The following is a 144,179-nucleotide window of genomic DNA, read 5'->3' on the forward strand; positions in this document are numbered from 1 at the left end:
TTGAGGGACGCAGGTGCCCCATGGGCGACCTGCGTACCCCGACTTTTTCGTATATGGGAAAAAGGTCGGGGTACGCAGCCCGCCTTCAGAACAACTGCGTACCGCCGCTCTGTCTTCTGAATGCGGGGTGCATACCCCGTGAAACGCAGATTTTGAAACCCCAAACCCCAATTTTAACCAATCAAAATTTGTTTAAAGAATTCTAATCATTGTTTTTTGGTGTGTAGGTCACTCACCATGCTAGATTGGCGTGAAAGAGAACACGAAGATGTTGATTTGGCCGCAATAGGTCATCAACCTTCTATTGATGCGTTAAAGGCATGCGGTCTCTACAAGTACTGGGCTATACCTGGCATGAGGGCCCAGGTGCCATTCTTAGAGTGGCTGGTTGAAAGGTGGAACATTCAGGATCAATATTTTTACATCGGAGAACACCAGCTCGAGATAGAGTCCTCCGACATATACTTTCTCACTAGCTTGCCTAACAGGGGCGAGCAACTCTCTCTATTCGGGACTAGGCCGGGTGGCCAATCCCTTGCTAGTCTCCAGCTAGAGTGTTGCAATAATCAAAACCAGGAGAAGGGGATAGAAATCAAATACATATCCCGACCTGAACTCATGGTAATTGCCTTTACAGTTACCAGACTTTGCGGCGCTGCCGCTTTGCACATGGCCACTGGTTCCCAAATGCGGATGGCTATAGATTGCTTCCAAGGCACTATTTTCAACTGGTGCAATGCTGTGTTGGCCAATATGAAGGGCCAACTAACCAGGGCAAAGAGAGGACAACTGAAGACGTTTGGATACAGGCCTTTAGTTGTGAGCTTTGCCCTAGAGAGAGTTCCAATGCTGATCCCCCAGCATCTTACAGTTCCAGTTGGGGCTCCTCGGGAGCCTAAGTTGACGAGATGGGTTGCGGTAATGGCCCGGCATCCTGACGAGGGAGCAGCAATTGTTCGATTTCCTGATGGTTACTTTCATTGGCTGGAGGGCCAGGTCTTTGCGATTCAGGATTTTCCATATGCCGGAATGGAATTTCGCAATGATCCGGACATGGTTCTTCCACAGGGAGAACAATGGGACGACAGAGGTACTTCATTCTTCATAAGTTTTTAAATTATGTATTTTTTTTTTTTTTTTTTATATATCGTCTCAAAACTGACAGCACAAATTTTTAAAATGCAGATGTAGGTCCACGGTGTCCGGCCAACCTCCGGGCTTTTGAGAGGAGAGTACCAGATGTACCAGCACCAGCCCCACAGGATGCGGCCGCAGAGACCTTAGCCAAGCTAGAACAGGATCTAGAGCGTCTGACGGTGGATATACCAGAGACCACTATAGATGACATTCCTATCCGACTTCAGCACTACGTGGTCGCAGTCCCAGGACCTTTCAGGAGGTTCCTGTGTAGGGTAGCACGGGCAGTGGTCTCGTATAGAGAGCACCACCAGTGATTGGCTAGTCACTTTGTTGACACATATGACATTTTTGGTTTTTTGTACTTATCATTTTTGCCGATCATAAGGTGTTTTTCAACCTATGATCGAAGACGATGTATATTTTTGACACACTCCTATCTATATATATCATTATTACCGGCTTATTTTGTTAAACATGTGTGATGAAATGTTTATAAATTTATATTTATGATTGTTACAAATGTCTATTTAACATTCGAGATGCCATTGCATCTGCTAATGTATTTAAAGACCTTGGAATATGCTGATATTCAATGTAATCAAATTCACGTTCCAAGAGACGCACCCTCAAAAACAATCTTAATAACACCGGATTTCTAATGGCATAGACTCTATTAAGCTGTAATACAACGAGTTCAGAATCTAACCTCACTATCAAACTCCGAATCCCAAATGAAATAGATTTAGATAATAATTCAATCACTGCACTGTATTCTGCAATGTTGTTTGTTGTTTGACCGAGGCTCACCCCATGCATAGAAACTAACTCATCAGAGGGCGAATAGATAACCCAAGCTGCGGAAGAGATATTCCGTGTACTACGACAAGCACCATCAACAAATCTAATGTACGTTTGGAGAGGCGTCGACATCTGCAATATCAAGAGTAAAACCAAGATAAGCCAGAATAACGACAAAAACACACTCTAAGCACACATCCTAAACTAAGCAAACATACCAGCTAGAAAGAAAATTAACCTAACTAGAACTAACTAAATCTCCATACCCATCACCTAAGCATAATACCTCTTTAGCTAAAGTCCATTTCTGGGCTTACCCAAAGAGTCCCCATCAAAATCTACCAGCTCATAGGCCCCTTTTGCCAGCTTTCGCTTGACAATGTAAGGCCCATGCCATATGGGAACAAATTTTCCAGCACCTAATTTATCATTAGCTTGACCATATAATAGCACTAGGTCTCCTTCCGAAAAATTACGAGGGGTCACGTTACGGTCATACTGAGCTTTCATCCTTTTTGCGTGAGTCTTGATTGCCAAAGCAGCATCACGTCGAGTCTCATCTAATTTAGCTAAGTATAACAGATGCTTCTCCTCTTCAGAAGTAGCTAGGAGTAATTCGATAGCCATTTGAAGTGATGGGATTTCGCATTCAATGGGCAACACTGCTTCCAAACCATAAACTAGTTGGAAAGGAGTGAACCCTGTTGATGTTTTTACTGAGGTTCGATACGCCCAAAGCGCTGAGAATAACATGTTGTGCCAATTCGACCGATGAATACCAATGATCCGTCGGATCATGATAACTAGAACTTTGTTGATAGATTCAACCAAACCGTTTGCTTGAGGATAATAAGGAGTAGAACTATCATGGTGTAAACCAAGCTGGCTTGTAAGTTCTGTCATCATAATGTTTCGCAAATGGCACCCATGGTCAGTGATTATCGCTTGTGGGACACCAAACCTAGCAATAATATGATTGAACATGAAAATCGTTGTTGTTTTGCCGCTTGCCTCGAATGTAGGCATCGCCTCGGCCCATTTAGTAAAATAATCAACCGCAAGGATGATATACGCATGCCCCCCGGCCGAGTGAGGGTTACAAGTAATAAAATCGATACCCCATTTAGCAAAAGGACCAACGGAAATTATAGGGTGGAGAGGAGCAGGTGGTGTGCGCATCTTGCGATCAAACACTTGGCAGTTGTGGCATTTTTGGACCGCAATGATACAATCTTTAAACATGGACGGCTAGAAATAGCCAGCACGCAACACCTTCTGAGTTGTGGCATACCCAGACATATGACCGCCACATGCTCCAGAATGACAGTCATTCAAAACCCTTTTTGCCTCTTCATGAGTTAAGCAACGACGAAAAACCAAGTCCGCCCCACGACGATAAAGAGTATCTCCAATAATTCTGTATTGTTGGGACTAGAATCGAATTTTTCGGCGTTCCGACTTTGAAGCTTCGGGCTGAAAGGATTGGGTTTGGAGATAGACGATTATATCCCCATACCAAGGATCTAAAGTGTTGATAAGAAACAGAGATTCGTCCGCAATGGGTTCCTCTGCCACAGTTTCCATGTCAGCACGCGGGAAGTCACACATCAATTCTGCAAAAACTAAGGATTTCTTAGACTTGGACTTCTCGAACTCCAAATTGAACTCCTGCAGGATAACAATCCATTTGGAGTACTTGCCCCCTAGCAATTGTTTTGTCAAAATGTAGATCATAGGGTTGCAATCCGAAATCACTATAGTTTTACGGAGGAGAATGTAATGACGAAAACGCTGGACAGCCTGAACAGCTGCCAGGGCCAATTTCTCCACATGCGAATATTTTAGCTCAGTGGGATTTAATGTCCTACTAAGATAATATATCACATGTTCCGTTCCGAATTCGTCTTCCTGAACTAAGACCATTCCAATGGTGGAGTGGGAGGCGGCGAGATACAAAAAGTAGTCCTGGTTGTAGTTGGGAGGATGCAGCAACGGTGCATGGGTCAACGCGTGCTTAAGTGCATCAAAAGATTTCTGAGCTATCTCATCCCAAGAAAAATGAGTATTTTGTTTCAACAACCGGGTGAAACCCTTTGTAACCTCGGCGTAGTTAGGAATGAATCGACGTAAAAAGTTTGCTTTCCCCTGCAAACTTTGGAGTTGCCGCAAACTCGAAGGAGGAGGCAATTTTATGATAGCTTCGACCTTTGAGGGATCGACGTGGATACCGGCTTTTGAAACGACAAATCCTAGCAATCTTCCCACTTCTATGCAGAAAACACATTTGTGTGGATTCAACCGAATTCGATAATGCCGACGCCTCATAAAAATAGCGCGTAAGTGGACAAGGTGATCAGCTCGATGTAAAGAATGAGTAGGCAAATCATCGAGATACGGTTGCACAATGTGCTTGATGTCATGAAACGCGTAAGACATTGCCCATTGGAAAGTGGCTCCAGCATTCTTAAGTCCGAAAGGTAATTTACAGTAAGCAAATGTCCCCCAAGGACAAATGAAAGCTGTTTTTGGTTGATCGGCAAGTAGAATATTAATTTGGTTGTAACCGGAAAAACCGTCCATAAAGGAAAATATTTCACTGCCGGCACAATCATCAATTATTTGATCGATATAGGGCGTAGGATCGTTGTCTTTTGGACAAGCACGATTTATATCCCTATAGTCGATACATATTCTTATTGTTCCTTGTTTCTTGTTAACCGGAACAATATTCGATACCCAATCCGTTAACGGGATCGGATAAATGAAACCTGCTTTCAATAGATTCTCGACTTCTGCTTTAATCGCAGCCGCTTTCCTAGGGTGTATCTGACGCAGACGTTGCCGAACGAGTTTAGCGTCTGGGTAAGTCTTGATTTCATGAACAACAATAGAGGGATCAATTCCTAGCATTTCCGCATAGGACCAGGCAAACACGTCGCGAAATTCTTGAAATAGGACCTTGTATGTTTGAATTTCGTTATCTGTACATGAGGCACCTATATTAATGTTTTCAATAACTCCGGTTTTGACTGAAATGTCAATGGCAATAGTTTGGGAAATGTTTCCCAAATTCAACTCTGAATCAGGATGTTTCATGGGATTCTGAGCGTCCTTGATATATTTAGCTGTAAAAATTGATGAAAAATCATTTTCAAAGTCATCACCCTCAGGTAAAAACGAAGATCTATGATGAAGATCTTCCCATGGTAGATCGTCTACACTTAGGATTTCGCGAAGTTGTTCGTCAGATGACACAACTTAGGGAAACGTTATCCGTTTTGAGGTTGATGTGAAAAGTGATTCCTCATGGACCACATTCATTTGGTCTAATTGGGTTGAACTGGAGTTGGAAAAAGACTGCACGACCTCATAAGCAATTTCATATGGACTCAAAGGCATTGCATTACCGAAGGAGTCTATTTCAGATTCAGATGGGACAATCCAAGGATCATCGTAAATAATAGTGTCTGAAGTAATCATATGAATGGATGCAAATGAAGGGTCTGCATTGATCGAAGGAAAGGGAAAAGTTCCCAGTAAACCGGAATCTTTGACCAATCCTACACCAACATCCCTGTAAGGGATAGTCGTTTTACCGACATGCTGGATACTCTCTGAAGAGGCTGGGTCGGATGAAAAGTAAGCCAGCTGGTCTATCGTCACGATCTTACCATTATGTGGAAACTTTATAACTCTGAAGACCGATGACACGACCGCTGTCATAGCGTAAGACCAACTGCGACCCAAAAGAAGGTTGTAGTCTAGAGGGGCATCAACCACCTCCACATCCAGACTAACGGTTTTTCCTTCAACCCCTATAGGAAAATCCTATAGAATGCCAAACGGATGGAACCCACGGCCATCAAAGGCCTTAAGAATCATCGGGGATTGGTTCAGTGAAGGAGAACCAAGCGATCTCCAACACTGAATCGACATAATACACGTAGAAGCTCCTTCATCAATTACAGTCCCATGAATAGGCCTGTTTTTTACTATCACTGGAATCTGGAAAGCCATTTGATGAGGGAGACGCGGTGTACTATTTTCTAGATCAAAGATTATTAGGTTCGGGTCCTGAATATCAACAGCTCCTATAGCCGACAAGAGTAATTTTCGTTGTGCTGGGCATGATTGCAGCACTTCCAAAGCCGACATTGCTGAGGGTGAAACAGCTAAATCCTCAACAATGTTATAATTCTGAGCTTCTCTCGCATGTGGATTGAAAGCAGACTTTCGAAGTATACCCTTGGCGGGCGGTTTAATTACCAATTCCGGGTTAGGTTTCTCGATCTGTAGTGGATCGGAACCGGGAGCTGAGGTTGATGGATTAGAATGAGAAGATTCTGCTTCTTTAACATCAACAGGATTCTTACTACCATAATCTTGCGATCGAGTCGCAATCCGTACATGAGACATCATCAATATGGGTTCTTCACTGGCACTCGAGGAGGAACCTATCATTTTACTCTCCTGCTTCGGAAATGGATCTTTCAAAACAGCAGGAGTTGGGGAACCCTTAACGATTTTCACAACCTCTGCCCGATGAGGGCAATCTCTTGTGAAATGATCTTCTTCACAAATTAAACAAGGATAGCGAGGTTTGCGCTTTTCGTCGTTAGATTCCGACTTCTCTTTTTTCTCCTTTGGAGCCTTGTCTGCTTTATTCTTCTTCTTACCTTTCTTCTTACCACCGTTTTTTGATTTAGCCGTAGATGACTCTACAGCATGAATATCGGCAGTAATTTCAGGAGAAGATTCTCTTGTCGGGGAGTCCGGTAAGGTTATTATTGGAGAAGAATTCTTTGAGGATTTCTTCTTATTTTTAGTATTCACCGTACCAATCATGCCATCAGCAGCATGAGACCCCGAAGGAGCAGCAAAGATTTGATTCAACTTAGGAAGATCTGGGATCTTCTCGTGCAATGTACCCAACTAAGTGTAAACTAAGTCAAGGTACTGGGCTTGAGCAATAACTTGCTCCTCAGTAACTACTCTGGCCTTAGCTACATCTTCAGTAATCTTCGGTAATAATGATTTTACAAACCATTCAGCTAAGATTTGGTTGGGGATAAAAACTTTCACTAAACGTCTTCGATGTCTCCATTCATGAATATGATCATAAATATAGGTGAAGGTCGACTGTTTTAATGAAGTTAATAGCTCCGTGCCGTTATCGTATCTGACCGGCAACTGAAAATGAGTTAGGAACGAGGTAGCTAACTGGCTAAAATTGTAAAAAGAGGCCCGTGGTAACTCAATGTACCACTTGGCCGCGAGATCAATGAGCGTACGCTGGAAAAGACGTAAGCGGATCGAATCATCCGAGATAGAATTGGAAGCACACCAGAGGTGGTAAGTCATCACGTGATTGGACGGATCCTCTCTAGACTTACCTTCGAACTTGGGTATATCACTGGGCAACTTATTTGGCATTGGCGGCCAGAACAGAAGATATTGAATTGGATCGTTCGTTAGGCGTGTCAAGTCTGGTAAATCCAAAGTTGCGATAAACGGTAACTGCCGGTTAGGATCTCTAAAACTCTGGGTCACAAGACCAGTCCCAGGAGGAGGATATCCAGGATAACTAGGAACAGGAATCGCATTAGGGATATTATATCCTCTTGGAAAACCAGGATTAACCGGACCGTACTGGGGTTGTTGAGGTTGTTGATAAGTGTACCCAGGATACGGTTGATACTGGTAAACCGGTTGTTGGACAGCAGGACTGAATTGGTACTGTCCCTGGTACTGTTGGTAGGTAAATTGAGGTTGACTTGTTACAACAGTACTTAAATCAGGTTGTCCTATAGGTATCTGGACCGTAGTTTGAATCGTAGATCCGGACAACGGTAAAGATGTCTGAGGAGTGGTTGCAGAGACAGTAGAAACTGGAGCTGTCGATACTCCAGAGGTAAGTGCGGTAGATGTTGCGGTAGTTGCAGCAGCCGTTTGAGATGGAGTACTAGGTGAAATTGGTGGCTGAGTAACTACCGAAGTTACAGAAGTTTGAACGTTTGACTTGGATTCAGTACAGAAGTGGCGGGTGGAACAGTTACCCCGGCAACCTGCTTAATGAATAGACCGGCACAAGCTCCTCCACTTTAACCGTCTCGAGTGAAGTGAATCCCCCGGAAAATCCAAGTGAGTCTAGCCAACGTCTGCTCCAGGTATAGTGGGATCTTCCCTCCACTATCACCTTGGTAGAATCCTAAAGATATGGTCACTAAGGTTACCAACCGCAACAAATGCACCTGGGGGAACAGTCTACACTCCGACAGCACGCAAGGGCAGAGTATCAAGCTCAATCCCCTTGCCGGCTCCTTGACAATAATCCAAGGTTTACCGACAAGTGACCCCTAGCTCCTCGACAATGGTTAATCCAAGGTTTACTGTTTGTAGTACGTGCGTGTCTGGCGTTGTTCGCAATGAGGGAGGATTGATCCCCTCACTGGTTCGGACACGAGCTCGTGCTTCTCCTTTAAGAGGAGCTTTCCCAGAGTACAAATGAAACAATTGGATTTATTCTAACACAAGATAAGCTACTTGTTTGGTTTTGTTGTCTTGGAGAGTTAATTACTCTCCTACTCCAAGACACTAGCCTGATCTAAATTGGTGTTTCAGAGCCCTAGTAAATAAAAGTTACTAAGTTGATTTTACTTTAAGCGTTAATTTTATGGTTTTTCTTAAAGACAAAAAGGTGATGGAGATGAAACTGGTGGTGTGTAGACTCAACTCGCAACCACTACAAAGATGCACCTAAGATGATTTACACTACTTTTCCTTTTCAATGAATCTCCTAACTAAGAGAGTTGGAAAATGCAAATTTTATAGAAAACAACTTTCTTAGTAAAGACAATCAAAGAAACAATTCTCTTTATCTTTTCAAAACACACAACTCATGACCACTAATTACTCTACGAAATTTCCTTTTTCTCCCAAAAGTCTACAAATGCTACCAAAGCAAACTCTTTCCAAAATAATTTTTGTGTTTTTTCTATATTAATAAAGCATGTAAAACTATTTTATCAAATCGAGTTTAACAAATCTAAGACAAGCAAATCAAATTCACTCAAAAGCAAATTAAAAGGAATTTTACCTAAAAGCAAAAAATAATGAGGACAAAAGCCTACAAGGATGATTCCCGAATGTTTTACTTAGTCAAAATGCAACTAAGGATCAGTTCATGCAGAATCATAAACTAACCAAAAAACAAAATCGAAATCTTTTGTTCTTTTTTCTCAAGAATGGAATTCAAGGCTTTAACAAACAAACTTTTCGAGATTCGCAAAGAGAAGACACAAAGGTAGGTCTGTCACTAGGGTGACTTCTATGACAGGCCCGACTCCTAAGAGGATTGAACAAAATCAGGGAGATCCAAATTTTGACAACCTCTAATGCCAAAGTCACTATAGGACCAGTTAAAAATCAAACCCTAAGGCAAAATCCCTATGAATTCCACCAAAACCCTCGACACTAACGGGACAAGTTCAGGTAAAGATCTTTGACAGTAAACTGATGTATCTGGGCAGTAAAAACAAATTAAAAGCAAAATCTAAAGAGCAAAAAGCAAGAAATTGAAATTTTCTCAAAATTGACAGGGGTGCAGGTCATCTGTTTACACAGGCGCGGGTACGCACTGTGCACAAAGACGCAGTGCATACAAGTACGCACTGTGTTAAAACTAGAGACTACGTACTGCTGGCAAAGCTAAGAAAAATAAAAACAAAACTGACTCTAAGCTAACCCACCCAAATACACAGCTAGACAACCAAAAATCAGAAAACAAGCAATTTTTCTCAGACCAAAATATCAAATCAAAAAGAACTCAAACACATTCATGGAGTCCCCAGTGGAGTCGCCATTTTGTCACGCGGAAAGAGTTGTTAGTGCAGACACAACCGACCTTCCTAGAAAGCCTAAGACTTTCTAATGACAAACAAGACAAATAAGAGCAATCCTTCCCTAAATATGCTTTTACAATATGAGAAATCAAGTGTTTAGATCCTACCTGCAATCCAACGCTGTTTTAGTAGTCCAGCTTCATTGATCCGGATGAGCTCCTCCTTCCCTTCGAAACCTGCATTCACCAACAATCAAACGATTAAATAGCACCTGAATATCACATAAAATAAAACATATTTAACATATAGACCAAGGAGTATATGAAACAACTCATTAATAACAAATTGTTGAGAAGAATGGACTACTTTGTATTAAAAGGTAACAAAAGGAACCATTACAACCTGAGCCTTGGTGTTGTGCAAGCTCCTTCCAGGGACCACAAGAGTTCTCCCTTACTCTGATCAGCTCACCCACCTCCCAATGGAAACAAGTAAAGATGGTAATCTCTCCTCACAAGCTTCTACAAGGAAGTCCTAATTCCAGCAGCATCTACCCTTAGGAATGTTCAGCTTTCAACCTCTCCTCCCCTTGGCCCAATGCCTGTATTTATAGTGCTCTAGAGGAAGTTATTCAGGTCCACCATCAATGGGATAAGCCCCTCTTTGGATGGGATAGCTCCCCTATTGGTGGGATAAGTTCCTCTTTGGTAGGGATACGTGAACCATCTGGAGGCGCTTCATACACGTCAAACATGCTTCTAGAAGACTCTAGAAATGACCAAAAGTAACTTTTTTGGAGTGAAACTTGCGCCTTTTGACCTTTACAGGAGTACGCACCCACCCCTTTACATACAGAGCGTACAAGTACGCAGGTATTGTGAACTTGGGTTGCGTACCCGCAGGTAAGGCTAAGAGAAACTACGTACCAGAGATAATTGACTTTAAATGACTTTTCTCTCTTTCTTGAAGTTTGACATGGAGAGTAGAGGCATGAGGCTTGCCAAGGAGGATAGTATGACAGTGGATGGAGCCATACTAACTGTAAATAGTCATGGTGACATTTTTTAGTGTAACAGTAGGCCTACATTACATTGAAAACTTAGGGAAGACAAACTTATGACTCTAACATAAACTTCGCACTCCACGCCCATAATTTGCGGAGTTTTTACAACAATAATACTCAAAACTTGGGGTTTGAGCCCGAAAACATGTTGTGGGGGGACTCCATGCTAAACAGGCCCCCAACACAAACATCGTGACTCACCTTCAAGTCACTCGGTCGGTGGGGAGTCCCTCTAACTGGTCCCGAATGGCTTGAATGTCAGCACTACACTGAGCTGCTTCCTGCTGAACCTGCTGCAGTCTTACTTCTGAACCCTTGGTTTCTGGCGTGATGTGCTTCATCTATGCATGCATCCCTTGAATCTGCACAAGCTTTCCTTCAATATCGACTATAATTGTGAAAGCTTCATCAATCAGCGGCTGGACACGTGCTTTTAGAACTGCTTTTTTGTGGCGCATCGCATCCACCTACTATTTTAAAGCCTTGGCCTACTGCATCCTTGCAATCCATTGAGTAAGGGCGAATATCTACGCAGTCCCTCTAATGTTGTAATATTGTTGCTGGAGTTCGCTTGCCTTAGTCTCCAACTGCTGAGTGTTGGGGTCCTCCTACAGTGTAGTGAGGACCTCCAACGCCTGCTCCAACATGTTGGTACAGTCGCGGACTGCACACCCAATTTCTTCCATCCTTACTGCAATAGTGCTATTGGGCTGCTCTTTGACCTCTGGGGGAGTGGAAGGCTACACTTTCAACCATAGCTTGGCAATTTAGAGATTTAGCTCCAGCTGTACTCTTGTTGTTTCCACGAGTGCGTTTTAGACTCCACTTGCTAAACAATGGATCCACACCTCTGTTGGTAGTTCTACTGCAGTGGACAACTCTGGGATGCGCCAGCAAGCATCATCAGCTATCTGTACCAATTGTCTATTCCGCGACACCAAGTCAACATGCTATAAGCTAAGATGTTCTATATTAATCTTCTCCTCGCTCAGAACCTAGATCACGCAACTTTCTCTAGCACGAAGTTCTGCTGCTATCCCATTCTATAGCTGATAGAGTGTGTCACGAGGAAGGGCAACCAAGTTAAGGCCAATTCCTTTCATTGTATTCAACATCATCCGATCCATTGTGCTCTCTGAGACTAGCGCTCCCTCTGGCAAGGTTATCGTATTGGCCATCTTCACACAGATCATCTGTTCTACTGCTGACGTGCCTACTACAATGTGGGTAGACAAGGTACCCTCCTGTGGGGGCCGCACCTGTAACTCCTACAGTTGTGCCCTTAGGGCCCCCAACACAGTCTGTTGCTTCGTCATAAAGTCTTGGAGTGCTTCACTAGTGACATCGCGAACCATCTCACCGATGTCATGTAGATCACCTTCAGTTAACGTGATCGACTTGATAGCCATCTTTGAGGCCTTGAACGTCTTTCTTGGATCCAATCTTTCTACGATGCATGGTCGTTTGAGCTATGTAGAGGCAGTCGCTAGGTCTACTCCCTCCTTTTCAAGTTCTATGTCCTCTGCCTCCTATCCTGTAGACCCTGCTTGGCTCTCTTTTGCCTATATTGTTGCAGCCTCTGTTGTCTGTGCTACTGCTACTGCTTTCGCGGCCTTCTTCTGCTTTGCAGCTACCTATGCCGCTTTGTGGACTGCCCTGTCCTTGACTGTAGCTTGTTCATTCCACCTCCTCTCGGCCAGTTGCGTGACGCGTAGCTTGGCATCATCATTCCATTTTTGCACTGTCATCTTCTCCAACTTAGCCAAATCCAAGGCGCACCACTCAGGAGGCCATGTCTCTAACACTGTAAATATCGCGTTGTCAGTGGCTATGAATGGGAGCTTTGTCCACTGGTGCGTCGGATATTTTCACGCCCGAATGTAGATATTGTGCATGTCCACCTTGAAGTTTGCAAAACTCTACAGACTGTTGTGAACCGTGGGGGACAAGAACGGTATCCTATTAATCCACATGTGGAAGCTCGCCTCCATGAGCACCCAAAAAACTTTGATGTCACGAATCTGTTTCGTATCCTTGGTGGCCCAGAGCGAAGTGTACTTCGCAGCCTCTGGTAAGTCTCGGTCGATGCTTGGGAGCTGGCTATCCTCCGACAGTTCTCCTGCTACCAGCAAGATGGATAAGAGAAACCACGTGTAGTGGAAGGTCTTACCCTCCTCCTGTGCCTCCTGGTAGTTGAGCAAAAATTCTTCACATAGGAACTCAGCCCAGTTGAATTGAACCCCCTCCGCGCACTGCTCGGACAGTGCGACCACCAGCGCTGGTACCTCATCAACATGATATTTTCTCGTTACTTTGTCGGCCAGGAGTTGGGTGGCTACGCGCACCCCCTTATCCTTGATGCTAGAGATGATGTAGCCCTTCTTATTTTTCTCCAGATTATACATGGCCTTCACGGCCTCTACGAGGGCTAGATTGTTGCTTTTTCTGGTTATCTTCGCGGGGTCCGTTCCTTTACAGGGAAGCCGAGAAATTTGGTGAATTAGGTCTGCTGTGATGGGAATAAGCTCCTCCAGCCATAGATACCCATCATGCACCAGCCACAACAGCTGCCTGATGATGAAAATGTTGATGTGTGCGCTGTGGAAATGTCGTATCCATAACATATGAAGCTATTAGAGTCGGTCTGATCATCCCTCCATCAGAGATCATTTCTCTTTTTTCATTCCATTTTTAGGTGTCCCATCTTTCTCGATGACCTGCATTCCATTTAGGAGCATTCCATAATCTGATGGAAGGTCTTTGTCATTCATTCCCCTCATGTCTTGTACTTGCTGGATTAGGTCATTTCATCAATGGTTATTAAATTCCATGATAGTCAATGTCTGATCTTTTAATGGGCAAAGAGTCATGTCAATCATAGGTCTAGGGTTTCACAAATTGAGTCATTAAAGTGTCCAAATTCCAGCAGGCCAGAGGGGATGGTAGCTCCTAGGAGGTTCCAAGAACGACAAATCTCTGGGAGAGATAGACAATGCCTTCATCGATTGGGCTATGGAGTCATTATTTCGACAAAGAACACAAGACTCTGACTCAATTTATTTGACTGAAACTTGACTCAAAATGACACAATGATGAAACTAAAATGACTGAAAAACTGACTCGACAAACTGACTTCAAAACTGAAATCTTTCTTCAGAATTATAGCCTTCACTCCTAGCCCCAGACTGAAGAAAAGATCACAGCACACACTTGCAATGAAACTGAAATAAAATGGTATTTACAATGACAATGTAAGCAGCAGAAAAAACTCAGAAAAGGTACCGCTTGAGCAGCCGACCATTGACCCGCCCTCTGGGACAATCTTCCCCGTTCATCTCCTTTAGAAGAAAGGCATTCTGACCCCAATATGCTGCAATCTTAAATTGAAAATTTTGTAACTACTTTTAGGGAAACAACCCAAAATACCTTTTCCAGATTAGAGTTTTATAAAACTAGGTACTAAAACAATCTTCTATTTTCTGCTACAAATTTCTAATAGAGTCTTCCTAGAAACTCATCAGAAAATTAGGTAGATGTGCTGGACGAACTAAATAATTTTTAATGAATAATCAGTTAAATTAAATGATATATAAGGTTGCATATATATATAACTTAGAAGCGTGAAATGAAGAAGAAATCTCAATGAGATTGACATATTATAAAAAAAGTGGAATGAGGTTAGGAATAACTTTGACTAGAGGGTGTTGAAAATGGAATAATTTTGTTTTGGTTGGATAGATTTATAACTAAAAATCAACAGTTTTCTTGCTTGCATAACTTGGGAAGATTTTTGTATCTCAACTCTCAACCTTATTGAATAGTATAATTTATGCCTTGCAATGTTGAGATATGTTGTGATACCACTTGCTAGTAACCTAAACACTTTGGATGAAAATTTAGTTGTGAATTTTACTTCCAAAAGATATAAGTGAAAATATAGATAAATTTCCCCTTGTGTAGAATTTCCTTGAAATTATGCTACCGCTTGAATGAATAAGTTTGAAACTTATTGTTGCATGAAGACAAAAAATATATCTATCAAATTGTAGTGGAATAGAACATAAATAAAACATAGCCACACAATAGCAAAAAAAACAAAATTGTATAGGTAACCCAACTGGGAAAACCCTCTACTACCTGTAGAAATTTAAAATACTATCCATATTAGACTTTGAGACACCTTCTTCATGACCAGGTTCATCGATGATTATTGCTTTCCATATTCATTTTCATAAGAATTAGGGTTGTTGTTTGTCAAATCAGAGTAGCTAGAAAGTGTCTCTTTGATTTCAGAAAGAAAATTAGGATCAACTTCATCCAAGAATCCCCTAGAAGGCTCATCAGTAGCAAGAAGAAAGGTTTTTTTTTATTTTTTTTCATCACATGCATCCATCATAATCACTAATTCGTCCTCATTTCTTTCACAGGCATTTTCAATGTTAGATGCAAAAGGGAATTTAGTATGATATAATCCTTAGGTAACCAAAATCATACATATTGTTGGTTAATTTATGTTGTTTGAAGTTTATTGCATTTGAATTTTATCATGAAACTACTAGAAGCGTACTAGAATGGGTGAGTTGATTATCTTGATAACAATATTATGGTTTGATCTAGTTCTTGAAAGGAACTTACAGTTGATGGTCAAAATTTCACATTCCTTTCATTTTTTAATCTTCAAATATAATAAATATCTTTATGTTATAACCTCTACCTAGATATATACAGTAACTACCACTTAGATGTTGGATGCCATCATTTTGGAGCTTGAGCTTACTCAACTTACCCTTTTTTGAGTTGAAAATGTCATTTGATCTCATTATATCATCTATTATGGAGCATGAATCCAATTTACCTTTGTTTCAGTTAAAAATGTAATTAGATCTTGCTATATCATCTTTTGTAGAGAATCAATCCAATTTCTCATAGTCCATTTGCTTGAGGTATAACAAAGCTACCTTAATTCATTAGACTTACTTTTCATATTCTATTTGCTGATTTTAATTCTGTAGGCCACATCTGCATTGCAAAAGGGGCATATTTAATGAAGTGTGGAAGGAGTGGGAAGCATCAGTTATGTCCTTTCAAACTTTCTAAGGTATGTAATAAAATTTTAAAAAAATTCTCCATAGAATGTTGTGCTTTAACTTTTTCTTTTGATAATGGATTATTTATGTGATCTCCCCTCTCTTACACATAACTAGAGTCTAGACATAAATGGTTTTTTGGGATATGTGGACAATGGACAGATTTACACTAACCATTTACCTAGAAATTTTCACTGTAGAAGATCAAGCATTTACAATTGAATATTTCCTTGCCACTAAATTAGATTTGAAGAGTCGGAATCATATTTTTTAGGCATATACCTCACTTACAAATCAGTTTATTGCTGACTCTGTATAGACCTCCCATGGGAGGGAAAAGAGTGATCACTACCATTGCTTAATCTTTCTGTAGACCAAGTAAAGATTTCAAATGTGTATAAATTAGTGGCTCCTTCGACAATCCCAAGAGTGGCACTATTGTAGCAACAATAAATTCGTCTATTTTGAGTTCTTCATTAGTGCATTGATAATATATTCTTTATTCCATACAATACCTCAACAGTGTATGATCAAATTACAGTTAAGCCTGTCATAATAGTTTGACTTACCCTCTTTTAGAGGGAAACTAGAGTGTGTGTCAAGCTTGCACATCACAATTGTATCATGCAAATTTTACCTGGGACAAGTTTTGTGGATCTAAGCAGCAAGACACCTGTTGGAATTCAAGACGGAACAATACTACAATGTGGGAAAGAGGTTTCAGCTTAACCTGGATTTCACATTATGGTTGGAGTCGGTTTGTTGGCAAGATGATAGATACCCCAACTTCCTTTTTATGACTGAGTGCAAGATTGAATCCTTCGACATATTCCTTGCTCAATTGTCATTAAGTGATGGGTTTTCTTAGAAGTGTTGCACACCTATAAACTTTACTAGAGTTGTTCTTGAGTCTTAGGAGGTGGTTAGCTTTTCAAAGCACACATGTACAAGAAGAGGAGAAATAATATGCCCAGCTAATTTAAATTTATCTACCTATGAATAGGGTGTTCCCATTCATAAACCTGACAACTTGCTCTACTTCTTTCTAGTGAACAACTTTGGGACTTGCCATGAATCATGAGACAATTTGAACACCATAACTATAAATTCTTATTTAATTCTATACCCAATAGATTAGAATCTACACAAGGAGAACTCCGTTCTTGTTTCGAAAGAACTTGCAATTGACTTGTACCATGCTATTTAATCTTTTGTGTATTAATTCACATCCTTTATCTGTGACATAAAGATGCAACAAGCTACCTTTCATTTTCTATACTAACACTCCTAAAAAATAATAAAGTATGCCCAAATCTATCATTTCAAATGATCTATGTAGCTCACCTTTTGGTTTTTCAATTATCGAAGTTGTTACCTATATTTATGAGAACTTCTACAACCATTACCACAGAGACAATATAAGTTATAGTTTTATCCGTGTTCATCTGAAGGTGTTTCTCCTTTAGTAGAGCAATGATACACTGTAGTTTCCATTTAGGGGAGAAGTGTACGCAGTAGCAACCTTGGCCTATGTGCAGATGGGTTGAATGCAAATTAGACTGCATCTGTTGTTTTGAAGGTGTTTCTCCTTCAACAATACTTCATCTTAGTAGATACTTTCAGTCTACACCTTTAGTAGATGCATGAAACCTTGGGATACATGTTGTAGATTATAGTTTTCCTATGAGGTTGTAGCAGCGAAGAAAGAAGTGCATCGATTTTAGGCATATTTAGTATGCTTTTATAGTTTGACTTAGATGCTCACTTTTCTTAATTTAGGTGTTTTCCTTAGTTATGTTTCATGCACATATTTATCTTTAAGAAAAGTGCATAGTAGATAAGGGTTCTATATATTGAGCAGGGGACACACTTCTAGGTAGGAGATACTCTATTCTAGGAAGCTTTTTCCATGCAGGTTAGGTTCTTTATCCAAGAATCCCAAGAGGTGCTATTGTAGAAATAAGAAATTAATTTATTTTGAGTTATTCATTAGTGCATTGATAGTATATTTTTTATTCCATGCAATACCTCAATATTGTATGAAACCATATTTAGTATGCTTTTACAGTTTGACTTAGATGATCACTTTTCTTAATTTAGGTTTTTTTCTTAGTTCTGTTTTATGCACAAATTTATCTTTAATAAAAGTGGACAATAGAGAAGGGTTCTATATTTTGAGCAGGGGACATACTTCTAGGTAGGAGGTACTCTATTCTAGGAAGATTTTTCCATGCAGGTTAGGTGCTTTATCCGAGAATCCCAAGAGGTGCTATTGTAGCAATAAGAAATTTTTTTATTTTGAGTTCTTCATTAGTGCATTGATAGTATATTGTTTATTCCATGCAATACCTCAATATTTTATGATCAAATTACAGTGAATATTGTCATAATATTTTGAATTACCCTCTTTTAGAGGGAAACTAGAGTGTGTGTCAAGATTTCATGTCACAATTGTATCATGCAGAGTTTACCTGGCATGAGTTTTGTGGATCTAAGTAGCCAAATACCTATTGGAATTCAAGAGGGAACAATACTACAAAGTGGGAAAGAGGTTTGGTAGTTAACCTACCTTTCACATTATGGTTGAGTCGGTTTGTTGGAAAGATGCTAGATACCCCAACTTCCTTTTTATGACTAGGTGCAATATTGAATCCTTCGACATATTCCTCACTCAATTGTCATTAAGTGATGGGTTTTCTTAAAAGTGCTTCACATCTATAAATTTACCAGAGTTTTTATTGAGTATTTGGATGTGGTTATCTTTTCAAAGCACACACGTACAAGAAGACAAGAAATAATATGCCTGACTAATTTCAAGTTATCTTCCTGCGAATAGGGTGTTCCCCTCCATAAACCTGATGACTCACTCTACTTCTTTCTAGTGAACAAATTTGTGATTTTTCATGAATTGTGAGATAATTTCGACCCCATAGCTATCAGTTTCTTATTTAAAGTTATACCCACTAGATTAGAACACGCACAAGGAGAATTCCATTCCCATTTCAAAATAACCTGCAATCGACTTATACCATGCTATTTAATATTTTATGTATTTCTTCACATCCTTGGCCTATGACATAAAGACGCAACAAGTTACCTTGCATTTTCTATACTAACACTCCTAAAAAATAATAAAGTATGCCCAAATCTATCATTTCAAATGATCGATGCATATCACCTTTTGTTTTTTCAATTGTTGAAGTTGTTACCTATATTGATGAGATCATCGACCACCGAGGCCATAGTGACAATATCTGTTAGAGTTTTATCTGTGTTGCACTAAAGGTGTTTTTCCTTCAGCAACACTACAATACATTGTAGTTTCCATTCAGCGGAGAAGTGTACCCAGTAGCAGCCTTGGTCTATGTGCAAATGGGTTGAATTCACAATACATGTTATCTATTGTTTTGAAGGTGTTTCTCCTTCAATAGTAATTCATCTCAGTAGATCCTTTCAATCTACACCTTCAGCAAATGGATACAGCCTTAGGGTATGTGCTATAGATTACAGTTTTTTTGTGAGGGTATAGCAACGACGAAAGAATCACATCGATTTTAGGCATATTATTGTTTTTGTATGAAAGCATGCTTGTCTAGTGTTTCCAAAACTTATATGTAGCCATATTTATTATACTTTTATAGTTTGACTTAGACGCTCACTTTTCTTAATTTAGGTGTTTTTCTTAGTACATTTTTATGCACATATCTATCTTTAAGAAAAGTGCACAGTAGAGAAGGGTTCTATATTTTGAGCAAGGGAAACTCTTATAGGTAGGAGGTACTCTATTCTAGGGTGCTTCTGTCATGCATGTTAGGTGCTTTATCCTAGATATATTTCCAAGTCCTTGCCTCCTTGACAAAGTCTCTACGAGACAAGACACCAGTGGATAGAGTTCCAAGTCCCTAAATTTTTGAAAAACCCACCTGACCCTAGCTATCTAGCCTAAAATCCTTTACATTCAAGTCATATCTTGGCTGTGATTTCATAGAGAGAGCTCTCTCTGGTTTTGTAGGGCTAGCTACCAAACTAAAAGCTTGGTATATGGTTACCTCCATCAATCTCTTCATTAGCCTGGGACATTATGGAGGATAACAGAGGGCATGACAATTAGGGAGTTCCAAAGTGTTCTAGTGAAATTAAGGTTCCCAAGTCATGGAAAAATGCAATTCTAGTTGTGAGGTCATGACTGCCAAGGTGTGTTAGGGAATGTTAGGGCATGCTAAGATGTGCCAGATAGTACAAAGACATGTCAAACAAGCTAAGATGTGCCAAGTGCTAAGGCATGCCAAGATGTATAAGGGTTCCAAGTCCCCGCCTCCTCTTCTTCCATACGATATCCACTTATGACATTTCCTTTGTAATATTTGGTGCATTGGATAGTTATAGGTCATTTATAGGTTATAAATGTCTTTAGAGTTTCACTTCTAATTGAGTATTCAACTAAACATATTGATTCTCTTATACATAACTATTTTTCCCTCCACCCAATTTTCATAAATTCAATAACCATTAGGTAGGGACCTATATCTTCGATGTTGCTTTGCTTGTTTAGTAAAATATTTAGGAGACATTAGTTTTTTGAAAGTTGTAGGATTTACAATTTATGAAGTTTCAAGGTCTAATTTAAAAAAATATATTTCTTTAAAGTGTGCTAGCTTAGTGGAAGAGCACCTGCTTTACAAGAAGGAGGTTGGTGGTTCGATTCCATCATGCACTGACATCCATATAGAATGGCGACAATCAAGTTTTCGTGACAAAGGCTCTTTTGACCATCACCAATGAGCTTTGGTGACATTTTTCAACCATCACCAAAATATTAAAGGGTGATGGTCAACGAACGCCACCATATATACGCATCAAGAGTGACGACCCTCAAAGGTTCGTAACCATAAATCTTTGTTGTTGATATGAAATGGTGACAATCCTTATCGATCATTATAATAATTATTCGTGATGGACATTGAATGTCACCACAACACCTATACTTGTAGCAATGTGGCTCTTGGTGGTGCTCAATGAACGTCACCATATATATGCATCAATAATGACGGCCATTAAAGATCCATCACAATAAATCATTATTTTTCATATGAAATAGCGGCGGTCTTTATCCAACATTATAATCAATATTCATGCGGGACCTTGAATGTAACCATAACACCTATACTTTTGACGATGCCACCTTTGGTGACGTTCAGTTTTTGGTGATCGAGGCTATGGTTTGTCACCATTGCTCATATGCGATGGTAATAGTCTCTATCCATCATTATAAATCATTATTGGTGATGAAATTTGAATGTCACTACAACACCTATACTTTTGGCAATGCCACTTTTGGTGATGTTCAGTTTTTGGTGACGAAGTGTAAGGCCCTATCCTAGGGTCTTCTAATAGATCTATTTTCTCTATAATTTAAATGCAATAAGAGGCAATGATTTAATTTCTTACAAGAATTTCAAATAATGAAAATTTTACCATTTACATTTTAATCCATATAACTTATAGTTAACATTTCATTTCAATAATTTACATGAGTAATCTATGCATAGAGGAATACCTTTACTAGTGCTTGGTGTAGATGCCCTTGAGTTGTTGCTCCTGTTGAAATGCTCCTCTTGACTAACCCAACTGGATTTACCTCCCAGCCAACTAGGAAATAATTCCTACCCCAGGAAACCTCCATAGGTTCCCTAGCCCTCTAAGCCCAAGTCCACCAAGATGTAGTGTGTGTCGAAGATGAATAATCCAGACCAAGATAAACAATAATCCCTCCAAACTCCAAGCCTAAGAAACCTCCACAGGTTCCCTTAGCTCTCCCAAAATCACAGCCAACTCAAAATCAAAAGCAAGACTTACCATCCCCCATATGCCCTTTTGTCCCTTCATCCTTCCCTTTTTATACCCTCCTTCTCTTCTCCACCTCAACCACCTCTCATTAATGTCATTAACTTCTCCTCCATCCTTACAGTTGACTTCCCTTCTCCCAAGTAAATTTGGAAGTACATTTGGAAATGTGATATGAATATAAAATAGGGAAATTAATGGGAGAGGACCATGTCTTCTCCCAAGTAAATGTGAGAGTACATTTGGGAATGTGAGATGTAATTAAATGGAGAGGATCATATCTTCTCCCAAGTAAATGTGAGAGTACCTTTGGGAATGTGAGATGAATATATATATATAATTTGAAATAATGGAAGGAGACCATATCCTACCTAAGATTCAATTTGAGAAGGCAAGTTGGGAATTTGAATAAAATAGAAATAATGAATTTTATATTAGTAAATAAATTTATAGTTTCCAAAATGAAGGTATTCACTAATATTTCTCAATATTTCAAGTAATTTAAACATTAATAAAATTTGCATGATAAGATTTAAGTGGGGCATTACATACACCCCTCCAGAAAACTTCGTCTCGAAGTTAGAATGAAAAGATACAAGGAGTTTGAAAGCATAGCAAACCAGAGAGTTATAGTAGTAAAATTTGATAAGTCAAACAATGACATTACTTCCCATCAAGAGTCTCCAACTGATCTATATCCTCCTATCCATCTTGACCTATTTCTGTTCCCACCCTATCCATCCTCTACTGCTTTATCAGTGGCAATGACCATACTAACCACTAATAAAATCGACATGGTGGAAGCGTCGACTACATTGACCTAACTTCCCTAGTAGGAAATTGGCAATTTTCATCACACATCTAAGGGAGCGTGTCCACCACTTCCCACCCACAATTCCACGTTTTGGAGGATACACAATGGGAAATGCCTCCACCCCTCCTTCACAACTAGGGTCAACTCCCTAACACGGACCACACTACAGAGCTGGTTGGACTTGTCATCGAATAATCCAGTCAGGTAGTCTTTCCGCCTGTCATTTGCATTTTACTCATGTCATAATAGTGCATATCACATAGATACCAAATGTAATAGAACAATGTGCATTATACCTTCCCCATGAGATATCTCAAACTTCCCTCAATGGAAGAGTAGATCTCGGCTATCATATAATTCTTTCCCCGTGCAAGTTAGTTGTCATTCATGCATTTATATAACAACAAGACATATAATCATCACATTATTAAGTCTAATATCCACGTGTCAATTTTGTAGTTCATAATGGAAACAAATCATAATTCCACTAAGTCATTCATTTAGATAAATCATATCCACTTAAGCCATACATGAAACAACAATAGCTCTGATAAGTCATGCACTATATAAATCATCACCAAGTAAGTCATACATTAGGTCATACATCAAACATTTCCATCATCCAAATCAAACCTATGTAGTTTCACGTGTTCAACGAAATGCATCAATATTACATAATGTTCATAAATAAATAACATGGAACTAGAAAATAAAACCTTAACATAGGTAGCTGTCTAAGTCAAAAATGGGCAATGCTCAAAAAGTGACGGGTAGTCACGATGCATAGTCTATGCATCCTCCCAGGTAGTAGATCCTGGGATATACTTGTCCCACTAGACCTTAACTTGCTCCACCTTGTGACGTCTGAGCTATCAAACCCTACGGTTTAATATGCGTAATGGCTCGACCACTACGGTTCCCATGTCCGAGACCTGCAATTCCCTCCAATCCAGTTTGTGAGATTCATCAGAAACATAATGTCATAAAATAGATACATGAAAAACATCATGAGTTTTATGCAAATGGGGTGGCAGTACAAGACGATAGGCAACTGGTCCAATCTTCTCCTTGATCCTAAATGTCCTACGAACCAAGGTGACAATTTTGTCCCCTTTCCAAACCGAATGGTGCTTTTGTTGGGCTGGATACGAATAAAAACTTAGTCCCCTACTTCATAACTGTGATCAATCCTGTGTGAATCTGCATAACTCCTCTGTCTATCCTGTGCTTTTATCATTTGCTGAACCTGCTTTACCTGTTCCTCCATTTCTTGAACTAATTCAGGGCTAACTATTAATGGGTCCTCCAAATTTTCCCAACTCAACAATGTCCTACAAGGCCTTCCATATAGAGCTTGATAAGGAGACATCCTGATTGAACTGTGATAACTATTATTATAGACAAACTCTACCATTGGTAAGTACCGTTCCCACTTAGTTTGATTATCCATGACGTACATCCTAAGCATGTCCTCCAGAACCTGATTTACTCTTTCAGTCTTCCCATCTGTTTTTGGATGTTATGCAGTGCTCAAGTTCAATTGAGTCCCTAGTGCTGACTTCAAACTTGTCCAAAACCCATATGTAAATCGGGAGTCTCTATCAGAAATGATCTTTATGGGCAACCCATGTAGTCAAATAACTTCATTTACAAACACTCTACCACATCCATAACATCGTAATTTTCTCTTACTGGGATGAAATGGGCACTTTTGGTCAATTTATCAACTATAACCAATATAGCATTCTACCTTTGTGAAGTCAGTGGAAAACCCACCACAAAATACATGGAAAGTACCTCCCATTTAGATGTATGGATGTTATGTGGTTGCAGGAGTCCTGCTGGATAGTGATGTTCAACCTTCACTCGCTGACATTCAAGACATTTGGCGACAAGATGGACTATTTTGTGCTTCATTCCTACCCAAAAGAAAAGTTTCTTCGTGTTTGCATACATCTTATTTACTCCAAGATGTGCACAATAGAGTGCTCTATGAGACTCTTTGAGGATGGTTTTTCTTATTCCCCCTTCCTTAGGTATATACAGTCTCCCTTGAAATCTCAATAGCCCATTTGGTTCAAGGAAATATGCCTCAAACTTTGGTTCTATCTATTTTCCATTCTGGATGGCTGAGATGGCTTTTAGATACCAACTATCTTCAAATAGTTTCTCCAATACATGCTCCCTTAAATTTACCTTTAAGGCTACTAGGGAGAAGGTTCGCGGCCTCCTACTTAGTGCATCTGCCACTACGTTCTCCTTTCCCTTGATGTATGAGATTTCAAAATCATACTCACTCATGAATTCGCTCCATTTCCTTTGTCTGGCGTTCAAATCCCTTTGAGTGAAGAGATGCTTCAGGCTTTGATGATCCATTCTTAAATCAAATCTTCTCCCAGTGAGGTAGTGTCTCCACAACTTCAAGGCTAACATCACGACTGCTAATTCTAAGTCATGGGTAGCATATAACTCTTCATGTTTCTTCAATTTTCTAGATGTGTAAGCTATTACTCTACCTTCTTGCATCAATACCACACCCAATCCTTGCACCAAAGCATCGGTGCAAACAGTGAAGTATTTTCCCATGTCTGGTACTCGAAGGACCAGTGCACTAGTTAGTAGCCTCTTTAGTTCTGTGAATGCAGTGTCACATTCATTTGTCCATTCATACTTTACCCCCTTTCGTTGTAATGTGGTGATGGGTTTTGCAATCCTTGAAAACCCTTCCACAAACCTGCGATAATACCCTGCTAGCCCCATAAAACTACATACCTCATGGGCATTTTTTGGTACTGGCCAATCCATTATGGCCTTCACCTTTTCCAAGTCTACTAAAATCCCTTCTCCTGAAATTATGTGCCCAAGGTAATGAGCTTCCTTTTGAAAGAAGGAACATTTTGAAAATTTCCCATACATTTGATTTTCCCTTAAACAAGTCAACACCACCTTTAGGTGCCTTTCATGCTCCTCTTCATTCTTGGAATACACAGGAATGTCATCGAGGAAGACTTGCACAAATCGGTCCAAGTACTTCCTGAACACACCATTCATGAGGCTCATGAATATGGCTGGTGAATTGGTTAAACCAAATCGAACAACTACGAACTCATAGTGCCCAAACCGAGTTTGAAATGCAGTTTTTGAGATGTCCTCCTCCTTAATCCTCAATTGGTGGTACCCAGATCATAGATCGATCTTTGAGAAGACCAATGCTCACTTCATTTTATCAAATAAGTCATCTATTCGAGGTATAGTGTACCTATTCTTTATTGTGGCTCTATTTAAGTCTCTATAATCTAAGCATAGCCACTAGGAACGATCCTTCTTCTTGACAAAAATCACTGGTGCACCGCAAGGTGAAATACTAGGTCTGACAAATCCCAAGTCTAAGAGCTCCTTTAACTACATCTGCAACTCACAAATTTTTGGAGTTGTCATCCTACAGGGTGTATTAGATATTGGTTCTGCGCTTGGTTTTAGTTCGATGGTGAAATCAATCTCTCTTACAGGAGGTAATCCAGGTAATTCCTTTGGAAAAACATCTTTGAATTCTGACAAAACTTGATGTTGATCTAAGGAAGGTCCTTTCGGGTCACTTATAGCCTCGACCAAATATAGTTTGCAACCTTATATGATACAAAGTTTTACCTTCGTCATGGATATGAATCTTAGGGACACTCCCCTCCTGATTCCAAAAATCTCACTCGGCCTACCTTCATCATCTAGACATATCACCTTCTTCTTGAAATAGTCTACCAAAGCTTGATGAGCTTCTAGCCAGTCCATTCCAATAATTACATCATAGATCACCAATGATGTGACGTATGCCTTCAACTTAGTCATACACACGCCGAGGTATACCTGACATTGTTCAACACTAGGCCCTACTTCTTGTTTTATTCCAAAATCTATCTCATCTTGCTTAAAGTCATCGTGCTCATAGGCTGCCAACCCACATTTCTCTAATGCAACTGGTGAAATGAATTGAAACTATATGTAGCCCCAGAATCAAATAAAATTTTAACTTTTACTTTGTTTATCATACCTGAGGTTTCTACTATGGCAGACTGGTGTTCAACTTGCTGATTTTCAACTGCTACATAGATTAGGTGGTGGCTACCTTCTCTCCCCATTGGTTCTTCTCCCTCTCTTTTGTTGCTACTTGTTTGTAACTCAGGGTAGTCTTGCCAGTAATGAGGTCCTATGCATCCCCAACAAGTGATGTCTGGTGGACCTTGAACCGAATTTTGTGGAGTTCTTTGGAAAGAGTTTCTTCCCTTGGAACCCCTGGCCCCACTTGCTACTCCTCACATATGACTTTGATTTGTACGCGCTCTTGAAGTTGTGGGTGAAATTGCACTAGAGGCCATTGAAATCCCTACTGTCAGTGTTCTAGGTATAACCATGTTTCCATATGGTGGTGGCCTCAGACATCCTCCCCTTTGGAAGGTACGAGGGGCCTTCACTATAAACCCTGTTTGGCATGGAAACATGGCCCTGCCTTCACCCTTTAAGTCTAAGTGTTCTTCGACATAATGAGCATGTTCTACAACTTCTACAACTGAGGATGGTTTGCACATCTGCACCATTGCCCTAATCTTAGGTTTCAACCCATACATAAAACGATCCACTTGGCATTGGTCAGTATATATGTAGGAGACATACTTGACCAATTCCATAAATTGAATTTCATATTATTCTATTGTACGGCCTCCCAATATTAGGGCATGGAAGGCTCCTACTTGTTATTCTTCATAATACACTGGCAAGTACCTTTTCCTAAACCTCTCCTCAAATAATTCCCAACTAATTGTGTCTCGAGTGAGGTGCAGTTGACCCTCCAAGTTACCCCACCAATTCAGAGGACTATATCTAAGTTGGAATATTGCTATTTTGGCCTTGGAATTTGAATTTTAATCCCTTAGTGTGAAGCACCTTCTCATTCCTTCTAACCAGGCTTCTGCACGTTCGCTAGCACGACCTCCTGCAAATTCTGGGAGCTTATTCTTCTGGAGCTCCCTGGTAATGTCCTCAACTGGAGGTCCTCTATCATAGTCTCTAGATCCCTCATGATTTCCTAACCTTGATGGAGGGTGTTCCCCTTCCACTTCATTTGTTTGGTGATGGCTTAAGGTCTCATTAATTGCTTCTATGGAACATAGGATGAGAGTCAATTCTGGTGAGGGTAATGGGTTATTTGCAGGAGGTCCTTGTGACAACTCTCCAGGTCCTTGGTTTCTTTGCATCCTCACTATTTTGAATTTGTTCAAAATCTGCATGATATCTAAGACTTATTAACACTATTCCTAACATTTCTACCACACTCTAGATAGTCCAAAGAGAACCCATATAATAGATCAATTCAAGTTATGCTAAGTTACTCCTTAGCCACAAATTTAAACTTTAGAACATGTTATCATAGGCTAGATCATTGGTTAAAAACATTGTTGGTTCTTTGTTTAAGTGTCATGTGCATTTTACCTACCTACCAGCACCTCATACCTCAAACCTAAAACACCTATTAGGTGACCTATATACATAACGGGACTCCTCCCATTGGTATAAATTCATAAAGAGTAGGGGTTTTGGCTATGGTTTTGGTTTGTTTTTTTTTTATATGCCTTGAAAATGAGAAACCTAATATAGAATTCCTTTTTATATTTAGATCAAATAAAACATAGACATCGATAGGTTACAAAAGTCCTTAAGGCTTACCTTGCAAAAGTTTTGAGTAATTTCCTTTAAATTCAACACCTCAGATGGTTTAATGATGTTCACAAGGTTGGCCATTTGTGCATATAGAACTAATTTTTTCTCATTAAAATCAGACATATGACTTGGTAATGCCTCAACCAAATTGTAATTATCCATCATCGTTTTGAGGTTACCTGGCATGTACCACCTCAATACCAATTTGTTTTGCATATAGAACATCTTTTCAGATTTGTACATGTATCACATCTCTTATTTATGGAGGCACTATCTAGCACAAATGCATATGGATCTTGAACTAATATAGTCTCTCCTCGAGAAATATAATCTCTCCTGGATACTGTAGCATTGAGTCTTGTTATGGGGATCCTACATTTTCTAAGCTCTCTAGCAATTCTTTGAGAATTTATCGAATTCATGGCTTGGCAGATGCAATTACTTATGAGCGTAATTGTGAGGCTCTAATGCTTCTTTAGAAAGAGGGTTTGAAAAATAAGAAACCTGCAACGACTATTGTCACTACTCTTTTGAAGCAGGTCAAGATATTTATTGGCCTGCAGAAAATAATTTGAATAGTAGATTATAATTTAGGGGAGCATCTTTGGAATTTTCTTTAACTTGTGTGCCATTGTCCCATGGCTATGTTGTAATGCTTACGTGGAAAGGGAAAAATATTTAAGGATGCCATCTTTCAAGGAGGACACCAAGGGTATTTAATTTGATTATATGAATGGGTAGGACAATCAAATAGCCTTTATTTTCTGTTGTAACAGAACACTTTGTTCAGGATGGAGGATTTGATCATATTCACCCGAGCGTAAAGCAAGTGGTGCATCTACTCAAACCCGATGCATATGTGTTGCTCTTGCCCATACCCATTTCACAATCACCACAGCCCTTATGGCACCGTAGAATGCATATCTCTTATCTGGCTATACAAAATCTACTATGATGAATTGTCACAGTTAAAGTAAGATACAATAGATATGAAGGCTATGTAATGTTTGATCAATGCAAAGCGTTTCAATGCGATTTTCAAATAAAATGTTGTGGCATTGGAGTACCAAAGGTTTTGTGAATTTAACTACTCCGATCTGAGAGGAATCCATTACAGAAACAAAGTTCCATTGTCTTGCCAGCAAAGGCATTGGTGACATGGGTACGTTGTGTATGGCTGGAAGATTGAAGGAGGCATTAGGGATGCCATATTTCATGGACAAAAATTCCATTGTGGCAAACTCCAATAGTTACACATCCCTCTTGCAGGGTTCCGCCAATATGAAGTCTCTGATATATGGTAAGCAAACCCATGCCCACATCATCAAATCTGGTATCTAGCTAAACAACTATTTGGGTTCTAAACTTGTTCTGATGTATGCTAAATGTGGCCTCTTGGCAGATGCATGCAAAGTGCTTGGTAAAAGGATTGAGCGCAACATCTTCTCATGGATTGCCATGATTGGCGAATATGCCAGGCGTGGGCATTACGAAGAAGCACTTGTGTTATTTAGTTGAATGGAAACAGTTGGTATGTGGCCCGCCATATTTATATTTCCTTTTGCACTTAAGGCGTGTGTCGGGCTACACATCTTGGAACAGGGTAATAATATTCACAATTATGCTATGAGATGCGGTTTTGAATCGGATGTTTTTGTGGCAAATTCACTAATAGACATGTACTCTAAATGTACGAGTATCAAGGATGCACAAAAGGTATTTGAAAAAAAATGTGTTAAAGAGATGTGGTATCATGGAATGAAATGATTAGGTATTATGTTCATGCGGGCGTCTAGGATGAAGCCTTTGCACTATTTCATCAAATGAAAGTTGCAGGATTAGAACCCAATGCAATATCATGGATTACAATGATTTTAGGGCATGTTCAAAATGGATTTGGCAAAGATGCAATACATCTCTTTCAGGATATGCAGGTGGTAGGAGTGCAGCCAAACTTGCATACTATATCTAATATTATTATAGCATTTGCAAAGTCAGTAGCTTTACACCAAGGTAGGGAGACACATGGTTTCATAATCAAACACAGGTTTCAGTTGGATGAGATTTACTGGGAGTGCCATTGTTGGCATGTATAAAAAATGTGGATGTTTAGAAGATGCATGTCGGGTGTTTGATAAAATGTCTGAAAGAGATTTGGTTTCATGGACTGTAATGATTGCAGGATATGCACCATGTGGTCAAGGTGATGAAGTCCTAAAACTCTTTCATGAAATGTAATTGACAGGTTTCGAACCTGATTCAGTTACTATTGCGAGTGTTCTCCTAGGGTGTGCTCACTTAGCAGTTCTACAAGGAGGAAAGGTGATTCACGGTTATGTAATCAAAAGGAAGTTTGAGTCTGATGCTATTGTGTGTAGTGCCATTGTAGACATGTATTCCAAATGTGGATGTAGAAGGAATGCATGCTAACCGCTTGACAAATCATCTCAAAAGGATTTAGGTTCATGGAATTTCATGGTTTCAGAATATGTGATGCATGGGAAGGGATGGGATGCCCTTGCACTTTTGAAAAAAATGCAACGAATAGGTATGAAGCCAAACGAAGTTACTTTCACTTGTCTGCTTTATGCATGCAGCCATGCAGGCCTTGTGGATGAAGGATGGAAGTACTTTGATCTTATGATTTATGACCTTGACATTACATCAACTGTGAATCATTATGCCTACGTGGTCGATCTCCTAGGCTATGCAGGATGCATGGATGAGGCATATAATTTTATCAACAAAATACCAGTAAAACTCAATGCACATGTATGGGGAGCCTTGCTAGGTGCTTGTGTAGCAACACGTAATATAGAACTAGGGAGCACACAACAAAATGTCTTTTTGAGTTAGAGCCTAAAAATGTGGCATATTATGTATTATTTTCAAACATTTATGTTGCAATGGCTGTTGGCATAATGTAGAAAATATGAGGAAAATGATGAAAGACAAAGATCTAATAAAAATGTTAGGCTGTAGTTGGATTGAGGTTAAAACAAGGTGCATAAATTCCTGGTAGGAGATAAATCACATCCGTAATGAACAAAATCTATGCTATCTTGAAAATATTGACCAAAAATATTAAGGAGGCAGGTTATGTTCCTGAAGGCTACCGTTGGATTTAGTGCTGCAATATACTTAGGAAAAGGAATGAATTCTCTCTGGTCACTACAAAAGGCTGGTAGGGCTTGCCATGTGTAATGGAATACGAACTCCTGGCTTAAGTAAAGGGTGATAGTCATGGGTGGGGATTCGCATCAAATGACAAGGAGACTTGTGGAAGGTATAAATTGTGGGTTTAGTGGGCTTTGGGTCCACATTTTGAACCAAAGCTTTGATACCACGTGTAAGGCCCTATCCTAGGGTCTTCTAAGAGATCTATTTTCTTTGGAATTTAAATGCAATAAGAAGCAATAATTTACTTTCTTACAAGACTTTCAAACAATGAAAATTTTACCATTTACATTATAATCCCTATAACGTATAGTGAACATTTCATTTCAATAATTTACATGAGTAATATATGCATAGAGGAATACCTATACCAATGGTTGGTGGAGATGCCCTTGAGCTGTTGTTTCTGCTAAAATTCTCCTCTTGACTAACCCAACTGGATTTACCTCCCAGCCAACTAGGAAATAATTCCTAGCCCAGGAAACCTCCATAGGTTCCCTAGCCCTCGGAGCCCAAGTCCAATCAGATGTAGTGTGTGTCCAACATGAATAATCCAGACCAAGATAAACAATAATCCCTCCAAAATCCAAGTCCAAGAAACCTCCACAGGTTCCCTTAGCTCTCCCAAAATCACTGCCAACTCAAAAATCAAAAGCAAGACTTAGCATCCCTCATATGCCATTTTCTCCCTTCCTCCTTCACTTTTTATACTCTCATTCTCTTCTCCTCCTCAACCACCTCTCATTAATGTCATTAAATTCTCTTCCATCCTTACAGTTGACTTCCCTTCTCCCAAGTAAATCTAAAAGTACATTTGGAAATGTGATATGAATATAAAATTGGGAAATTAATGGGAGAGGACCATGTCTTCTCACAAGTAAATGTGAGAGTATATTGGGGAATGTGAGATGAAATTAAATGGAGAGGACCATGTCTTCTCCCAAGTAAATGTGAGAGTGCATTTGGGAATGTGAGATGTAATTAAATGGAGAGGACCATGTCTTCTCCCAAGCAAATGTGAGAGTACATTTAGGAATGTGAAATGTAATTAAATGGAGAGGACCATGTCTTCTCCCAAGTAAATGTCAAAGTATATTTGGGAACGTAAGATGTAATTAAAGGGAGAGGACCATGTATTCTCCTAAGTAAATGTGAAAGTACTTTTGGGAATGTGAGATGAATATATATATATAATTTGAAATAATGGAAGGAGAGCATATCCTACCTAAGATTCAATTTGAGAAGGCAAGTTTGGAATTTGAATAAAATAGAAATAATGAATTTTATATTAATAAATAAATTTATAGTTTCTAAAATGAAGGTATTCACCAATATTTCTCAATATTTCAGGTAATGTAAACATTAATAAAATTTGCATGATAAGATTTAAATGGGGAATTACATGGAGGCTATGATCTCTCACCATTGCTCATATGAAATGGTGATAGTAGTTATCCGTCATTATAAATCATTTTTGGTGACGAGCTTTGTATGTCACTACAACACCTATACTTTTGGCAACACCACCTTTGTGACATTCCATTTTGGTGATGAATTCTCTTTTGACCATCACCAATGAGCTTATGGTGACATTTTTCGCCCCTCACCAATGTCCTTTTTTCTTGTAGTGAGACCTCAAGCATGAAAATTAAAACGAAGAATAAAAAAATGAGGGAAATAAATAAAGGAAACATGAAAATGGTCATAAAACTTGAGACACATAGTGGCATGGCCATGCATCCGTTCCATAATAAAATTAATAAAAAATCAATACCAAAATAAAATTTCAATTGTCCAATTACATGTAACACACAACAATCCCAAAAATTGACTCAACTACCCATGTGTCCCATATTTCAATGCATCATTCACCAGACAAGATATATATATATATACATATATATATATATATATATATACATATATATATAGATATATATACATATATATATATATATATATATACATATATATATATATATATGTATATATATATATATGTATATATATCTATATATATATATGTATATATATATATATATATATATATATATATATATATATATATATATATATATATATATATATATATATATATATATATATATATAGTGTGTCTATCCTGAGGCTTCTCTTCAATGTGCACAGTGTATTTGAAGTCTTAATTTGCCCAAGGTAATATGTAGGGATATCCTTTCAATGTATAAGAATTTATTACTAAGCTTGAGGGAATGCACCCTCTTCTTCCTCAACATCTTGCATCACAATTTCACGTTGCCTTGCTTTGTAGGAACTATTTTCCTTCTTTTTCTCCTTATGGGGATGATCCATTTTTGGATGGTTCTCTCCACAATACTAATAGGAAAATATCCTCCTTTCATTTTTAGCCTAACTAGGTGTATTTTAGGTCTTTCCACCATAACTTTTTTCCTCATATTAGAGGGTGGGAGTATATTGCAACAACACTTGAATGCAAGACAAGTTCTGCTCGACATGGTTTACAACCATGCTTGATCCTTTTATTTTTTTAGCAAGCCTCTCATTCTCTGCCTTCCAGCTTTTAAGCTCAACCTTCAAGTCCCTAATCGCATCCTTCAATTCCTTGAGCTCAAACTCCAAGTTACTAAAGACTAATTTTCCTTGGAGGGATTTCCTTCTTTCTTGTTCTTGATGGGATTTTTCCATCTCCTGTTGTACCATGATCCAAAGTTCCTTTTATAACCAATGAGTTTTTGTATGTGCTGTAACTCAGTTTTTAGTGCATCAAGGAATTAATATAAATAAATATACTAGTTTCGATTTCGCCATGCTAATGCAAGCACAATCCCTGCAATACTAGTTTCGATTTTGCCATGCTAATGCAAGCACAATCCCTGCAATTGCACACGCATCCTTAAAATTGTTATCAGTGACATGTCTTGAACTAGGATACAAATAAACATTTAAATGAACTCATTTTTAGCATTCAAAAATATATGTATGTCTATATATTCATATCAACACGGTTACCATCATGCCATTGTATAATTGAAGGATCATTCCATTAGCAGGACCATTAGTGGCTATCAAACCATTCATCATTACCAAATTTCAAATTTAGCCTTAATATTTTAGAACTTGACCTGTATGGTTAAAAAATCAAACTTCTTTATCAATCAACATTATTAATTTTACATAATAGCTTTCTTAGTAAGGGAAAAATTAACCATGAAAATAAACCTCCTTACCAAATCCAACATTCATGGCATCTGGAATCTCAAGGGGGTGAGTTAGAAATCCATATATCACATCGCGTTAAAATTTAAAATTTATAAATGTATCATGAAAATACATGCAATATTAAATCAACACATAACCCTTCCATTACAATGATACACCCAACCTCCACTCACACAAGCAAGTAATCAACATACAATACGTGATCATAGTGCCATAACCAACCTCCAAACAAGAAATTATCAAATCATGTGTGTCTCTAATAGAGTCACAAAATTTATTCCTCTAGTCCACCTAGGCTCTCTATCATATAGCATACATACCATGACATTCTCCCATCGAATCAACAAATATATCTTCTCCCATTGGATTTGATTGGATAATCCCATGATCTGTATGTTATATGATAGAGAGCATTGGTGGACTAGAGGAATAATGTTTGTGACTCTATTAGAGACACACATGATTTGATGATTGCTTGTTTGGAGGTGTTGGTCACTACAAGAAAAAAGGACAATGGTGAGGGGAAAAAAAATGTCACCATAAGCTCATTGGTGATAGTCAAAAGAGCCTTCGTTACCAGAGGCGGTGTCACCAAAAGTATAGGTGTTATAGTTACATTTAAATTTTTTCACAAATAATAATTTATAATAACGAATAGCGATCGTCACCATTTCATATGAGCAATGGTGACAGACCATAGCCTTCATCACTAAAAATTGAACCTCGCCAAAGGTGGCATCGCCAAAAGTATAGTTGTTGTAGTGAAACTCAAAGTTCGTCACGAATAATGATTTATAATGACAAATAATGATCATCACCATTTCATATGAGAAATGGTGACGGAACATAGTTTTCGTCACCAAAAATTGAACGTCACCAAAGGTGGCATCACCAAAAGTATAGGTGTTATGGTGACATTCAAGGTCCATCACAAATATTGATTATAATGACGGATAATGACCGTCACCATTTCATATGAACAACATCAGTTTACTATGATGGATCTTTCATGGATATCACTATGGGTGCATATATGGTGACGTTCGTTGACCGTCACCAAAAGTCGCATTGCTAAAAGTATAGGTGTTGTGGTGACATTCAAGGTTCGTCGCGAATAATGACTATAATGACGGACATCAACCATCATTATTTCATATCAACAATAATGATTTATGGTTATAGACCTTTGAGGGTCTTCATTATTGATGCGTATATATGGTGGCCTTCGTTGACCATCACCATTTCATATTTTGGTGAGGGTCAAAAAATGTCACCAATGCTCATTAGTGATGGTCAGAAGAGTCTCTGTCACCAAAACTTGATCATTTCCATTCCATATGTATGTCAAGGAATGATGGAATCGAACCACAAACCTTCTTATTGTAAAGCATATGCTCTTCCATTGAGCTAGCACCCTTTAAAAATTTAAAAATTTAAAAATTACACCTTGAAACTTCATAAATTGTAAATTCTACAACATTCAATAAATTGAAGTCTCGGCAATATTTTACTAAACAAGCAAATCAAGATCGAAGGTGTAGGTCCCTACCTAATGGTTATGGAATTTATGAAAAGTGGGTAGAGGAAAAAATAATTATGTATAAGAGAATCAATATGTTCAGTTGAATACTCAATTAGAAGTGAAACTCTGAAGACATTTATAATATAAATGACCTATAACTAGCAAATACACGAAATATTGCAAAGGAAATATCATAAGTGGATAGCATATGGAAGGAGAACATTTATGAAGACATATGCAATATGTTATAGGTTAAGTGAAAGAAAAATCTCAATGTTGTTGTTGTTTGGTGTTTAGATATCTGAATGATATCTAAACTTATGTGAAAATGTAACACGGATCTCTAGAAACCATGAACGACATATGATATATATATATATATATATATATATATATATATATATATATATATATATCCCCTTTAGATAAACCAGCATGAAATTTGGAATTTCACAAGTCCGCACTCAAAACATGACAACAACCAACAAATAAAATAAATTGACTTGGACAAAAAGCAATAGCTTCACCTTCATCCTTGATTTGCTTCTATTTATTTGAATTTCACTCATGAAATTATTTATCTAACAAGGAATCAAAATCATCACTAGTATTAAATTCATCCAACACAGACTTTGGATATCCTTCTACCATCTTTGTTTTTGTTGCCATGCCTGAAAACCATGGAGTTTCATGTCGATAGTAGAATAAGATGTGTGCTTGTTGCTCAAGAACACATTCATTATTAGCCACTGTTACCAAACAGAAACAAAAAAGACAACATAATATCATCGTAAACAAAATCCCCTACCGAAATATAATCATAACTTAGCAAAGAAGTCTAAAAGATGTTCTTAATTAATAAACTTTGTATTTGGAAATACTGTTTCTTTAGATTTAAAAAATACTATGTTGTACAAAACTTCTGTCTATTTATCCAGCCAATTATATCATATCATATGTCACACAGTAGCAATCTATAGTATCTAAAGTAAAAAGACAAATTTATCAAGAAAATAGATTTAAAAAAGATGTTTGAAAACTATAAGTTTGTCATCAAATCTTTAATTAATTTAAAAACAAACTAGTTGGAGTTTGAAAATCAAAATCATTCATAAAAAATGAATAGGACAATGGCCAAAGTTGTTATTCGTACAAATAAAGCTCGAGTCACTATTGCCATTGCAAATAACTGAAATTTGGGCAGTGGTCTAACAATTCGAGCTTATTTACTGGGAAGACTCATTAATACCATCATTTTTTTTCCACGACCTGTTGTGTCTCTAGATATAGATCAAATAGCTTGCCATTCTCAAGTTCTACCTTTCAAGTACTGATTTCTGGCTCACCCTTTAAAACACAATTCTACCACTCCATTTTATTTTGTTTTTTCAAGAGAATTGGTAGGATCTTCCCATCCTCTGTTTTACATCATCAATAACCTTCCATCAATGATATAAAGAATAAAAGATACACAACAAAGGCAAAAGATGTGCTTGTTGTATACCTATGTTCTAGGACTCATATGACTTGCAAAGATCTCATCCTAAAAAAATAACATCCAAGTGGAATTTACAATTTTTTTTAAATCAAGCTCCAAGTAAACCAATTGAAATATTAACATCCTTTTAATCAATAAAATATTTTACTTAAAATAGAAGTGGCCTAGAATTGAATGTTATATCAACCATGTCAAGTAACAAACATCCAGTGAGAAATACAAGCCGTGCATATTCGATTAGTGAAATAATTGATCTGGTAAAGCTCAAAAATAGATGACTTACAGCTAAGAAACACAAATAAATGACTTAGAACTAAGACATGAGGTTTCCCTTTCAACCCTGTCGTTAAATAACTCTTCTTTATGTCACTTACCATTAAAAATTTTCTGATACTAGGTGGAAGTGGTATTGTAACATTAATCTCTGATAGACTATGTCCATGACTACTTCTCAAGATCCACTCCATTATCAACATTTGGGGCTAGATAAGATACATGCAAAAACCATCAACATGAAAAAGAAATATACATCCTTATAAAAAAAATGGGAGGAAAAAACATATCCACAAATTGAAATAGACTATAGGATACATCATTCCCGCAACATGATTATCTTGTCATGAACAATAAAAAAATAAATTAGGAGAAATGTAATTTTTGAAACATTTTGACAATGAAATAGTTTGCATATTCTATGAACAATTAATGAAAAAAGTCAGCTAAAGCTTGTCAACATCATGATTATAGTAAAACATAAAGGAATCACTCCAACACATATATAATCCTAAACACAAGTATCTATACATTTAAGTATTTATGAGGAAATTGTATTTTGTGAAAATATGGAAGTCAAATATTTAAAATAACACAATTTATGGTACCACTGCCTTACGAAGTCCATTCATTCGAGTATTTACGAAGTCCATTAAGGAATTTATTCAAAGTTCAAAGTTCAAACAATTAACATTTAGCCTATAAAAGCTTAGATTTGAAAAGGAGATAACCCAAAGATGTAGAGTATATATCTCACATTTATATATCTTAATTTCCAGACATTGAAATGACACTTTTTAACATACTATTGTGAATTCAGCCAAAAATGCTAGTAAAAATATTGATGGTTATTTTGCTAATATACAAGTTTTATACATGCATTTATTTAAATAGTTAGCTTGCAATCTCAAACATATCTAAGGATGCACACAATATGTTGCATTTTTAGTGCTAGTGTGTGAACTTGAGACAATGACGTCAAACATTTAATAGTTTTACTACAATATGCACTAGCCGAATAGATGAACAATAGTATTGTAGGTATGTGTTATGAATATATGTATTGTAGGCCAATAAGAGTATGGTTGGAATAGTCATGTCCAACCCTTCCAGGTTTTCCTATAATTTTCACTGGTCTAATAGCTGAACAATAGAAATGTAGGTGTGCATTCTGCATCACTTACCTAAATCCAACACCTTCAGCATAGAAATTTCAAAGAATATGTCCAGAACTGGTAGGTAATTTGCAAAATGAAAGAGTTGGCTTGATCGTTTCTGTAGAAGACTAGATTCTTACATTGTTCAATGTAAATTCATGACACTTTTCCAAGCTTACATGGAATAAAAAGGAACCAAGCTAGAAGTTTATTTAAAGAATCCTTACTTAGCCAGGGTAAAATGTTAGCCCTTTGTTGTCATAAAGCATAAATGTAAAAACTTTAAGAAATTTAGTGAAGAGACTGTAGAATTGTTCTTATCAAACCACTAACATAAACAGAGCTAAGAAATATTGCTTTGTAAAAGAGATATTCATGGTCAAATTAATAAGAAAGTGACCTTTTAACATAGTGAATGCACTAGTGTTGCTGTTACAATATTTTACCCAAACAATAAACAAAAAAAAAACCATTTTCAATTCAGTAGGAGCATGTTGGGAAAATAATCTCACAATAATACCCCTCATTGAACATTATGACCCACTAAATCAGTTTTACATCCTTTTTAAGCCCGCCAACAAAGTACTTAAAAGTTGTGAACAATGTCATAACAACACTTCTAGCTATAGAACAAGCATTTCAAGCTTACCTCTATTTTACGATATGGATATTTGTCCTTCAAACAGAGTTATGTGGCTGTAAATACATGTTGAACTCTCTTAGCAAAAATATGCATTAGTATTGTATAGGATTCTCAAACTAGTGCCAGGTTTAAGGATGCCAAAGACTTTAGATTTTAATTATTATATGGTGTACTCTAGGCTTCAAGACAATATATTCTTTAGGAATTTCATGTTGGGAAACCTCCAAATCTGTTTCTAGGAAAGCTCAAGTTAAATGGAATTATTTTTTGTATAATGGTTCTGATTCATATGGATGCACATTAATATATATGCTTTTTTCCTAAATTTGAATAATTTATGTATTTTTTGGTGACCTTTTAGCATAGTTAATGCACTAGCGTTGCTATTACAATATTTTTCCCAAACAATAAACATAAAAAAACCATTTTCAATTTAGTAGGAGCATGCTGGGCAAATAATATCACAATAATACCCATCATTGAACATTCTGACCCACTAAATCACTTTTACATCCTTTTGAATTCCTTCAACAAAGTACTTAAAAGTTGTGACCAATGTGATAACAATACTTCTAGCTATATGTTAGAAAATTATATATTACGGAGCAATGGAACACATAAAATATTGCAGAAATATAAACACAGAAAATACATAAAAAAAGAGAGACACAGATATACGTGGTTCACCCAGTTTGGACTACGTCCACGGAGAAACAACCAGTCCTTCATTTTATATTATCTAGCAAACTGAAGAGATACAACCTACAACAGATCCACTATAACACCCTCTTCGCCCTCAATCTCATCTCTCTTCCTCACTCAGAATACAGATATATATATATAGATGTAATAAAATTCCCTCATATATAGTGAGTGATTTCCTTCTAGGGAAAAAAACCCTAAATTAAACATAACATCTACTGTTAGATCATTTTCCTAATGAATGGCCCAGATTTACTAGAAATTACTAGACTTTTACAAGTTAATTTTATATCTATTTTTAGCTTCAGGGGCACTGCCCCCGAATCCTCGCTAGGGGGATTTACCCCCGCAGGGGGGAATTCCCCCCTGCACCCCCCCTGTGTGGAGGGGTGTACAATCCTCCTAGGGTATACATCTGGCTGAAACCTTTGAATACAAAAGATAATCAGGCTCCAAACCTAACAATCTCCCACATGGAGGCTGATTAGAGCAACTCCACCACTGCTTCATTTGCTAGACAATGACTCCGCTTTGGACTTGGATTTTTCTCATCTTCTTCATCATACTTGAAGGCTAATTGAAACTGAGTAGATTCTCAGTTTCTCCCTGGTTACAACTTTTGTTAACATATCTGTAGGATTTTGGCTAGTGTGTATTTTTTCTAGCTTCAACTATCGATCTTCCAATACTGACCACATGAAATGGTACTTGAGCTATATATGTTTAGTATTGGAATGAAATGTAGAGTTCTTTGCAAGATGTATGGAACTCTGGATATCACTTTATAACCTGCCCAACTCCTGCTTCTTGCCCAATTCATCCAGAAACCTTTGTAACCAAATCATTTCTTTACTAGCCTCTATAGCAACAACATACACTGCTTCTTTTGTTGAAAGTGCAACAACACTTTGGATTTTTGAAACCCAATTGATAGCTATTCCACCTATAGTAAACACATACCCTACTTTTCTCCTCCTGTTATCTCTATCACCTACCATATCTGCATCAACATATCCCTGTAGAGCAATGTTTGAACCACCAAAGCATAATGCTTCATTTGTGGTACCTCTCAAATACCTGAGAATCCACTTCACTGCCATCCAATGTTCTTTTCTTGGACTATTCATGTACCTGCTTACAACTCCCACTACATGTGCAATATCAGGCCTTGTGCAAGACATTGCATACATTAAGCTTCCAACTGCTGATGCATATGGAACTTTAGACATATGAGCCATTTCTTCCTGAGTCTTGGGACATGCATCCTTTCTTAAATTGAAATGGCTAGCCAAAGGTATACTAACTGGTTTTTAATTCTACATATTAAACCTTTTCAACACCTTTTCTATGTACTCACTTTGAGACAATGTTAATTTGTGATTTTTCTTGTCTCTAGTTATTCTCATAACAAGGATTTGTTTTGCAGCACCCAAATCCTTCATTGCAAATGAGTTTGCCAATTTCCTTTTGAGCACATTTATTTCCTGCATGTTAGAACCTGCAACAAGCATGTCATCTACACACAATAACAATATAATATAGCTGCCATCATTTTTCCTTTTGAGATAAACACAATGATTAGAGTGACATCTAGTATAACCTTGTTCAGACATAAACCTATCAAATTCTAGATACCACTGCCTTAGAGCCTGTTTTAAGCCATACAAGCTCTTCTTCAACCTGCACACTAGTTTCTCCTTCCCTTTTACCTCATATCCTTGTAGGTACTATATATATATATATATATCTCTTCCTCCAAATCCCCATGGAGAAAGGTTGTCTTTACATCTAACTACTCAAGATGCAAGTCTTCAGCTACTACTAGACTTAAAATACTTCTGATTGAAGTCATTTTAACAACAGGAGAAAATATTTCATCAAAATCAATACCTTTCTTCTGTGCAAACCCCTTCACTACAAGTCTAGCTTTGTACCTCTGTTTTCCTCCATCTTCTTCCTTCAGCTTGTAAACCTATTTATTCTGTAATGTTGTTTTGCTTGCAAGAAACCTGAGTAAGTCCCAAGTCTGGTTATGTGCTAAGGAGTCCATCTCTTCTTTCATGGCTTGCTCCCACTTCTTCCTGGTTTCTACCTACATTGCTTCTTCATAACATTTTGGTTCACAAGAATCAGTCAAAAATACATAATATAATGAAGGAGAGTATCATTTAGGGGGTCTACTTATCCTAGTAGATCTTCTAACACCACTTTCAGGTGTTTGAAGTGCTTGTCGTTGTTGTGGTTGTTGTTCTGGCTATTGATCATTATGATTTTCAGGCACCATCACTTTTCCTGTGATATCGTCAAGCACTGTGTATTCTTTGTTTTCTTTTTCTTGTTTATTTTCTTTCAATTTATTCTTATACAAGACCTTTTCATTGAATATTACATCTCTGCTCCTAATGATTTTGTGATTTTCATAATCATAAGAGTGATAACCAAAATCATTAACACCATATCTAATAAAGGTACATTTCTTTGATTTTGCCTCATGATTTGTTCTATTTTCTTTGTTAATGTGGACAAAGGCTTCACAACCAAAAGTATTTAAAAATGAGTAGTTTACCTTTTTACCTGTCCATGCCTCCTCTAGAATAACACCATATAAGGAACTTGAAGGCCCTCTATTTATTAGATAAACAACATTGTCTACAGCATTCTCCCAAAATTGTAAAGGCAATCTTGCATGCAAACTCATGCACCTTGCATGCTCCATGATTGTCCTGTTCATCCTTTCTGACACACCATTTTCTTGTGGTGTTCCTGGAATTGTCTTCTCTCTGTGAATTCCATTCTCTAAATAGTATCTATCAAACTCTTTGCTGCAATATTCACCTCCATTATCTGATCTGAGACACTTCAACCTTTTCCCTGTCTCATTTTCAACCAAAGATTTCCATTTCTTGAAGGTATCAAATACATCAGATTTATTTCAAATACAATAAATCCAGGTTTTTCTAGTTGCATCATCAATAAAAGTAACATAATAATGAGAGCCACCAACAGACGATACCTGAGCAGGTCCCCATACAACTATATGCACAAGCTCTAATTTTCGCTCTTCTTTTCTTTCCCAACTCTAAGGAATCTGACTCTCTTCTATTTTCCATAAACACAATTCTCACGGAATTTTAAATCGACATGATTCAAACCTGGCAAAAAATTTCTTGAGTGAAGAATCTATATCCCCTTCTCACTCATGTGCCCAAGCCTATGATGCCACAATTTCGTATCTTCTCTTGTAGAGGTTAAAACATTAACATAATTAGAAATACCATTGCATAAATACAATGTACCAACCTTTTCTCCTTTCGCTATTACTAGGGATCCTTTAAGTGACCTTCCAGGTTTTATCTGTGAAAGCAGTTACGCAACCTTCACCTCCCAACTACCCTGTTGAAATCAGATTTTTATTTAGATCTGGAACATGCCTTACCTTATTCAATAGCCATTGATTTCCATTTCATTGTTTTATAAAAACTGTACCCATTCCAACGATTTTACAGGGTTTATCATCACGCAATCGAACTTGTCCAAAATCTCCTTGAGCATAATCATGAAAATGTTTCTTATCAGGTGTGGCATGGAATGAGGCCCTTGAATCTATCACTCAGGCATCAATAATACTTTCTAATGAAAGAATCAAATCGTCTTGCAACACATCACCTGTTACATTCGGTTCATGATTAGTTGCTTGTTGCGCATCTCCTTCTTTTCCCTTCTGAGACTTGCAGTCTTTTTTCAGGTGTCCTTTCTTCCTGCATTTCCAGCACACTATCCACGATATAGACTTGGATCTTCCTTTTCTTGACTTATTGCAATATCTTGGGCTCCTTCCTCTTTCCATTTTTCTTCCCTTAGTCTCTGCAGTCAAAGCATTACCTGATGTCTCACTAGAGCTTTTCCATTGCATTTCCTTGCTGAGGATTGCACCAACAACATCATCAAACTTTAATGTACTAGATCCAGAGATAGAGTTACTAACAGCCATAACTAAACCATTCCAACTTTCTGGCAATGAGCACAGAAATAACAGAGCCCTAACTTCATCATCAAAAATTACCCCTACAGAACTTAACTAACTTGTAACAATATTAAAATCATTTAAATGATATGCAACAGATCCACCTTCTGACATCTTCATATTAAATAAACGCTTCATAAGAAATACTTTATTTCAGGCAGAGGGTTTTTCATATAATTTGGCCAATACCGACATTAAACCCTATGTTGTAATTTCCTTTGAAATATTAAATGCTACCGATGCTGCTAGGCACAACCGTATTGTTCCAAGAGCCCTTCTGTCTAGAATATCCCATTCTGTGTCTGTCATACTCGTCGACTTCTTTATCTTTCTGCTCAATGGTAGGTACAGATCTCTTTGATACAGATAATCTTCCATCTGCATCTCCCACAGCTAGTAGTTTTGGCCATTGAATTTTTTGACCCTAAACCTACCATCTTTTTCCATTGCTCCCACTCGAACCAGGAACCCTTTTCTCCTGCAAGTTTATCAACCAAATAGACCTTCAGCTCTAATACCAGTTGTTAGAAAATTATATATTATAGAGCAATGGAACACATAAAATATTGCAGAAATATAAACACAGAAAACGCATAAAACAAGAGAGACATAGACATATGTGGTTCACCTAGTTTGGGCTACGTTCATGGAGAAACAACCAGTCCTTCCTTTTATATTATCCAGCAAACTGAAGAGATACAACCTACAATAGATCCACTGTAACACCCTCTTCGCTCTCAATCTCATCTATATCTCTTCCTCACTCAAAATATAGATATATACAGATGCAATACAATTCCCCTCATATATAATGAGGGGTTGCCTTCTATGGAAAAAAAACCCTAAATTAAACATAAATACTACCGTAATATCATCCGCCTAATGAACGGCCTAGATTGACTAGAAATTACTAGACTTTTACAAGGTAATTTTATAGTTATTTTTAGCTTCAGGGGCATTGCCCCCGAACCCTCGCCGGGGGACCGCTAGCCCCCGGACCCCCAGCCGCCGGGAGGGGATTTACCGCCCTAGACCCCCATGGGGAGGAAAAGTCCCCCTCACCTGGAGGGTTGTACAGTCTTCCTAGGGTATACATCTGGTTGGAACCTTTGAATACAAAAGATTATCAGGCTCCACACCCAACACTGTAGAACAAGCATTTCAAGCTTACATCTATTTTATGATATGGATATTTGTCCTTCAAACTAAGTTATGTGGCACATAACCACTTTCACCATTAAGAAAAAATGTGGCTGTAAATGCATGTTGAACTATCATAGCACAAATATTATCTTAGTATGGTATAGGATTCTCAAACTAGTGCCAGGTTTAAGGGTGCCAAAGACTTTATATTTTAACTATGATATGGTGAACGTTGGACTTCAAGACAACATATTCTTTAGGAATTTTATTTTAGGAAACCTCCAAATCTATTTCCACAAAAACTCAAGTTAAATGGAATTCTTTTTGTATAATGGTTGTGATTCGTATGGATGCACACACACACACACGCACACACACAGATATATATATATATATATATATATATATATATATATATATATAGATATATATATATTTCCTAAATTTGAATAATTTATGTATTTTTTGGTCAACCAGTTTTTATCTAGTTTCGAATCGATTTGACAGTGCAAATAACTCAAGAACTTGAGAGGATAAATTAATATCCTCCCCAACCAAGTTCAATTACCGCTTTTGATGTGATTTTTGTTCATGAGACAATTGTTGATCTGTATAATAGATGTATATATTATTGGAATATGATCTAACTATGAATATGGAAGTGTTCAACTATCTTTTTGAGAGCATTGTATTTATGAAAATATGGAAGTCAAATCTTTGAAATAACACAATTTATGGTAGTGGTAAGCTCGAAGTCAAGTATGAAATAAAAAAAAATTTGGCAGATGAGAACTTCATATGTGTGTGTAGGAACTGAAATCCATGAACACAGTCACAACTCATCATATAATTATCTAAGTTCTCCAAAACCCTAGATAGAGAAAACCAATAGAAACCTTAGCTCCACCAAAGATATTTCAAAAAGATATTCAAAATTATTGATTCTTGGAGTTTCTTTGGTGGAGCTAGGGTTTCTCTTGGTTTTCCCTATCTAGGCATTTTGAAAGCATGGAGAATTATATTATAGGTTTTGATTGTGTTCATGGGTTTCATTTATTCTTTATATATATGAAGTTTTTATGTTAATTCTCCAAGAAACACTAGCATCTTAAGACAAAAACACATAAAGTACAAAGAAGATTGAACGAGAGAGAGAGAGAGAGAGAGTGAGAAAGTATCACTACTCTTACATATGTAACCCAAGTATGAAAGGAAATATACACAAGTGCATGATAAACTATAAAAACAACTCATTCCTTCCTTTATTTATATGATAGGTAAAGGGGATTTACAATAACAGGTGGACCTAGTCCACTACAAACAAACTTGAAAGACGCAAGTAGGTCCACCCATGTGAAGCACTATACTCTAAGTGACATGTGTGAGGCTCAAAGGTGACAACGATTAACAAGAAAGTTCTCCATGGCATGAGCACTATTCCACAAGATCCAAGAATCCTCCAAAGTTCTAAAGGTCCAATGCATCTCCATGGTCATGTTTCTCCTTAAGGACAATGCATATCCAGGGTCATGTGTCACCTTAAGGACTCCCACACCTACATACCCACTCCCTCAACCTAAGAGTTCACATGTCAAGTGTAAACCTCCATGCAAGCAACCAAGCATCCCTGTGCTATCTAGGGCTCAATAACCTCCTCTGAAATACACAATTCCACTCCAAGCACATAAACTCCCTTCATGCATCAACAACATAAAGTCACCAAGCTCCATACTTATCCAACACTTAGAGGAAGAATGTCTTTCAAACATCTAAACAAGGTCTAGCAGCAAATAGTAAACCACCTCCAATGTCCAAGTCCATCATGGAAGAGCATAGTCCAGCCATACACCATGCACCCCACATATTTCATTTCTTCTTTATATATATGATGTTTTCAGGTGAATGATCCAAGAAACACTAGCACCTTAAGAAAAAAACACATAAATAACAAAGAAGATTGAACAAGAGAGAGAGAGAGAGAGAGAGAGAGAGAGAAAGTAGCATTACTCTTACATCTCTAACCCAAGTACGAAAAGGAATATGCACAAGTGCATGATCAACTATAATAACAACTCACTCCTCCCTCTATTTATATGAGAGGTAAAGGGGATTTACAATAAAAAGTGGACCTAGTCCACTACAAGCAAACTTGAAAGACACAAGTTGGTCCACCCATGTGAAGCACTCTACTGTAAGTGGCATGTGTGAGGTTCAAAGGTGACAATGATTAACAAGAAAGGCCTCCATGGCATGAGCACTACTCCCCAAGGTCCAACAATCCTCCAAAGTTCCAAAGGTCCAGTGCATCTCCATGGTCATGTGTCTCCTTAAGGACAATGCATATCCAAGGTCATGTGTCACCTTAAGGACTCCCACACCTACATATCCACTCGCTCAACCCAAGAATCCACATGTAAAGTGTAAACCTCCATGCAAGAAACCAAGCAACCCCATGCTATCTAGGGCTCAATAACCTCCTCTGAAATACCCAACTCTACTCTAAGCACATAAAATTCCTTCATGAAACAACAACATGAAGTCACCAAGATCCATACCTTTCCAATAATTTGAGGAAGAATGTCTTTCAAACATCCAAACAAGGTCTAGCAGCAAATAGTAAACCACCTCCAATGTCCAAGTCCATCATGGAAGAGCATGGTCCAACCATACACCATGCACCCCACATCTCACAAAGCAACCCCAAGGCCCAAACATGGTGTAGACATTTTCAAAGTAACCTGAAAAGCTAAAAATTATGTCCCTCTCATCATAAAATCCTTTGTAACTCCATGCATATTTGGTTACAAATTTCACTCATAAGTGTCACTAATCAAGGTTTGCAGCTCCTCTTTTCTACAAAAAGTGGGAAGACTGACCATAAAATTACCATTAGACATTGGAATAGAGGCTTTTTATGAAGGTGGTCTAAAAGAGACCATTTGGGGCAAGGGAAGTATCCATACCGGCTTGGTCCTTAGTTGACATCCATACCTTGACGAAGCTGTTTTTGAAGAGTGTTATTGCGTGGATTTTGGAACAGACTCTTTGGGGTAGGCAACATCCATACTGCTATTGATTTGAGATGATTTGGCATCCACACCTTCCCAGAAGATGATTCTCAGAATTTTAACTCCAAACAAAAAAATGCTAACATTGTAGGTGGATTTTAGTTGACGGAAAACAAGGATCTAACCCAAATTTCTCCCTCTCATGGCTGGGAATTGTAATCCTTACTGATTTCTAGAAAGAATGCAAATTAAATATCTCTCAAGAATTTCTGTAATATTCCACAAACATATAAGCTATCGTTAATGAAATAAAGGGAGGGCTCTAATGAGTTAACCAAGCCCTAAAAGATATCATGTGCTACATTCATCTCCCAAAGGAGACTGAAAAGCCTCATGTGTACCTTAGTCAGTATGGGATTTTCTTGGCCAACGACCCCTTATTCACAATCTCCCAACTTTTACAGTGCCCAAAATCCACTGTAAGGGATATATTTGAGAATAATTTACTAAATTTGACTACCAATTGGTAATTTACCTTTGATGGTTTTAAATTTTACTTGCCAATGAATGAAGGGTGGCCTTCAGTGAGTAATTTCAAGCTAAAATTATAAATGACATTTATTTGTATTCTTTTATGAGAAATGTTTCTTCTATCTTTACAATAGTCAGCTATATTTTTGTAATCAAAGGGCCATTATATAATGCTACATAGTTTACCTTTATACATAGTTGCACTGAGTTCAAAGTTACCTAAGTGGGTTCTGTCAATATGGTGGTATGCTAGATCAGTTTAGGTGGTGCACTGCATATGACCCCCACCACAATTCAAGTCTTAGCAATGGCACACACTTATGCTTGTGCTTATGCTTGTTGGTGTGCCACCACACATATTAGCAGCCAAGGCCAAGTGCATGTACTAGGTGTCAATTGCAGAAAATATACCCTCCACACACTGTCTACTATCCAAACAAATCCAACATGAATTTCATTGGTTATAGTCTCTCCCACGTAGGACAACGTACAGTCAACATATCATGATAACATGAAGCCAATAAACAAAAAATTTGGGTTCACTAAAATAAGTGTAAGTTTTATCTAATTATTCAACAGATTTTCCTTGATAGAGTGGAAAGTTAGAATGCTTGCAGCAATTATGAACATGGCACGGAGTCTAGGCTATCTCACAAGGTTCAGTGAACTTCAACCATAATGTTTAAAATTTAGTGAAGTCAACCAAATTCAAATGGCAAAGTGCATGTTCTAGGTGCCTTTTGTGGAAAATATACCCTCCACACACATCCTACTAGCTAAACAAATCCAACCTAAATGTCACTGGTTGTAGTCTGTCCCAAGTAGGGCAAGGTGCAATCGACATATCATGATAACAAGAAACCAATCAACAAAAAATGTGGGTTCACTAAAATAAGTGTAAGTTTTATCTAATTATTCAATGGATTTTCCTAACTAAGTGGCAGGTTAGAATGCTTGCAATGATTATGAACATGGAACAAAGTCTAGGCTATGTCACAAGGTTCATTGAACTTCAACCATAATGTTTAAAATTCAGTGAATTCAACCAAATTGAAAGAGCCAATTGCATGTACTAGGTGTCTGTTGCGGAAAATATACCCTCCACATATAGCCTACTAGTCAAACAAATCCAACATGCATGTCATTGGTTTTAGTCTCTCCCGAGTAGGGCAAGGTGTAGTTGAAATATCATGATAATAAGAAGCCAGTCAACAAAAAATGTGAATTCACTAAAATAAGTGTAAGTTTTATCTAATTATTCAACAGATTTTCCTAATAGAGTGTTAAGTTAGAATTCTTGCAATGATTATGAACATGGCACAAAATCTAGGATATGTCACAAGGTTCACTAAACTTCACCCATAAAGTTTAAAATTCTGTGAATTCAACCAAATTCAAAGGGTCAAGTGCATGTACTAGGTTAATTTTCAGAAAAGATACCCTCCACACACAGCCTACTAGACAAACAAATCCAACTTGAATGTCATGGTTGTAGTCTCTCCCAACTAGGGCAAGGTGCAACTGACATACCATGATAATAGGAAGCCAATCAACAAAAAATGTAGGTTCACTAAAATAAGTGTAAGTTTTATCTAATTATTCAACAGATTTTCCTAACAGAGTGGCAAGTTAGAATGTTTGCAACGATTATGAACATGGCACAAAGTCTAGACTATGTTACAAGGTTCACTAAACTTCAACCATAAAGTTTAAAATTCAGTACCAAATTCAAAGGTTTGTCCCGAATTCATAGAGATTCATCCCTATAATTGCGCATAGTTTTAAAAACCAAAACTAGGTTTTGAACCAGCCTAGCTATCTAATTGAGTTCTAAACTGGAAATGGGTCCAATCAGATTCAATGAACCATATTTGATAAAAAATTAGACATTATATTATATTTAAAAATTTTGGAATTATATACTTAATAATTATGAACTATATAATTAAAAATTTGACGCACATATATTTAAATTTAGTCACGAATTTTATTGGCGATTTTCAATATGAAATATTTATATTGAATTTTGTTATTGCTAAATTCAAACATAAAAACAAAGCAGGTAACTTTGATTGTGCCACAACTTGCTGATACACTGATATTCACCCTTATCTAGAGAAAAAAGTTTGTTGATACGTTGATATTCACCCTTATCTAGAGAGAAAATTTTTACAGATGATAATTGCATATATTTTGCATTGATGGAGTAGATTTTTGGACTTTTAATAGCATGAACTTTTCTGTTTCCAATGGCATGGGTATGACTTCAATTAAGCCTTGCACCATTTTCTTTTTTCATTGCTTCATTTGCAAAACTATGAGGGTTGCGAGCGCTAACAACAGGCATTGAAAAAAACACAAACGCTAAAATCTCCAATGCAAACCACATGGCACAGTATTCTTTTTTCATTGATTCATTTGCAAAACTGTGAGGGGTTGAGAGTGCTAACAACAACATGTATTAAAATCTCCAATGAAGAGCACATGACGCCATTTTCTTTTTTCATTGATTCTTTTCACTAATTGTGAGGGGTCAAGAGAACTAAAAACAATAGGAATTTGAATAGTAGTAGTACATTGACATTAGCTTTTCAAGAGTAGTGGAACAAATACAACGAAATAATGAGCATCTGAACAATGGATTCGACATCGAGGTACTCCCATTTGTTGCTATGTATTTTATAAAAACTAGATTCCTCTTGTGGTGATGAGGCTAGCACACCTAGATTTAACTCAACAACATTTATTTCTATGGAGGGTATCTGTTTTGACAAAGTCACCTAGGGCCTGCACCTACCTTGACCATTTTTGCATGCATTGGCACCTATCTACAAATGTGAGCACAAGCATGAGCACGCCAATTGGTAAGACTTGACACCTGGTAGGGGCCATGTTAACTTACCCAATTTCATAAAGCAGGCAAGGTACTCTTGACAAATTTGGTGTTTCTTGTGTGAAAAAATTATTAAAATCTTCCATTTTAGGTATAAAACCTTCCTTTTTCCTTTATTCTATTACCTATTATTTTTGCTTTTCTTCCACATTTTTGCAATGACCTTATGTTTGTCAACTAGTTCTTGTATTCATTTTGGGAGAAGTGGTTGAGGGAGAAGGGATGGTGATAAGAATCAATAGAAATTCCCTATTGATTCCCTTGTATGGAAGTATGTGACAAAGATGGGGAAGGGAAAAATTCTGCTGAAAGTTGCCTGTGGAATTGAAGCAAATGCAAGATGAATTTTACTAGGTTGTACATGTTGTCAAGCCATAGTGATAAACAAGGAAAGTAGGAAATAATGAAAAGAAAGTTCAGATAAGTGCGACCATTGTTATGGGGTTTGTTGGGGGAAATTTGGTATGAGAGCACTGTTATGTTGGAAAGAATTCATCGAGTTCTTGAAGAGCATGACCCTCTTTTGAAAAGGACTAAAGGGACATAATCATCAATAGATTGAAAAAATGCAACAAATTTCAACCTTCTATATCCTACACTGTGAACTAAAGTACAATGATGAAGCATCTTTGGCTAAATTTTGGGGTAAGAGGAGGACCCCATAGGAATAGAGCAAGCTGGATGATTATTTTAGAATAGAATTTTCTAAGGTATGTCATCTTCTGATTGTGTTGTTAGAGAAAAAGAAGTTGTTTACTTTATAACAGGTTGTGGTCAATTTGGTAATGGAAATTTGCTCATTGATAGAGTCACCATAAATTATTAAGCCTCTCTACATGGTGGTCATGTTATGGTGCCCATGCCCTCTATTTTCAAACCCTTGCATATAGGGTTCTTTCACAAGTTTTCAGCTTTCAGCATCAGAGAGAAATTGGAGAACTTATGGGTTTGTCACTTTATCCATTCAGTTTAGAAAAGTAGACTTCATCAGCGAAGGCAGAAGATATTGTGTATATTCACTTCTTGGGCTCATCTCTTGATTGAAGGGAAATTGTAGTTGAGGTCCTTCAAAGTTGTAGGATGTAAATCCAGAAGATGCACACTTGGAGTCCCTTGAATGACTGATGGCTAACCTCTCCTTGGGTTGTTCTTCCAGTAACCCCTTTCATGTTAGGGATGATAGATCTATGCCTAGGACTGGGTTGGTTTTAGAAGGTTCTTCATCTACTTCTGGCCACAGTGCTTGTGCTTCTTATCATTAGTCGGGGAAATTAGCATGTATTCTGCTACAGGATGTGGATGTCGAAGACTATCGGTTTGGTTATTCCTGATTCTCCAAATTTTTGTGCTTCCAGTATTTCATTTTGGACTTCTGTAACTTTCCAAATAATAAGCTCTGTTTTGTAATTTTTCCATTTATAATTCGACATTGGCATTTTCATCTATTAGTGAATTAATTAGCTACTTGAATCATGATGTACCCGGAATTCGTAGTTTTGATTTGAAATATCTGATATGTGAAATTAGAACTGAGAAATCAGGGTTCCCTCATGATACATAGCGATATTATGAGCTTTTCAATTCTGATTCCACTGTTTAGATTTCACATTCATGATTCACATGGACACTGATAAAATTATACAAAAGTCTTTTTCAGGTTCATATTTGGATTGAGATTCATCATTTAGTGTTCATATATCCATACTAATGTAAACAAATTTTTGAACAGCTCATAGTTATGCCTTTTGATGTTCTCAAAATTTTCAGTAAATATACTTAGGAGATTGAATTATCTATTTTTAAAATTCCATTATGTACATACTGATTTAAGGTGCCAAAGTTGTTTATGTACTATCATGTGAAAGAAACCTGTTGGATATAGTTCTTATATTGGGCACAGATTGTCTACTATCCATCGATATTCATGATTTTGTTCTCCTGCAAAATGTAAAGAAAAATGGATGTAATTCTTTTATTTGGTTATTGTTAGTTATTAGCTTCAAATACATTACATAAGCATTTCCAACATTCTAAGTTCTATCAACTTACTTTCTTACAACAAGGCCTGCTCTCTCTTTAGGGCACATAGATGTGATTCTGTGCTTTTACCATTTGCCTGCTTCTAGAGGTGATCTGTAGCATGCCCTGGGTTCCCAAAATAGTGCCATGTTATAATCATGGATGGTGTAGGTCTTTTAATCCAAGGAAAATATGGCACTATTCAAGTGTGAAGTCATGGCTGATACTTGAATCTCATTGAATCAAATTAAATGAAGAAAAGAGAAATCTTCATCATTGCACTCATTAATTCAAAGAATACATATAAATAATTAATATATAATTAGACATCCTATGACAATTAATGGTACTATTACAAATTTAATTAAAAATACTTTAATAATTTAACATTACCATTGATTGCCAAAATTTCTAGGGTTGAGTTAGGTTTTTTGTTTAGATATAAGGTTTAGGACGGGGAAGGTTGGTTTTATAGCCATGGGGGATTTCTTGGGAGGGAAACATCTTATGGCTCAATCATAACCACCTAAAAAACCACCAAAGTGCAGGTTTTAACCCCGTACAAAAATTATCTGCATACGAATTCTAAAACACAAAAAATAAACAATGTGAGAGCATGACACATAAAACACATATACACAAAGATTTTCCCCTGGATCCCAAAACCAAGACTACCAGCTTGATTTTTCATTATGTTCCTTTCAATGTTAAAATACATATTTACACATGCCGAAGCATCCAAAACCATGGACCGAAAACCATCGCGTCCAAAAAACATGTGCGAAAATCATGCACAAAACCATAGGTGGGTCCACCCAACCTAACATAGGGTCCAAAACCAAAATTTTTGAGGGTGCTACCCTGTACCCCATAAAGTGGGGTTACGGGTACACCTTAAACCCCCTGTGACACCCCCAGTACACAATTGGTGCAACGAAGGGGGGGCTTTGCCCCCCTCTAACCCCCTAGTTAACTATGTGGGCTAGTCATGGAAAGAATATAACAAAACCCAACATTCTCCCACTTGTTGTTTTATTTCCACAGGGGGTCACAAGAGAGCTTAGTCATTGTCCATCCCTAGAACACCCATTGTCTCTCTACACCAAGAGAACTTCTCAGAGCTCACATATTTTGTCAATGCATCTACAGTATTCTTCAAAGTGTCCACCTTTACCAGCAACACCTTTTTGTCTTCTATCATATCCCTCACAAAGTGATACTGAACATCAATGTGCTTTTTCTTTGAATGATATGCGGGGTTCTTTACCAAGAAAAATGCACTTTGGCCGTCACATTCTATCCTTATAGCTCACTGTACTAACCCGATACTTGAACACAATCTATGCAGCCAAACGACTTCCTTGCTTGCATGAGTGGCTGACATGTATTCTGCCTCTGTAGTTGATAGAGCCACTACAAATTGTTTCTTACTCATCCAACTGACTGCACCTCCAAATAGGTTAAACACATACCCACTTGTAGATCTTCTCTAATCCAGATCTCTAGCCCCATCTGCATCAACAAAGCCACAAATATCCAACACTCTATCCAATCCTGGTCTTCCTTGGTAGCACAAACCATAATCACTAGTGCCACGTAAATACCTAAAAACCCACTTCACTACTGTCCAATGCTCCTTCCCTAGTTTTTACATAAACCTGCTCAATACTCCCACTGCATGTGCAATGTCTGGTCTAGTACAGACCATTGCATACATTAGGCTAGCAACTGTACATTCATATGGAACACGAGACATGTCCACTTCCTCATCTTGTGTCTTGGGACACTGTTCAACAAACAACCTCACACCTACAGGAATAGGAACCTTCATCGGTTTACTATCTTGCATATTAAACCTCTACAGTATTGTCTCAACATACTTCCTCTGGTTTAACCAGAGCTTCCTCTTTGCCCGATCACTTTTAATTTCCATGCCCAAAATATAGTTTGCAGCACCAAGATCTTTCATGTCGAATTTGGAGGACAATTGGGTCTTCAAATCCTGGATAATTTCTTTGTAATTTCCAACCAGCAACATATCATCCACATACAAGACCAAATAAATAACACGGTCAACAATTAATTTAAAATACACACAATGACCTACTTTGCTTCTGGTGAAGCCAAGTCCCCGTATAAATATATCAAATTTCTGATACCACATCCTTGGTGACTGTTTCAACCCATACAAAGAGTTCTTTAACTTGCATACTAGTTCTTCGTTACCATTCACCGCAAAGCCTTCATGTTGCTTCATGTAGATTTACTCATCTAGATCCCCGTGAAGAAATTTTGTGTTTAGATCCATCTATTCTCCCTCAAAATCAAAAGCAGCAACAATAGATGAAAGTAATCTAATAGAAGTTACCTTGGAAACAAGAGAAAAAATATCACCAAAATCAATTCCCGGCACCTGGGAATAACATTTTGCTACCAACCAAGTTTTTTATTTCTCCACTTTTCCTTTTGCATTTTTCTTCTTTTTTAACACCCATTTGCTCCCAATGGGTTTCCTTCCAGGCGGCAACTCCACCAGATCCTAAGCCTCTTTTTTTGTGCAAATATGCCATTTCATCAACCATGGTCTCTTTCCAGAGTTTTCCATCCTCTGAATCCACTGCTTCCTTCACAGTTCTGGGATCATCATTAGTAATAGACAAAGCAAAATTTGAACAAAAAGAAAATGGACTATACCTTTTTGGTTTCCTTCTTTCTCGAACCGATCTTCTCACAACTGGAGTTTGTGGCTCTTCATCTTCTGATTCCTCCTCTGCTGTAGAGTCTGATTCTTCCTCCTTTAGCTCAAACTCTATCTTCTCAGTTTCCTTTGGTTGGATTTCATGTTCAATAACATCTTTTACTTCTCTGAACACCACATCTCGGTTGTACACAACCTTTCGTGTGACTTGGTTCCAAAGCTTATAACCCTTTAAACCATCCTTATACCCAATATAGATTCACTTTTCATAATTACTATCCAACTTGGTTCATTTAGCCTTTGGAACATGTACATATGCATCAAATCCAAATACCCTCAGATGTGAAAGAGAGGGTTTCTTACCAGTCCATACCTCTTGTGGAGTCTTATCCTCCAATGATGATGAAGGTGACTTATTGACTAGGTAACATGCAGTATCCACCACCTCTGCCCAGAATTCCTATCCTAACCCGGCACCACTAAGCACGCTTCTTTCCCTTTCCATCAACGACTTGTTCACTCTTCCTACAACTCCATTTTGTTGAGGTGTATATGGAGTAGTCTTCTACTGTGATATACCACACTTCTTATAGAATTCTTCAAATTCCTTTCTCCAAAACTCTCCACCATTATTTTTCCTCAGCACGTTTATCTTCTTCTCTGTTTGATTTTCCACTGGAGCCTTAAATTCTTTCAACCTATCAAAGACTTCAGATTTCTTCTTAAGGAAATACATCCATGTATTCCTTGAGAAGTCGTCTATGGATGATAAATAGTGCATAGACTTACCCAGTGATGGAACCTTCACAGGTCCAAACACATCACTATGCACAAGCTCTAATATCTGTTTCGCCCTCTTACCACTAGAGGGGAAACTCACCCGATTCTGCTTCCCATATACACAATTTTCATAAAAATCTAAATCCAGAGAGCTATTACTCATTCCTTCTACCATACCTTTACCATGAAGAATCCGAAGGCCTTCTATCCAATATGTCCAAGCCTTTAATGCCACAGCATGGTCTTCTCTCTAGAGACCACTAGATTTTCTACTCCACCTTCAGGAACCACAACACTGTTTCACCCATTAATAACAATGCTACCTTGCAGCTTGTACAGAGTTCCAATCTGAACTCCCCGCATCAATACCAGTGCTCCTCGTACCATTTTACAGGTATCCTTCTCAAACATAGTTTTTACACCTACATCATCCAGCTTTCTTACAGAAATTAGATTTTTGGCTAATGCAGGAATATGTAGAACACCCAGAAGTGTTATAACCCTTCCACCTTGTAACTTCAACTTTACTTTCCATGACCAATGATTCTAGCCTTCTTTTCATCCCCCAAGAAGACATCACCACCATCGTATTTCCCATACTCGTAGAACCACTCTCTATGGGGAGTGAAGTGAATGGAAGCACCTGAGACAATCAACCATGCCTCATGATCTACATGTGTACTTGATGAAGCCAAGTACAGATTCCCACCTTCATCTGAGGTGGTTTTCGCCTCTGCAGAAGGAGCATCATCAGATCCCTTTCCTTTATCAGGAGTTTTAGATTTACAATCCCTTTTGTAGTTCCCTTCCTTTTGACATTTCCAGCACACCACCTTTACAGGTTTTCCTGGAGATTTAGATCTCCCACTCGATGACTTATTTTTGTTTCTGTTATGGGACTATCCTCATACAGACAAGGCATCGCCATTTTGGCTCTCCATATTTTTCCATCTCATCTCCTTCGTTAGCAAGGCGAAGACTATTTCATCAAACTGCAAGGTAGTTGCATTGCTACGTATTGCATTAACTAGACTATCCCACAAATCTAGTAGAGAACACAACAAACTGATGCACTTATGTTCATCTGAAATTTTAATATCAATAGATGCTAACTGAATTACCATAGTATTAAATGCATTCAGATGCTCTGTCACCAAGTCTCCATCTTTCATCCTTAGGTTATACAGCTTTTTCCGTAGGAACAGTTTATTCACCAGAGACTTAGATTGGTACAAAGTCCCTAACTTGTCCCACAAAGCCTTCCTTGTAGCTTCCCTTGATACATTCAGCAATACTAAATCTGAGACACACAATCGTATTGTGTTCTTTACCTTCTAATCCAACTTCTTCAATTCTTCATTGGACACTCCCGTTGGTTTAGTACTTGGATCTACCATGATCCACTGATCTTTATCGACCAACAGATCCTCCATCTTGAGTTTCCACAACTCAAATTTTTGACCATTAAATTTCTCAATCTCTATCTTTCCATTGCTCACCATCCTTTTTCACCACCATAATTGATCTCACAATTCTCCTACTGAACATGGTCTACCATAGGTCCGAGCAAAACCCCTCAGCAACATTGGCATCCCCTTGAAGCCAAAACAACTCTGATACCAAATGTAGGTTTTAACCTTGTATAGAAATTACCTGCATACGAATTCTAAAACATGGAAAATAAATAATGCGAGAGCATAACACATAAAACACATATACACAGAGATTTTCCCCTGGATCCCAAAACCGGAACTACCAGCTTGATTTTCCATTATGTTCCTTCCAATGTTAAAATACATATTTATACATGCTGAAGCATCCAAAACCATCGACCGAAAGCCATCACATCCAAAACCATGGACCGAAAACCATCGCATCCAAAAAGCATTTGTGAAAATCATGCACAGAACCATAGCTGGGTCCACCCAACCTAACATAGGGTCCAAAACCAAAATTTTCTGGGGCGCTACCATGGACCCCATAAAGTGGGGTTACAGGTACACCTCAAGCCCCCTATGACCCCCCCCACTACACAATCGACACAACGAAGGGGGGGCTCTGCCCCCCCTCTATGCCCTTGGTTAACTACGTGGGATAGTTGTGGAAAGAATATAACATAACCCAACATAGAGCGGATCCCAAACTCCCCCCACACATGTGAGATATGACTTAGTCACCTAAAAAAGGTCCAACCAACCCTTATATAGCAGCAAATTTGAGCAATAGCTACAATGATGGCCTAGGTTCAAATACTAGTAGAAAATCAAGCTAGGTTCAAGGCCTGGGTTACTTTAACACAGTGGATACTCCTCTATGGCAAAATTTACTCAAACATAACATGTTTGTAGTGTGGATCTTCTTGGAAGTTGTGTGCCCTAAAAAGGCAAAGTATGCCTTTTCCATTTCATGGATTGGGCTAATTAAAATAGATAAAATATTTCTTTTAGTTATTTAAAAGAATTGCCTATCAAAGTACCACCCAACTATTTTTTGGTCGCAAATTAGGACACAAGAAACAATAATAACTAGGGTTTAAAGGATGGCAGAAGATAAGGCCAGTTTCAAAACATGGTTTCCTGTGACAATAGATACTCCTAAATTGCACTTACATAGGCAGTGATAACATATTTTTTTAGTATGGATCATATATGAAGTTTTAAATCAAAGACAGGTATTTGGGCCTCTTTTATTCTATATACTATGTTATATAAAATGGATAAAACAATTATTTTCATTTTAAAGAGAATTCCATAACAAAAGTCCATCCAAGCATGTTCTAGTGGCAAGTGTGAACATGGCAACAATGGTGAATAGGTTCAAAAATTAGCGGACTCAGTGCATGTGCTAGTGCATTCTTCTATTCAGATTATGTTAAAATTGGAAACTAGGGATGAACTCCATGTGGGTCATCTTATATATGGCAGCTGATATTTTTCTTGGACTCCTCTCATCAAGAGGTGTACGACTGATCTATAGATCATCTGATTTCGATAAGTATTCATGGAGATATGAATTTATTTGTGTTATGGGACAATTTGTCAAGGTCAGTCAACAACTAAACTGCCCCCACTTGTGCTCCATGTTTTGGTATAAATACAAGTGCTTTGCAAGTCATTTGTACACACAACTCTCTTGGTATTTCTTCTTCTCCAATTGTTTTAGGTTTTAGTGGAAAGAAGAATCTCTAAGGAATAAAAGTTGTCCTAGGGGATGCTCTAAACATAGTCCTAGATGATGCCTTAGAAGCTCTATACATGACCTAGATCTAGGATGGAGTCAACCCTAACCCAATACATTATCAAGGAAGACACCGTCTGAGTATGAAGAAGGCAACCCTAATCCTCTACATTTTCAAGGAAGACAACCCTCATCTAATACATTGTCCTAAGGGTGACCTTAACCACAGTTATGGAGATGCCCTAAATACACATCCATGGAAATGAAGGCAGAAACCATAGCCGCAGGTCTAAGGAGAAGAGATGCACTAAAATTAGTTGCTACGCTGCCTAATGGAGATGGAACCTAAATGTTTTCTTAGAAGAAGTGCTCTACACATGGAAAGCCCTTGCTGTCATGAAAGGAAAATCCCTCATCCTATACGTAGTCATGAAAGGAATACCCTTGCTGTCATGGAAGGAATGCTCTCACATGCTGAGATAAAGAAGCCACACCTTCAGCTATCCTTAATGTTGTTCTAAATAAGGATTCTCTATCTGCTATTTGGATTATGATAGATCCAAGTCTTATGATAAATGTTGTAACATTATAGACAACAATAAGTACATGATGTACAATGCAGCATATTGCACATAGGAGCACTAATGAGTACATGATGTACAGTGCAGCATAGTGCACATTGGAGCAACAACAACTACATGTTGTATAGTGCAGCATACTGCACACAGGTACATGATGTTCAGTGCAGCATAGTGCACATAGGAGTAGCAGTGAGTACATGATGTATAGTGCAACATAGTTCACACAGTAGTAATGATGGTGCAGCATGGTGTAGATTAGTGTTGTTGGACGTTGGTGCAACAATGGGACAACATGGTAATGATGGGCATATAGCAGCAATGAGAATTCATATAGTAGCAGGATGATGAGGTATTGCAACATGCATTTGGGTGCAACATAGTGTAATGAAGAGCTCAGCATAGTGCATCATGAGGAGATGCAGTTGAGTGAAGGGTAGAATCATGATTAGTGAAGCATGATGAAATGCAACATAGTGATGATAGGTGCGGCAAAGTGAGGTGCAACATGATGATGACATGCAACATAATGATAGGTGCAACATGGTGATGGAGTCACCTTGGAGAATCAGTTGAAGCAACACGTCTTCAACTAAATTCAGCTACGTCATGTATCATCTTCTTAGAGATGATCTATGCTCATATTTAGATAAGTCAAAGTGTTGACTTCTATTGTATATGTACTATCTCTCTCTCTCTCTCTTCCAAAATATTGAAGAACATATAATAATAATTGATCAAGGGCTTCTCCACATTGGGGTTTCTCCCTGGCTAGCGCCACATCTTGTTTCCTCTTGTCTTAGCTTGTCTTCTGTGATTTATGTTTATGTTTTGTTTGCAATTTACTAATATGTTGATGTGATTGCTAATATGGAAAAGATATTGAGATAACTGTGAAAACTTAAATAAATTGCTCTAATCATAGAACATACCTAAAATCAATAGATTATTTCAGATTCAAGTATTGGGACTACTGGGTATTCAAGTCCCAGGCGACTTTAATAGAATAGATACACTCAAAAGTAGCCACACATCAAAACAATCATGTTTGATCAAAGAGGAATTGTTGTAGCGACAAAAAGAAGGCACATCTATTGCCCCCCATTAGGTTTCCCATTTGAATGTGGATGATTGTACTCTCTAACAAATGGTAAGGCTAGCTAACCACATCGTAGAAAGTTACAACCACCCTCCAACATAGAGTTGGTTTAGCAAATGTTTTATCTAGTTACTTGATAATTCCATAATGGTTGCAATGATGATGAAGTTAAAAAGCCCGGGGAGCTCACTACCCATATTAGTCATCTTCTATGCACATATAAGGAAAGGATAGGGTCTTGGGTTACTTTGACATAATAGATACAACTAGATAGAAACCCTTAGCCAAAGGTGACCTCTCTCTAGTGTGGTTCATCTATCAAGTTTATCACCATCTAGTAGCAAGTTTGAACGTTTGCAAAAGCTAGTTGGCTCACTACCTGTGCTAGTGAATTATTCTATTCAGGTAATTTTAGGTCCAAATGTTGCGGTATTTGAGTGCTAAGTGACTTTAAAAGAACAAATAGAAGGAATTGCTAGTCATAATTGGCTTGCTTCATCAATGAGGGCTTTCCTAGATGGTAAAAGTGGGGAACTATTACTACTTGACAAATTTCCTAACACAGTACAAATCCCAGGGGTTCATTACACATGCCAACATGTCCTTTTGTGTAGATAAAGCATGGTTCAAGTCCTCGATTACTTTAACAAAATAGATATGCCTCAACAACATCCGTTAATCAAATGTAACTTGTTTGTTTTGTAAATAATCTATGTAATTTTGTGCACTAAATAGGTAAGAATGACTTATCTATTTCATAAAATAAGCCTTATTTATTTAACATAATTCCCTAACAAAGGGTCCATCCAATCATTTTCTAGTGGCAAGTTTGAACACCAACAAAAATGATTGGTTTGGATCAAAAAGTATTAGTCTCACTAAGTGTGTTAGCATAATCTTTCATTCAAATGTTTTTAGGTTCAAAGCCCAGTTTCACTTTGATATAATAGGTACCCTTAGGAGTGGCTGCTAGTTAAAGAAGATTACTGGGTCAGTGAAATTAGGGTATTTTTATTACCCGCACCAAGGCTCAAGTCATCTCGGGGCATTTTTGCTCACTGACAGCCGTGCTTCTAGTTCACTACCTAGGATTGCTTTTGCTTCTCTAGCTAAGTTTTTGTTGGGGGTCAAGTACAAGTTTTTGGTAAAAATATAGGAATAAATAGCCTCTCAGCTTAAGGATCGGAATACCATAATCTCACAACATGAATGTGTACTCTCCTAGACTGGGGTAAGTCGAAATTGTAAGATAAAACATTTCCCAAATAAATACCCCATTTGTAATACAGATCCGTAAGAAATTTTATAGTCTGAACAACAATTTAGCCAATTTTATATCAAAGTGCATTGATTAAAATGGAAAGAATATTTTATGGTTACTTAACAATAGAATGGAATTGGGTAGAATACCTGGTGTGGCATTGTCAGATGAGAACAAGAGCATGATGGATGGAATTGGCCATGTCCGATTTGAAGATGAGTTTGAAGGCGGCGCTAGAGGAAGTTCTTAGTGGTGAGAACTAGGACGTAATGTAGCTTGCTTTGAGTCCTGTCCACAAGACCATACCTATTCATACACTGTAGAAAGGCCTCTCCTTTGAATATCCAAAGAGGGTTTTTCTTATCCAGCGTCAGAAGCATACACGCAACATTTCATATGCTGCTCACCGTGTATTGAATCCTCTAGCGTTTTCTCTTGCTTTTCTGCCCTTATTCTCCCAAAAATTTTAGCTCTACGTCTAGCCACTCCTTCTCGTAGGGCCCCAAGGCTTCTTGAATGTCTTCCCATATGAAAACATTAGTTATAAAAAATTAAAACACAAAAACAAAATATTATGAAAGGAAAGGTGAACAAGGAATGAGGAACAAATATTGTTGAGTATTTATTAATTCTTTATTTCATGAATATGTGTGATTGTTAAGTTTATTCACCTTTTTTCTCATGAGTATACGTGATTGTTAAGTTTATTCACCTTGTTTCCATCACTTCTATTCCTATTGTGTTATTCCTTTCCAAAGAAAAATAAGCTCTCCTTGAAGGTTAAGGTTAATGATATAATGTGTTTTCTCATTCCATTATAAGAACACTCTAACCATGAAAAACATTTCATGTTGTGCATTATGTATTGTTAAATCCAATGATTAAATTATTACTTTGTGAAGTGTTGAATAATACATTATAATGATTGTCCTTTCGATATTTTCTTATATGTTTTCATTTGAAATACAATATAACAAACCTATGGATGTATAGGTATCATTGAAGAAAATGAAACATAGATTTGGTTTAGAGACAAATAAATGAACATTTAGAAATATCACATGAGTGAAAGACTGCATTGCCTTCCCAATAAAATATTTTTCAAATTCACTAACCAATGAGCGAGATTTTTGTAGCATCTTTAATTCTTTTGAGTTATCCTATGTTGCAATAGTGTGTCAATGTTTTGGATTCTTTCCTCATAGATAAGATAGTTCATTCATGTCATAAACCTTGCACATATTTTGTTAGTATCTCATGACCTTGACAACCAGTGACGCATCTTACATATCATCCCTCAATTTGCGCCTATCACTTTGAAATATTTTCTCTACCTTGGTGTTAAGACTTTCACAATAATTGTAACAAAGCACTATCTCTTATGATTTACGTAAGTGTTGAAAATTTCCAAAACTCGATGTTCCTTTTTATAAATTATTTTCAGAAACACACTATGAGGTGGCAAGTTGCACCACATAATAGAGTTCCTACAGTTTATATTCCAAGTTTGAGATGTAAGCACTTTGCAAATGCCACCCAATGTAAGAAATACACATTGTGAGAAATTAGAAGACCATTAAATATTCTTCAAATAGGAATGTCTAGCTAGTTGTAAGGGAACTTATTGAACTTTATGTGGCTTGATTGAATGTCATTACATCTACAAAAAGCTAGCAGATAGGACTTTTCAAATCTACCCAGGCCCAACCCTTGCTATATGCCACACCCCTCTTGATATCTAGATTAAGAGGGCCAGCAGAGAACACTCAAATTCATAGACCACATCATTAATATAGATTGATTAGGAATTATAAGAAAATTTGTTGGGAAATTAAACTATCTTAAGAATCTGAAATAATAGAGTTGTATTCACAAAGGCCAAAGTAGGGGGAAACCAACCATTCAATAAGAACCAATCTCTAATGAGTCCACTAGATCAAACATAGCAATCAATCACTTTACTTTGCCGCTTCCAATAGATACATGACCTTGACAACCAGCGACACATCTTCCATATCATCCCTCAATTTGAACGTACCACTTTGAAATGTTTTCTCTCCCTTGGTTTTAAGACTTTCACAAAACTTGTAACAAAGAGCTATCTCTTATGATTTATGTAAGTGTCAAAAAATTCCAGAACTCGATGTTCATTTTTATAAATTATTTTGAGAAACATACTATGAGGTGGCAAGTTGCACCACATAATAGAGTTCCTATTGTTTATATGCCAAGTTTGAAATGTAAGTACTTTGAAAATGCCACCCAATGCTTTCACTTCACCCATCCCTTTTTGATATGCCATTCTGGTGGCCTGGACCACACATATGGACACTAGTGGATGGATTAATAATGGGGAAGCCTAATTGTTCTACATTTTGACTTTTTCATTGGAATGTGACTATAGAATTTTTCTCAAGATTCTGATTTTTCATAGTTTAAAATGTGATTTTTAATGCATAAATGGATTATGCACTTCGAAAAACTTGAGTCACTCATATTGTTGTCGTGCACCAACCCCTTATTGCTCCAAGGACTGGAAACTTCTCACTATTTTTGCAAAATTGTTGGTTTTGGCATTTCATCAAACAATTTCACTATTTTCTTTGTTTTATAATTGAGGGCGTCAACTTATATTTTGGTGTTTTTGACATGTAATGGCATTGAAAATAGAAGATAAATAAAATAAAACAATAATAAAACAACACAACAACAGTTTGCACAAAGATAACGACAAAGTATTTTTTATAAACCAATGCATTACAAGTTGTCCTATTGTTTTGTATGGATGTGGAAATATGGGCTGTTCTAGATGACTGTTATTGGTCCCAATCACAACCAAACTTGGACTAAAGTCGTGTTCCTTAATTCTCTTCCACTTTCTAGCCCTAAAACACAATTGTGCTCTTCCCACAATAGGTACCTTAGTTCTATTTGAAAATAGTGAGAAGTATGGGTTCATTTCCACTCTATTTCAGATTTCCATGGCCCTGCAACTTTAGCCATCATCTCATGAGATATTATTGATACTGGTTGGTGTTATAGACATTTTTGTGCCTCGCGACATGGAGCATGAAATGTCAATAATTACAGGGATCCTCAGTCCCTAAACATGTTGTTCTTACCACTAAAAGAACAAGGTCATCAGACAACAGCACTTCCAATCAGTTCTCCACCTGAAAACACTTCAAAACAGGCTAATTTTGGATCATGTCAGCTGCTCCACTGAGCATCTGCGCTGGAATGCAACTGCTCCTCCTTGTACCTACGCTGGAAGTCAAATCTAATGAAGGCTACCTGCGCTGGGCGAGATTGGCCAAGTGGCACAGTCATTCTGCAAGGTGTCAACTGCCCAGGAAGCTTCCAAACTGACACTTGGTTCATGAGATTCGCCCTGTGATGAGTAAGAGGTACTTGATCACCATGTGTAAGCAAGGATCTCCAAGTGGACTCAAGAACTGAAGATTAACTGAAGAGGGAGAGGACACTAGTCAGCTCTATGCCAGCCTCAAGCTGACTCATCCTCTCTTCTTCTCTCCTATATATAGAGCTCTTCTATGAGGTCTAAGGAGGCTGGAATTTTGTGTAAAGCAAGGAGGTGCTGTTGGTTTACAGTTAGAGCTATTGGGTGATTGTTTTACTAGAGGTGAAGAGGAGAGTTCTTGCTGCTGGGGAGGTGCTGCTGGATTGGAGCCATCAATGGTTGTAACCTTCTCAGAACCCTGTTACTTCTATCAATAAAGTTTTGCATGTTCTCCTATATACTTGTATTGCATTGATGTATTGTATTTACTTGTATATTTGATTCACTCTAATCCATGCATCAGTTATGAGTACATGTATCTTGTAGTTTCCTCTCTTGTTTTGTGCAGGATCTGTGTGTAGCTGGACCGGCAAAGAGAGAAAGGAGCTGGGAACAAGAGACAAAGAGAGAGGATAAGGATCGACTAAGCGAAAGACACCAGGTTGGTTAATCTTTTCTTCCTTCTCTCTGTACTTTCATAAAGGAAAATATCAAAGCTTTACTTTCAGTTGTTGCTAAAGACTGTCACCTTTAGAGTAGGGATAGGGTCATCCGAGTCGGATACTTTTCCCCACAAAAAACTGGCGACTCCACTGGGGAGACCTAGTATCTTGTTGGTTTATTTTGTTTCTTGCTATTCATCTCATAAACAAGGAGAGCACCAAATCGAACTGCAATTGAGTCCTTCAATTGCAAAGTAGAGGGCAGCTGCTCTGGCTCAGTTTCTGAGCAAGTTTATGATTTGAAGAGTTGATCCACAAGGACTCTTGTACTCTTTGTGATAGCTTTTCATCCTCTTGATCATCCCTTAGCTTGTACTTGACCTATAGCTTTTTATTTCAGCAAAAACAGTGGATTTTTGAGCTTTTTATGACCCGAAAACCCTTGTAAACGCAACTCTCGTGTCTCAGTGCAGGCTGTCCAAAGGCAGTCTGCATTTCAGCGCAGGTACTCCCTTCGGGAACTGCGCTGAGAGTCAGTTTGACAGACCAGAGCCTGCGCTGAACCAGTTAGGCTATGTCTTCCTGAGGTTTCCCACTGAGTCTTGGCCCTGTTTTCACTGTTATTTTGCTGCTGATTGCTTGTCATTGTACTTGCTGTAAACCAACTTTCCTTGACATTATTCTGCCTCAGTTGTGTGATGAAACTGTGATTGTTCTTTCAGTATTTCTTGTTTCAGTTACAGTTTCCCATTGTGAAAAGCAAACCAGTATAGTTGTGGCCTCTTAGATCCTGAACTGTAAAAATGTCTTTGTGATCTTAAGAGCTAGTTTTATTACTGTTCATGGCTGTTTGAGTTTGTTTGTTTTTCATTTTATGGTTTGAATTCGTACATTTTTAGTGTCGAAACAAGTACCTGTAAGGCGTCTTTTGATTTTAGACAAAACTTGTTTGTTTACGCTTCAAATTGAATTCGAAAATTATACGACAGTTTCCTTTTGTCTACATCAACATTAAGGGAAAAGAAAAGAAATACATGCATCTTGCATTTGCATTTTTTGATAAGTTTGCGTGATTGATCTAGGGGAAAGTGCATTAGTTTGTGCTTTGTGCTCTATGTGGAAAGATAATGTTTTTCTCTCCCCTCAGTAGTTAGGATTTTCAAAGCTAAAAAGATTGTAAAGCTTGCTTATCATTTTAGCTGCATTTAGGAATTTGTACCAATACATCTCGTGGTGATCCTGAAAGACAAACTGCTAAACAAGATCAACTTAAAATATATTGAATGAATCTAAAAACGCTTTGTAACATAACGCTCACAATAGAGGTCTAGGTAGAGACGTGTTCCGACGTCGTTAAACGTAGTGACTGTCGATCTCTACGAAGGTGGGTGATTCCTCCTGAGGGACGATAGCACTAATACGGACTTGTGCTCCCGCGTACCGTCGCGTATATTGGGAGACCCCTATAGGCATTTATCCTTTATCCTTAGGAAGCCGTGTTGGCCGCCCTACTAATCGCGATGCAGTGAACACAGCATTCACGAAGATCGACCACCCGTACCGTAAAACGTATTCTGTGGTTTCGCGAAAGGTTTGGCACACCCTCTGCCTAGATCTCCAGAGCAGTTTCTTTTGGCCTTTTTCAAACTCTATAACTGAAAACGTCCTACCGAGCATTTGTCACTTCGGGCTCGTTAATACATCGAAGGCGACTAGAGTCATCTTTAGCTTTTTCTCGACTCTTAAAACATGAAAAAGCAAAGTTGTGTCTAAAAGCGTCTAATAAAATTCATTCAATACGGAAACATAATTCCCCTTTTTGTATTTTAGTTGATCAAGTAATCCGCAACCGTGGAAAGTCAATTAAAACTCCGTCATTCGAGGAGACTCGCGAGTCAACCGTCTTTGTCTCCGGAATCGAGAGTAGTACGGACGAAGCGAACTCGCTTGACCGGGTCAAAATCTCCCATTAAAGTTAGAACAACAGTTCCGACAACATCTGAGATTCTAGTCACTCCTAATATTTCTGGAATCTCTGCCTCTATTGAAGAAGTTCAACGGCAACAGAGGGACAGTTGTACTGATCCTAGTCTGAGGACAAGTACTTGCATAACTGAACCAGTTCCATCTTAAACCGGTTTACAGAGTCTTGTTGCTCAAACAACTGTCGCTATCGAAGCAACCCCTTCTTCGGCACCAGAAATCTTTTACGGACCTGACGGTCTTCCTCTTCCTCCTGGTCTGATTGCAATAGAGGAAATCGTAGAGGACCAGCAAGCAAATACTCCAACTCATTTTGGAGTAGGCGCCACTCTTTTTCCTTCTGCATCAGAAGTTTGTCCATCGCCACTGGAAGTTCCTGTAGAATCGTTAGGCAGTTTATTGGATAGACTTAAAATGTCTGAACAACCGTCGACATCTAGGACTGTGTCGTCCGACACAGCTGCAGCAGAGCCTCCTGCTGCTACTCCAACGATGTTCACTGGTATACCATCTGTCCCGGCAAATTGTCAACAACAAGCCGGAGTCCCATCAGGGACAACGACATGGTTAGTTCCTATTTCTTCATCCGGATTATCATCTGGTATTTCTTATGTTGAAACTCGCCAAATTGATCCATTTGGAGGTCAATCTGGGCAATCGATCCCCTTGAGTTCCGGATTGATACCATATGGGGGACAGTATGCCTTTTCATTACCTCCTCCAGGAGGATGCCCATCCGTGAGTTCACAACAAAGTTCAGGTCAAACTGGAATTACATCCAGCAGTTGGGTACCAATACTGCCTCAACAACCAGGAGTTGTATATTCTATGCAACCAGTCCACCCTGTGTCGAATGTTGCCACTATACCTGGTATGGTGATTGCGTCGCAAGTACAAGCGCTGCCTACTGTATTTCAACCCCAAGTTTCTCAGGTTGCCATACAACAGCCTCTTGTCTCGAAATCTCAATCGCAACCTCAGGTCAGTGCCTCCTTATCTGGAGCGACTCAGGATCAAACAAGTACTGTGACTCCTCATCTTGGTCAATCATCTAGTATTGGGCATCAGCAAATGGTCCAACAACCAGAGCTGGTTCGAACTCAACAACCGCAATTCCAGCAATCATATCAAGGACCTGAGCAACAAGTCTTTGTAAGCAATGGGCAACCATACTATAATGGTTATACCCATCAACCTTGTCAAAGTTGCCAACATTATGCTGGTATGCAAAGACCCACTGCTCAGGCGATTCCATCTTATCCTGGATATGCTTCGCCTAACCTGAATCAACAGTTTCCCTTTGTAGCAACTCTAGAATTACCAGATCTAAACCGGCTAACGAATGATCCAATTGCTTATGCCCCTTGGTGGCCAGCGATTCCACACAAACTTCCATCAGACATTCCTAAATTTAATGGAAATCCAGGTGAAGACCCGTCGAATCACGTGATGACATTCCATCTATGGTGTTCATCAAACACCCTGAATGATGATTCGATAAGACTTCGCCTTTTTCAAAGGACATTAACGGGTCCAGCGGCAAAATGGTATATTGAATTGCCTAGAGCTTCGTTCGACAACTTCAGTGCCTTAGCTACTACCTTTTTAACCCATTTTCAATTACCAATAAGGTATGAGACGGGAACAGAGCTCCTTACCAACTTCAAACAGACAACGACCACTCATATATCTGATCATATACATGAATGGCGACGTCGTCGTAGGATGGTAAAAACATATGTTCCCGATCAGCTATTAGCTGAATGGTTTATAAAGTCATTACTTCCGGCCATAACGGAAGATGTGGCCAAGGGGGGAGTCGTAACAGAAGAGCAAGTTATAGCTCGTGCGCAATATCTAGACTTGGTTTATACTCAGTCTGGCACGCTCTACGACAAAATACCTGACGCCCCTAGACCGGAATTCTCAATTCCTCCTCCTCCTAAATCAAACAATGACTCTCACGCCAGCGATGACGTGATTGGCAAGCACAAAATTTACAGTCAAAATGCAAATGAAAAACTTCTTGCCTCAGAAGTAAATGCCATGTCGACCGACAAGGGCAAACAACTGAAGCAACCAGGGGACAAGAAGAAAAAGACAGGAAGAAAAAGGAAACCCCCGGCAGGGTGTCATATATGCGATGAGGATCATTGGACGAAATATTGTCCACATATAGCTGAAGTTAAGAAACTCTTCAAGAGTTCAAAAACCCCAGCAGTATTGACTGATCCGTTTCCTAATCCAGGTCAAAATATGGTTGCTAATCAAAATGTTTCCGGATCCCAAGTGCTTATGTTGTCTACCTCAAAGCAACAGAATAATGCTTTGACAAGGAATAAAGATTACGGGAATCCAAAGTTGTCGAACAAAAAGGTTAATGAAGGACCTAGTAGTTCAACAACAACTTTGACCGAAGTTGTGCCACCCATCGTTCCTGAGCCGATGATAAAGTCGCCAAAGGGAGTAGTACACAAATCGACATTTAATCCTCGTGCCAAAGGAGCACAGAATTATAATATAGTAAAGGACCTGGCCCAATCGCCGTCCACTATGTCGACACTTGAAGTACAACAAAATTGCCCCTCCCAAGAGCAAGCTTTATTATCAGCAATAGGTGGGATTGGCCCAATGGATTCCAATCTTGTGGCCTTTGATCATAAAGGATATGACCCTCAGTTACCAGCTCAACTAGCTTTCCTTATTCAAGTGAAAGCCCTCAACAAAACTGTTCATCGAACAATTATTGATGAGGGGGCATCTACATGTCTTATGTCGATGAGTTGCTGGGAAGATTTAGGCTCACCACCCTTGTTGAAATCGTCAACGACGTTAAAAGCATTTGATGGACGATCATACACTCCATACGGGATTTTAAGTAACTTGCAAGTTGAACTGGGGGGCAAAACAGTAGGAATTGATGTTGAAGTAATTGATGGAAACCTCGATTACAACATCCTACTTGGAAGACCATGGATCTATGCCATGGCCGCAGTTGTGTCAACCTACTTCAGGAAGATTGCATTCCCCTTCCAAGGGGGAATTACAATCGTTGACCAACAAACTTTTCTCCACGACAGTTCACAAGTTACAAAGAGCATTCCAATGATCCATGGAAGGAATCATTTGCTCCAAAATATCGGAGTAGGTCTCCTAAAAGACCCTGCCTTAATGGGTACTTTCGCCCTACCGCCTCCAAGTAATCTGGCGGGAGTGGCCACAGTGGAAACCTACAAAATGAAATCTAATCCAATCTTCTGGTTGGATTCGGAAGATTCCTAGATATTTTGTCGGCTTCGAGGATAGTTCCTATCTCAGGTCAACCTCGTTAAAAAATGAAAAACCATGAGGATAGTTCTTTTACTATGTCAACCTCATTAAAAAATGAAACAATCCCCTTTCCAGATCTCAATGGTAAACCTTCATTCCAATCAACAAAGTTGAATGCAATGAAGCTTGGAGGGCATGCACCTCGATTTTCATTATTATGCTGGGGGCATGCAAACTTATCATCGAGCAGTTTTAGCACATAGTTCATGCTCGTTAAAAAATAAACGCAAGATCCGAGCAGTTTTAGCGCATAGTTCATGCTCGTTAAAAAATAAACATAAGTTTATGAGCAGGCTTTCCTTTAGAGTTCAAGCTCATTCAGAAAAAATGAACCGGTAAATACCCTTTTGAGATCATAAATTCATCAGCCATAAAAGCCTTGGTCGTGTTTGTGCACCGTCACCTCCACCGTCATTTGGCCGATCATCCACTTCCATTTGTGTGTTTACCCATTTTGAGGAACAGCTGCGAAGAGTGATTTCACCTAGCCATCCTTGTGACACTGCCGTGATTGGAAAATTCCAACTTGTACCTGGAATCAGTTGCTATCCCTATTTATCACTCGTTCCTCAAAAGACGAGTCCTCTTTGAGCTCTTTTCAGACTCGTAAAATATGAAAAGTTTGCCGAGTTTTGGCCTTCCAGCTCGTTAAACGACCGGAACGCTATCCCTCATTTAGACTTTAATCTTTTTGGACCTGAGGGATTATTACACAAAAAGATCGAGCGCTTGTCTTGTTCGGCTCATTAAAAGTACCGAACACTCATCCCTTCTGTATTGTTTTATACTTTTTCGGACTTAAGGGATTAGATGACGAAAAAGGAATTATGGAGTTAACTTTCTGTACCTTTTCAGACTCTCTAAAAAAAAAGGACCGAGTTTTCCTTGTCGTTAGACTCGTTAAAATGATTAAATAGCGAAAAAATTGTCTTTAGACGAGAACGAGTTTCCCTATCGCTAGGCTCGTTAAATCATAGCGATGGGCTTGCCCAAAGGGCAGCTTATAGAACAAGCATATGTTATCCTCCTCAAGCTTGACAAAAATAAAGAGGTACTGGTCAGAAATGACTGGGGAAAAATTGGGAGAACATCAAAGTTTAATGGTAGCAAGTCACTCTTGAACATGACACTTTTCCTCCGTACCACATTGGGTTGGGTTGTTTCATTCACCGGTCTCATCGCCATGGTCCTGACCAAACCATCCACATTTGGGGTAATGCTACCGATCCATCACATCAGTGTCGTTATATGTTCAAGAGGGGTCATTCTGAAAGTGTCAACCGTGTCCCATCCACTGCCATACATTATCCTTCATCCATTCATGATCGCCACCCTGAATCATATGTCACAGTTTGTTTTCACCTCCACTAAAATCATTAGCTCCGTTCCGTGTCATTGATGTGGGATTCATTAAGGCCCTCCTTTGACGGATCGCTTCTTGTCGACTTCAGCTCATTATCCAAGAAGTTGATCTAGGAACACCCCCATCAGTACTTTGAAGCTTGCATGCCTCAATGGCAAGTTTCTCACTTCCGGCGACAGGTATACATCAATGACCTTTGACCAGAAGATTTTGCGTGGCGTTCGACGCCAAGTCCTTTATTCACGCCACGTGAATTGTACTGCAGTACCTTGAGGGTCATTATCATTATCGGTGATTCCTCTCGCGCTTGTTAACGGTTTTCACCATTGACCGGTAATCAAGCGATGTCTTTCCATGTTCGACTTCAACGAAATTCTCACATGGATCGACTTGTACTTAGAGTGAAGATCGAACGAGTTTGAAGACCCCGGATCTAGTTTCATCCATCCGGGCTGCGATACATATTCAGGAAATATAAAAGCATTTGTCATGTACATCATTACAGCAGATGATCATCCTATTCAAAGGATGATAATTTCAGCAGAAAATTATCAGTTTACCTTCAGACGATCGTCTGTCATATGTACCAAAATGTATTTATAAAAGCTGAGCATGGGAATGCCCGCCTCAGCTAGATCATGAAAACAGAATGAAAAATAATGTATTGTATTGTATTGTATTACAGGGCGCCTCCTCAGCACTGGAATGAACTTCGGACCCTCTAGATAAAGCATCTCACCCGATAAACGACCTCATACTTTAGGGGGCAACTGTTATAGACATTTTTGTGCCTCGCGACATGGAGCATGAAATGTCAATAATTACAGGGATCCTCAGTCCCTAAACATGTTGTTCTTACCCCTAAAATAACAAGGTCATCAGACAACAGCACTTCCAATCAGTTCTCCACCTGAAAACACTTCAAAACAGGCTAATTTTGGATCATGCCAGCTGCTCCACTGAGCATCTGCGCTGGAATGCAACTGCTCCTCCTTGTACCTGCGCTGGAAGTCAAATCTAATGAAGGCTACCTGCGCTGGGCGAGATTGGCCAAGTGGCACAGTCATTCTGCAAGGTGTCAACTGCCCAGGAAGATTCCAAACTGACACTTGGTTCATGAGATTCACCCTGTGATGAGTAAGAGGTACTTGATCACCATGTGTAAGCAAGGATCTCCAAGTGGACTCAAGAACTGAAGATTAACTGAAGAGGGAGAGGACACTAGTCAGCTCTATGCCAGCCTCAAGCTGACTCATCCTCTCTTCTTCTCTCCTATATATAGAGCTCTTCTATGAGGTCTAAGGAGGCTGGAATTTTGTGTAAAGCAAGGAGGTGCTGTTGGTTTACAGTTAGAGCTATTGGGTGATTGTTTTACTAGAGGTGAAGAGGAGAGTTCTTGCTGCTGGGGAGGTGCTGCTGGATTGGAGCCATCAATGGTTGTAACCTTCTCAGAACCCTGTTACTTCTATCAATAAAGTTTTGCATGTTCTCCTATATACTTGTATTGCCTTGATGTATTGTATTTACTTGTATATTTGATTCACTCTAATCCATGCATCAGTTATGAGTACATGTATCTTGTAGTTTCCTCTCTTGTTTTGTGCAGGATCTGTGTGTAACTGGACCGGCAAAGAGAGCAAGGAGCTGGGAACAAGAGACAAAGAGAGAGGATAAGGATCGACTAAGCGAAAGACACCAGGTTGGTTAATCTTTTCTTCCTTCTCTCTGTACTTTCATAAAGGAAAATATCAAAGCTTTACTTTCAGTTGTTGCTAAAGACTGTCACCTTTAGAGTAGGGATAGGGTCATCCGAGTCGGATACTTTTCCCCACAACAGTTGGTGCAACAATATATCTTCTTCAAAGTGTTAGCTTTTTTATGCTAAGAAAACTCCTCTAACTTGCTATTATTAATCAGGGACACGTGTAGCCTATAAGTTCACCCTCATCCCATAACAACTCAACCCATTTAGAAGGTATAAACCTTGTTAACACTTAGTAAATAACACATAGAGATTCACCCTATAAAACTTGAATAATACACTTTTCCTAAAGAGTAAAATCAACCCAAAATTTATTCTTAGCAACAATAGTCAATACATCCAAAAGAATGTTTGAATTAGATCCCACACTTCTGTCAACGTGGGTATCTTTCTATTCTTTCATGCTTGCATATGGGTATGACCTGAGATCGATTGCAAGAGTCATGGGTTCAACCTGCGCCCCCCTCTCCCTACCCACCTCATCCCTCCCCCTACCCACCCCATCCCTCCCCCTGCCCACCTTGTCCCCCTCCAGCTCCCCATGCTTTGGCAGAGGCAATTTCATCCTGCAAATGGACATAAAGACGTTTTGGGTTATGGAAATACGAGGTAGCAAGGACTGTAAAACAAGAAAGGCAGAGATATGGTCATCCTGTAATGGTATTATCATACACACAAGCTCTCGAACCTAGGGCATGTAAGAAAAATAATATTAGAATGATAATATTTAAAAAATTTAGTAATAAGAGAAATAATATTAGAGCAGTGTATTATATAAAAAATTTAGTCACAATGATATATTTTAATATAATAAAGTTAAAAATTGCAATTTTTAAAATATCTGGTGTAGTTATCTAATGTCATTGAAGTAGAATATCACAATAATTTAGGTTAGTGATGGTGTGATAATCTTTTTTATTTTCTTAAAGGAATTCTTTCTAGACATGTACCTCATCAGGCATAAAACATCTTAACATATACCTTTGAATTAATATAAATCATCCTATAGCTATTTAAAAATAATTATCACTCGTAGCCTTAGTGATGGCGTAAGGCTCGTGTCAAAGTGGTATGAGCTTCTTATATGGGTTTTTCAATTTCCCTTTATTCAAGTCGAACCATACGTCGTAACCAACCTGAAACTTCTGCGGAACCCAATGGATTGTATATCTACTTGTACTTGGAGTTATGTGGAATGCAATGGATTGTGTATTTACATGTACTCGGAGTTGGCAACTTTCTACAAAATATCATGAACTCATTGTTGAATTTTTCAGATAAGTTCCTCAAAATTGGTTACTTTACTTACCTCATTCCAACTATAGGAGGTATCTTCATGTGTTATACCATGAATATAGCTACATAAATTTTTGTCAATTGTTGGGACCCAAGCACATCTGAAAAGGATTGTGGCCAATACAAATATAAAGAGCTATGTCTAATTTATGTTGAAAATATGGAAGGCTTTCAACACATGTATGTGGATGCTCGCAATTGTATACTCTAAAGACATCTACAATAAATATAATGACTACTACTTCGTATTTATCAATATAGGGATTGAAGGTAGTGGATTTGGTCAAGCTTGATATCCATCATGGACCAAAGTTTAAACCAAAAAATACCAAGGAAGCTACTATCCCTATCAAGAAATATGCTCTTTGGAAACCCAAAATTAACCAAAATATGCTTGAAAAAGAACTTATGAGTGGATTTTGATGCAACAATCTTCTTACAAGGTGCCAAAATTCCCATCCTAAGGAAGAAATCAAAAACAACAAAAACACATATGTTACCATGCTTGGTTGAGGGAAAACATGACATAAAATCTAGGGGCACTAACTCCCAAGGATTATCTAGAGTAGGAAAAGGCCTACAATTTATGTGGATGGCCATTTCCTTTGGTAGAATATAATTCTTCCACTGCTTATAGCTTTTGACAATAGAATGAAGCTCGTTGTCATAGGTTGGGTATCTATGAAATCCATCATATAGTTTTTGGCTATGATAAACCATCGAATGCTTGTGTCATGTGGGCACTACATCGACAACATGGACGACTGGCTCATAGGGTCCTTGTTGTGAAGTCATTCATTAAATAATGGTATTGGAGATAATATTGTTTCCATAAAAAAGAGAACCAAAAATAGGCTCATGAACACCATCAATATCTATTACAGATGTGGCAATTAAAGAAATAGTGAATGCAAAATTTGTGGTCAATAGGATAGGGATCATCAAGATGTTCAACTATCCAATGTAAAGATGGTTTTTAGTGCTAGTGATCTAGTCACATAAAAGACCTCGTAAATTTGTGCTTTGGGATACCCACAAGATTCAATAAGTAATCCAATGTGAGAGGATTCGTTGATAAGGTGATAGTTCCAACAACCTTGAGTTGACCCAAAGTGACACCTTGTGAGCCTTGCAGAACTAGGGTTCCAGTTTGAGTATCCAAAGGAGGCACAATTGCATAAGTGGCAACATCTCAATTTAGGGCACTTGGCCAAAAATCTTTATTCGTTTTTCCATTGAGGGTACCTTTAACATTTTCCAAGGAACAAATCACATATTTGGAGGAATTTTTGATAACTTGTCACATTCAACTAGCTTCATGCATGAAGAGGTACTCCCATCCTTTAAGAAGATTTTGGAGAATTTCATGGCATAGTCAAGGGTCACATGTATAAAAGAAGAACGCCATAGTCAAGAATATGAAAATTGGCATTTTTATCACATGGCATGAAGGGGAAGGACATAGGTGAAGAGTACTCCATTTAGAAACATCTAAAAGCTTGTTTATGTCCTCTTTCCAAAGAAGAGAAGATACCTTGTGAAAAAAGGCCCAAATTGCCAACGGAGGAAGACTATGGTAAGGCTTACTTTTTCTTTCACATCTTGAGACACATTCATGTATTTTAAGGTGTTTTTTGTTGTTGAGTTCACATATTTGGAAGCACAATTGCACAAGTGGAAACATCTCACATTTGGGGAGCTTTCCTACAAATGTTTATGCATGTTTTCTATTAAGGGTATCTTTCACATTCCCTAAGACACAAATTAAATATTTGGAGGTATCTTGGATGACTTGTCACATTTCACGAGCTTCACATGTGAAGAGGAGTTCCCATTGTTTAAGAATGTTTTGGAGGGTTTTATGGCATAGTCAAGGGTCACATTTACAAAATAAGAATGCCAAAATAAAGATGTAAATTATGTTGCCTTGGATGTGAGCCTTGTCTTCGTAACTTGTTAAGTTGGATAAGTTGAAATTATACATGAGTAGCCTAAGATGAGTTATAGCAAGTCCTTAGGTGAACAAGGCATAGTCTAGTTGTAGTAATTATAACTTGGTGAAGCTTTTGTTATAGTTAAGTTGTTGTTATAGTTGAGGAAGGAATTTGTTGGGTTCCCATGTTGCAAAAAATGTAAGGGTAGTTGTGAGGGTATGATAGCTAAGGGTTTGGAATGAAAAGGCATGCTAACACATGCCAGACGGTTTTTTGGTCTGATGATTTGATTTAATTTTAAGGTGTTATTTTTATTATCAGATTTTCATAGAACTATTTTTCCTAGTTTGGAACATTACAACTCACAAGTTCTAGGTGTGCTAAGGAGGGAGTGACAAGGTATGCTATGCATTGTTTCCAAGGAATTCTAGAGTGTTAGGGAAGCATACCAAGATGTGCCAAGTGCCAAGGTGTGCCAATGTGTGCTAAGGAGTGTTAGGGAGTGCGAGCGAAACATAAGGTATCACTAGGTCAAAATGCATGGAAATGAATGAATAAGAGTGGGTAACAGGGAGTGTCACCGAGTTCCAAGTGTGCTAAGGAGAGAGTGACATGGTATGCTAGGTTGCACTAAGTCATGCTAGATTGGTAGGGTGGCATGCAACTAAGATGTGCTAGGTGCTAGGGTGTGTTAACATGTGCTAGGATGTGTTAGGGAGTGTGAAGGAAACACAAGGGAGCACTAGGTAAAATTAGTGCATGCAAATGAAAAAATAATAGTTTGTGACAAGAAGTGTCAGTGAGATACAGGTGTGCTGAGGGATTGACAAGGTATGGTAGGCAGTGCTAAGGCATGCTAGAGGCCAAGGAAACATTCGAAGATGTGCTAGGTGCTAAGGCGTTCCAATGCATGCCAGGGAGTGTTATGGAGTGCCAAGGAAACAAAAGGGATCACTAGTTTCAAATACATGGAAATGAATGAATAAGAGTGTGTGACAGGGAGTGTTAGTGAGTTTTAGGTGTGGTAAGGAGGGAGCGAAAAGATATGTTAGGTAGTTTCAGGGAATGCTAGAGTGCCAAGGAAACATACCAATATGTGCCATGTACAAGGTGTGTCAATGTGTGCTAGTGAATGTTAGGGAGTGCCACAAAAACATAAGGGAGAAATAGTTCAAAATGAAAGGAAATGAAGAGATAAGAGTGTGTGATAGGGAGTGTCAATGAGTTGCAAGTGTTTTAAGGAGGGAGTGACAAGGTTGTATGCTAGGTAGTGTCAAGGCATGCTAGAGTTCCAGGGCATGTCAAAGAGTGTTAGGTTGTTCTAGGGAGTGCAAAGCATCCCAATAAATGTACGGGATGCTAACACACGCCACATATGGCTAAGGGATTGTTAGACATGCCATGTGCTATGACATGTCAAGATGTAAATTGTGTTTCTTAGTTGTTTTACGCCCATGGTCAGATGCGAGCTTTGAGTTGGTAACTTGTTAAGTGAGATGAGTTGATATTGGACATGAGTAGCCTAAGATGTGTTATAGGTAGTTCTTAGGTGAACAAGGCATAGTCTAGTTGTAGTAACTATAACTTGGTTAAGTTGTTGTAGTTGTAGTCATTGTTTTTTCTTGCCTTCCACCTAGGGTTTGAAGTATGGAGCCTAACTCATTGCAATCAGAGAAGAGGAAGTACAACAAGGGGGGAAATATGCTAAGTTTTCAACCCTCTAATTGCAATGAAATCACCTCCTCCCCATTTGTCATCAAATGCTTTGAAGATGTCAATCATTTAGGGTTTTTTCAAAGATTGTGGGAAGTATATTACCATGAGCATCTCACATGTATTTTTCCCCTCAACTTGAACGAAGAAAATATCACCATTGTAGGGAATGATTTCATGTTTTCAGTGGATGCCATCTCTCAAGCTACAGGCATACCAAACCATGGTGAAAACTGGTTCAAAGGCATGAACCTAGACCTAGAAGAGTACAAACCATACCTGAAATTATAGTACAAAGGAGCTCACTCACATGTTTTCCCATTTAGATACTTGTTGGAGAGATATGCAACATTGATGAAGGTTTTCATGAAGTTCTTCACACTTGAGAGCAAATTTTCTAGGCTATATCAATACCACATAAGATTGCTCATGCACTTTACAACTGCCAAGTCTTTAAATTTGTCCAGCTACTTGTATAGGAGCCTAACCAAAATGTCTGAAAGGGTGAAATTGAAAGGAATAGTGCATTTTCCTAGCTTCTTTCAATATAACCTGATAAAGGTTATAGTACTCCATCAGTTGAAAGAGAATATCATGCCATGGGACACCTTCATTGAGGTAGCCTTGAAAACGCATATAACCACTTCACCAAGCTAGCACCAAACCATGTTAGTACAACCCATGGAGGTGGGGTCATCAAGAAAACATGATGATGTTTCCAGGGAACCTAGGCTTGAGGTGACCAAGACATATCAGAGAGGTAGAATCCTTGTGTTTTCTCCTCAAATTAAAGAAGGGTCCAAGCCTACTACATTAGTAGAACAGGGACCACCATCACATCATGAGGCTTCTTTGCATGATGAGGAGCCCATTGAGCATGACTTTGACCTACTTGACTTGGAGGCACATGATGAACATAAAACCATACAACAAGTCATCAAATAGAAGGATTATTAGATCATGGAGCTCAAGGACAATTTGGAAAGGGAAAAATTCATCATTTCATTTCTTGAGCAAAAAACCAATCAACTTAAGGAAAAACAAATAGTCATGGAGAAAGATAAATTCAAAGCCAGGAAACAAGAGATGAAAGGCAAGGCAGCAGTGGACCATAAGGAAACTAAGAAGCATGAAGGACATGTGGCAAGTAAGAGACCAAGGAGTAGAATTGGTCTTAGGAAGGCACTTTAGAGGGAAAGAGTGCAAAAGCCACCAATGGAAGAATTGACCTTTGAAGAGAGGATTGCCATAGAAATAAATTAGGATAGGGCGTTTTGGCTTGACAAAGTCAATTTCCACCTTGGGAAGCTCCTTGACAAGGCCAACAAGGATAAAAAGTTGCAAGAGAAAATGGCCATCCATTATTACACAAGGAATCATGTTGCCAAGGTCAAAATCAAGCAGTTGAAGGAAAAACTCAAGGAAACCCTAATCAGCCAATAGGAGAAGGGTAATTTAGGTTTGCTTGATAATGCATCCATGATTGCATAAGATACCTCATTAGGCATATCTACAAAAAATTTGGGAGGATTTGGAGAAAATTTTGTGTTTTGTTGTAGACTTGCAATATTTTGGCAATTTTATGTCTAGGAGCGCAGCGAGCTCACGCTGCACTTCTTCCTCAAACATAGAATTTTTGGAAATGTGATGAACCCCTATAAAAAAAAATTCCACTTTCCTAGTATGGGGCTCATTTTTTTATAAATTTGCAAAAAAGAGGCCAAAAATCACCTTTCTGCACCTCTTTTTCCATTTCGCTGTGCACCTGGAGACACCTTGGGAGAATGACCATATCTCAGCCAAATATGGGTCATTTTCATTGAAAATAATCTAAAGACATATAAGCTCTCCCAAATTTCCAGAAAAGGCTTCAGATCTAGATTTGTACTTTAGAAGGTCACTCGGAAATGGCCTCCAACAGCTCGCTTCACACCTAGAAATTTCTAAGATTTTTCTAAAATTTTCACTCTGTCATTTTTTATAATTCTTAGTTTGACTTTTGTAAAAGTCAAAAGGGTGAAGTATATGAATGTGAGGGGTAAAAGTAAATGTAAATAATGTGTGGTAAGTATTTTTATGTAAATTTGACCTCATTTATCAGAGAGATTGGAGTCAAAGTTAATTGTAGAAGTTGTTTTTAACCTCCCTAGACTTTAGGGTTTGGTTAGAACACCTCATGGAATAGTTCCTAGAGTCATGGGTTCAACCCCTAAGAGTGGGGAGATTTTTTTTTGGTATTTATGTATCAGTTTCTCAGTGATAGAATGGGTTGGATTTCAGAGGAGAGAACTATTGTAGCTTGTACTTGGACATTTTCTAGAAATCAAAGGACACAGTTTGCAACTATTATCTATGAATTCATGTGCATTAAGTTTGTGATGGTTTTTTTCTTTGCTATAGCTTTATATGAAATATATTCATATTATCTTTCAATTCATAAATTCTTAAATGGTTTACCTTATAGTTTAGAAATGAAATGCTTTTCATAAAGCTTCGTTTTGATGGAAAAATCATTATGTGTTACCTTTTTTCTTGCTTAATGAATTCATGTTTCATGCTCATTAAGACCTTTTGCTTCTTCTAAACACTACACTACACCGACAAAACTTAAGATCCATCACGAAAGTAATGATACTTTGATCCTTTATATATTTTCTATTGTAACCCTTTGATCCTTTGACTTAGCTACCTGGTTTGTCTCGCTTATCCAGCAACAAAACCATAAATTTTCCAAAACCCACCCAAGCCTAACTATCTAGCCTAAAATCCTTTACATTCCAGTCATCTCTTGGTTGTGATTTCATAGAGAGAGCCCTCTCTGGTTTGGTAGGGATAAGTACCAAACTAAAATCTTGGTCTTTGGTTACCTCCATCGATCTCCTCATCAGCCTAGGACATTGTGAGAATAATAGAGGGCATGACAACTAGGGAGTGCTAAGGTGTTCTAGTGAATGTAAGGTTCCCAAGTCATGGAAAAATGTAATGCTAATTGTGAGGTCATGATTATCAAGATATGCTAAGGAATGTTAGGGCATTCTAACATGTACCAGATAGTATGAAGACATGTCAAACAAGCTAAGATGTGCCAAGTGCTAAGGCATCCCAAGATGTACAAGGGCGTGAAAATGCTTGCTAGCATCTGTCCAGGCAACAAAAGGGAGGAAAAAATTAAACTACAAGGAAATGAGCACATAATAGGGTTAATAAGTCGTCAATTTACCTTTTCCATGAGTGGCATGCAAGGCACACCGACACTAGGTGCCAAGTGCCAAGTGTCAATGTATTCTAAGTGCCAAATCTTCGTTTCTTTCTTCTCATCTAGTTTCCAATGATTGATCTCAAATAAATTTAATATTAAACCATGAAAAATTATACCAAGTCATCTCAATGCATGAAAAACATGATAAGACTTGCCAAGTGCCAATGTGTGCCAAGTGCCAATGTGCGTCAGGGAACGTGATGCATGGAAGTGAATGAATATGAGGGTGTGTCAGGGAGTGTCAATGAGTGCTAGATGTCATGCCAAGGAGGGAGTGAAAAGGTATGCTAAGCATGGGTAAGGCATTACAACAAATATCAGGGAATGTCAAGAGGTGCTAGAGTGTTCTAGGTAGTTCTGAGGTGTGCTAACATGTGCCAAATAATGCTAAGGCATGCCAGGTGCTAAGAAATGCTAGGATGTGCAGGGTGCCAAAGTATGACAATATGCGTCAAGGAGCTTCAAGTCAACAAAAGGAATAACCAAGCTAAATTGCAAGGAAATCAACACATAAGAGGTTTAATAAATCGAGACTTTATATTTTTCAAAAGGGGCATGTTAGGCACACTAATAATATGTTTTAATACATCCCAAGTTCCAATGTGTGCCAAGTGCTAATGCTTGTCAATGCAATATTATGCCAAGGTGTTCCAGGGCATCCCAAGAACTGCAGAGCATGCCAACACATGATAGGGGAGTGATATGTTATGCTAGGGCATGCCAACATGTGTTTGGGCATCCTACTCATGGAAAGATGTTCTAGGGACAAATATGTTCCAAGTACAAAGATGTTACAAGACATGCGAGGTGCCAAGGAATGTTAGTGTACTATTCTAAATCATGTTAAGATGTGCCATGAGTGTTGAGGAGTTATAGGTCTTTCTCATTAATAGAATTGACATAGCTTGATTATGTATTAAATAATATAGTTCCTACACACACTAGTGGAACTTTATTTAGAGGAAATTTGCTAGATAATAAACCTAATAGAGATGAATCATGTGTTGACTCATAAGAAAACTATATTCTTATGACTTGATGGAAATGATACACAATAATTACTTCTTAAAAAATTGACTGACTATTATAACCACTATGACCTTGGACAAATAATGAAGAAGACACCACAACAATGGTCTTAAATATTTATCTTTTGACAAAAGATATAGTAACAGGTACATAGCATCATCAAAAACTCATTGGAATGATCAATTATGACAAAAAAATTTTGACCGTCACCAAAACTAATAAAAAAGAGCATTGGTGAGGTTCAATAAAAGATCGTCACTAGAAGTGTCACCAAAGATAGAATTAGTGATGGGCCTTTAATGACCGTGACCAAAAGTGTCACCAAAGAGAGAATTAGTGACAGAACTTTAACGACCCTCACCAAAAGTGTCATTGAAAATGGATTTGGTGAAAAACCTTAAAGGACCATCACTATATACACTTACAATGATTTTTTAAAGACTGTCACCATATGTGACACTGGTGACGGACCTTAAAGGTCCGTCACAGGACTGAAGCATCATCAAAAACTCATTGGAATGATCAATGATGATGGAAATTTATTGACCCGCACCAAAAGTAACCAAAATGATCATTGGTGATGGTTAATAAAAGATCGCCACTAGAAGTGTCACCAAAGAGAGAATTAGTGATGGGCCTTTAACGACCCTCACCAAAAATGTCACGAAAGATAGAATTCGTGTTGGGCCTTTAAGGACCCTTACCAAAAGTGTCATTGAAAATGGCTTTGATGACAAACTTTAAAGGACCATCACTATATACATTTACAACAACACTTTTGTAAAGACTGTCACCATATGTGACATTGGTGATAGACCTTAAAGGTTCGTCACAGGCATGACCCTCAGCAATGACCTTTTGTCTTATAGTCGGCTAAGGTGTGGTGAGGTAAATGGTTTTTCATCTAGACAGTGGCTTGTGTTATCACTTTTCTCTTGGACTAGCCATCTTGTGGTTTTCAAGGTAAATTTTAATTCCTACAGGAAACTCTTGTAGGATTACAGGGAATACTAAAGAAAACAAAGAGTTTGTGTGAAATGAGCTAGAGGGGTTTATAAATGGAAGACTAGGTGAATAATGAGAATATGAGATGGGCAGATTAAAACATGGCTCTTGTAGGTCCTGTTGTCCTTCTCATGTTGTGCTTATCCTCCTCTGGCAAACCTAAAAAATAGAATTACAATCTTTTGTATCTTTTCTCCTTTTTTTCTCTTTTTTTTTTTTTATTTCATTTTCTTTTATATATTTTCTTGTAAAACAACTAGTCTACCTCCAAGGAGGTTTTCATCCTAGTTTCCTGCCTTGGGTGCCTCAAAAGAGCTTTTCACCCAGAGATGTTTTTATTTTTCTCTCCCTTTTTTAAACACCCTTCGGCCGCCTCAAGAGGTTTTGAACTCAATTGTGGGGCTCAAGTGCCTTTTTTTTTCTTTCAGGGACTTGGTGGGGTAGAAGATGAGACTTTATCTACCACCATACTTTATTGCTGATTCTATTGATGAATTATTTACTTGACAAGGTATCCTTTTAGATATTTAATCTATACCCATTGACAAGTAAAGGGATAGCCTCTACATCAATGGTTCTTATCTGCACAACACCATTATCATGACACTTCTCCATTATGTAAGGCTGTGACAATCTAGTTCTTAAATTGAATTTAAAATCCTTGTACCAGGAATCATACAACAAGGTCCAATCACCTTCTTGAAACTATTTGTCTTTGATATTCTTTTCATGACAAATTTTCCTTTGAACTTGAGTCACCTCTGTGTGCCGGAGGGCCTACATCCTAAATTCATCTAACCCATTCAACTAGATAAATATTTCTTGTTGTGCCTTGGTGATATCCAGATCTAGTTGTGTTGCCATCCTAGGATATTGAGTGACCTAGAACAATCCTTGTAGTCATCAAGAACTCACATTTTTCGAGACTAAGGGATAAGTTCATTTCAATGCATTTATTCAACACCTTACCCAGGTTAGAAAGAGCCTCCTAGAAATAACACCCATAGGGTGTAAAGTCATCCATATAAATTTCTACTGCATCATGGACTAGCCTTGCAATGATACTCGGGACTACCGTTTGGAAAGTGGCAGGGGCATAGAATATACCAAAATGAAGGATCCTATAAGCTAAATTACCCTAAGGACAAGTTAAGGTGGTTTTATCATGGTCCTCTAAGCTCATTTGGATTTGATTGTACCCGCTGAATCCATCTAAGAAAGAGAAAAACATTTTCCCTACCAGGCCATCTAACACTTAGTCAATGAAAGGTAGATGGAAATGGTCCTTCTTTGTTTCTTTGCTTAACTCTTTGTAGTTAACACAAATCCTCCACTTTTCATTTTTCTTTGGAACCAACACCAAAGGAGGCACCCACTCACTGTCCGAGATAGGGTAAATGAATCATGCATCCAATAGCTTTTGCAACTCTTCTTTGAGTATATCCTTGAGAGCTGGATTCCTTCTCCTTTGGGGTTTTCGAACTAGTTTGCAACCTTCTTTGATCTAAATGTGGTGAATACACACCGAGGGTTTCACTCCCTTCATTTCATTGTAATTCCAAGCAAAGGAAATCAAATTCTCTCTTATCATATTACATAACTCTTCTCTTGGTGTACAGAGAAAGGGGTTGATTTTCAATGTTCCTTCAAGGTTGAATTCTATTGTCTTGACATGAGTAGGGTTTGAGTCAGTTAAGCATAGATCAATCCGATGGTTTGTTCTCGACTTCGTTCACTACTTCGTCATGAGACATGGTGTTGGGAGTTGGGTTTTGGAGGATGTTTTCAATCAAATCATCTTCATCAGGTTGTCCTCCTCCCATGGTAGTTTCTAGGGTACAGAGTTAGGTGGAGTAGACTTCATCTTCTTGCTCCTCTTCTAGCCATAAAGGTAAGTCATGTTCTAAATATGGCTAAGTAGAAGGGTACCCGATAAACTACTTGGATAGATGCCCATTTTTTATATTCATGTTTCTAACCCTAGAGCTAATGTAGGCATCGATAACGGTTAACCAATGACTCCCAAGTATGAGAGAATAACCATTAAATTTTGTCTTAGGCTGGAGAACTAAGAATTCTACAGGGTACTCCCAGGAGTTAATGGAGACCATCACATGCTCAACAATCACCTGCAAGCTGCAAGACTATCGTGGTATTTCTTAATGAACCCTAGAGATTCAGCTTGAGCATGGTATCCTTAGTCATTACATTAATGGAAGCCCCAAGATCACTCAAGGTATGTGGGACAATGATTCCATTGATGTGTACATATACTAAAGGGCTTCCAGGGTCTAAATTCTTTGGGAAAATTACCTACCCCAAAATTAAGTCAGACAACTATCCAATGACATTAATGGTAGGGGTGTCTCTTTTTCACCTCCCTGGATGCTTGAAACACTTCTCTTTAATCAGTTTTTTGTAAATAGGTACATCCTTAATAGCTTGGAGAAGTGGGATTTTGACACATAGATTTTTCAATTGAACCAGAAGTTCATTCTCTTCTAGTGTATGCTGGACTAGATGAGTTAATATTTCAGGGAATGGTGGTTGCTTAACTCTAGTCATACTTTCCTCTCTTTCCTCCTGACTCTCCCTAAGTGGAGATGGAGGTTGGTTATCCAAGAGAACTCTCCTAGACATACGGTTTATTTCTTGAATTTCCACAACATAAACAGGGTAGGATGTCTATCCATTGTATATGTATTGTGTCTGTCTATTGTTGAAGTTCAGGTTTGGTTCGGTAGGCATCTGAGGTTATTTAGGTGGAGTAGGGTGTAAAATTTTTTGTTGAGTAGGAGGTTAAGGCAATAAAACTAAGAATTATTGTATGGGGGCCTCCACCCTTGGGGTGGTGCATTCCACTAAGGTTGTGGAGGAGTATATGGCTGAAATGGCTGGTTGGTCGGTTGGGAATGGTACTGAGGTGGAAAAGAGCAGGGAGAAGGTGTAGACCAGGAGGGATGAGCAGGGGGGGCCAAGAGGGAATGGATGTGTTTTGGTTATGGTTGTAATATGCATAGGATGACCATTTCAAGCCCTACTGGTATGGTTGAGCCCATGAGGGCTCCTTTGATTTATGTTACAGAGCTATCCAGTTACCCTTGAGTTCCCTTATATACAACTTTTAGTCTAGGTAGAGAAGGGCACTTGTCTATGGAGTGATTTTATTCACAGATCAAGCAAATTTCTATAAGGTTTAATGGACATTCATTCCTAGGGTGCCTCCTTGTGCATTTAGGGCAGAAGATCGCTATTTCTCTCTCTGCTTTGTCCCGATTCCTCTTGATTTTCATAGTGTCAATTTGTAGGGAAAGGGTTTGCAACATCTCACTCTTAAAATCTTCCAACATGTTTCCAATTTCACTTTTTATGGATTTGTTGAAAGAGGATGAGTTGGCCACTGTTTGACTAACCCTACCCTTTTCTCTAGCTATCATAGAATGGTTCTTAAAAATTGCGTTGACATCTGCATAGGGTAGTTGGTAGAAGTCCCCTCATGATAGTAGTTTTAGGGTATCTAAGATATCTTCCCTGATCCCCCTAACTAGGACTAGCATAAGTGACTCAGGATCAAGTGTGCACCTGACCCTTTATAGTTGAGCTGGAATATTTCCTCATAATCCTCTAAGGACTCATCATGCATTTGAGCCCAGGTGGTGATACTATCACCAGGTAAACCATGAACCATCACACAACTGCATCCCTGAGAGTGGATGGGAATAATTTCAACTTCTGATCATCAGTGGTGTAGTCATAAGTTTTAGATATGACATCAAATTCAAACAAGAAAGTATCTGGATCTTCTGAGGTCAGGCCATGGAAGTGAGGAAGAGCAAAGGGGCTTTTTTTTTTTCATCTTGGCATCCCCATTGATTTTTATGACAGGAAAAGTACCCTTAATTCTTTCTCTATATCCCCTTTCATTTTTATTTTCATCCATTATGTCAGTTGGAATGGGTTCTTCTACTTCCCCTATAGGCTCTTCAAAAATCTTTGGTTGTTTGCCTAAGGGGTCCTCTAATTCACAGCCACTGAAGAAGAGGGAAGGTTGGTGTTTGAAGTGGTGGGGGTATTAGGTAGAAATTTTCCTAATTTATCCCTATTCCGACGAGGCATGTAAGAAGTGTTCTATTTTGTTTTTAAAGCTTTAAGACTAATTACATATTGGAAGAGACAAATTGAATTGAAACTAACTGCTGAATGAAATCACTTGCAGAATGGAAAGAAAAGAAAACCAACTTAAAACTATCTTCCAAAAATGAAACTAATAGGAGAATGAAATAGATAAGAAATGGAAGTAAGAAAGAAAAAATTGCATCTACTTAGAAACCTCCCCAACAATGACGCCAAAAAGTGATGAGCACCAGTATTGTAGCAAGAATGCTGCAACTCATCGGGCTACCAACTTTGCTTCATCAACCCGGGGTTCATACAAACTTGGAGGTGATACCGCTGTATACATAAGTAGATATAATGGGTCCACTCTTTGTCACTGCTAATCTAGGTGATAAACCACTAGTGTTTCTTAAACTAGCCTTCTATTGATTTAGAAGAAGTTTGATTACTAATTGAGAAAGGGAAGTTTACCATAACTGAGAGGATTGAAATGCGACCTACTGTAGTAACGAAATAATGAAATAGATGCCTAAAACAAACAACTCATCTAACTATTTTTTAATATACCTTACTTCAGAAGAATTATAATTTACCACCTATGAAATCCTAACTAACCTAAGCATGAAATATTATTTAATCAAACACTTAACTGTTGTGGACATGAATAAGCATAACAACATTTTTATTTTTGTCTTTTTATAAAAACATGAATGCTATTCGTTCTTGATTGCATGGAAGGTGGGATAGGTGTGGATAGAGATGGGTGTGATGGGTCAAATGTCTTGGGAGGCAAGCAAGGGTCTTCTCCTAGATTTCCTAATGCATTTTTCACAAATTGGGCTCAAAATAGGCCACTATATGTCTACGTAAAAGATGTCCTAATTCACCTCTAGGATGCCCTGTTTTCCTACAGGAATAGGATGAAAGCATAAGGAGTGATTTGGCAGTGATATGGAGCTTAGGGAAGGTGATTGATGGGAGAAATGAGGCAAGGAAGTTGCTGGAACTCACTCAGAACTCAAACTGAAGTTCTATGATGGTTGGATTTGCTCAAAAAGCATGGCAAGTTGTCCTTGTGAAATGATGACTCAGATTGTGAACTTAGCAACCTTTGAAGATCATGGGTGGGTATGGGTTGGCTGAGGCTGATGATATGAGGTCTTCCTACAATATTGAAATTCCTGAAACATACACATTGTTGTTGGAATTTATCCATAAATCATTTCAAAACAAGAAGGGTTGACAACAATATAAGGAAAACATAATTTGCATCATTTATTTGCAAAGCTCATGAAATCTATGATTAAAGCACATGGAATCTAATATAAAACTTAAGATATCAAAAATGAAAACTGCAACCTATCTTCTAAAACTAAAATATGCTGACCTAATTAGCATAAAAACCCTAAGTTTCATAAGAAACTAGAATTCTGTCTTTTTGGGATTAATGGGAGTTTTTCCTCAAACCATGGTCCCTGAAGGGAGGAAGGAGGTAAGATCCACTTGTTATTAGCCTGTTTTTGATATTTCCTTATCTCTCTAATGCTATTGTTAAAGCTATGCACAAATGGAGGCAAACTAATCAAATTCAACAATACTTGCAATGTAACAATGCCAAAATCAATTGAACGTGTAATCTATGAAGTAACCTAAACATACAAGTATAGTAAGAGGAAAATCTACTGCTAGGTTTGGGCCCTAACCTAAGAGCTTCAGCCCTTTGAGTCAACTCAGTGCTAGATCAAGGGAATGCTCATTTTCATTAACATATGAAAAAATACCTAACAATGTTTTTGTCACAATCCTTCAACTCGAAAGTGATTAGCTATTTTTCATAAAAAAATATGAATCCTAATGAGGCTCTCGGTCTCCTTATTTATACAACTAAAGTTTCCAACAAATTCCTTAAATGTAGGGAGGCTTGGCTTCCAATCTTAAGATTAACTGGTTGTTAACTATCACTGGCTTGGTTGCCAACGATCCTCATGACTCGGCTACCTGCAACTCCGAGTTGGTGTTATTTGATTAATGGATCTTCAAATTATTGAGGATTTAATGCGGGAGATCCATCTCCTATAATCTCTCCTTCGTGTCTCATTCGAGTTCTCGCATCTTAATTAGCCATAAATTTCTCCCAAAACCTGCAATCAATGCACATTAGACCACTAGACATAACATATTACTTTTATTCATCTCATTAAGAAAAATATAATTAAATCGTTTAAATGATTATGAGAAGAGATGATTTTAGTAAGCTTTGAGGTGTATTAAGGTCCGTATATTTTACCTAATGGTGAGCCTCATCAATGGTCTACCTACTTCTTAACTTTCATGTCATAGCATCTAATATAGTCCCAAATATGATTATCATACGTAACATTTTATATCATCCAGAAAATTATAAAAACTTCACTAGTCAACACATTACTTTAATTCTGATATAAAGCTTTCATTATACAAATTTGTGAATAATATCCTCATAAAAATAATTATTATAACCTCAACTGGTTGTCGTTCTTCAATAGTAAAATAAACTCATTGATTGATATAAATAAAGGTATTTCTTTTCCATTCTGTCCTATCAAATTTGTTGTCTCATGCAAGTCTTACTTAGGTGACATTCATTACTTCTACCTACAAATCAACAATCTATACCATGTTGTACACACTCGAATGGAGACCATACCAATAATGTGTGTATGCAATACATCATACACTATTAAGGGCTACTTCTTCAAAAAATCTGCATGTTTATCCAATCATCATAACTTACTCTCTCTTTTTATATTGGCAATATTGACAATCATAATGAAAGAAATTCTCTAATTTAACTAGTGCATTGTTTCATATATTAATATATATATATATATATATATATATATATATATATATATACAAACAATCATTTTTTGAAAACAAGACGATTATCTGTTAATTAAGAGAGGCAAGTACTGTTCATAAGTGCATTCATAGATTTATTTGACTAGAGAATATTCCTTTGGAAATACAATGGGAAATGACACATTCCTCCCAAATAACGAGTTGCATGCCATGTAACTTCCCCAAGCATAGACTCCTTGCTTCCCTCTTGGTTTGTGCACAAACAAAATTGTTCAAACTATTTCTACTCAGTGGAATTTATTCTTTTGTTCCCAATGGAATTTCAATAGCATCCTACGTTTAAGGTTTTCCCATCTTTTTCCTAAGATTTGTTTTTTAAATATACAAAAAAATCTCTTTCTTTTAAGCATGCCTTTCTTTCCCGCTATGCTTATGTTTTCATCTTTACCCAACCATTTCTCTGCAGCTAAGCTTATCTTTCCTCAAAACACAATATTTGCATGCGATTATGTTTTATCCCTTATGGCAATCTTTCTCCCAAGCATTTTCGGTAAATTTGGGAAGGTCCATTTGGACTTAACCACTTAACAATTCTGGGAATGCAAGGAAACCCACAATACTCATGTGCTATTTCCCATATCATTTCCAAGGAAAATGAAACATTTATATATTAATGCAAAATTGATTTATGTGAGTCAATTCGACTGTCATGGCCTCACATTCAACATTTTCTTTTAAGTATTTACAAGAAATGTAAAAAGTGAAAAAATGCATCTTTCATTTTAGCTTGCATCCCCAAGATGGCTTCCTTAGGGTTCAAGTGCTTCAATTTAACTTTACTTTGAGATATTACTCAATTCCAAGGTAAAATTCATTGTTGTCTACAATTCACATTTAATTCCATCATGTTCTTATCCATGCTAAATAGACTGTGCCAATTTTCATTCCTACACCGAATAAGGGTTAACAACATGCACCCAACAAGGGTCAAAAGCATTATAGTAAGGAAAACAATAGTGAAATTTAAAAGAGATAGGTCTTTAGGTACACTTACCCATTGAATATTCCCAAGTCGTATGGAACTCATTAAATGACCTAACTACATAATTCAAAGGATGGAAATACTAATTCCATTTTTATACCATTCACACAATAATCAAGATATTTTTTAGAACTAATTCCTTACATTTCCACTTATGACGGATCTCCACTAATGACCAGCCACACCAGATATAATCATTATTCTTTTATATTGATTTCACAATATCAAATATGCATCAGGCATGTATGATTAATGTTTAGAACAACTTCCTCTCTCTTCCATTTTCATGGCTTTTATACTACTTCTTATTCTATCTAACTAAACTTAACTATGTCCCATTGATCTCTTCTTCCACTTTACATGTATCCCATTTATCTTAAGCATAGGGTCTAACTAGGCTCTTGCATTTTTAGTTGTTTTATTATTTACCTCTCCTTCCAAATCTCATTTTCATTTTCCTTCCATATTCCCAACAACAACCAAGACAAAATCAAAAAAGGTAAGAGGAAACCATAAAATTAAAGAACCAACAATATCAACATAGGAAAATCAAATATCATCATGACCATGCTAAAGAATAATGGTTCCAAACAAAAATTCTAACAATACTACCATACAAACATTCTCCCTACAACTCATCCACTATTTTCCCATAATTCACTCCCTTGAGTTTTCATTTCTTCATGCATTTCAGGTTGTTGATGAAGGTTACATGCATTTCTCCTTCGTGTAATATCCATGAGGTCTTTTCCCCTTACACTCCTGTGTGTATCAATTGTATCAACACACATTATGTTAGTACAATTATATTTTCCATGATCATCCATTTATGTAATCTCATAAGAATATACTCATATCTGCACTTAATCAAGTATTAAACAATAAACAATATTTTTAATGTTATTATAGTTAAAATTCATCATCAATAAATTTTTAGAACACTTATCTGGAGAATACCACTATCTGGTATCATTGCCTTACTAATGCAATCACAACATGCCTATCAATAGGTATAGGTGTCATTGGTGCCATTTTCTCATTGGAACCTTGTTTTCCAATAGCCTTGAATCCTCAAGAATATATGAAAAAATTCCCTCAGTCTTCACAATAGTTGTTAGCCTGATCTTGGTTATAGGTTTACCTCTACCCATTATTAGTCATCAAAATAATGTTAGGACAACAGACTCCTCAAAATCTTATGCATGGAGATCCACTATTGTATTCACCTAACATCTCATCAATTGGCATCTATTTAGTGAACATGGATCTATGCATTATTCTATAATTTGTGTTTTATTTTCATGCCTATGCTATCATCATCAACATATGTCATATTTTAAAACTTTGAAAAAAATATATAAAATGAGAAAGAACTAGGTTAATATATAACCCTTCATGGTTATGGCTACACCATTTAGGCATAAACTTTTTGTAATTTTACTAGCTTGCTCTGTGAAATCTAATTAGCATTATTCTTGTTTATCCTATAACATAATCTCAAATCAATATTATAATTAAAAACCATTTTAATCAATCAAAAGTTTTGGTCATTTCTAATTATATATAAAATTAAACTTTTTTATTTGTTGAAAATGTAATAAAATAAACTAGTTAGCGAGATTTCCAATAAATCAATAATACTTGTTGGTAATCCAATACATATCTGATGTCCATTACATATTTAAGATATATTCTGATCCAATATTGATTTGACCTTTTCAGGTTCCTTAAAAATTTCTTCTTTTGGAATTATATGTTCCGCATGTTAATTTTGGCTTCAAACTAACATTCTCCAAGTATATTCGGTACCATTCCTAAGTTTTTTTCTTCTTTTCTAGTGTCTTGGAGTAACCATGATGCCATCATCACTATAACTTTAGTTTGAAAGTCTCAAACTACCTCACTTTGTTATTTTTAAGACTTTTTTTCTCTCAATCATGAAATACTGTGGTATTCTTGTTAAAATTGGAAACTAGGGCCAAATTCAACCTTAGGGCAGCTCATATGATGGATATTATTATTTCATTGGATTCCTCTTTTGGAGAGGTACAATTTTGATATAAAGATAATCTCATTCTAACAAGTAGAAATGGAATTATGAATTTATTCCTTCTATGGGCAAATTGTCAAGGTCGACTCTAGTCAAATGTAAGCTCATTAAGCCCAAAAAATGTGCCCCTTCACCATCAACATTGTGTATAAATAAGAAAGACATTTTCCTCATTTCGACATCATCATCTCATCACATATTCTCTTTTCTTGATTGGTTCAAACATCATTGGAGGCTTCTCTCTCTCTTCTCCACATGTGTGGTTAGACAAATCTTCTTTCTATTTTGCACGTGTGGCAGGGAGCCAAGTTTCTCGGTGGAATGAACCACTGACTTCAGGGAATTCACCAATGTTAACCGTGGGGTATTTGACTTGTGTTGAATTTTTTTTTTAGGCCAGATTTCTGATTTTTCTAGGCTGTATTATTTGGCAAAAAAATCAAGACATTTTGAGGTGTTTGATCAGCATTGACTTCAGGTTTAATTGCAGAAATTTATAGCAAAATTTCTCTCTGCTTTCACTGAGTTTGACTGAATATTTTGAGCTGATTTTGACTCTCTTGGAAGGTCAAATTTAATTATCTTTTGGAGGATGTGTAGGGGAAACTTTGACCACCATTGAATTTCTGGTTAGGGCTGATTTGACTACTGATTTAGCATATTTGTTTTGGGATTATATTTGTACTCTCTCTCTCTCTTTGCTAAACTATTGAATAGTAATAAGAAGATTTGACCAAAGGGTTTTCCCACATTGGGGTTTTTCCCTAACATGCACCACATCTTGTGGCCTCTTGTCTTAGCTTGTCTTAGACATATTATTTTATGCTCTATCTACATTTAATGTCAATGTTTAAAATTTAATGTGATTTGTACTCAATATAATTGGAATTTGTCTTTGGGATGCTAAAGGAACATTGAAGTAATTTGTCTTAAGCGTAGAACATACCACTGTTATCTAAAGTTAATATGGGATTACAGCTAAGGTGAAGACAAAGCCCAGGCAAGAGTGAAGCAAAGTAATCACTAAAGGAAGTTTTTGGACAAGGACTTGAAACTAGTTCCAATGATGACTACATATTTCTTCAAGTCGAAGGACAAGCTCAAGGAAAAATCCTACTATCATGTGTGGAAGATGATTTTGGATTTGAATTTGGAAGAGAATGATGCCATGGACTATGTCAAGGGAAGAATAACCAAGCCTCCTTCAAGTGAATCCACTATTGTTCAAAAAGAGTAGAAGAAAGGTGAAACAAAAGCTAAAAACATTATTGTTGATTCTATTCATAAGATTTTGGTTGCATATATTTCTGATCTGGAAACATATAAGGAGATGTCAGAAAGGCTGGTTGGGATGTTCAAAGTGAACAATGAAAATCAAATTCTTTCTAAATAACAAGATGAAATACATCATGATGGATAGAGGGGAATCCATCCAATCCTACTACATGATGATCACCGACATCAAGCATGATCTCTTCTCTATTGGAGAAGTCATTGGTGACAGGGAACTCTCTCCTATTGCACTTGGGGGCATTAAAATATATTGGGATATGTTCAACACTATCATTCTTAACAATGATAGGATTCAGAGATATGAGGAACTATTGGGCAGATGCAGTCAAGAAAAAATAAGGACAATGGAACAAGACAAGCCCTCAAATGGAAACAATCATACTTCCTTCTCCACTCATTCTAGAAGAAGGAACAATGTTGGTCGAAGGAATCAAGGATAATTATTCAAGTAGGGATTCAAAGAAGGAAGAAAATGAAGGTTCTTCAATTGTAACAGGTATGACCACTTCGCTAGAGAGTGTTCTCACAAGAAGGATACTCCACAAGACGATGACAACAATAACAACAACAAATTCAAGGGAAATGTAAATCAAAGGAACAACAAGTGAAATAACAAAGGGAAGAGGAATTTGCTTGATGTTCGAAATGGAGGTGTTCGTCCTCCAAATAAGTTGAGAAACTATAGATATGATGAAGTTATTGTTGCAAAGAAAAATGAATATTATCTTATTTTTGCGCTCTCCACTGCCTCTCCTCTAGATACATTGGACCATTGGATGATTGATAGTGGTGACTCAAGGAACCTCAGTACATATGAAGAAGCTCTCTAAAACTTGATTGAGAAGAAAACAAATATGGAGATGATGCTTGGGGATAATGCCACCTATCCCATGAAATGAATTGGAACCATTACTCTTCACTTAAATAAAGGTCAAACGCTTGACCTACAAGAAGTGCTATATATACCTGACTTGAAAAAGAACTTTGTATATATTTTTGTGATGGAATATAAAGGTTTTAAGATGTAATTAGTTGATGGGAAGGTTCGTCTTTGGCAAATGAATCCAGGATATACTTCCACTTTAGGATTCAGGGTTGAAGGTCTCTACCAGGTTAGAGGAAGTCTATTGGGAGCTATGATTTGTGACACCTCGCTTCAATATGAATTATGGAACAAAAGATTTTCTCACCTTCATTTTAAAGCCTTACCAAATGTAATGAATATGGTCACAGGGATGACCGAATTCATCTTCAATCATGAGGGTGTTTATCAGGGATGTGAAGCTGGAAAACACACAAGGGGATCATTCCCCTGAAGTGAGACTCAAACCACTGATATTCTTGAAATGGTCCATTATGATCTATCAGGTATGATCCCCGTTACATCTTTGGATGGTTATTTGTATTATGTTATTTTTGTGGATGGATTCTCTCGCAATACATGGATCTATTTCTTAAAGAAGAAGAATGAAGCATTTAAATTGTTCCTCTCCTTGAAAGCCTTAGTTGAGAATCAAATAGGGAAGAAGATAAAAGTTATGAGGTGCGAATATGAGTCTAATTAATTCAAATACTATTGTAGAGAAGCTATCATTAATAGGGAGACTACAACCACTTATACTCCTAGAAAAAATGGTGTTGTTGAAAGGAAGAATCATACCACCATTGAAGCTACCCGAGATATGCTTCATGATCAAGGTATTCCAAAATTCTTATGGGGAGAACCTGCCAACACCACTCTATATGTCCAAAACCATTGCCCACATCAATATTTAGACCTCAAGACACCCCAAGAAGTATTCACCGATAAGAATCCTGATGTTTATCATTTTAGAATTTTTGGATGTCTCATATACTTGCATGTGCCAAAAGAGAGAAGAAACAAACTAGATGCATCTAGGAAGGAAGGAAGATTTATGGGCTACAGTGAAACATCGAAAGAATATAAAATATATGTGACTAGTCAAAGGGAAGTGGAATTAAGTCGTGATTTCACTTTCGATGAAGATTCCACATTTAGAAAGATTCAAGATCTTCCTATTACTAGGAAGGCCAATGATGATATAGATGTAGAAAAGTAGGATGAATCTCCATCTGATGTACAGATGGCTAATGTAGAAGGACCAATGGATCCCATTGATCCACCTCCTTGTGAACCCTCTAGTACACGAAAGAGGACTTTATGTCTTAAAGATACCCTTTAAGATGACGAGAAACACATTGCACCAAGAGGGACATTTTGTGAAAGCAAGAAGTTGAATAGGTACCAAGGGTACTTAGCTATCATGAGTAGTATTGTACAATATAAGCCTTGTACATTCAAAAAAGTCATAAATAAATAGGTTTGGAAGGATGTGATGAACTAAGAATATGAATTTATCAAGAATAATGATGTCTGTGACGGTGTTCCTAGAACTAAGGATAAGTTTGTGGTCACTTCGAAATGGCTCTACAGGATGAAACACAGAGCTAATGGCAATGCTAAGAAATTCAAGGCTAGATTTGTATCTCAAGGCTTCTCTCAAAAGGAAGGAGTAGACTATGATGAGATATTTTCTCTCGTTTCTCGATATACCACCATCTGTTCAATCATAGCCCTTGCTACCTCACAAGGATCAAACCTTTATCAGATGGATGTCAAAACTACCTTCTTGCATGGTTTGCTTGAGGAGGAAGTATACATGGAAAAAATCAAGGGGTTCAAGTTTCAAGATCGAGAGACACATGTATGCAGGTTGAATAAATCCCTCTATGGATTGAGGCAAGCACCTAAGGATTGATATGAGAGGATCAATATATATCTTATGAATCTGGGATTTATAATAAGCGATGTTGACTTGAACCTATACTTGAAGGTTGAAAAGGACAAACCTCTCTTTCTAGTCCTTTATGTGGATGATCTCTTTTGACAAGTGATGACCCTCTCATTCATCAATGTAAGAGGGAGCTTTTTCCAAGTTTGAGATGAAGGACCTAGGACAGATGCATTATTTCCTAGGGTTGGAGGTATGACAAAATCCAGGTGAGATTTTCCTTTCTCAAGGAAAATATATTATGAAGCTACCTGAGACATGTGGGATGGTGGATTGTAAGTCTGTGACAACTCTAATGGAACTCAACTTTAAGAAGCTATGTGAAAGTATTGTTGGGCCCAAATTGGTGAACCATATCGAGTATCGTCAACTTGTGGGGGAACTGATGTTCTTGGTCAACTCCCATCCTAAGATATGCTTAGATGTGAACACGTTGAGTCAATATATGATCTAGACTAATCACATTCATTAGATTGCTGCCAAGAATCTCTTGAAATATCTCGGGGGAACTATCCACTATGGTCTAAAATACACTACGAGGAATTTGAGGCTACATGGATATTCAGATGTTGACTGCGCTGGGAGTGTATAGAATGTATGGGTGCTTCTTATCTTTTGAGTGTACTTCTATATCTTGGATGAGCAAGAAGAAGAAATCAGTTGCACTAAGCACTGCCAAGGCTAAATACACTGTAGCGAATATGGCCTATTGTGAAGCAATTTGATTGAGGAAGCTCTTCAGTGAGCTATTTGAGAATGTGCTAGATATGACATTGATCTTCTGTGACAACCAGAGTGGGATTCGTTTATCATAGAATCCCATGTTCCATGACCACTCCAAGAACATTGATATCAGGTACCACTTTATCTGGGATATGGTATAATGGGGAGAAGTTAGGCTCTAACACATCAGGATGGATGAGCAGGCTGTTGACATTCTCATGAAGCCTCTCAAGAAGGTCAAATTCATATTCTTCTGAGAGAGACTTGGAGTTATGGAATGAACCTCTTATGAGCATTCCCTATGAGTTGAACACAAAGCTCTCGGAGCTCCTAGAGGCATGGGGTACTTCTTGGAGCTAGCTATGAGTGGCCATACGGTGAGTAGTTCACCTTACCCTAGAGTTGTGTTGGATACAGGGTGTTGGGCAGCATATTCCCCCATAGCATGTTTGTTGGGCTTAAAGCCCAAGTTTTGGTCAATGTAATGTAAAGACCAACAAAATGCGCGTGCAGAGGGCGAGAGTTTAGGGTTGCCTGACCTAAAATAATGTAATTTAATGTAAAGTGTGTCAGCATACCCATGGTCCGCGGACCATGGGATTATATAAATAGTATGAGGCTCTAAGTGTAAAGATAGTTTTTTGGGAGTTTTGAGAAAGAATAGATAGATGCGAAGGCATGGTTAGAAGATAGAATTTGGTCTGAAGTGTATTGGGTTATAGTGGTAGGTAGAGGCTCTACAGTTGAGTGTGCAGAGGCCTAGGAGAGTCTACAGCTGAGTGCACGGACCCCTGCAGCTGAGTGCATAGGGTGGAGTCAGGTCTGTAACTGAACTTGAGTATTAATAAAGATAAGATTGATTCATAATATTGTGTGTCTGTTTGTAGATCTCTATTTCTATGTTTTGGTTATCTTTATGCACTTATATTATTTTTGATTACGCGTGCTTATCTGAAAGTTGAATAAGTAATAAGAATATTGGGGCCGCATACAGTAAGTTAAGAACTAATAAAATAACATAGAAAGGATAAGATCGCAATAATACTGTATTCTCAAAGGTGCGCATGGGTTGCGAAGAATAGAAAGCTGCACGGAGAAGTGCAACCCATAGATTAGGATCGCGAACCTCCATAACCTTTATCAAGACATCCCTGGGGTATGGAAAAATGGTTCCAACACCCACCCATACTACTTTGGGTGAGACCATAGTCTGCACTTCACAGACTGTTGCCGAAAGGGCCAGTCATACAAGGATTTGCTTGGCCAAACTCATTGTTGAAGTTGGGTCGGGCCCCACGTAGCCAAAAAATGGTTCCATTACCGGGATTGGGATCTGCCTAAGAGATTTCTGATGTCATGCCACTGTAACCAAACAAAGAAGGAAATTGAGGAGTGGTTGGACAAGAAGATTCACAAGTTTACGACACAGGAAAATAGAACTCCGCAGGTATTTAAGAAAAGGTGGCTGTATCGGTACGTGTATATGGAAACCCATGAGATTTTATTTTCATCCTTTCCCTCTGAACTATATGAGTGGATCGCAAGATTAGCTAACAACTAGGGAAGGTGTAAGCTCGACCAACCTATAGTGTGGACACCAGAATTAGTCTGCAAACTAGGGGCATCAAAAGACAAGATTGCATTAGCTGTGGACCATTGGATCGACCAGATAATAGGGGGATTTATCACTGTGTTTGTGATAGATGTGACCATAAGCTACAGCGAAGCAAAATGACATTTTCTCAAGGGACCACGAGGTTAGTACATTAAATCTTTGAATGCCTGGATTAAGATGTTGTTATGTGAAAAACGGGTTATACGACTACATTAATGTTTGGGACAACACGGAGCAGAAATATCTACAAAGGTAGCAGGGAATTAGGAAACAGTCCCTTAATTTCACCTTCGTGAGAGAGAGAGGAAGAGCTCGCTCGTGTCTCTCTGAGAAGTGCATCAGTTTGATATGGTAATGCATTCTGCAATTACCACCTCCACCCATGCCACCACCCACTTCACCTCCCTCACCTCCATCTCCACCCACTCCACCTCCACCAACCCCGTAGTTCAGCATGGCGAGTGTGATCAAGCTACCCGTATTCGGAGGAGTAGGGAAAGAGGATCTAGACTAGTTCTGGTTCATGGTAACAACAGCGTGGGAAGCGTAAGGGGTCATGAATGACAACATTAAGAAGGGTACATTGGTGAGTGCACTGCAAGATTGTGTGTTGACATGGTATGTCAAGCACTGTAATGACCACCCAACCACAGGGATAGCAAAGATCCAACATGCACTGAACAAATAATTTAGCCAGCCAAAATTAGAGAAATAGTCAATCATCAGCTTTAAAGATATCACAATGCTCCTAGGTGAGACCCCTTGGGATCTACATTAGTGTCTGAAGAGTATGATCTGAGAGGCTAATATGATGCTAACAGATGCACAACACTGCACACGGTTTGTGGCGTATTTGATACCACACCTGAGGATGACACTGTCACAATAAAAAATTTCCACCTAGGCTGAAGCATTAGAAATGGCGATGAGGTTGCATGAGACCCCGATAAAAGATCCTGGGTTGGGGGTTCAAGAAATCCATGTACAACTACAAAATCTCTGCCTAGAAATGCAGAGCTTGAACCAGGATAGGGCACTGCGGCCAGAGGCACGCGAGGAAGTATGGTGCATAAAATGCAAGTGCGAAGGTGATGACAACAACCACTGTCAATTATTCACGAACTACTTGGTAGGAAGGGGGTCAATTCCATTGAGACCAGAGGCACAGGCAAGGCCAAGTGTGACACCCACGTTATGGTGCACGATCTGTCAGATAGGAGGAAAACACATGATGGATAATTGTCATTTTTTGTAGAAGTGTAAAAAAACTCCCCAACAGTTGTTTTGTAATTCCTGCAGGTCGGTAGGCCACAATGAGCATACTTGTCACAGCTATAAGTTAATGATGGATCAAACCCCAGCTTATAGAATGTAGACAGAAATGCGAGGCCTCGACCCAGCTGCGGGGATGGCACGCGCTGGATTTCAGGGGCAAGTTCGAGGATGAGGAGGAATGGGACCAGGAAGGGGCTAAAGCCTGTTAATTTGCTACAATTGCAGAGGACCAAGGCACTCCACTCATGATTGTACCAACCTGACAAGAACATCCTATTCATACTGTGCTTTGTTTAATCATGAAATGATAGATTGTCATACGTTGATTGCACAGATGCACAAGAGAGGGGTACTCCAACCTCCTTCGACTCAAAATATCCAAATGATGAGGTCTGAACTACGCAAAGAAGACCCAAATGTGAACATGCTGCTCAGAAGCAGTGTGACTATAGGGGATGATAAGGGGAAGCAACCCTAGGAAGATGCATGGGTTCACAAGGCTCCTACAAAGGAACCTGAGTTTGATTTCGAACACACAAAGGAGACATTCATGGAAGCTAAGAAGAGCTTCGCGAAGGCCTCTACTTCAGGTAGTAAGGATCAACCAAAGCTAGGGATGGATCCTTCTATGCTTACTACCTTTCTGGAGACATACATGAAACTGCTGCATCACAACAAGGCAATTAAGGGACTACAAGAGCTTATCACTAGGTGCACGGGGTCAGGAGAACTGCGCGTAGTTTGGAAATTGGGGTAGCACACATTGCGCACTAGGAGGGAAATGAAATTGACAGTGCAGTTTGGTGAGTATGAAATCGATTAGGTGATCCTAGACCTGGGTTCAGATGCGAATTTATTACCGAAGAAAACATGGGAACGTATGGGCAAGCCCATGTTACAATGGTCCCCTATTCAATTATGAATGGTGAACCAACAAAATATTTTTCCCATGGGGAGGTTGCAAGGGAAAAATAGTTGATATTGAAGGCGCGATCACACAGATAGACCTTGAAGTAATAGAGATTGTCGGTGAAAAAAATACCTACCCCATGTTGCTAGGAATAGACTGGGCCACTTATATGAATGGAGTCATCAACCTGAAGAAGCGGAAGATGATATTCAAGAAAAAGTGCCTACGCATAGTAGTCCCACTAAACCAAGCTGAAGGAGAGCGCTACACTGAACCAGTGAAAAACAACAAAAGAGACAATGAGATGGATTGTATTTACCAAATAATGGTGTGAGACCGGGATCAAGTGAACCTGACTATAGATGGGAGAATCTCGTGGCAGCGTGATAGCTCTTGTACTTTGGATTCAGGCGAAGAAGTAGAGTGTTGGCAGAAACGGTTGCACGAAGTGACAATACTAACTTGCAACATGATGATTAGATCATTCTGTTGCATGACGACAAAGGCCAAGGAACTTCCAACATATGATGGAGCGATAATGGTGGATGAATTCCTGGAAAAATTTGAAAGCGCAGTACCAGAATAGCAGCGGTACGGTGCACTGGAATGGGCACTACGTGCAACACTAGCATGATGGTGGAGTACACATCAGGAGACCATTATAAACTAGCGTGAAAGTAGAAGGCAGATGCACTTATGGTTTGGAAGCCCCTAGTGTCGAACGAAAATCGGGCAGCCAGGATGAAGTAGCTTGAACGCCCACCTAGCTCGATGGATGCAGATGTGTGCACACCCCAGACTAAGAATCGAAAATTAGAATCAGACGCAACAGTAGGAAAATCAACGTGCACCACAAATGTTCCACATAGAAGCATTCAAGAAGGTATGCGGGATCCTGAACAAGGTTCACTAGGCCAAATGAACTGATTGGGACCTACACATACTAGTTGTTCGATGGGCCTCTAGGGCCATGTATAAGGATCTAAGCATGGGGACGACCCTAAAGAGGATAGGCAGAGACGAGGCCATAGTTTTGGGAGGAAGGTATCCTCACATAGTTGGAACAATACGTGGAAACCAGGACAAAGGAATTATGCAGCCATGCGAGGTTGAACATATGAAGGATCAGGAAGCCATTCGCTGGGGGAACCTTAAGTTTCACGAACTCAAAGATCAGGTATGACTAAGGAAGAAAAACATGTTAATGAATGTAGAAATCAAAGAACTGGAAACGAGATCTGCGTGAGCATGCCATGTCAATAAACTAAGAATGATAGGACAAAATATGGGCTCAAACTCAAACAAGATGAAGACTACCAGGAGAGGTGTGGGCTATGTCGAAAGTACCACCAAAGAAGCCACCTAGAGCTCTTCACTGTAGATGCGACCAGAAATTCCAAAATCACCCTAGATGCCAAGGCCCAAGACAGATCCACAGGTAGCGAGACCAGTTTGCATGTCCCCATGAAATCCAAGGTTTGGTAAATTGTATATGGAAGGCCATGCCAAGACGGTTAATCTTGAGACAGATGATGAGGAGGAGGATCTCCAGGCATTTGTAGAAGAGATTGAACCAAATGAAGAAATGGCGGAAGACATTCAGTCAGTGTGCGCTACAGCAAAACTGCCCAAATATGTCCCCCCACGGATATGGAAGGAAAAAGTATCTAAGGATGTGGATGTTGTTAAGAGCACGCTTGAAACCCCACTCCTCATAGGTGGAATTCTATTTGAGGGTTCAATCCTGGGCCACGTGCCCACGATGAAATTTGAGGATTGGGACCTCACAAATAGTGAAAATTTCCCACATTTGGAGACTAGCCAACTTATGAAACAAAGCAAGGAAGGGTCCATTAAAGCATTACAGCTACAAAAATGGCTACGCGGGGTGGAGGAGGCCAGGCTACTCCACCTACTATGGATTCCACACTTTCACCGGGCACCAATCACAATATTCATCATCAAGCAACTACCTTGCCGAGTGCATGACGGGTACTTGTGGTTGGAGGAGCCGATTCCCATCACAGCAGAGCTTATTCATAGGATTTCTCAGCTTCCCTGTATGGGAAAGGACCTCGTTGAAATATCTAGACAAAGAAGAGACTTCGCACTCATAGAGGCCATGAATAAGAAATACAAGTTCGAGAAGAAGTAGAGGGGCTATGTCATTATTAGCATTCAAGACAAAGTGGTGCGCGTAGCCACCCAACTGTTGGCAGGAAAGGTGATGAGAAAATTTTGTGGCAATGAGGTACTAGCAACAATCATCGCACTGACTAAGCAATGCATCGATGGGACATAGTTCATCTGGGCGCAGTTCCTCTGTGAGGAGTTCTTGATGAACTACAAGGAGGCCCATGAGCAAGTAAGACCTTCCACTACGCGTGGTTGCCCTTTTCCATTTCGTTGGTCACAGGGAATTGCCGGAGGATAGTCAGCTTCCTCCTCTTAATCAAGACTTACCAGAGGCAGTGAAATACGTGTCACTATGGGAAACAAGGGACACCACGTGGATCTGTGATATGAATATCTTCTGAATACTCATGGAGGTGAGTGTACGAATGTGGATCAAAAAACGGTTGTGCCTATTCCCCACAGTATATGACAGTTTGTGGAGTTTTGCAGACTTTAAGACAGATATGCACAATATGTATATCAAGGTACATAAGGATCTGGAGCAGAAATGGACCAAACTCCCCTTCATCGTGATTGATGACACCGTTTTTGCGGTGCTCGATTCATGGCCACCTGAGTGGCCTGCCCTTGATCTAACAACGCATGATGAGATGATGATTCAAAGATAGAAGGATGCCACCAAGCTGCTGGCACAATAGAAGCGGAACGAGCAGTTCGCTAAGGAGGTAAGGGCTTCCTGCAAGGCAGAGAAGGCCACCACATAGTAGACCCAGGCTGTGGACAATGCAACAATAACACTGACAACTAGGGCTACCATCACATAGGAGGGTAGAGGCCAAGATCTGACTGCAAGACAAGGGACAGATGACACACTAGAAGGCACGGACCTCGAGCATGACATCAACACAACTGAAATGGCCACATGGTACAAAACAAACAGGGCCACGGAAGAAGACAAAGGCATCCAAACTAGATGGGGAGCCTATTACACTAACAGAGGGTGATCTATATGACATCAGTGACACAGTTTGCGGGGTCACTAGGGAAGCACTCCATGAAGCAATGACAGAGAAACAAAATGTGTTGGGGGCCCTCAAGGCACAACTCCAGGGACTTTAAGTGCATCCCCCACAAGAAGGAATGGTAGTCACCTACGGTGTGCGGGAACATCAGAAACAGAGTAGCTATTGTGGGCCAAAATGGCTAACACCGTCGCGCTGCCAGAAGGAGCATTGAAAATGGATAGCATGGAGGATAGATCCGTGGTAGGATGGATCAAGGGACTCAGCCTAAACTTGGATGCCCTTTTGTGGGATATTGTATACCAGCTGCAGGACAGAGCGGCAATAGATTTCTGTATTAGGGAAGGACGTGCAGTACAAATGCTAAGTGAACAATGAATCAACATCGAGCAACTTAGCCTACAACATGATGAAGCAGTGGCATAGAACTAGCAGCTGGAGTAGGTCGTAGAGGAAGCATGTCGTCGCACCCCAGAGCTGGAAATTGTGACAGACCTACCAATTAGAATGCAGATCCACAAATAGGTGAGTGGATTCCACGAGGCAAAGGAGAAAGCTACGAGGATCCAACTGGACCTCAACCTGCAGATTGTTGAACATCGATTAAAGTTACAATAGTCCATGCCTTTGGAAGTTTGAGAATAGTGCACGGATGCTATCCAAAAAGGGATAGAGGAAATAGGACAGGCAGTGCAAACTTGTACGGGTATGTTGGAAGAACCCTTTACGGTCCTCACTTCCTTACAGGAGGACCCCACCATACAACTCTTGGAAACAGAGGCACGAGAGATTCAAGTACAGTATGATAGTGTGCGCGGAACAACACAGATGGTTGTCCTGACCTAGCGGCTGGCGAAGCTACAACAAGCGAAGGCATTGAAGGAATAGGTGGATGTTACGTGATAGAAGGAGGTAGTACTTAAATAATGCATCCAACCTTGGACTGATGAGGCTTTCCACAACACTACCGATATCGAATGAAAGCTCGCACAAATGAAGGTGATGCATGCTTTAAGATAGGTATTTTCCCCTGAAAGCGAGCATTCAGAAAAAAGAGTAGAGCAGATCCAGTAGACAGTAGAATAGTGCATTGTGGACCTTCATGCAGCACAGACAGAACTGGAGGGGATTCGTGAAAAGATCGCCACACCAGTAGTGACTCAAGATGAGTCATAGCATGTTTGTGGGGCTTAAAGCCTGAGTTTTGGTAAATGTAATGTAAAGACCCTCAAAATGAGGGTGCAGAGCATGAGAGACCGGGGTTGTCCGCCCTAAAATGATGTAACTTAATGTAAAGTGTGTCAGCCTACCCATGGTCCATGAATCATGGGATTGTATAAATAGAGTGAGGCTCTAAGTGTAAAGACAATTTTTTGGGAGTTTTTTGAAAGAATAGATAGATGCGATGGCATGGTTAGAAGATAGAAGTGGATCTGAAGTGTATTGGGTCATAGTGGTAGGTAGAGGCTCTACAGCTAAGTGCGCAGAGGCCTAGGAGAGTCCGCAGCTGAGTGCACAGACCCCTACAGCTGAGTGCGCAGGGCAGAGTCGGGTCTGTAATTGAACTTGAGTATTAATAAAGATAATATTGATTCAGAATATTGTGTTTCTATTTGTAGATCTGTATTTCTATGTTCTGGTTATCTTTATGCACTTATATTATTTTCGAGTACGTGTGCTTATTTGAAAGTTGAATAAGTAATAAGAATATTGGGGCAGCACAGACTAAGTTAAGAACTAATATAATAACATAGTAAGCATCAGATCGGAATAATATTGTATTCTCAAAGGTGCACATAGGTTGCGAAGAATAGAAAGTTGCGCAGAGCAGCACAACCCACAGATTAGGATCACGAACCTCCAGAACCTTGATCAAGACATCCCTAGGGTGTGGAAACCTGGTTCCAGCACCCTCCCATACTACTTCAGGTGAGACCTCAGTCCACACTCCACGGATTATTGCCGAAAGGGCTAGTAGTACTAGGATTTTCTTGGCTAAACTCACTACTGAACCTAGCTTAGGACCCACATAGCCAACACAGGGTGAGTAGTTCACCTTCCTCTATGATACCCCATTAAGGTTGACATGTGTGTAGTGTAAGTGGTTCACCTTCCCCTACCCGGACACATGCATGTAGGGTGAGTCCTTCCCATAAAATTGACATATGCATAGGATGAGTGGTTCACCTTCTCTTATGGCATATGATGAGGATGAGTGGTTCCCCTTCTCCTCCTGATGCCCCAACACACATCCTACCCATGGAGTTTGGGACTCATGGCAAGTACCTCTCATCTAGCCAATGAGTTGGGAAAGGGTAGTTAGGGACCATAGCACTACTGATTGACGCATCATGTACTATCGTACTCCATATGACTACGATGCATGGTCTTCAACAACTTGATGTGGGATCAAGGACTGTCTTTATTTAGTGGATAATGGTATTATACGCTCTCAATCACTTATTCTTCATTATCTCTTCATGGTTCAACAGAGCAGAGCAATGATGACAGGACAACATAGCATGCGAGTTTGGCATGATGATGGATTGGAAGGCGGAATTCTCCCTAGTTGGGAGGGAATATTAAAATTGGAAAATAGGGCCAAATTCTACCTTAGGACAACTCATATTATGGAGATGAATATTGCATTATATTCCTCTTTCAGAGAGGTACAGTTTTTGAGATAAAGATAATCTCATTTTGATAAGAAGAAATAGAATTATGAATTTATTTATTCTATGGACAAATTTTCAAGTTTGGCTCCAGTAAAATGTAGGCTCATGAAGCCTAATAGATGTGTCGCTTCACCCTCAACATTGTCTATAAATAAGAGAACTTTTTTCCTCATTTGGAAATCATCATCTCATCATATCTTCTACTTTCTCTTGATTGGTTCAAATATCATTGGAGGCTTCTCTCTCTCCTCTTCGCACATGTGGCTGGGAAACTCTTCTTTGTACTTCACACATGTAGTAGGAGGTCACATTTCTAGGTAGAACATACCACTAAATTTAGGGCATTGACCAACATTAACAGTGGGGTATTTGAATTGGGATGACTTCTAATTTTGGGGCAGATTTCTAAGTTTTCTAGGCCACATTCTTTGGCACAAAAATCGAGATATTTGGAAGTGTTTGATGAGTGTTGACTTCAGGTTTGACTGTAGAAAATTAAAACATACATTCTCTCTCCTTTGATTGGGTTTGACCAAATATTTTGAGTTGACTTTGACTCTCTTGGAAGGCCGAATTAGACTATTGTTTGGAGCATGTTTTGGGGTAGTTTTGACAACCATTGACTTTCTTGTTAGGGCTGATTTAACTACTGATTTGATTTCTAATTTAGCAGATTTGTTTTGGGCTTACATTTGTACTCTCTCTTTGCTGAACTATTTAAGAATAATAAGAATATTTGATCAAAGGGTTTTCCCACATTGGTGTTTTTCTCTGGAATGTGCCACATCTTTTGTTGTCTTGTCTTGGCTTGTCTCATGCATATTATTTTATGTTGTATCTATATTTGATGTCAATGTTTATAAGTTAATGTGATTGCTATTAGATATAATTGGAATTTTTCATTGGGCTACTAAAGGAACATTGAAGTAAATTTTCTTAAGCATAGAACATACAATTGTTATCGAAAATTAACAATTCTATCCCAGCTTACAAACACTTTAGGAGTTTTGAAGAATAATTTTAATTTGATAATTCTTTTGTATTACAAAATTCCCTATTTTCTCATGTTTTATTTTTCTTGAAACACTCACTGCGATAGTCTATGCCAAAATTTGTAAGTTATTCAGGTATATGAACTGAAAATTTTAAATTACCATGGAATCAATTTGTAAATTTCCTTAATCAAGGAAGTCACAAAAGATTTATCTTAGAATTTGCAGAAATATAAACCAGTTTTCTAGGTAAGAATCTTGCTGAATTTTTTCATAGGTCTTATCAGTCATGAACACAAGGCGTACTCATGACATCCATGGTGATTTATTTACCTCCATATGTTACAACACTTAGCATACTCACACTTGAGTTATGATGTTAGTACTTGTTTTCCTTGATGAAAATGTTATATATACTTGATGCTCAAGAAGATTATTTTTGAGGACATGATGCTATATTTTATTTTATATGTTACTAAGTTCTTAACCCCTCTTCTCAAAACCTTTTTTGTAGGTATTTACAAGCCTTACGGTGTCTTGTATACACTTTGTTCTGTGTAAATATTCCATTTTCCTTTGATTCAAATATTAACCCCCTACCAAATAATTTATAGAAAATGCTTCCACACATTATTATCATATATGATATGTTAATTCTTTTAACAAAACTTTTGAGTTTACAAGCATGTAATCCTATAATCGTGCTAATTCCATAGTTTTTCTCCAACATCTTGCACTTAATTTTTTTAACTACTATGTTATCTATGTTTAATCTTAGAAACTCTCTGGGCTTCTTAACATTTTTCTAAGTTATGTCCCTTTCTGGCTTACTTCTTATTGTTCCTTAATCATGAACATACAAATTTACTTTTCAATTGGCCAAATATGTAACTTTCTATTTGACAGTAAAAATTTTCATTACCTTTCTATCTCCCTAGTTCTTTCTTCTTTCTAAACCTCTTAGTCAAAACCCAACACCTGAGAGCCCTTTTTAAATATGATTTTTGTGAAGAGGTAGTCAGATACTACCTATACCCAAAAATTTCTCTCTAAGAGTATTTAGCATCACAATTGGGTATCCCAAATTTTAATACCAGGATTAGCCTCTTATGTTTTCCATACTTTCCTCTTAGACAAAATTTCGTTTATGTCTAATATAAGACAAATATACATACCAATATTGCAGGTTATGCACTAGAAATATTTTTGTGTAAGATAAAAAAAATCTTACAATATTAATCGTATAATAGTTTTCCTTATAGACTAACAACACATCAAACACATCATCAACCACTCCATCGACATATATTATATCCTACAATACTTATTGATAACCAACATATATGAAATTTCATACTCTTTCGGAGTAATTTCATATCCAATCATTCCAAATTATGTCTGAACATATTTATCTATTGTCACTGACTTTTTAATAAAGTAAGATATGTAGCTATACAATTTTCATCTGACTTGTCTATATATTTATGTAGTGTTATTCTAGAATCCATAACATTTTATCTTCTTTGTCCTTTCAATAGGAAGGCATTCACAAACTAGGGTTCACTTAGTTATAGCATGCATTACTACTTAGTAGATCTATGATAAAAATCCTTGCACTCCTAACTACCGAACATACCTATTCCTATAGTAGGGGTATACCAGTAACAATCAATTAGTATTTTCACCAACTTAATCCATTTAATAAATCATATTGATTACTCATAGTATAACACTCTTTCTATTTTTTCCTCTATTGTTTAAGTACATTTTTTTAGACACTTTATGAGATTAGGTAGGATTTTGTTAATTATTTTTCTAAAAATTTCTGGTTTGATGATTTTTCCAAGAATTTTTAGAGGCAAGGAATTTTAACTTTTTATTAAGTGTATTTGGGAGTGTTTTATTTGATTCCTCCTCACCCTCAACTCTATTACCCTCATTCTCATCACATATGTCTACATTTCTTTCCTCCAATGACTCCTCTATGTCCTCCTCTACCTTTGATTCTAGAGATATTTTATTTTATTTTTTAGTTAAATTCTTAATGAGCCTCTCTTCTTGAGAACTTTCTTTTAGAAAATTCTAATTGTTTTCCCTGATAGTAGTGAGTTCTAGTTTTAGGTCCATTACCATTTCTAACAATTATGTTATAGGAGGTGAACTTCACCTCCTAAATGCATCAATATTTTCTCTCCTTCACCAAGAGGTATAGCAAATACTTCTACCGTTGTTGTCTTTTTTCTTCTTAGTTTTTTGTAACACAAACAAAAATTTTATTAAATTTTCAGCTGTGGGTTGGTCCATATGCATCAATTTTGAACCTACAAGTTTGATACCACATGTAATGTACATCTACTTACAGATCAGAAAGTAAATTCTTCATTGTTAATTTCCACTTCTAGGAAAGTACACGTGATTAGTAACGCATAACATTACGATGATATTTTTATTACATCAGAAGATTTACCCTTAAGACTAGCTTACTAAGTGATTAAAATCATATATTTTCTTGGTCACTCACCTCCTAGGATTTGGAACCATCAATTTTCTATGGATATGCTTGTAGTTTCCATGGTATATTTCACATATTTACAGAGTAATTGTAATAGTGTTCCTGCAACATCATTATATACATCTATATATATATATATATATATATATATATATATATATATATATATATATATATATATATATATATATATAACCGAAGTTTTTTTTTTAAATTACTTTATTCCCATGGGTTGACCATTTAAATATTCTACATACAACTACTAAACTGCTAGCACTAGTACCATGTATACCTTGGCCTATTCAGGTTCGGTTCAAGGTGAACCTTGGCTTTTTCCATAATATTAACATCATTGGTCTATAATATTATCATCATTCGCACTAGATTATAACATGTTATTTCACTTCACATCCTTGAACGTAGAAAATTAAACAATCTTATAACAATGTCTTTGGTATAAAATTGTAGGGAATTATAATGCACTACCCTCATAAATTAGGCATATTATGGGTTAACCGTGAATCCTAGGCAATTAATTGAATTGTTTTTTCTATTTATGGTACATGGACTTGTAACATTAGTCCAAATAAATGGTAGTAGATGGCTTCCACATAGTGTTTTGGGTAGAACGATCATGGACAATTTAGACAACTCTAAATGAAACAACAATGTACAATATTTAGGGTTTCTTTCTGGAAGAGAGACCTATTCTTGGCTCATGCACATTTCTATTTTTATTTTTCTCTGGTCGTAAGTCTTATCTGCTATATGGGGTCTCTATATCTCACTTTGATTTTTCTTATACGCTTGAAATGGATGGGAATGTTGCGACCCTCATCATTTTTCTCTATTGTCTCTAAGAGTTAAAAGTGGTTTTGTGAACGAGCAACTAGTATGTTCTAATTTCAAGGGTGTTTTTCATTTTCTTTTTGTATTTTATATTGTTGTTTACATAATTCGTTTCCAAGATCTAATGGGTTTAATTTTGTGTTGAAGTCCTTTCCATGGAATTTTTATTTTTATTTTGAGCCATTACTAGTGCACCCTTTGTGTTTTGGGGGTGGGAAATCAATATATTTCATCCTCATTCCTCTCAGTTAAGGAGACTAAGCCTCCTTCTGCATAATCAACAGATAAAATAAGCTCATTCACCCATATATTTTATGGCACCTTGTTTCGATCGAGATTTACAAATCCTAGTATTTGACTTCTCTTCTTTCATTTATTTTCTTGTGTTCAATTAAGTATGAGAGACTTTCTCTCTACATCCTATGGAGGCCATGTTAGGCTTTCCCTTGTCAATATGGCAAGATTCCTCACTATGTACCCTGGGATCTCAAGTATATGCATATATTGTTCTAGCTTCATTCTAATTGTAATTAGGAGGGATTTTAGCTATGGGATTATATATTCCAGGTTTACCAGTGTCACTTCCCTTCTATGTAGGAATAGTGTAGGTGGAAACTTCTCTCCTTACTTGATTTGGTTTTCTATTCTTCCTTCTAATTTTTATCAGAATTGTTTTGTCCTAATCTTCCCTCTTGGGGATGTGATAGGTATGTTCAACAAAGTCTTACCCTACAACCTCAAATTCAAGAAAAAAATCCAAGTTGTTTTAGCAAAATAAACCCTCTTTTACCCTTTGCATGGTATTTTTGTACTAGTATGAGAGCCATCCCTTTTTATAATATGTTATTCTCTTGCCAAATTGTGGCTCAGTATGGCTTATGGTATTTCTTGTTTTGTTGGCATTTGGTGTAACCTCATAGGAAATTTATTACAATTGGAATTACAACTAGAGTGCATGCTAAGTTCAGGTTCTTTACCAGACAATATGTATTTGACTTAACTGTGTTTCTCAATCCTTGCCATGTAACCTTCATATGTAACATTTATCTTTTGGACATAGTTTCTTTTTTATATAAATGATATGTCTCTTGTTTCTTGAACTACTATATTTTGTTTATATATAGACATAACTCTGGCTTGTGTGCATGTCATTGAATGTGTTTTCTCTTTAAATTGTATATATACTAGTGTTAAAGGGACTTAGTTCACCTATCAGAGACATGTTGTTCTTATAATAATAGATTGGTTAATTTACCATTGTACATATCCTTGAGGGATTTATAATTGTGTATAACTTTCATGAGTATCTTGTTATTCCACTATGTGGTATTCTTTTACTTATGAATTATTATTAATGTTAGAAATAATTCTCTCTATCTAGGAATCAACTTCCCAAACATTTTTTTCTCTTTTGTTCACAAATTTATCTATTGACTTGAGTTTTGTTATATTTATTGTATATATGATGTGAAATCTATAGTTCGTTGGTTCCATCATCCTAATTTGAGACCAATAAATTTACCCCCTTCTAATATTTATTAACTAGTATTCCAATCTTGGCCAAGACAGAACAATTTATATTCTCATTATACTTACATGGCATGATACCCTAACCTCCCTTTCTTTTATACGTGTCTACAACATTTCATATCAGGTGTTTTACTTCATTAGGTTAGCACATGTAGCTATGAATTGGAATATAGATATATATATATATATATATATATATATATATATATACATACATACATACAAACCTTATATCTAACACTCATAGTATTCTCTCTATTAGTTTCCACACAAATGCTACATGATTTCAATATATTGTTAACCAATTAGGTCTACGTTCTTCTTAAATTAGATTCCGTAGCATTTAATAGAGTACCCTATATGATTTCCATACATAACTTTTTCAGTGATCCTGAAAACTATGACGAATTCACTATTAGCACATTAGTTTAAGTCTAATATAAAACTTACACTCCACAGAGTTGTGAATAATATCCTCATAGCAATAATTATTATAACCTCAACTGAATGTATTTCTTCAATAGTAAACAAACTCATTGATTAATATAAATAGAGATATTTCTTTTCCATGCTTTCCAACCCAATTTCTTGTCTCATGCAATTCATACTTAAGTGGCATTTATTACTTCTCCCTATAAATCCCCAATGTATAACCATAATGCACAGACAAATGGATTTCAACCAATAGTATATGTATTCCATACTTCATACATTACTAATGGATACATATTAAATAAATATATATGCCCAAACATTCATCACAACTAATTGTCTCTTTTTCTTTTCACAATATTGACAATTATCACCCTAAAATTTCTCTAATTTAACAAGTTCATGGTTTTATATATATATATGTATATGTATATGTATATGTATATGTATATGTATATGTATATGTATATGTATATGTATACGTATACGTATACGTATACGTATATGTATATGTATACATATATCTATATATATATATGTATGTAAGTATGTGTGTGTATATATACATATACATACATACATACATACATACATACATTCATATATATATATATATATATATATATATATATATATAGACAATCGTTTTCTACAAATAAGATGATTCTCTATTAACTTAGAGAGGAAACTACTCTTCATAAACACATTCACATACTTATATGACCAAAGAACATCCCTATGGAAATACTAGGGTAAATGGCACTTTCCTCCCAACCAATGAGCCACATGGCTTGCAAAAACCCCCAAGCATAGGCTCCTTGCTTCCCTCTTTGTTTCTTGACCACCAAAAAATTCTGAATTGTTTCTACTCAATGGTATTTTTTATTTTCTTCCTAGCAGATTTTTAATAGCGCCCTTCTCTTAAGGTTTGCCTACCTTTTTCCTAGGATTTTGTTTTTTTAAATATACCAAAAATATATTCTTTTTCCTTCATAGGCATGCATTTCTCTCTCATTTTTCTTAACTTTATATTTGTACCCAACTTGGCATTTATCTCCAATTGAGATTATCTTTCCACGTAACATAAACTTTCTCTCCAATTTTGTTTTTTCGCTTGTGGCAATATTTCACCCGACAATTTTGGGATAATTTGGAAAGGTCCGTTTGGAATTAACCACTTAAAAATTCTTGGACTATAAGGAAATCCACAAGACTCACGTTCTATTTCCCATATCATTTCTAAGAAAAAATAAACACTTATATATTGATGTAAAATTTATTTACATAATTCAATTTCCACTTCAGTGTCTACAAGAAATATAAAATAATAAAAGTATGAAAAATAATTTTCACCAAGGGTATCACATTAATTTTATTTAAAATCAATAAAAATATTAACAAAAATATGTGTGGAATTTAATTCAAAACTTTTATAGTTTTTAATTAAACTCCATTCCTCGATCATAGAACATAGATGTTGATTTACTGATAAATTTAGTATTAAGGCTAGGAATAGAAATTTTCTCTCAGGATATATTTTCCATAGAGATACCTTTTATGCCATTTGTCCGAGAAAAAATATCAAACAAGAGAGTTTTTTTATGATGATGACTAGTTTTTTTTTTTTTTTTTTTTTAACTTTGAATACACTTTTAAAGGCTCAATAATTGATGAAAATCAACACAATTTACAAACAGACCAAAATTATCTATACCATGAAACCAAACCAAAAATTGCTATACTAAGGTTAGTAGTTCATATAGATAATCTCTTTGAATTTGAGTAAACTTTCAAAGGAAGCACAAATTATTAAACCAAAAATTTATCTATGCCATATGAGGTAATTAATCTAGGAACTTATTCCCAAAATATCATTTTAGGATTCAATTGTACTTCCTCTTAATGTTGAATTTTTGTTAAAGATTTCAAAGAATACAAGGAGATTTGCGCTTAGACCTATGATGATTTAAAAGTTTATGATCCATAAATAATTCAACGTGTTATTCTAATAAGAGAATATGTAAAAGTTGCCCAACAAAATTTGACAAAAATACATCCAAAGCTTGAAATTCAAATAAAAGAAGAATTAAATAACCTGTTAAAATCTAGGATTATTTTTCAAGGCATACATTCATAGTGGTTATCAAACATAGCTCTAGTTACAGAGAAAACTAAAAATAATAGAATTGTTATAGATTTCTGAAATCTAAACAAAGCCTCTGAAAATCATAAATACTTTCTCCCATATATAGAACAAATATTACATCTTGTTGTCTGTTCAGAAATGTTTTCTCTTTCAGATGGCTTCTCTAACTATAATCAGGTTCTAGTTTCACACACAGATTAGATTAAAATTACATTCAGAACATAATGTGGAATATTTTCCTATCAAAAGACCCCTTTAGGTTAAATAAATGTAGGGGCTACTTTTAAAAGAGAGATGTATATTGTTATTGAAGGTATGATAAATAGTTTATAGTTGTATATATGGATTATATTACAATATACTAAAAAATGATAGAGGATAATGTTGAACACTTAAGGAAAAAAATTTACAGATGCCAAAAATTTGGCATATCCTTAAATCCTAAGAAGACCATTTTTGTTGTAACATAAGGAAAAAATTTAGGATTTGTAGCATCAAAATCTGGGATAATAATTGATCCAAACATAATTAAATATATTTTACAAATATATCTACCTTACAATAACAAATAAATGTTATCCTTATCGGAGAAATAGAATTTTGTTAGGAGATGTTTTCCATGCTTCGCTGCAATTGTGGGACCAATGTAGGATATAGTTGAGCAGGTTGGAAGTCATTTTCATTGATGTCAACTTCAGGGTGGAGTTTTAAAACAACATTAGAATTACTTGGATGGATAGTCCTCTTGAAAACCATTCCAATGGCATATGAAACTTAGTCAAACTCCCCAAGGAATGTGGAGCAATTTAAGTTTGAAGGGTTAAAAGTTCGTATGGTTCCAAAGGCGCATGGTTCTGAAAGGGTCCCACCTTATCAAATCAATGAATCTTCTTTGGAAAGAAATAAAGCTCAGGAGGAGTTGTTTATACATATAGGAATTAATGATAACATTCAAGTATGATTGATCATAAACATCTTCCAAATCCAATAACTCGAAAATCAATAGAATTTAACATTTGAAATGTCATCTTTTAACCACTACCAACATGAATTCCCAGGAATATGATTACAAAGTATATATATCATATTTTTCAAAGTTATAATATTTTTTTAAAAAAAAAATACCTAAGTACAAACAAAAATATCAAATCATTATTTGTATAGTAAAATGTATATATACATACAATGTAAAAATAATACTTTCTTGTGGATTGAAATTGTCATTTAGAGAAACAAAATACAAGGATTCATATTGAACCATTATATGCAAGTTGATTTTTTCATTCAAGTCTAAATCTCATTATATAGTATACATGTCATACAAATTGATTTTTAAATAGTTTTATGATCAAATGATTAGCCTAGAATTCAAGGGAGCAAGGGAAATGGATAATATTCCATTTATGGTTTATTGATATGTAACTAGATATTTTATGATAAAATGATTAATCTTGGATTCAAGAGATCAAAGGAAATGGAAAATAATTGATATTTTCAAGTAGATATTTTCTACTTTTATAAATGTTATTGGAATTAGATATTTCAATTATGTTCAATTGGTATTCAAGTGGCTATTTTTTATGTTGGTAAATGTCATAAAGTTTCATAAGAGATAGTGTAAGTTAGAGATTGATATGTGTTTATTAACAAGGGAAGCTACAAAGAAGATAGTCCCTGCCAATAGGTCGAAGAATTAGTACATATTTGATTCTATAAATATTTTCCAGTGGTTAGCAGCAATGGAAGGCTAAAATGTGATATGCGCAAAATATTATATGGTTTTATCTGGGTTTTTTTATTAATGAATATGACTTTTATAATTGTTGCTCTCTAATATGAATAATTAATGGAGTGAGCTACAATACAAAACCTATTATAAATATGATTGAACACGAACACATACATTAGACATGTACTTAGAGCAATCTTCCTAATACACATTAATTAAGTTGTACACTATGGAAAAATCATCTAAAATGCATATGCATCCATATGAAATATAGTTTGCACTATGCATATCTATGTGGATAGGAAATCACGTTTTTCCATTGATTGTAAGAAATAAGTGAATAAACAAACATATGTATATGTATTTTCTTGTTTTGTAGGGTCTATATGTGATAAAATTTTTACATGTATGAAAGCGATGCACTCTTTTTGGAAGGAAGTTCCCCTAATAAGTTATTATTTCCAAGGAACATGCAATCATTGATTGAAATGTAAATTAGCTATGTAGGTTACCTTGTAGGTAATTTTACTTGTGAACTGTGATTTATTACGTTGATAGAGTTTTCACAAAAAAGGTTGGTCTACTATTCACCAAAAAACATTGTGGTTCATATAATTGTATGTATTGGACTGAAATTTGAATATGGTTTCTTTGACTAATCTATTTATAATAACGTCGAATTGTTTAAGTTTTGGAGTGAATATGGACTTCACATGCACAAGAATTGACCTTGAAACACAAGAAAATGGACTCAATTGCAAGTGATGGGGATAAGCGATGGAAAATGTAGGAAAGAGGTCACTCTATATATAATAATAAGGAACTCCCACAGTAAAATTGTCGCCATGATTAATGGATGACTCTGTGTGGACCATTTCCAACATGCAATCATTGCAATTGAGGAATAATAAAATGAATCTAGTGATTGAAGACCAAACACAAGACCCCTATGTTTGAGGGGTTGAAATGCAATTCTTCTTACTGTTGTGAATTCAACACAGAGGACCCATTAATAAACTCTAAAAAAAACTGAATGTCTTTCAACATGGATGATTCATTAAATTTGAACATACCAAATGCATTTTATTCCTCCATTCTTCATTCATAAATGCTTATTTGAGGAAATCCAAGTTATTGAATTTTGAGTCTACGAGGTAGATGCTTCTTCAACTTTTTTCGAGTCTTATAGCGGAATCTAAATTCCATTTACATATTTAAGAGGGAGAAACAACTACAATTTTTAGTTAAATCTTCTAAGCTAATCAGAAGTAGAAATGTCTTTTCTAAAGACTTTAAGTTTTTTTTAGTTTAATTTAATGATATATATAGATCATTGGAAAAGTTTTAAAGACTTGTGTCTTTCAACATGGATGATTCATTAACTTTGAACATACCAAATGTATTATATTCCTCCATTATTCATTCATAAATTCTTCTTCGAGGAAATCCGAGTTAGTGAATTTTGAGTCTTCGAGGTGGATGCTTATTCAAGTTTGTTCGAGTCTCCTAGGGGAATCTGAATTCCATTTACATCTTTAAGAGGGATAAACAACTACAATTTTTAGTTAAATCTTATAAGCTAATGAGAAGTAGAAATTTATTTTCAAGACTTTAAGTGTTTTTTAGTTCAATTTAATGATATATATAGATCATTGGAAAAATTTTAAAGACTTGAATTTATGATTAAGTTAAAGATAATTAAAAATTTATCATTAAATGAAGAATAATTTGAATTTCTAATAGTTAAAAATAGATTTTGTATAATGCTAAAATTGGTACATATGGAAAATATCGCTATTCCATCGACCCATCCTCTAAACACTTGTCCTGTTATGAAACCAGCTCAAGAGAAGATAGAAAAGGAAGATCAATGCCTTAGAATTCAGCCTCTTCGAGGGGGCAACCTCCTTTACATTACATAAATGAACAATTCTTCGATGATACAAATGACAAAACCTCCTTTCTATATATAGGAGTCTAAGGAGTCACAATATAATCCAGCCGACCTAACAATAACAATATAAAGCCACAAAAATAATAATAGATGGATTCTATGGGGCACAGAAATAACAATATGTGGGTAATAGGGGCACAACAATATAAATAAGGGGTATAACTACAATAGTAATGGGGTAATCACTAGTATTATAGGGACCCAACATGCCCCTCTCCTTCAAAAAAGTGTTGTCCTCAACGCTTGAGCAGTTCTGGATACTTCTGCATAAAATTCTCATCCTCCCATGTGGAATCTTCAGCGGATAAGTTCTTCCACTTGATAAGATACTCTGAAATTGATCGATTTCGTAGCTGCCGAGTTCTTGTTTCTGTGACTGCTTCCGGTTCCAATATAATTTTTCCTTCCTCGTCAAGTTCTGGCAATATTGTTTGAACTGGGAGCTTGTCGCCTATAACCTTCTTTAAACATGAAACATGGAAAACTGGGTGCAATCGAGAAGCTGCAGGAAGCTCCAATTTGTATGCCATAGTACCAATCTTTTCCAACACCTTGTACGGACCATAATACTTTGGTGATAATTTATTATCCTTCTTAGCTTGCTTTAGGGACATTTGCTTATATAGTTGTAGCCGTAGGAATACCCAATCACCTACATCAAAACTTCTTTCACTGCGATGTTGATCTGCCTGTTGTTTCATTCTATTTTGTGCCAACACGAGGTTATCCTTTAAGAGTTGGAGGACTTGTTGTTGATGTTCGATGTGATGTTCCACTGCTGAACCTTAGAATTTTCTCTTAAATATGATGTGATTGATGGTGGTTGGTACCCATAAAGTGCCATAAATGGGGTCATTTTTGTTGCTGTATGGAAGGAAGTGTTATACCACCATTCAGCCAGAGGCAACCATTTGACCCATTGTGTCTGTTTATCAGATACAAAGCAACGAAGATATCCTTCCAAACATTTGTTTACTATCTCAGTTTGCCCATCAGATTGAGGATGATAAGATGAGCTATGAGCTAACTGAGTACCAAGACAAGAAAATAATTCTGTCCAAAAATTTCCAGTGAAAATGGGATCTCTGTCACTTACAATAATCTTTGGGTTTCCATGTAGCTTTTGAACTGTTTCCATAAATGCAGTAGAAACTGTACTGGCTTTAAATGGATGTGATAATGCACAAAAGTGTGCATACTTGGTAAGTCTGTCAACTACCACCATGATGACACTCTTTCCCTCAGACTTGGGTAAACCTGTGATAAAATCCATTGAAACCTCCTCCCAACGTTGGCTTGGAATGGATAAAGGTTGTAATAGACCCGGTGTCTTAATTGTTTCAACTTTATTTTGTTGGCAAACCAAACATTCCGCCACAAACTTTTGAATATCTGATTTAAGGCCATCCCAAAAAAATTCCTTCTTAACCCTGTGGTAAGTTTTTAAAAATCCTGAGTGCCCTCCTAAGGAGAAGTGTGCAATTCCATAAGAATCTTTTGTTTTAGCTGGGAATTCTTACAGAGGTATAAGCGATCTTTGTACCATAACGAATCATTTTTCCAGCTAAATGTATCAGAAGTACTGGAATCTTGTTGTAGCTTTCGAATAAGTGCCCACACTTCTTCGTCATTCTTCCATTCCTCCTTTGCTTCGTTTATCCAATCTGGTTGGATAATAGAAATGGCACACAACAATGCTTCCACATCCTCATCCTTTCTTGAGAGTGCATCTGCCACCACATTTTGCTTCCCTTTTTTGTAGATGATTTCAAAGTCATAACCCAACATCTTTGTGACCCACTTTTGTTGCTCTTCAGAGGATAATCTTTGTTCTAAAAAGTATTTAAGGCTATCATGATCCGTTTTTACCTTGAAGTGTCTTCCCATTAGGTAGGGTCGCCATTTCTTAAGTGCATGGAGTATTGCCAACATTTCCTTCTCATAAATAGCTTTGCTTAAAAACTTTCCCTTGATTGGACGACTTTCAAAAGCAATGGGTCTTTCATCTTGCATTAGAACAGCACCAATTCCATTTCCTGAAGCATCACATTCCACAATAAAGGTTTTTGTGAAGTCCGGTGTAGCTAAGACCGGTGCTTGGCACATTGCCTCTTTAAGATGTTTAAAGGCCTTTGTTGCTTCCAGAGTCCATGAAAATGAATCTTTCTTCAATAATGTTGTTAGAGGTGCTGCTATTCTCCCATAATTCTTAACAAACTTGCGATAATACCCTGTCAACCCAAGAAATCCTCGCAGATGCTTTATGGATGTGGGGATTTTCCATTCCTTAATGGCTTTAATTTTGCTAGGGTCTACCTTAACTCCTTCATGAGATACAATATGACCCAAATATTCCACCTCCTGGACTCCAAAGAAACATTTGGATCTTTTTGCATATAATTGTTTCTCCTCCAATAGTTGTAGCACCTTGTCAACATGTTCAACATGATCCTTCCAAGACTTGCTGTAGATTAGTATATCATCAAAAAATACTAACACAAATTTTCTAAGGAATGGTTTGAAAATTGAATTCATCAAACCTTGAAATGTTGAAGGTGCATTGGTAAGGCCAAAAGGCATGACCAAAAATTCATAATGACCCTCATGAGTTCTAAATGCCGTTTTCGGAATGTCTTCAATCTTCATTCTGATTTGATGATATCCCGAACGAAGATCCAACTTGGTGAAGTAAATTGATCCATGCAATTCATCCAGTAATTCATCAATGACAGGAATGGGGAACTTATCTTTAATAGTGAGCTTGTTGAGCTCCCTATAATCTGGACACATGCGCCATGATCCATCCTTCTTGTGCACCAATACTACTGGAGCTGAGAAAGAACTTTGACTCGGTTGAATTATACCAGCCTCTAGCATTTCTGCAACCATACGTTCAATTTCACTTTTTTGGACATAGGGATATCTGTACGGCCTGATGTTTGGAGGAACACTTCCTGGAATCAGATGAATAGCATGATCATGATCACGCATAGGTGGGAGACCTTTGGGAGTCTCAAATACCTTGGAATGATTGTCCAGGACTTTTTGGAGATCTGGAGAAATAGATGATTCCAATGTGGAAACATCTAGCGAACATAATTGTGCAATTACACCTCTTTGCTCCTTTTTTAGAAGCTTTGTCATGCCATTAGAGCTGATTATCTTTCCTGGTTTCCCTGCAATACCCCTTAATTCAACTTCCTTTCCTTCCACAGAAAATTTCATGAAAAGTTCTTGAAAATTAAAAGCTATTGTACCCAAGGATTGTAGCCATTGGACTCCTAGTACAACATCAGCACCTCCCATTGGAATGGAAAGCATTGGGCTAGTCAATACATATTCTCCCATGGATAGCTTGATATTATGGCACTTTCCAGAACAATTTATTGTTCCTCCATTTGCAATCATCACTTGACACTCTGGTGCTGGATATAGGAAGCAATTCAATTCTTTTGCTACCCTACAATGAATAAAATTGTGGGTGCTTCCTGAATCAATCAACACTATTACCTTTTTCTTCTTGATTTGTCCTTCTATCTTGATGGTTTGAGGAGTGGTAATTCCCGCCAATGCATTACAAGATATGGTCGGATTTATTTGTTCTTCATCTAGGCTTTGTTCCTGGAATATATCCTCTTCTTTTGACCTTTCTTGCTCCTTTTCTTCTTCCTCTTCACAATCTATGTAGAATAATTTCTTCTCAGCACACTTATGACCTTTTGTGTATTTGCTATCACAATTGTAACAAAGCCCTTTTGCTCTTTTTTCTTCCAATTGTTGTGGTGTCAACCTTGTAGGTTGTGGAAGACTATGGGCAACAACACTTCCGTCTTTATAGTTGTGAATGGTATGCTTCCTAGTTGCCATAATTTTGCTTTCCATTTTTCTTGCTAACCTGAATGCCTTCTCTAATGAATCAGGTTCCCAAAGGCAACATCATGTTGGATATTATCCTTTAAAGACCCTATGAACACATCAATCCTATGCTCCTCTGGAATATCTTTTACCCTTATGTTCAATTTTTGGAACTCCTCAATGTGCTCCATTATTGAACCCTTTTGTTTGAGACTTATCAATTGGCTAAAAAAAGTGTTGCTTTTTGTATCCTCATAATGTGCTATCAATTCTTCCGTAAAAATTGCCCAAGTGATAAATTGTTTACGAGAACAAAGCCATTGATACCATACAAACTGATTTGGTTCCAAATATAAAGTTGCCATACGTACCTTTTGTGTGTTTTGCACATTATTGAGATCGAAGAATTGCTCCATCTGTAATATCCATGTGGCGGGATCCTTGCCATCAAACTTCCTCATATCGATTTTTGGAACATGGTGAGTCTTCGATCCAACATTAGAGTCTATGGAATCATGATTAACATTTCTTTTGTTCTCATCATGAGTTTCCTTTAGTACTCTTTCACCCTTAGTGACCATTTCTTGTAGCAACTTATCCATCTTATCATCCATGCCATCAATTTTAGTGTCCATGCCATTCACCTTAGCTTCCATGCCATCCATCTTAGCTTCTACACCTTTCTTTAAACCATCCATCTTAGCTTCTACATCTTTCCTTAAACCATCCATTTTAGATTCTGTTGCTTTTTGTGCAAGTGACATTTGTTGCACTTGTTCTTGTAATTTTGATATATCATGTAGCATTTCTTCCTCTTCTTCATGAGTCATGCTAGAGCTTTCAGGTTCCTTACTAGGTGTTTGCATTTTCTTTCCTCGGGGCATCAGTTACCGATAATAATTCTCTACTATGCCCTTTGAATTCCTTCAAAATAAATTTTCAAACCAAGCTTAGCAAAAATTAAAGAAAATCTACACACCTTTTTTCACTTTGTAGGAGCTCGATATTGCCTCTGATGTATCTCTGTACTTTCTGATCATCTAGTTCTGAATTTGTGACCTTTAGTAGCCCTCTATGTCCTCTTTCCAATGCCACAAGTCTGACCCAAATTGGATTCTCCAAGGAAGAGTTATGCGAAATCTCCCACAGTGACTTGATTATAGACTAGTTCAGTAGAGCGAACTTGTACGACGTGCCACGTATCCTTGTTTCAACCTTTAACTCTAAAAAATATATAAAAGAAAACTAAAGTCCGTCCTCTTTCTGTACCTTCTTACGAAATTTCAATCCGATGCTCAGAAAGAAAGTTATGACGATTTTCCCCAGGTCACCTGTTTTGAATGTAATTCAGGAGTCTGCAAAAAGACCAACTTCCTCAGATCATATCTCCGAAAATATCACGCGAAAAACTCTGAAATTCGGACCCAAGGTTCAGCGCGATTTCTTCTCAAATGGGTTTTTTTTGTGACTTCTGAAACATCACAGAAAAAAAGTTATAGCGAAAATGCCACGATGACCTGTTTGGAGCAGCGAAACCCTAGAATCCAAAGCTCTGATACCAAATGTTATGAAACCAGCTCAAGAAAAGATAGAAAAGAAGATCAACGCCTTAGAATTCAGCCTCTTCGAGGGGGCAACCTCCTTTACATTACATAAATGAACAATTCTTCGATGATACAAATGACAAAACCTCCTTTCTATATATAGGAGTCTAAGGAGTCACAATATAATCCAGCCGACCTAACAATAATAATATAAAGCCACAAAAATAATAATAGAGGGATTCTATGGGGCACAGAAATAACAATATGTGGGTAATAGGGGTACAACAATATAAATAAGGGGTATAACTACAATAGTAATGGGGTAATCACTAGTATTATAGGGACCGAACATGTCCACACCAACTTTGTCTTCTTCCCTGTGTCTTCAATTCTCTTTGTTGTCATTCTCTTTGTTAAAGTTACTCCATATTCTCTTCCTCGTGGCTTGCATATCTTTCTTTCAAGTTCATTCGACACCTATAAAATAGGGTGTTTAGCCATCTCAAAGTAGATTCTAGCCTTTCAACCCCCTACTTTCATTTATAATTTAGAAAAACACAATAAATGCCTCAGTGGTTTGGTCTATGCATTGGTTTCATCTTGTTAAAAATTAGACAACAATCATGGTTGGGCTTGCCGATGAAACTAAAAGAATGGTGACTAGGCTTTCCAATGAAGTGAAACCAAATGTATGGTGACCCTTTCCCAAGCTCCTCATTCATAAACACAAAATCCTCATCCAGATTCAGCAGGTGATCCATATTTTAGGATAAATAAAGAAACTTGAGTCAAGAATGTCTATACCCACTTTGGGATAACGAAATAATCCCCAATGCATAAATTATATACTTCTTTTAATAGTCTCAAAATATCCTCCGTAAAAAAATCTCTACATGTTTTAAATTTCTCTAAAGGGGTTGACACCTATATTGATTGTATGAGCTCTTATTTGAAATAAGAAGAAAACCAGAGAAAAATACATGAGCATAGGTACCTATCCCACTCAAATTCCTCATGCAAGCTTTCCATTTCTATCCTTATCGCAACTTACTTCTATTTTTTTCGTCAACATAGTTGATTGCTGCATATCAAGCTATGATCTCGTCAACAAAGATTAATGTATGGAAAAATGGTTCCTACCTGGAATTCATACAATGATGAGCCAACAATCCAAGAATATCCATAACAGAGCTACTTAATTTGACAACACACTCCCCCTCATTTGTTTATAAGTTTCCTTTAGAAGCATTAGGAGGGGCATATTTCTGAATTGACTTAGGGACAACACTATTAAGATTCCTTACCTTAGAAGCACCAAATGGATGGATGATTGTGTGTTGGAAGTGCATTCAATGATTATAGAGATGTCTAATATTCCCATCTTTTGGAAATTAAATAGATTAAATAAGTATACCCATATATAATGAAACTCCATACTATAATTTTAATGTTATATAAATCTATCTGGTTCATAATTGTGATAGTGAAAACTTAGCATTTATTATGTGCAATTTTCTAGTCATTTCACCTTTTGTAAAGTTTAGTGTTTTCTAGTGCAACTCATATTATTTCCAAGATGTGTAAGGTAGGTAATAAAAATCTAACAACCACTAAATATTACATGTAGAAAGGTCAAAAGACTAATAATAAATATAAATCATTTTTCTATGGAAAATTATTGGTGTATTATATATGTGGACAAATGAATGGAATTATAATTCCCTTCATATCAGTACACAAATTTAAGTAGCGACATTCCCTTATATTCAACATACAATCAAAGTCAAGAATTAAAGAATACCCTCTCGTATATTTCAAAAGACAATTTAGGATGCAAAACTAATTTCATAGCTAGTAGGGGAGCTAAAAACTAGGGATCATCCAATCATACACAAAAATGTTTCTTTGGATAGCAGAGGTACTTTTTTATGAACCAACTCACAAAATGATATAAAATAAAGATCAACACCTTAGAATTCAGCCTCTTTGAGGGGGCAACCTCCTTTACATTACACAAATGAGAAATTCTTGGATGATGCAAATGACAGGACCTCCTTTCTATATATAGGAGTCTAAGGTGTCAAAATATGACCAAAGACGACATAACAATAATAATATAAGGGCACAAATAACAATGGTGGACTTCTATGGGGCACAATAATAACAATATGGGGACAATAGGGGAACAAAAATAACAATAAGGACTACAATGACAATAGTAATGGCGTAATCACTAGTATTATAGGGACCTAACATGCCCCTCTCCTTCAAAAAAGTGTTGTCCTCAATTCTTGAGTAGTTTTGGATGCTTCTGTATAAAATTTTCATCCTCCCTTCTGGAATCTTCAACAAGTAATTTCTTCCACTTAATGAGATACTTTGAAATTGATCGATTTCGTAGCTGTCGAGTTCTTGTTTTTGTGACTATTGCAAGTTCGGATATGATTTTTCCTTCCTCATAAAGTTTTGGAAATATTGTTTGAACTAGGATCTTGTCACCTATAACGTTCTTTAAGCATGAAACATGGAAAACTAGGTGCACTCGGGAAGTTGCAGGAAGCTCCAATTTGTATGCCGTAGTACCTATATTTTGTAACACCTTGTACATACCATAATACTTTGGTGATAATTTATTATCCTTCTTATCTTTCTTGATGGACATTTGTTTATATGGTCGTAGCCATAGGAATACCCAATCACCTACATCAAAACTTCTTTTGTTGTAATGTTGATATGCTTGCTGTTACATTATATTCTGTGCCAAAGTGAGGTTATCATTTAAGAGTTGTAGAACCTATTGTTGATGTTGGGTTGTGTTATATTCTTTCCATGACTAGCCCACGTAGTTAATTGGGGGGTTAGAGGGGGCGTCACATGGGGTTTGAGGCATACCCATAACCCCACTTTATGGGGTCCACGACAGTGCCTCGGAAAATTTTGGTTTTGGAACCTATGTTAGGTTTGGTGGACACACCTATGGTTTTCGCATGATTTTCGCACATGTTTTTTGTTTTCGGTCCATGGTATTGGACACAATGGTTTTCGGTCCATGGTATTGGACACAATGGTTTTCGGTCCATGGTATTGGATGCTTCGGCATGTATAAATATGTATTGTAACATTGAAAGGAAAATAATGAAAAATCAAGCTGGTAGTCCCAGTTTTGGGATCCAAGGGAAAATCTTTGTGTATATGTGTTTTATGTGTTATACTCTCACATTGTTTATTTTTTGTGTTTTAAAATTTGTATGTAGGTAATTTCTATACGGGGTTAAAACCTACAATTGATGCTCGATGTGATCTTCCACAGCTTGAACCTTGGAATTTTATCTTAAATATGATGTGATTGATGGTGTATTATATCCATAAAGTTCCATAAATGGGGTCATTTTTGTTGCAATATGGAAGGAAGTGTTATACCAACATTCCACCAGAAGCAACCATTTGACCCATTGTGTATGTTTATCAGATACAAGAAACTAAGATATCCTTCCAATTATTTGTTTACTATCTTAGTTTTCCCATCAGATTGAGGATGATAATATGAGGTATGAGCTAACTGAGTACCAAGACAAGAAAATAATTTTGTCCAAAAATTTCCAGTGAAAATGGGATCTCTATCGCTTACAATAATATTTGGGTTTCCATGTAGCTTTCAAATTGTTTCCATAAATGCAGTAGAAAATATACTTGATTTAAATGGATGAGATAATGCACAAACTTGATAAGTCCTTCAAATACCACCATGATAAAACTCTTTCCTTAGGACTTGGGTAAACCTATGATAAAATCTATTGAAACCTACTCCCGACGTTGGCTTAGAATGGATAAAGGTTGTAATAAACCTGGGGTCTTAATTTTTTCAACTTTATTTTGTTGGAAAACCAAACATTCTGCATAAATATTTTGAATACCTTATTTAAGGTCATCCCAAAAAAATTCCTTCTTAACCCTGTGGTAAGGTTTTAGAAATCCCGAGTGCCATCCTAAGGGAGAGGTGTGCAATTTCCTAAGAATATTTTGTATGAGTTGGGAATTATTACATATGTGTAACCGATCTTTGTACCATAACGAATCATTTTTCCAGCTAAATGTATTAGATGTATTGGGACATTGTAGTAACTTTTGAATGAGTGCCCACACTTATTCATCATTCTTCCATTCATCCCTTTCTTCACTTATCCAATCTGGTTGGATAATAGAAATGGTGCAAAGAAATTATTCCACATCCTCATCCTTTCTTGAGAGTGCATCTGCCACAACATTTTTCTTCCGTTTTCTGTAGATGATTTCAAATTCATAACCCAACGTCTTTGTGACCCATTTTTGCTGCTCTTCTGATGATAATATTTGTTCTAAAAAGTATTTAAGACTATCATGATCTATTTTTACCTTGAAGTGTCTTCCCATTAGGTAGGGCCACCATTTCTTAAGTGCATGTAGTATTGCCAACATTTCCTTCTCATAAATAGCTTTGTGTAAATACTTTTGTTTGGTTGGACGAAATTCGAAAGCAATGGGTCTTTCTTCTTGCATTAAACAACACCAATTCCATTCCATGAGGCATCACATTCCACAATAAAGGTTTTTGTGAAGTTCGTATAGCTAAGACTAGTGCTTGGCACAATACCTCCTTAAGATGTTCAAAGGCCTTTGTTGCTTCTGGAGTCCATGAAAATGTATCTATCTTCAATAATGGTGTTAAAGGTGTTTCTATTCTCCCATAATTCTTAACAAACTTGTGATAATACCCTATCAACCCGATAAATCCTCATAGACGCTTTATGGATGTGGGGATTTTCCATTCCTTAATGGTTTTAATTTTGCTATTGTCTACCTGAACACCTTCGTGAGATACAATATGACCCAAATATTCCACCTCTTGTACTTCAAAGAAACATTTGGAGCTTTTTGAATATAATTGTTTCTCCTCCAATAGTTTGAGCACCCTCTCAACATGTTGAACATGCTCCTTCCAAGACTTGACGTAGATTAGTATATCATGAAAAAATAATAAAAAAAAAAATTCTATGGAAGGGTTTGAAAATGGAATTCATCAAACATTCAAATGTAGAAGGTGTGTTGGTAAGGCAAAAAGGCATGACCAAAATATCATAATGACCCTCATGAGTTCTAAATGTTGTTTTAATAATTTCTTAAGTCTTCAATAATGGGTGTGAAGCATGATTATTTAGCGGTCTTTGTTTCAGCCAGATGTTTACCCAGGAAGTTTGTACACCCCTCCATGTGGGGTAATAGATGTGTATTCTCCGAGCGAGAAATAGAGAGGTGAGACTGTGAGAGAAAACGGAGGATATTACAGTGGATCTGCTGTAGGTTTTGTGTCTTCATTTTGTTGGATAATATAAAGGAAGAATTGGTTGTTCGAGGTGGACATAGCCCAAACTGGGTGAACCACACATATTTGTGTCTCTCTGGTTTTATGTGTTTGTGTTTTTCCGCATATTATATGTCTTGCATTTCTCTGTCATATATAATATTTTTCTAACATTCAATATGATTTGATGATATCCTGAATGAAGATCCAACTTCGTGAAGTAAATTGATCCATTCAATTCACCCAATAATTCATTAATGAAAGGAATGGGAAATTTATGTTTAGTGGTGAGCTTTTTGATCTCCCTATAATATAGACACATGTGCCATGATCCATCCTTCTTGTGGACAAATACTATTGGAGCAGAGAAAGAAATTTGACTAGGTTGAGTTATACTAGCCTCTAACATTTCTGCAACCATACATTCAATTTCACTCTTTTGGGCATTGGGATATCTATAAGGCCTGATTTTTGGAGGAACACTTCCTGGAATCAAATGAGTAGCATAATCATGATCACGAATAGGTGGGAGGCCTTTGGGAGTCTCAAATACCTTGGAATGATTGTCCAAGACTTTTTGGAGATCTAGAAAATAGATGATTTCAATGTGGGAACTTCTAGTGAACATAATTGTGTAATTATGCCTCATTGTTATTTCTTTAGAAGCATTTTCATTCCATTAGAGCTGATTATCTTTCCCGATTTCCTTGCAATACCCCTTCATTCAACTTCCTTTCCTTTTGAACAAAATTTCATGAAACGTTCTTGAAAATTAAAAGCTATTATACCCAAGGATTCTAACCATTGGATTCCTAGTACAACATCAACACCACCCATTGGAATGGAAAGAATTGGGCTATTCAATACATATTCTCCCATGGATAGCTTGATATTATGGCACTTTCTAGAGAAATTTATGGTTCCTCCACTTGCAACCATCACTTGACACTCTGGTGCTGGATATAGGAAGCAGTTCAATGCCTTGGCTATCTTACAATAAATAAAATTATGGGTACTTCCCGAATGAATCAACACTATTACCTTTGTCTTCTTGATATGCCATTATATCTTGATGGTTTGAGGAGTGCTAATTCCAGCCAATGCATTACAAGACATGGTCGGATTCATTTATTCTTTCTCTAGGGTTTTCTTCTGGTGTATATCCTATTATTTTGGCATTTCTTGTTCCTTTTCTTCCTCCTCTTAACAATCTATGTAAAATAATTTGTTCTTTGCACACTTATGACCTTTAGTGAATTTTCTATCACAACTACAACAAAGGCCTTTTTCTCTTTTTTCTTACAATTTTTGTGGTGTCAACCTTGTAGGTTATGGAAGGCTAGGGGCAACAACACTTCCATATTTATAATTGTGAGTGATAGGCTTCCGTGTTGCCATAATTTTGCTTTCCATTTTTCTTGCCAACTTGAATGCCTTCTAAAATGAATCAAGTTCCCAAAGGCGAACCTCATGTTGGATGTTATCCTTTAAAGTCCCTATGAACACATCAATCCTATGCTCCTCTGGAATATATTTTACCCTTATATTCAATTTTTGGAAGTCATCAATGTGCTCCATCATTGAACCCTATTGTTTGACATTTATCAATTGGCTAAAAAAGGTGTTGATTTTTGTATCCTCATAATGTGCTATCATTGCATTCGTAAAAATTTCCAAAGTGATAATTTGATTACGAGAGAAAATCCATCGATACCATACAAACTGATTTGGTTCCAAATATAAAGTTGCAATGCATACCTTTTGTGTGTTTTTCACATTATGGAGATCAAAATATTATCTGTAGTATCCATGTTACAGAATCTTTGCCATCAAACTTCCTCATATCAATCTTTGGAACATGGTGGGTCTTCAATCAAATGTTAGACTCTATGAAATCATGTTTAACATTTATTTTTTTCTCATCATGAGTTTCCTTTACTACCCTTTCGACATTAGTAAGCATTTCTTGTAGAAACTTCAAATTTGTCTTCAAATCTTCCATCGTAGCTTCTGTTATCACTAAAACAAATTCAAGTGAAAAGGGTAAGGTAAGAAATATTTGGTCTTGGTTATTCTCATGCTCCTTTCATGCATAAGAAGCACTTGGCAAACTCATGCTCAACATACATCAAAGTTCTTTAAAGGCTCAAGCAAGGAAAGTAAGGTAATCCTAAATTTTGATATGAATTAATGTTACACTAAAATTTGTCACCATGACTATTTTCAGTCAGTATGACTCCGTCAATAGTCATACTGTCCTCCTTGGCAAGTCTCATATCTCTGCTTCTCATGTCAAACTCCAAGAAAGAGAGAAAAGTCCTTAAAGTCAATTTAACTCTAGTTACGCAGTTTCTCTTACCCTTACCTGCGTGTACGCACCTCTTGTTCATAATACCTGTGTACTTGTACGCTCTATCTATAAAGGGGTGGGTGCGTACTCCTGTAAAGGTCAAAAGGTGCAAGTTTTACTCCAAAAAATTTACTTGTGGTCAATTCTAGAGCATTCTAGAAGATGGTTTGATGTGTATTGAGCGCCTCCAGATGGTTCATGCATCCCTATGAAAGAGGAACTTATCCCATCAAGAGGGGAGCTATCCCATTGAAAGAGGGGCTTATCCCATTGATGGTGGACCTGATTAACTTCCTCCAAAGCACTATAAATACAAGCATTGGGCCAGAGGGAGGGGAGGTTGAAAGCTGAATATTCCTAAGGGTAGATGCTGCTGAAATTAGGACTCCCTTTTAGAGCTTGAGAGGAGAGATTCCAATCCTTTCTTAGCTTCATTTGGAAGTGGGTGAGCTGATCAAAGTAAAGGAGAACTCTTGCTAGACCCTGGGAGGGACCTGCACAACACCAAGGCACTAGTTGTAATGGTTTCTTTTGTTTCCAATTAATACAATTAAGTTGATTTTTCTCAACAAGTTGTTATATATAATTTGTTTCATAAACTCCTTGGTCTTTATGATGAATATGTTTTATTATATGAGTTATTCAGGTGCTATGTAATCATTTGCTTGTTAGTGAATGCAGGCTTCAAGGAGAAGGATCTCATCTGGATCAGAGAGGCTAGACTGCAACAAACAAGCGTTGGACTAAAGGTAAGCCTTAAACACCTGGTTGCTTTTATTTTAAATGCATATTTAGGGAAAGATAGTGCTTGATTGTTTTGTTTGTCACTAGAAAGCCTTAGCTTCTAGGGAGGTCGGTTTTGTCCGCAAAATTGACTCTTTCCGCATGACAAAATGGCGACTCCGCTGGGGAATCCATGGATTTGATTGACTTCTCCTTTGATTGATACTTTGATTTGAGAAAATCTGATTTATTTCTAGTTTTTGACTGATTGATTGTGAATTTGGGTGGAATAGCTTAGGGTTGAGTTAGTTTTTATTTTTCTTGATTTTGAGAGTAGTACGCACCCTCTGCGTTAAGCATAGTGCGTACCTGTACGCACTTTTGCTGTGTACACAGAGCGTGGCCGCACCTGTGCAAACAGGGTGCCAGCGTACCCCTGTCAAAAGCTTAGAAAAATTCCATTTTTTCCTTTTTCTCCTATTAGATTTTGTTTATAGCTTGTTTTTGCTGCCTAGATCCACTGTTCACCTATCAAAAGTTTTCATCTAAGCTTGTTTCATTAACGTCAAGGGTTTTAGTGAAGTTCATAGAGATTCTAGCCCTAGGTCTGATTTTTGCATTGGTCTTGTAGTGACTTTGGTTTTGGAAGTTGTAAAAACCTTGGATCTACCTGGTCTTTTCAATCTTCTTAGAAGTCGGACCTTTCGTAAAATCCACCTTTGTGAGAAACCTACCATTGTGTTGTCTCTTTGTGGAATTTCGAGAAGGCTTGTTGATTAAGCTGTGAATTTCATTCTTAAGAAAAAGAACAAAAACTTTTCATTTTGTTTTTGACTAGTTTATGATTCTGCATGAATTAGTCCTTGGTTGGGTTGTAACTGAGTAAAACATCCTAGAATTATATTTTGTAGGCTTTTACCTCATTAGATTTGCTTTTAGGTGAATTTCTCTTAGATTTGCATATATCTTAAAATTGGTTTTTGTTTTCATAGATTTTAGATTGATTTGATTGTTATAGATCTTAAGATTGAGTTTTTAAGTAGTTTTACATGCTTTGTTAAAAAAAAATACAAAATCTCTTTTGAGGAAAGTTTGTTTTAGTAGCGTTTGAAGTCTTTGAAAAGAGAAAGGAAGTTTTTGTGAAATAATTAGTGGTGATGTGTTGTGTGCTTTGGAAAAGATAAATACATTGTTTCTTTGATTTTCATTGCCAAGAAAGTTGTCTTTATAAATTTTGCATTCTCCAACTCTCTTAGCTAGGGAATTCATTGAAAAAGGAAAGATTGTTTTGTTTCATCCTAGGTGCATATTTTTAGTGGATTTGAGTTGAGTCTACACACCATCAGTTTCATCTCCACTACCTTTTGTCCTAAAGAAAAGCCATAAAAATTAACGCTTAAAGTAAAATCAACTTAGTAAATTTTTATTTACTAGGGCTCTGAAACACCAATATAGATCAGGCTAGTGTCTTGAAGTAGGAGAGTAATTAACTCTCCAAGACAGTAAAACCAAATAAGTAGCTTATCTTGTGGTAGGATAAATCCAACTGTTTCATTTGTACTCTGGGAAAGCTCCTCTTAAAGGAGAAGCACGAGACCGTGTCCGAACCAGTGAGGGAATCAATCCTCCTTCATTGGGAACGACACCAGATACACACATACTACAAATGGTAAACCTCGGATTAACCATTGTCGAGGAGCCTGGGGTCACTTGTCGGTAAACCTTGGATTATTGTCAAGGAGCCGGCAAGGGGATTGAGCTTGTGACTCTGCCCTTGCGTGCTATCGGGTCATAGACTATTCCCCCAAGTATATTTGTTGCTATTGGTAACCTTAGTGACTATTATCTTTAGGATTCTACCCAAGGTGACGGTGGAGGGAAGATCCCACTGTACCTGGAGCAGACGTCGGCTAGACTCACTTGGATTTTCTGGGGGGTTCACTTCACTCGAGACGGTTTAAGTGGAGGAACTTGGTCCAGTCTATTCATTAAGCAGGTTGCCGGGGTAACTGTTCCACCCGCCACTTTTGTATTGAATTCGGCGATGTTGGATTTCATCACCAACTAGTGTTTTCGGTCCGGAAGATTACTGTTTGTGTTTGGTCGGACGCCCTAGATTCTTTAGGCGTGTGATTCGAATTTGTTTGGTTCTTTAGAGACTTTAGGTGGTTTGCTTTGAGATATTACTTTGTTTGCGTGTGAAGTAGTTAAAAGTTTTTAGCTGTGGCTGAATTAACAAGACAGTCCCGTAGACTTCGGGGCCAGTCTCCTGAGGTTGTAACCGTGGCTGATTTGTTGAGGAAGTCCCGTAGACTTCGGGGCCAACCTCTTGAAGATGTCCCGGTCCATTATGAAGGTTTGAAAGTCCTTGTAACTCCTAGTGGCAGTAAAGTAGGGTCACCTGAAGAAAGAGAGTCTTCATTGGTTGTTCATCCTGATTACCAAAGTCTAGAAATAGGTTATAATCCTGACGCTGTTTCGGTTTCCGAGCTTGCTGGTAGTTTTTCATCTACTAGTGATATAGGCGAAGAACCTGAGATATCTGAACCTGTTACTCCAACATCGGGGTTAGTCTCTCCAGTTTCTAGTGCTCCTAATTCACCTAGGGTAGAAAGAGTCATCACTGAAAATCTTCCTTCTGGTTTGATATATATTAAAGAGCTTGCTCCTGAAGGGGAAATAAGCATCCCTATCCTTGAGAATCAACCAACTATCGATCTAAGGGAGCGTGAATCCATTTTTTACAGTACACCTAGAAGTACTACTTGGTATCTTTCTTTAACTAATTATTTGGACAACTCAGTGTCGAGTTTTTCACCACCTCGTGTTTCTTATCCACCTAGGGGTATTTATGCTCCCGTAAATATGTCAGGTCAGTCGTCCATGTTTACTCAATTGCCTAAATCTTTTTTGTACGGCGGTCCTTCTGTTCCTGCCGGATATCAGTCTTTGTCTGGTACTTTTTTGGGAGCATCTCCTCAACCCATTGAACAAAGGATGTTCACTGGAAGCAATGGTGCAAAACCATTGAGTGTAGAAGACATTCTTATGATGTCAGGTTCTATTCCCGTTTCTCAACCTCAAGGTGGCCAGTTCCCGCCTGTGGGGAAGCCTCAATTAACGCCTGGGGGGCAACCTCAAGGTATACAATTTGCATCTGGGGGGCAACCTCAAGGACAGTACGTGCCTACGGTACATTACATTCCTTAAGGTCAACCCTAGACTCAATATGTACCCCAAGGTCAACCCCAGTACCAATTTATAGCTCAAGGTCAACCCCAGTATCAGTACATGCCTCAAGGGTACCTACCCCAAGGTTAATACTCGAGTCAAAGTTTCCAACCAGCCCAAGGTCAATCTTATGTTCAAGGTATGGGAAATGTGCCTTTCAATTATCAGTCCTACCCTCAACCCGATTATGGATCTCAATATCCTCAACCTGTTATTGGTCAATACCCCGGAATAAACATAGTGTGGGATCCATCACAAGTTCAACAGGTGTTGCAGCCAAGTGTACAGTTGTCATCTCAAACTAGACAACCTTTAGTTTCTGGTTCACCCTAGGTCCAGTCTAATATTCAAACTTCTGTACCTTCGGTAGTTTCTCAGTCTGGGCCTATTTCTCCTCGTACTCCATCTCAAACGATTGCTGCAACTACCGCAACATCTGTTCCATCTACCACACTTACTTCTGGAGTAACGATAGCTCCGGTTTCTACTGTCCCTGTAACTACTCCTCTCACATCTTTACCATCGTCTGGATCCACGATTCAAACTACGGTTCAGATGCTTGTAGGACAACCTGGTTTAAGTACGGTTGTCACAAGTCAACCGCAATTCACTTATCAACCGTACCAGGGATAGTACCAATTCGGTCCTGTTGTCCAACAGCTAGTTTACCAGTATCAACCGTATCCTAGGTACACTTATCAACAATCACAACAACCCCAGTACGGTCTGGTTAATCCTGGTTTTCCAGGAGGATACAATATCCGAATGCAATTCCTATTCCTAGTTATCCTCGATATCCTCCTCCTGGGGCTGGTATAGTGACCCAGAGTTTTAGGGATCCTAATCGGCAGCTACTGTTTATCGCAACTTTGGATTTACCAGACTTGTCGCGCCTAACGAACGATCCAATTAATTATCTTCCGTTCTGGCCGCCAATGCTGAATAAGTTGCCCAGTGACATTCCCAAGTTCGAGGGTAAGTCTGGAGAGGACCCGTCGAATCATGTGATGACTTACCACCTCTAGTGTGCCTCAAATTCCATCTCGGATGATTCGATCCGCTTACGTCTTTTCCAGTGCACTCTCATTGGTCTCGCGGCCAAGTGGTACATTGAGTTACCACGAACCTCTTTTTATAATTTTAGCGAGTTAGCTACCTCGTTCCTAAGTCATTTTCAGTTTCCGGTTAGATATGATAATGGCACGGAGTTACTAACTTCATTAAAACAATCGACGTCCACTTATATTTCTGATCATATTCATGAATGGAGACGTCGAAGGCGGTTAGTGAAAGTTTTTATCCCGGACCAAATCTTCGCTGAATGGTTTGTTAAATCATTGTTACCGAAGATTACTAAAGATGTAGCTAAGGCCGGAGTAGTTACTGAGGAGCAAGTGATTGCTCAAGTGTAGTACCTTGACTTAGTTTACACTCAGTCAGGTACGTTACACGAAAAGATCCCAGATCTTCCAAAGTCAAATCAAATCGTTGCTGCTCCTTCAGGGTATCATGCTGCTGATGGCATGATTGGTACAGTGAATACTGAAAGCAAGAAGAAATCCTCAAAGAATTCTTCTCCTATTATAAGCTTACCAGACTCCCCGACGGTAGATTCTTCCGCTGAACTCTCCGCTCACATTGATGCTGTAGAGTCATCTACGGCTAAATCAAAATCTGGTGGGAAGAAGAAAGGCAAGAAGAAGAATAAAGCAGATAAAACTCCAAAGGAGAAAACTAAAAAGGCGGAATCCAATGATGAAAAATGCAAGCCTCGTTATCCATGTCTTATTTGTGAAGAAGAACACTTTACAAGAGACTGCCCTCATCGAGCAGAGGTTGCGAAGATCATCAAGGGTTCCCAAATTCCTGTTGTCTTGAAGGATCCATTTCCGAAAGATAGCAAAAAGATAGGTTCTTCCTCGAGTGCCACTTAAGAACCCATATTGATGATGTCTCATGTAAGGATTGTGACTCGATCACAAGATTATGGTAGTAAAAGTCCTGTTGATGGATCGAAAGAAGCAGAATCTTCTCATTCTAATCCATCAACCTCAGCTCCCAGTTCCGATCCACTACAGATCGAGAAACCTAACCCAGACTTAGTAATCAAACTGCCCGCCGAGGGTGTACTTTGAAGGTCTGCTTTCAATCCACATGCGAGAGCGGCCCAGAATTACAACATTGTTGAGGACTTAGCTATTTCACCCTCAATGATGTCGGCTTTGGAAGTGCTGCAATCATGCCCAGCACAACGCAAATTGCTTTTGTCGGCTATAGGAGCTGTTGATGTTCAGGACCCGAACCTAATAATCTTTGATCTAGAAAATAGTACACCACGTTTACCTCATCAAATGGCTTTCCAAATCCCAGTGATAGTAAAAAACAGGCCTATTCATCGGACTGTAATTGATGAGGGAGCTTCCACGTGTATTATGTCGATGTAGTGTTGGAGATCGCTTGGTTCTCCTTCACTAAATCAATCCCCAACAATTCTTAAGGCCTTTGATGGCCGTGGGTTCCGTCCTTTTGGCATTTTATAGGATTTGCCTATAGGGGTTGAAGGAAAAACCGTTAGTCTAGATGTGGAAGTGGTTGATGCCCCTCTAGACTACAACCTTCTCTTGGGTCGAAGTTGGACTTACGCTATGACAGCGGTCGTTTCATCAGTCTTCCGAGTAATAAATTTTCCACATAATGGAAAGATCGTAACAATAGACCAGCTGACCTACTTTTCATCCGACCCAACCTCTTCAGAGAGTATCCAGCATGTCGGTAAAACGACTATCCCATATAAGGATGTTGGTGTAGGATTAGTTAAAGATGCCGGTTTACTGGGAACTTTTCCTTTTCCTCCGCTCAACGCATCATCTTCATTTGCAACCATTCATATGATTACGTCAGATACTATTTATTACGACGATCCTTGGATCGTTCCTTCTGAATCTGAAATAGACTCCTTTGGTAATTCTATGCCGTTGAGTCCATATGAAATTGCCCATGAAGCTGTGCAGTCTTTTACCGACCCATGTTCAACCAAAATCGACCAAGTGAATGTGGTCCATGAGAAATCACTTTTCACATCAACCTCGGAGTTAAAAGCATTTCCCGAAGTTGTGTCATCTGACGAACAACTTCGTGAAGTCCTGTGTATAGATGACTTACCATGGGACGATCTCCATCATAGATCTTCGTTTTTACCTGAGGTTGATCGTTTTGAAAATGATTTCTCATCAGTTTTTACAGTTGAATATGTCAAAGAGGCTCAGAATCCCATGAAACATCCTGATTCAGAGTTGAATTTGGGAAATATCTCTCGAACTCTTCCCATTGACATTTCAGTTAAGCCCAGAATTGTTGAAAACATTCATATAGGTGCCTCGTGTACAGATGACGAACTTCAGACATACAAGGCCCTATTTCAAGAATTTCGCGACGTGTTTGCCTGGTCCTATGAGGAAATGCCAGGAATTGATCCCGCAATTGTTGTTCATGAGATCAAGACTTACCCGGATGCTAAACCCATCCAGCAACGTTTGCGTCAGATTCACCCACGAAAAGCTGCTGCAATTAAAGCAGAAGTTGAAAAGTTGTTGAAAGCAGGTTTCATTTATCCGATCCCATTAACAGATTGGGTATCGAATATTGTTCCGGTTAACAAAAAACAGGGAACAATAAGAATATGCATCGACTATAGGGACATTAATCGAGCTTGTCCAAAGGACAACTACCCAACGCCCTATATCGATCAAATCATTGATGATTGTGCCGGCAGTGAAATATTTTCCTTTATGGATGGTTTTTCCGGTTACAATCAAATCAATATTCTACCTGCCGATCAACCAAAAATGGCTTTCATTTGTCCATGGGGGACATTTGCTTACTGCAAATTACCTTTTGGGCTTAAGAATGCCAGAGCAACTTTTCAAAGGGCGATGTCTTATGCGTTTCATGACATCAAACACATTATGCAATCGGATCTCGATGATTTGCTCGCTCATTCATTACATCGAGTTGATCACCTTGTCCATTTACGAGCAATCTTCATGAGGTGTAGGCATTATCGTATTCGGTTGAACCCACACAAATGTGTCTTCTGTATAGAAGTGGGATGATTGCTAGGATTTGTAGTTTCGAAAGCCGGCATTCGT

The sequence above is a fragment of the Pinus tabuliformis genome, chromosome 3_2 (genome assembly GCF_031772625.1).
Source record: "Pinus tabuliformis cultivar Carrire ecotype Pingquan chromosome 3_2, CPIR1, whole genome shotgun sequence".
NCBI classification, from domain to species: Eukaryota; Viridiplantae; Streptophyta; class Pinopsida; order Pinales; family Pinaceae; genus Pinus; species Pinus tabuliformis.